Source organism: Manacus candei, unplaced genomic scaffold, assembly GCF_025592945.1.
Source record: "Manacus candei isolate 608988 ecotype Guabito, Panama unplaced genomic scaffold, ASM2559294v1 h1tg000005l, whole genome shotgun sequence".
In the NCBI taxonomy this organism is placed as follows: domain Eukaryota; kingdom Metazoa; phylum Chordata; class Aves; order Passeriformes; family Pipridae; genus Manacus; species Manacus candei.
In genome coordinates this window covers 2,718,029-2,856,293 of record NW_026138053.1, presented here as the reverse complement: position 1 = coordinate 2,856,293, position 138,265 = coordinate 2,718,029, and the positions used below count along the sequence as shown (strand labels likewise).

At 48.2% G+C, this 138,265-nt stretch overlaps 8 protein-coding genes across 12 annotated transcripts in view; 6 read left to right on the top strand and 2 right to left on the bottom strand.

Moving 5' to 3' along the window:
• STIL (STIL centriolar assembly protein) overlaps window positions 1-10,522 on the top strand; it is a 19,982-nt gene extending 9,460 nt beyond the window's left edge. The window contains exons 11-16 of the mRNA XM_051799433.1: window positions 760-1,812; window positions 3,111-3,276; window positions 4,041-4,266; window positions 6,147-6,339; window positions 6,962-7,215; window positions 9,025-10,522. Of these exons, the coding sequence (XP_051655393.1) occupies window positions 760-1,812; window positions 3,111-3,276; window positions 4,041-4,266; window positions 6,147-6,339; window positions 6,962-7,215; window positions 9,025-9,841 (2,709 nt within the window). The 3' untranslated portion in view covers window positions 9,842-10,522. The remainder of the gene's footprint in view (window positions 1-759; window positions 1,813-3,110; window positions 3,277-4,040; window positions 4,267-6,146; window positions 6,340-6,961; window positions 7,216-9,024) is intronic.
• Window positions 10,523-14,302: 3,780 nt separating this feature from the next.
• Window positions 14,303-25,344, top strand: TAL1 (TAL bHLH transcription factor 1, erythroid differentiation factor). 2 transcript variants are annotated; one of them, XM_051800000.1, is made up of 5 exons: window positions 14,313-14,440; window positions 15,791-15,940; window positions 17,114-17,542; window positions 18,289-18,380; window positions 22,761-25,344. In XM_051800000.1, coding segments are annotated over exons 2-5 (942 nt in total). In that variant the 5' UTR covers window positions 14,313-14,440; window positions 15,791-15,938; the 3' UTR covers window positions 23,180-25,344. The 2 variants fall into 2 exon arrangements, with proteins under 2 accessions (XP_051655950.1, XP_051655960.1); XM_051799990.1 differs by lacking the exon at window positions 15,791-15,940 and having other exon boundaries at window positions 14,303-14,440.
• A 14,950-nt stretch (window positions 25,345-40,294) lies between these two features.
• On the top strand, window positions 40,295-47,540 carry PDZK1IP1 (PDZK1 interacting protein 1). The gene is made up of 4 exons (XM_051798924.1): window positions 40,295-40,461; window positions 44,289-44,397; window positions 46,302-46,400; window positions 46,958-47,540. The coding sequence occupies exons 1-4, from the start codon at window positions 40,389-40,391 to the stop codon at window positions 47,028-47,030; spliced, it is 354 nt and encodes a 117-aa protein (XP_051654884.1). The 5' UTR covers window positions 40,295-40,388; the 3' UTR covers window positions 47,031-47,540.
• A 5,901-nt stretch (window positions 47,541-53,441) lies between these two features.
• LOC127474682 (cytochrome P450 4B1-like) lies at window positions 53,442-61,197 on the bottom strand. Its single transcript, XM_051795850.1, has 12 exons — window positions 60,886-61,197; window positions 59,878-60,019; window positions 59,152-59,196; window positions 58,939-59,066; window positions 58,383-58,507; window positions 58,138-58,289; window positions 57,818-57,924; window positions 56,867-57,057; window positions 56,432-56,565; window positions 55,890-55,954; window positions 55,114-55,196; window positions 53,442-54,369 (listed from the first exon to the last, which is right to left on the bottom strand). The coding sequence occupies exons 1-12, from the start codon at window positions 61,069-61,071 to the stop codon at window positions 54,201-54,203; spliced, it is 1,527 nt and encodes a 508-aa protein (XP_051651810.1). The 5' UTR covers window positions 61,072-61,197; the 3' UTR covers window positions 53,442-54,200.
• A 7,484-nt stretch (window positions 61,198-68,681) lies between these two features.
• Window positions 68,682-81,274, bottom strand: LOC127474643 (cytochrome P450 4B1-like). Of its 2 annotated transcripts, XM_051795739.1 has the most exons (12): window positions 80,487-80,715; window positions 76,372-76,516; window positions 75,659-75,703; window positions 75,018-75,145; window positions 73,389-73,513; window positions 73,120-73,271; window positions 72,445-72,551; window positions 71,680-71,870; window positions 71,056-71,189; window positions 70,362-70,426; window positions 70,076-70,158; window positions 68,682-69,431 (listed from the first exon to the last, which is right to left on the bottom strand). In XM_051795739.1, the coding sequence occupies exons 1-12, from the start codon at window positions 80,664-80,666 to the stop codon at window positions 69,263-69,265; spliced, it is 1,524 nt and encodes a 507-aa protein (XP_051651699.1). In that variant the 5' UTR covers window positions 80,667-80,715; the 3' UTR covers window positions 68,682-69,262. The 2 variants fall into 2 exon arrangements, with proteins under 2 accessions (XP_051651699.1, XP_051651709.1); XM_051795749.1 differs by lacking the exon at window positions 68,682-69,431 and having other exon boundaries at window positions 70,072-70,158; window positions 80,487-81,274.
• Window positions 81,275-81,826: 552 nt separating this feature from the next.
• EFCAB14 (EF-hand calcium binding domain 14) lies at window positions 81,827-99,102 on the top strand. Of its 3 annotated transcripts, none has more exons than XM_051795865.1 (11): window positions 81,827-82,098; window positions 82,999-83,147; window positions 86,419-86,564; window positions 88,413-88,511; window positions 90,032-90,142; window positions 90,984-91,061; window positions 91,967-92,158; window positions 92,842-92,922; window positions 93,587-93,698; window positions 94,502-94,633; window positions 95,447-99,102. In XM_051795865.1, the coding sequence occupies exons 1-11, from the start codon at window positions 81,923-81,925 to the stop codon at window positions 95,620-95,622; spliced, it is 1,452 nt and encodes a 483-aa protein (XP_051651825.1). In that variant the 5' UTR covers window positions 81,827-81,922; the 3' UTR covers window positions 95,623-99,102. The 3 variants fall into 3 exon arrangements, with proteins under 3 accessions (XP_051651825.1, XP_051651829.1, XP_051651818.1); XM_051795858.1 differs by having other exon boundaries at window positions 81,830-82,098; window positions 90,981-91,061; XM_051795869.1 differs by lacking the exon at window positions 94,502-94,633 and having other exon boundaries at window positions 81,828-82,098; window positions 90,981-91,061.
• A 74-nt stretch (window positions 99,103-99,176) lies between these two features.
• ATPAF1 (ATP synthase mitochondrial F1 complex assembly factor 1) lies at window positions 99,177-108,682 on the top strand. Its single transcript, XM_051796016.1, has 9 exons — window positions 99,177-99,397; window positions 100,811-100,919; window positions 101,480-101,530; window positions 102,267-102,329; window positions 103,389-103,439; window positions 105,271-105,318; window positions 106,247-106,342; window positions 106,913-107,020; window positions 107,911-108,682. The coding sequence occupies exons 1-9, from the start codon at window positions 99,192-99,194 to the stop codon at window positions 108,103-108,105; spliced, it is 927 nt and encodes a 308-aa protein (XP_051651976.1). The 5' UTR covers window positions 99,177-99,191; the 3' UTR covers window positions 108,106-108,682.
• A 5,408-nt stretch (window positions 108,683-114,090) lies between these two features.
• On the top strand, window positions 114,091-136,790 carry MOB3C (MOB kinase activator 3C). Its single transcript, XM_051796108.1, has 5 exons — window positions 114,091-114,312; window positions 114,786-114,956; window positions 121,278-121,777; window positions 130,883-131,085; window positions 134,161-136,790. The coding sequence occupies exons 3-5, from the start codon at window positions 121,360-121,362 to the stop codon at window positions 134,188-134,190; spliced, it is 651 nt and encodes a 216-aa protein (XP_051652068.1). The 5' UTR covers window positions 114,091-114,312; window positions 114,786-114,956; window positions 121,278-121,359; the 3' UTR covers window positions 134,191-136,790.
• Window positions 136,791-138,265: the final 1,475 nt, after the last annotated feature.

Here is a 138,265-nt window from a genome sequence, read left to right as displayed (position 1 = left end):
CTCAAATGTGACAGTTGGAGCAGCAGAACTCATTGTAAGGGGACCAGAGAGTGTAAAACCTCTGTCTCAAAGTGCTGGAAGGGGAAAACAGAATTGAAGAAATTGAGAGGCCTAACTCCTGCTCTAGTTAACCTGCCTTTTTTCCAGTATTCTAGACACTTTAATTCCTGTATATGCTAGGATTTGGAAACAGAGATAGTAGTTTCTACTTTAGGAATCTTGCTGCTGTTCAGTGGAAGAGCTGTGATGTCGGAAGCAACGACAGAGACAGCAAACTCGTGTGGTTTTGGGTAAATAAGTAAATAAAGATCTCCTGTCCTTTTTTTACTGAAGTGTATACAAATACAATAAATAACAGCCCTTGTACGGTCTACAAGGATGCGACAGTTGTGGATTATTAAAGAAGTTCTGTTGTACCAAGCTCCTGGGTCTAAAAATAGCAAGAGGGGACATGTAGTTCCCTTCTAGAAGGGGAATATGCATACTTTGAAATGACATGGACCATTCATTTGGTACACATATCTGTTATGCTGCATGAAAGCAGTTTTTTTCCCTTAAGAATGACCCTAGAGAGCTTGCTGCTTTTTCTGTATCTGGATTCTCCAGTCTTTTAGGAATGTATTCAATGTGTAATTGATTTCGAGCTGATGATCGTCATACATTGATTTTAAATTAAAACATTTTCTTTGAGGAAATTCTGCATGTAATGATCAGATAATATTTTAAAATTATCTTAAATTTGTGTAATTGTCCTTTCAGGTTACCAGGATTTTTCCTTCAGTGCCAGAACTGTCACTTATTTTGGATGGGAGTTTCATGGAATCAGGACAATTGTCTAAGCCTATGGGGACTTCAAATGCTAAAAGTCTACCCTCAGTGCCAAATCAGCCTATTAAAAAGAAGTCCTGCTTGAGATCTACATGTCACCCCACCCAACACTCTGAAGACAGGCAGAACTTTTCTGCTAATATGGGAGATCCCTCTTTGAGGCAATTACCAAATCCTATAAACCAGAAAATTCCGGCTTCAATGCCTTCCAGAGGAAAGCAAGCTCTAGTACAGCAGCAGATGCACTGTAAGAACACTTGCCCTCAATCAAGAAAAAGTTCAGGGTCGTCTTCTCCTTCAACCCCTTGTAGTGGGCCTTCCCCAGATACATCTGTGCACCACCCCAGAAAGCCATCAGAGAGACTTGTATTAAATCCCGAAAGTGTCGCACAACAGGGAGAGCCTCCGGTTAGGAGAACATCGGTATCCTCTTCCAAGCAGCTTCCTGCTGTTACACAGCCAGTCCTCTACAACTCTGCTTTCTCACCAGAGAGCTGCAGACACCCACCAGACCTGCAGGTGCCAGTTCAAGTACCACCTTGCTGTCCAGGATGCAGCTGTCAGTGTCCTGCTTCCATCCACTATAATCCGGTAAACTCGTGGCAAGGAATTGCTAAAATGAACCCCAAACACGGAGCGGAGATCCAGTTGGAGATGGCTCAACAGAAACCATGTGCAGTGCTCCATCAAAATATCATTTGCCCAAATATTTGCTGCAATCCAGGATATGCCCCAAGCGGCCCTATAAACCCGAGCTGTCATGGGAAAGCAGGGAGCTGTTCTCTGGACAACAGCTTATCACCTGGAACGAGGATGCCGTCAAGTGCGGGCCCCTCGAGTCCGCAGTTCTGTGCAGCCCACTCACCCTGCCTGCACACGCCTGCTTCTAAAGCAGGATCAGATAATGGAATGATGGGATTATCTCCAGATGCATACCGGGTTCTTACAGAGCAAGATAGACAACTCAAATTACTTCAAGCTCAGGTTTGTGGAAATGGCAGCTTTCTCTTCTGGCCTCTTAGTGATTATGATTTGATAGTTCTACTGCCAAAGGAATTAAATTAACTGTTGTCTATCCATGTTGGAGCAAGGGAGGCTGTCATACCAGCTGCAGTCTGGGGATGGACAAGGGTCCTGATGAGCTCTGCTCGTTGGTGTCCCTTAAATGAAAACTGTTTGTCTCACATCTAATTCAGTTTTGTGTTTATTTTATCATATTACCATAACATGAAAGTTTCCCTTTAGCACTCTTTTGCAATGCAAAATATATAAATGCCTTGTCACATATATGTTTGTCCATGTAAAAACAATAACTTACTGCTTAGGCTTTGAAATTATTGTAAGCATACAGATGAAGCATGGAATGTTCTCATCTGTTGCTTTGTCCACCTGCAAGTCTGCACCTCCCTGAGCTTTTGCTTTGAAGATTTCAGTTGTCTGCAGCAGACTGACAGGATTCATTAGATCTTTGTTGCTGTGCTGGAAAAGTGGACTTTGGGAATCTCACTGAGTTCTGTTACCTTACCAGGTTAAGTTTCTTCAAAGTATCAGCCCCTTAATTAAATTGCTGTCTCTGTATTTTGCAGAGTATGATTTGAGGCTGAAGAGCCAGAGTTTAAATTTTGCTGCTGCTGCTGAATGATACAAATCGGAAAGTTGTTTACAGTACTTAAACTAGAAAACTACAGCTGAAATAAGTTTTTGGTATACTTTTCTGTATGTCAAATCAAGCTCTCAAACATGGGTTGTGCATGAGAGACACCTCTCCTTATTGCAGAAATGCAGCCTTTACTGCTATTTTTCCCTGGAGCTGCAAACTAATGGATGGACAGAATGGATGCAAATCCTAGAGTGAAGATTGCCTGGGAAACCTTAATTTTATCATTTAAGTGCTTAGTTTAGTAATTAATACAAAGTTGGTATAGGGACAGTTGGCATATAAATGCTTGGCTGGTAAGTCGATAATAGGCTTTGTGTATGAATGAAAGGGACAAGGAATACTTCCAACAAGTGTGGTGCAAATAGGCTTTACTCAAGCTGTCTTGGTGCTGGCTTTGCCAGTGTGCTTGAACCTCTTCTTTGCTAGCTCTGCCAACATCAAAATTGGTGTTTTGATGAATGCTGTGTGCACTGCTGAGAACTGGAAGGTTATCAGAACTTCTTTGGCAGTGCAGCCTGGACTTGAATCCAGATCTCAGAGGGACCCAATTTAGTAATTCACTTTTGCCTATTGTAGTTTATATGTAATTGTGCAAATCGTAACTTCCCGATAACTGTTACAGATCCAACGCTTACTGGAAGCACAGGCTCGCCAGGCTTGTTCCTCCCAGCCGGCAGCAGCAATCCATGCTCTGCAGCCCGAGAAGCAAAGGGACCTCGTTTCTATGGAAACACAGACCTCACCACGTTCGCACATGAGGAGAAGTGTGAGCGTTGCTGTGAGCACAGGTAACGCTTCATTCTTTTAAAACAGACTGGCACCGCTTTTTCTGGGTGTTTCTGGGATTTATTTGGCCAGGGAGGGAATGTTTTGCAGAACTGCTGAAGCTGTGCAAACGTGCACCTAGATCCACAAGCCAGCTAAGTTCTCTTGGTGTTACTTGCAAGTTTAGGCTGGAGTTACTTTTGTCTTTGGGCTGTAATGGCAGTGACTGCCATCACTGAAAGAATTATTTGTCCAATAGCTTTAGAAAGATCTTGTATTTAAAACTGTGCCTTACTGAAAGAAAAATCCACATCTTTTTTGAATTAATACACTGTTTCGAAAAGTAATAGCTTCTGTGCCATATAGGGTTCTAATAAATATATTATCGATGTTGTTTGTAAATCATGCATGAAGAGGAGACTGTATTTGCTTTAATTTAGGCAAGTTATGCAGCTGTATCTGTAAAGTTACATATTAATGTATTGGTTCCTGTTAAATCCGTGGAATTATTGTGGTTAGTCTGGAGGAAACTTTCAAACAGGCTCAAAGTCAGTGCATTAAAATGATTTAATATGACAATTTCTTTTTGTCAAGTATGCTTTGGAAGAAACTAGGACATGAATGATGTTTTGGCAACTCTTAGCTGATTTAAACCCTAAATCACTTTTTAAATGGCAAAAAGAAACGTGAATTGGAGAAAATTATTCCTTTGGCTTTACAAAGCCAAAGCGTCTCAGAAGAAAGTAGTGACTTTGTTAAATGGGTAAATCTTTAATTTTTGTCCTAGGTGCTAGTTTATTTTGGAATACAGTCTCAGAGAAACAAGACGATTCCATACCCCAGGGGAAAAAAGAGGATGAAGAGACTTCCAAGGAAGACATAAGCATTTCAATTAGTGCTGAACAAGATGCAAGTAATACAAGTATTGCTTCTTCTTTAAGAGTGGTTGACATTCCCAGCTTCGTAGAGAGTACTCATCTTGTGGAAGAAGGAACTAATCAGAGCATTCCCCAGTAAGTAACCAGAAATATCTCGTGTTCACATAATAGGCTGAACTGCCTTTCATAAGTTACTACTTTCATAACATTTTTATCCTCGGAAATTATAAATAGTCACCTGACTTTACATTGTGTTCTTTCCTTCTTTCTTTTTTAATTGTGCATCGAATTGTGCAGCTCACCAAAACACAGTTGCCTTTAGAGTCTGCATTTATCAGTCATGCAGGTTTAGCTTGCCTACCTATCAGCAGGAGCTGATGGTAAAAGCCTTTAACTTGTAAAAGCATGTACAGTGCTGGCAGCATTCCTTTTCTTACCTTAAATCCTGACTGAAAAAGGGGATGCTGCTATAGGCAGTTGTTTTCTTACAGTGGCTTTTCCCTGTCAGCGTTCAGGACTCTTCCAGTTCTGAGGGTCTTGGGATGAAGAGTTTATGATTACGTGACTGTTCCCTGAGTTTTTCTAGATTTTATACCTAATTACTTTGTGTGTAGTGAATGCAGGTACTGACTTCACTGCTGTTAGTTTAATGATTTTTAAACTCAGATTATTTATAGTGCAATGACTAATCCCAAACTGATTTCGGAAGTTATTTTATAACTTTCATTTTCTAAATGGATGCTATTTCTACATATATTCTATAGGGAATAGCTCAGAAATTTAGCACTTTTAGTGATATAATATTCTCTAAGTGTAAAAAACCAAAAGAGGGAGAATACCCTTCCAGTTAAATCAGGTTTGTAAAATAATCATATTGAGAAAGATGTTGGTAATTAAACTATAACTTAGACATTCATAGTCCTTGATTAAAGTACTCTCTGCAAACATATACTGCTACCACAAATACGATGGATTCAAATCAGTCTTCTGAATGTTGTATTTTAGGATGATGCCGTTAAAGGTTCTCTTCAACTTGGATTCATAAACCTGCAAAATAGTATAAGTATCCTAGTAAGAATGTAGAGCATCACCCAGATTTCTTTGAGGAGGAGGGGAACATTTTTTGGAAATGATGAATAATTGCTAGTGTAACAGTAGCTGATAACCTACATTGACTATCTGGTCTATCACGTGGTTTAAATCTTATCTCTTTCAACACAGGCAATTGATCAGTTGAGTTCTGAAATTCCCTTATCTTACACTTGTCTCCTCAGGAGGAACAGGAAGGGGGAGGAGGGTCGCTTAAGGATCTCGTCAGGATGATGGTAGTATTGATATGTCTGGTCTCAAAAGGTTTATGCAGTGCACACACCAGCTGGCTGAGGGGGATGCAGAGCATCATGTTGTAACTTGTTCTAGAGTATTTACCCATTTTACCCTTTATTGCTCCTCTTTCACATCTGATTTTGGGAAATATTTCAACTAGGTGTTTGTTCTCAGTTCGTGATACTGAGTGTGCATGTGTGCACCTGTAACTGTCTGGGGAGTTTTTAAACTACCACAGGATCAGTTACTCACCTTGGTAAAACCAACTTTTTGAATAAATGTTTCAAAGCATATGGAAGATATTTTTTCCTGAAGGCTTTCAAGTGCACATACAAATGCTGAAACATAAGAAGAACTCAAATTGTTAATAACCTTCCTTTCATCTGCCTTAAGGTTGTCATAGAGTGTCATTGAGTTTTGACTAGTCCAGAGAAGCCATTGCCACTTTTAAATCATCTTTTGAAAAACTCTTGTAGTGTTACACTCTTTCCTCAGTCCTCAAATGACTTTTGAAAGAAAGTGACTGCAGAAAGGAGCAAAGCCTCCAAGCAGCAGACAAACCAAAAGGATCTGTTTCCAGTACTGGATTTTAATCCTCCTCTGTTCATGAAATGATAAGGTAGATGCAGTGATAATTATGCTTCTTCTGTTTCAAAGGAGTATCTAGCTCTGTTGGTGTTCTCTTCCAGGAATGGAAACGTCTCTCAAGCACTTGTTCGCCGCTCATCCATGGAAGAAGGTGTCAGCGTGTCTTTACAGAAGGAACCATCAGAGGGAGCCAGCAACCAGGTGGTGGTAACAAGTGAGCAGAACTCGGAGCCACCCGCCTCGCTGCTGCCTCGGCATCCCTCAGGGGATCACAGGCTTTACCAGGACTTACTGGTAATTCATGCACATTTTATATTCTGCACTGAGTGCAACAGTCAAAACAGCCACTGCTGAAGTTATGATGTGGTATTGGCATCAGTGAAAACTGCGTGTGGTTTTCAAGTTCACGTGTTGTGCTCTACTGAAAGTTCCAAGTTGTGGTTCTTCTTTTTTTTCTTTCTAAAGGTTTAAGTGGTTATTTTGTACTTCACTCTTTCATGCATACAAGGAGTACTGTCTACTGTCTAATAAATAGTAATTCCTTACTTCAAAGATATCAGCTGGTAACTTCCCAAATTAGTGGCCTTTAAAATAACAGAGCATTTTACCTTCAAGTCTCTTAAAGGGTAGATACTTTAATCTTGACTAATATCAGTATATGATGTGCTTAAATTCAGAACAGACTCTTACAGAAAACTTGAAATATAAGATGTTCCAGTGTTTGACTACACTGCTCTGAGTTTAGGTGATTGCATCTGAACTGAATCTGAATTTGCCTTCTTTGTCAGAATAAGATATTAACCCATCAAGTTGTATTTGAAATTGCATAAGGATAAACCAGGATTTAGGTTTTTGACAAGTCCTGCATGTCATGTTTTTTGTCATGTGCTCTCTTCCCCGCTCCCTTTTTCTCTAGGGCCAAGTAAACCACCTCTTAAAGTCCTCAGAAGAGCAAGATCATTTGCCTGTAAAATCTGTATTTGTTAATGATGATGGTCCTAAGTATCAGGATATTGATGGTACAACAGAAGTGGCTTCAGAGACTGACACAAGAGTGGTGGATAAAGAGAGTGTCATTAGTGCTACACTCAAACAGCTGAAGAGTCTTGGAGTGACACTGGACTCGCCTGACAATATGAAGAAAAATACACACAAAGTGGAGAGTGCCAGGTAAAATACTGGTGGTTTTTGAATAGTAATTTGTAGATCCAGCTGAAAATGAAGATTGACTCAATGGGTAAAGAGAAGAGACTGTGTTCCTTGCCACTGGGGATTTGGTTGCAACTTGATCTACATTTCCTGCAAAGATGAAACACTGGCTCATGCTATGGGCATTTCAGATAGGTTTAAGAGCTCTGCTAGTAAGTCAGATTATTTAAATATAACACAAGTAGTTCTAGCTGCTAGAGCATCTGGTGATCCTTGAAGTATTGTACATGCAGTAGCATGCAATTTCCTAGAATAATGAGGCTGCTTGAGTAATTTCAATCCTTTGGGCTATGTCAAAGTATTCCAGAGAAACACTGGATTTGGGAGACTGAATGTTAAAGAGCTGTGTATTTTCTCATTGCTTCTTAACCTTTGTCTTGCACTTCACCAGTGTACATGAAATTGTTATCATGGCTTTGGTATCTAATCAAAACTGATTCTGTCCTAATTGCTTGTTACTGTCAGTGCTTTGCCTTGAATGGAGAGACTGCAGAGGCTGGGGAGGGAAACAGCCTTGTTGAAACAGAGGAAGAAACGGAAGTAACTTCTGAAGAAGGGGTTTTAGCACAGGAATTTACTTCTGTAGCTGCTTGGGCATAGGCTGATTGCCTGGTACAGCTTCACTTTCATACTTATTGTCTTCTTGATCCCTGTATGTAGCTGTTATGTAAACAAAAAATCTAGCCACCTCCTAATTAATCATCTCTTCAGCCACATATCAAAAGCTGTATCCAGTCATACAGTTTCTAACTCTTTTCTCTCCTTTTTGTTTGAATTTTATTGGGTGTTTTTCTGGAATTTCTGGGCTACCCTCCCAGCTGGGAGAGTCTGTCAGTGTTCCTTTAATGTGCTAATGAGTGAACCACAGGATAGAACTGGAACTCTTGGGGTTTTTTTCTTCAAACTTGGGGAGTGGGGTGGAGTTCTTCCTTCTGCCACTTTCATGACTGATAAACAATTCCGAGAAAAAGTCTAAACTCAGAAGAGAAAGAAACAACAGTGCAACTCCACAGCATAATGAGTGGTTGTTGTTCTGAACCAGTTTATTCTCCCTAAGCAAACTTCAGAATTGGTGCTCTTAACTATTGACACGAGGGGTTTGGGTTTGAGAACTAGTATATGATGCGTGTACTGAATGCACTGCTTTATAACCACTGCTGGTGTACCAGAGTTTGTCCTTTCAGTCTTTAACACATAATGTATGCAAGAAATTGGTGTACCAAGCAACAGACTGAATGAACATTTCCTTACTGAAGGATGCCTTCAAAAACTAGAACCTTGCAGGCTTCTGGAAAGAGACACTATGTCAGAGTTTCTGTAAAAAATCCTGGAATTGGTACACAATGGGAAAGAGTTGTTCTTGGTCTCTGTCACTGGGCTTGTATCTTCTATCTAGTTATAAAATTTGGGTTGGATGGTAAAATCTAAAGTCTGAGGATCAGAGACATAATGTCACCTCACTGTTGAGGAAAAACCTGCTTTAAAACCAAAACCAGTTCTGAAACCTGCTAGAGGTAAGTTCTTCATATGAGGGCACTTTGTATTGAATCAGCAGTGAATATCATCTGTTCTCTAACAGTGTTTGGATACTGTGGGGTTGAGTAGCTGCTTTTCAGTACACACAGAATGTACAGTCTGGGTGCTGAGCAGCCTGATGGAGCTGTGGTGTTCAGGAGGAAGGACAGATCATTACAGTGAGCAAAATTGTTATATTGTGAACCTCATACTTTCCCTGTAATGCTAAACCAACTTTTTGATGCTTTATTTCAGCATCTTGGCGTGCATAAATCCTGAAGCAGTGGTGCCTGGATTAAATTATATGTCACTTGCCAATGTCAGCATGTGTGGCTTAACTCCTAATGTTGTTGATCTGAGCATGGAAGCAAACGCTATAGCACTCAAGTATCTCAGTGAAAACCAGTTATCTCGACTGTCTCTCAGTCGCTCGGGCCAAAATCCTCCTGCAGATTTCTCTTTCCAAGACATCTTGCATTCGAATGCGGACAAGAGCATGGTAGGTCTTAGCTTAATTTCACCAAACAATATGTCCTTTGCAACCAAGAAGTACATGAAGCGATATGGGCTGATACAGGGCAGTGACAGCAGTGAAGACGAAGAGGAACTGCAGGTTCCAGATGGCAATTCTGGCACTGTCAAAAGAGAAAGCATGCCAGGCAAAAACTGTGCCGCTGTGTTGGACAGCTTCAACCACTGGACTGAATTATCCAAAAGAATTGATGGAAGACTTCCCCTTCACCTAAAAGGTCACAGCAGAGAGTTGACTTCTCCACCAGAATTAAACAACCCTGTATTAAGAAATATTGCAAATGAAATTTTTCCTCCCAGAGCAGATCAAACAGATGAGAACTCAGTTCAGTTCTTAAAGGATTTAAAGTCAAAAACCAAATTGCTACCTGGGAGGATTGAATTCACTGAACAACCTGGTAGGAAAGACGGAGATACTCAGGTGTTCCCTGGAAATCTACGTACTCCAACCCTTGAAACGTTAAACCAGTCAAACAGCATAAATTCTGTTGGCACCATTCTTGATGTGAAACAGCTCAGGCAGTTGCCAAAGTTGTTCTGAACGTCCCCCGAGATGGCTGGCAACCACTGTTACAAATCAGAGGGACCTCTCTGTAAAAGATTATAGGAAACCACGGATTAAGCTGTCTTTGAAGAGGTCCTTCTGCTGCAGCAGTGTAAAACTTTGCAGAGCTGAGTTTTCAGCCCAGGTCAGGGACAGCCACCTCTAAGTGCCTGGCTGAGGCAGTGCAGGTCAGCACTGACACATGTGCACTTTTGTTTACAGTTAGGTGTGATTTTAAAGCATATGAAAGTTGAATCAACCTGAGCCCAAGATATACTCTTAATATAATTTTAACAGTGATTACTTAAATGTTTTTCTGTTGACTTTTTAAAAACACTGATTTTTACATGTTTGTGCCAACTGTGAGCCACTGATACCGTGTATGGCAGAGCAGGGCAGAGCTAAAGCACTAATTTCTAGAAATTTGCTGAAATGGTTGGATTACTGTGTGGGGATTGTGTCGGGGTGGGGGGGAAGTATAACTGTGGCTTTACTTTGCATAAAATTATCTTGAATTTAGTCAAAATGGCACATGTAACTTTCTGTATCATGAAATCTTTGAAGGAAATTGGGGGGAAACTAGCACTTTTTAAAAACCTTTTTTGTGAATTTTTTCTCTCCCCTCCATGTTTTCTATTTATTTAAGATTACATACTCTTATAAATGTCAAAGGTTTCATTAAAAAAAAAATTAGTCTTCAGTTGTCTGATGGTGCCTTTATTTAAGACACATGCAGCTTCCCAGTCACTGTTAGAATGATTAACTGGAAGTTCACTGGTTCACCTGCTCCTGAACTCAAGAATTCTGATACTGGGTGGTGGGGTAAGCAAAAATATTAGATTTACTTTGTTCTGAGTTAATATACAAATGTTCTTTCATCAAGCACTATGGTCTGTCTATTAATGAAACAGCTCTTTTCCATAGCCTTCTGCTGATAATATTCTACAATGTGAAAAAGTTGGTTATTTATTGTTTAACAGATCCATTTCTGTTAAGACTCTGACTCCTGTTCAGTTTTCAGGTGTCTTAGGCCTCTCTGGGGTCAGGATGTGTTGTCCCTGGTGCTGGAGTCCCGCCGGGTGCCCAGTGCTGGCTGTGACAGCTCTGCCCACCTTTGGCCAGTGCCTCTGAGGACGTGGCTTAGGATGCATGGCTGTGGTGTAACACAGCCCTGTGCTGACCTCCTGGTCCTGGGAATGAGACACCGGTGCTGGAAGTGGTGATTCACTCCCATTCCCACCGTTCCTGATGGGAGGGCAGTTCAGGATGGCGGTCGAGCCATGTGTTTTCTCCCTGCCTGTAGCACATCCACGTGCTCTAATGGGCGCTGGAACAAACTTTGTTTTAGTGATGACATTGTCTCAACAGCAGTTCAGGCTGTGGTGCTGACCTTGGCTTTCCTGCTCTGATTGTTAAACTAACGGTTAAAACAACCTCCTATAAAATCCTGGGCCTTTCCCAGTCAAATCTGAAGGACTGCAGTGTGAGTTCATGGTGTGTTTGACTGGGCACTAATTGCTAATTAATTTATTACAGAATTGGGGTGAGATAAGCCATGTGCCATTTCAAAGCCAGTACAGAGAGAGGAAGGCAGCAGCTCCCTTTAAGCCATGTCAGAATTTCTCCTCTCACGCAGCCTCTTCCATCAACAAGAATATTTGCTTCCTTTCAGGAAAGGTGCTACTTTTGCTGTGCTGAAAAATAAAACCTTTCTCAGTCCCTGAATCTTCCCTGGATCAGGCATAAGCTTATTATCTGCCAGCACATTTTCTGCTGAATCAGTCAAAAAATAGTTAATGTTTTTGAACATTCCAGTGAGATGAATGAGGCAATTCATACCTCTGAGCTATTGTTGCAGGGTTTTGTTCTTTGTTTCCTATTGTAAAATGTCTGGAAACACAGGAAGATGACAGCTGTATTGGTTAATATTTTAAAGACTTTCTTCAAATGCTCGAGGGCTAGAAACAATTTGAAAACAAAAGCCAAACTACTTGCACACAGCTCAGGACAAGGGCGTGGTGTTATATTAAGTTACACAAATCATATAATCTTGGACAGCAACCTCTGAGCGAGCGAAACATTAATTTACTTGACCAAAGCAACAAAAAACCACCCTTCCCTAAAGCAGCATTTTCTTTTCATAGTGTGGTGCTGAGTAATTTCAAGATGTCTGAGTGTTTCTTTTTTTTTTTTTTTTTCCTGAAGCATCTACTGCAGTTTGAAGTAAAAAACACATGGAAAGCCAGGTCTGGCTTTGTTAACTGGGCAATGGGGCCCAAATTCAAGCACTGGCTCACAAGGGAATGACATGGGGGTGGGGCAGCACAGTTTAAGATTTTAGTGTTTTGGGTTTGGGGTGTTTTTTTTTATTTTTCTTCTGTGATTTCTAGCTATCTTTAATTATAATAAAAGATCTTTATAGTGCTTGATTAAAAGGTGCTGGTCCTCCTCGGAGCATCACTGACTGCTTTACTCCGTATCTTTTTGGTTCTCCCCACTCTGTTTGCAGGACTTGCTACCTCTTGTCTAGCGAAAGCGTGGTGAGGGGCCGGGAAGCCCACCCGAGGCAGGGCAGGGGCAGGGAAAGGTGCCGCACGTGGGTCCCCTCAGGCTCGGGGTGGGACTGCCGTGCGGGCGGAGGTGGGTCGAGCTCGGCCACGGCTCCCATCGCAGCGGGGACCGGCACGGCTGGGAATGGCCCCGCAGCGGCCCTCGGTGCTCAGAAGATGCTCGGCTTCCTAATCTCCCCCGCCCAGCCCCGGCTGTTCTATCTTTAACGCTTCCTGTTGGTGAGAGGAGCCGGCTTGAAAATGGTCGTGTTTCCTGGCGGGAGGCACGGCGGGCTCTCCGGCGCGTCGTGACCGCCCCTGCCCCGCCGCCCCACTCACGCTGCCGGCATCGTGCGGGCTCCTGCCGGCCGGGACACGGCCCCGGCCCCGGCCGTGCCGCGGGGGGAGCTTGGGGAAACCTCTCCCACGGCCGCGTCCAGAGCGGGAGGCTGAGGGGAAGGAGTGAAAGGAAGAATAACAGCTCCGGCATTTCCCCCCTGCGGGAGGGTGTGCAGGTGGCGGGGAGACAATAGCGAACCCCGCACCCCAGCCCCGCCGCCGCCCCCGCCACGCACGGGCAGGTGCGGCCGGTCCGCGCCGCCGCTTCTCCCCCGAGCCCCGCGCTCCGCTCACGGCCGGGGGCCGCCACCTCGCCCAAACCCCCCAGCAGGGACCGGGGGGCGTTCCGGGAGGCGCTCAGCCCGGGCCCCCTCCTTCCCACCCCGCGCCGGGGGAGATTTCGTTGACTTTTTGTTCCCGCGCAGGCCGATCCCCGAGCTGTCGAAAATCCTCTCCCTTTAGGAGCCTTTAGGACCGCTTTACCCGTGGGCGTCCGGAGGAAGGGGTCTGCGACCCTACAGTGGCCCCCCTCCTCCCCTCTTTCCATGCCGGGAGCCTCTGGCATTTCGGGAAGGGTTTCACTCTTCCCACTGCCTTGCGGCCCCCACGCAGGGCACTGCGATCCCCGCACCGCCCGCCTCCCGTCCCTGGCAGCCGCCCCGGCTGCACGGCGGCTTTGGGAAGGCCCGGGAGTCCTTGTCCACCCGGGCTTGGAGACCCCCGCGGCAGGGCCGAGCCCCTTCCCCGACGGGGCGCGCAGACGGACCCGAGCCCCTCTGGCTGCCCCACATTGCTACAGGGAGACCCAAGGCCCTGTCTCCCCTTCCCCAAATCCCTCTCCTCCAGGCTGCTCCGCTTACATCCCAAATTTCTCGAGGGCGAAAGGTGCCGGCTGGGTACCTGCTCTGCTCCCAGTCCCCAGCATCCCCCAGCCTCGCAAGGATGCTGGGACTCCCCCGGCCCCAGCACTGGAGAGAATACGGGGAGCTCGTCCCAGTTCAGCCCTTTAGCAAAAACACACAGGACGGGGGGAGAAAGGCTGGGGATGGGGACACTTCTCTCCAAAACATCTCCTCTAGATGTGCTTTATTTACCTCCTCTCGTCCCAAAGCAGCACACACCCCTTCCCCCTCTCTCAGCATCTCCAACAATTTATTTTGGCTCATTAAATTTAATTAAGAACGGAGTAGGTGTTCCATATTTAATAATAATAAAAAAAAAAGGGAGGGGGGGAAACAGGGGCATAATAACCTCCAAGAGGACTAAAATAAAGAATCACTATTCAGATGCGGGCAGCCACAGTGCAATTTTTTATTACTTTTTTTTTTTTTTTTTTTTTTGCAGTGTCTTTTTAAGAGCATCTAAGCACACACACATAAAAAGCTAGAAGGCATGCATTCCGGAGTTATTCCTATGCATATCCCTGCAATAATTTTCCGCTTTCCTTCGATAAAATTGCCAAATAATAATGAATCATTTCATAAATAATGGGTTTAGAAGCTTATCAGGGCAGGCGGGCCACTGCTGGGGTTTTATCTCTCTCGGCCACATTGCAGTAGTGTTCCGCTCTCCATACTAAATAGGAAACTGGACGTGATGTGGAATTAGAGCCTACCCAGCTGAAGCCACCCAACACTTACTACAAATATAGCCACGATGCGTAGGCCACAAAATGGCTCCACTCACTTTTCCCAATGAAAAGCAAATGGTGAGTAAAGAGGAATCGGCCCTGCAGCGAGCTGGGCGGTGCGGGCGGCGGAATGGGGTTTTGGGGGGCTCCGGCGGGCAGCGAGGGGGCTTTGGGGGGGGCTTCTACCCCATGTGAGAGGCAGACGAGCAGGGAAAAAAAAACACAAAACCTTTTTCCGCCGCTGGGTTTTAATCTTTTTTTTTTTATTCTTTGATGCGGGATGGGTGAGGAGGAGAACGCGCTTTCCCCTTTGAAATTGTGGGGTGCGATACCCCCACCGCCCCGGGACCCCCGGGGACCGGCCGCGGGTGTGAAGCACCCACTGGGCCCAGGTCCCCCAGCTTCTCCCAAGGGAAAAACACCAGGACACGGCATGGCCGACGGCCAGAGTCTGACCGCTTCTTCCCGGGAGGGGGGTCCCCCCATATCCCGCTCCCTCTCACCCCTTCGTTTTGGGGCGATTTCCCTACAAACGACCGGCGGGAGAGGTGCGCTTTCGGGCTGGAAATTTCCTGCCGATCGGCTGCTGGAAAACAAAAGGATTTTGCGGAGCAGAAACGAGCAGGCGGGGAATTATTACCCCCCCCTCCATTTCTCCAAACGAAACCACTCCAATTTAGGGCAAAATACCGCAGATATCTGTGCGGGTTTATGTATTTCGTTTTTAACGAAAGCGGAGGAAGACACAATCGGGATTGTTTCTTTTTCTTTTTCTTTTTTTTTTTTTTTTTACAAAGAGATAAACCTTATTTTTCGTGATTTCGTTGGCGGGGGGGGGAACCGGCCTCGCCTTCCTGTTGCTCGGCGGCGGGGAGCGGGCTCACCCCGCTGCCGGCCCGGTCCCGGCTGTCGCGGCTCCTCGGCCGGGAGCGCACCTGGTAACCGGCCCTTTGAGGAATTTAATTTGCCCCTTTAGGAATTAAATTTTCCAGCCGGACGCGGGAGAAACGCCGTCACCGCGGCCGCTTCGTGCGAGCCCACTGGGAGAAAAACAACCCCGTGTCCGGGCCCGTCTGGGATTTCCTCCCGGAGAGATCGGGCTTGCAATGTATCCAAAAAAACACCCAATTCGCCCCAAACCTAGGGCCTTTTTTTTTCAGGCTTTTTTTTTTTGTTGTTGTTTATTTTTTTTTCCACGCCAGGCCGTGCCCGTCGCTCGTTGTGGTCCCTTGTGCGAGGCGGCGGCTCCCGGCGGCGGCGGGGGGGGACCCGGGGGTGGCCACTGTCCCCTGTCACAGGGGCCGCCCCGGGGTGCTGTTCCCTCCTTCCCTCTCCCCTGCACCCTTCTCTCTCCACTGATCTTTGGCAATCCGGACCCACGAGATCCACCCTCTCCTCTTTTTCTCCCCCCCCTTCTCTTCCTCCCAGGATTTAGCAGTTTTATCCCGATGCGGGTGTCCTTCCTCTCTGTAAAGTCGTAAGTACCTTGAGGTGGGAGGAGTAAATTCAGCCTGACACTGAGAGCGCTTTTGTTGAAACAGGAGAGACTTGCGGTGTCCCTACTTAAATATGACACATGTGAGTAATCTCTTCCTATACAGTATCGGAATAGGCAATTAGATTTTTCTTTCTAGAGGGTTGGAGGGAAGGCAGGGAGCTTGTGCTTTATGTCGGGTGGCTGGGTTTTTTTTTATTTTTCAGAGAGATGGTGAGATATGGCAAAAAAATGGGATTTCTCTCGCAATTCAGCCCATCAAAAACGGGGAAAAAATTACCCAAGGCAAAGGAGCGAGAAGGATGGGCGGCAGCTCCCTGCTCCGTGAAGCTCCCTATTTATATGGGGAAAAAATAAACCAAACAAACAAACAAACGAACAAAACATCTGAAAGCGAACGAGGGGATATGTGGGAGAAAAAGCATGGCAATAATCTCCATATCGCTGCCTGCCCTCGGCGCGAGGTGCCCTGTCGCGACAGCATTCGTTCTATGCGAGAAAGGGGACAATGCTGTGTGCGTCCGCGGCCGGGCCCCTTCCTCCTTCCTGCTGTAGTGAATGCGCGGGGGATTGGCTCCGTTGGGGGCTGGTTTAACCCCGTCTCCCCCAAAAAGTGGTTTCGGGTATATTTCACTGTTTTACGAATAATAATAATAGTAAAAACTAGATACGGGAGGAAAAGGGGCCACTCTTGAGGCTGAGGCCGCTGCCGGCAGGCCGGGCCGCGGTCGGGCTGACTCCGCAGGTCGGCAAACACCGCCGGGGCCCCCGATGTGGAGAGAAGTACCCCGCAAAAAAGCGGGGGCGCGCGCTGTGCCTCCTCCATCATTTGGCCGCATAATTTAACTCGGTGCGCCGGGCGCTGGCCGAGCCCTTCTCGTTGCACCGGCCGCCCCGACAGTGCCACCGCTCCGCGGGTACCGGGGGATGGGGGGTCGGGTCCGGTGGTGCGTCCTGCGGGACCGGGGCGCTGCGGGACGTCAAAAGTGCCGCACCGCTCCGCCAGGCTCCGTGACGTCACGGCAGGGCCGCTCCGTGACGTCACGGCCCCGCACGGCTCGGGCGGGGTGGACTCGCAGACCCCCCGGTGCCGCCAGCAAACTCTAAATGATTTTAGGGTGATTAGTAACTCCCCCCGTTTCTCACCGGCCAAGTCCGAGCCCCGAAGCGGCCACCCCCGTCGGGGCGGTACCTGCGGAGGGGTAAACCCCCCTCCCCAAAGCGGGACCGCCCCTCACCGCTGCCTCTCTCCGCAGGACGATGGACAGGCCGCCCGCCCCGCCGCCCCCCAGTGACCCCCGCGATGCCCGCCCCCCCCGGCGGCACGACTCGGAAGCGGAGACCACGAGCGAGCCGGAGAGCAGCCGCGGGGGCATGGAGGCGCCGGCGGACCCCCAGCTGCTGCTCAACGGGGCGTCCAAGGAGGCGGGCCGGCCCTCCCCCGGGCCCCCCGCCGCCCCTGTGCCCGTCATCGAGCTGGTGCGCCGGGGGGGCTCCCTGGACATAAAAGGCCGGGAGGCGGCGGGAGAGGCGATGCAGAGAGCGCCGGGTGCCGAGCCGTGCCGCGCCGCCGAGGCCGCCTGCGAGGCCCGCATGGTGCAGCTGAGCCCCCCCGCGCTCCCGCTGCAGCCCCACGGCAGGGCCATGCTCTACAACCTGGGCCAGCCGCTGGCCACCATCAACAGGTCCGTGTCTCCCCGAGGGGTGCCCCGCTCGAATGCGGTGCCGGGGAGGGAGGGAGGGAGGTGCGAGGAAGAGAGGGGAGCTGCAGCATCTCTTCTTCCGAGCGGGGCTCGGGGCTTAGTCATCGCGGGTTTGCATGCAACTTTGCAAAGGAAGAAAGGGAAAAGGGCAGAGAGGGGGGGGGAAAAAAAGAGGAAACGAAAAACTGTCATTCCTAGAAAAAAAAAAACGCAGTAGAAATGTCCCGGGCAGAGCAAGGGAGTCCATCAGTAAACGGGCCAGAGCTGGTTTAGCTCCTCGGACTCTCTGTCCTCCGACGAGTCCCTCAAATAAGCGCAAGGGACAGCAAAGGCTTTGGCAGGAGCTGGGCCAGCCCGGGGGGTGCGGGGACGGACCCGGTGCGGACCCGGCCCGGCTGGACGTTCGCACCCGCCTGCGGGAGGGCACAAAGCCGCGGGGATGCGGGTGGGTTTTGCCTGGAGCCTCCAGCCCGGATATTCCAAGCTGCCCACATCCCCCTGCTCACGGGGGGCTGGCGTCCCTCGCTGCGTGTCCCCAGGCGGCCGCGTGTCGTGTCGCCTCACGACCCAGGGCTCGGCTTCGTGAGCCGTGAGCTCGCTCCGAGGTCACGGAGCAGCTCTGCTTCCCGCCGACCCCGAGCTGCCCCCGGACGCTGCCTCCCCCCACCGGGAGCCGGGGCGGGGGGATGCCGGAGTGTCCTCACGGCCTCTCTGCCTTTCGTTTGCAGCGGGTTTTTCGGCGAACCGGATTCCTTCTCCATGTACGGCAGCAACCGGGTGAAGCGGAGACCGTCTCCGTACGAGATGGAGATCACCGACGGTGAGAGCATTTCGCCCCTGAGCCAGGTCTTTAGGGGGATCCCCTTCTGCTGAGGGGGGCAAGTTGCTGGACGGCGCCATAGTCCGGGATTAAATCCCCGAATAACAAATAACAAAAGGACTAAAGCCCCAAACCGTGAAATGCGAGGGAGTCAGGGTGTCTCTGCCGTAAGGTTCGGGATAGTGGAGCCCACACCCGTCCCCACTAACGCCCAGCAGCGTGCTCGGTGGGTTTGACTTCACCCAGTGAAGCAGTTCAGTGTAATGGCTAATTACACCCCTCAGAGATCAAATCCGAAGGAAGACCCTAAATGTAAGTCTTTGTTGAAGTTCAGATCAGGGCCCCTGCAGTGAGATGCTGTGTCTGTAAACCCTTTCGGCCAGGAGACATTCGCAATGCAGACCACAGCCTTGGGCGGAAAGGACAACCTGCCTTTAAACTGCCTGGAAGCAAAGAGCTAACCCTGTGCTGAGGTCTGCAAGGGCGCAATGGGATTGCCTTTTGCATTTTAATTCAGTGTACATCCACACCTTGCTGCTGTCTGCCGTGGAGAAATATCCCGTGGCAGAGCGCGGGAGCAAATACGGGTGACAGTCTGGTGTCTGAGCAGAGATCCCGGGCATGGGCATTCCTGTCAGAGCCGCGGGATAGTTTCAGAGAATGGAAAGGAGGGAGAAGGCAGTGCAGGATCCATTGCCTGCTCCCCGGCAGCCGGCGTGGGGTGCGGGATGCGGCGTGCAGGTGGCAGCGCTGCCCACGCAAAGGGGTGTTCGCAAGAACAATTTACACGTGGAAGGCCAACCCGTTCATCCGCGGAGTTAACAGCCCGTACACACGAGATCCATTGAAACGTGTTTTCTCTTTAGCAATTGTAAACACTGCCGGACAATTGCCGGACAATTATTTTCCTTCTTTTTAGCTAGCTGTGCCTTCTACTCGGCTAACCTAAGATCAAATCCTAATCCACAGCACTCTAAAACAATACAGCCCGAAATGACGGGCTCAGGGTATTATCTGCATTAATCAGTCTCTTTCTCCCCACTCTGTGCTCTCCTGGTCCTTTCAGACCGGAGTCCCGTGGGACAGGGGGATGTCACAGCCCTGGCACAAGAAGGGCTTTTTGTCTGGCTTTCAGTTCTGGGGCTTAATGGTTACGATGAAAAGTCCATCAAATCACATTGTCCGACTAAAGCTTTTGACTTGCTATTTAATTAGGTGTTAAGAATTACAGACATACTTGGTTGCAGCCAAGTTTTTGGATATGTTCTTTGATTCAGGTGTACGGATTGGGCCCAATCCTGAAAGTTCTGGCTCATGTGAATTTCCAAGACGGGGTTCAAGATTTTTTGGGGGGAGAAAAACATGTGTCAGACAATGCCGTCTAAACAGGAGCAATTTGCAGGAATGTACATCCCATGCTGAAGCGTCTGTGTGGTCTGATGGGCTTTGCTTATTGCTCTGGTGGTCACCTGCCAGGTGACATCTGTGGCACACAGGAGCATCACTCCTCAGAGTCCCCAGCCCTTGGGAGCTGCAGAAGGGCAGAAAAGTCTTGCCGGGCACTTGGTGTTTGGTTTTCCCTGTAAGGAAATGAGTGGAATTCTTTTGCAACTATTCCTTTATCTATTTTGTGGAAAGTTCGTTGCATTTAATATCTTCTTTAAAAATAGCTATAAATGGAGATAAAAACGTGAAAAAGTATCAGTAAAAAAGTATATCCTGGAACTTCGGAAGCTCATCTTTTTATTAGTTTTCCTTAGATCTCTAATTACAATTTTAAAAGCATCAGTCAATCAACTGGAACAAAATCCAGGCAAAAATTCTCATCTGACTGCTTGAATTAATTATGAGGCAAATTTCTTTATAAGAAATAGATCTTCTATTATAACACAGCTATGGGGCATTTTAATTTTCTCCATTGCTTGACATGTTTTGGCCCAAACCTGACCTCTTTGCAAAAGATATTGTTAATTCAGTTCATGCAGGAATCAAGAATATGAGTGGTGTCAGAATTTGTGTTATATACTGGAGCTTGGTTTGGGTACCCCTGGATGAAAATGAACAAGTCTTTTTTTTCTGATTTCTGACCTGTTTATGAATAGATGCCTTTTAGTTGTCAACTTTCAGTGAACACAGATATATGTTTGAAGCCTGTGAAGACTGGAAGTCTCTCGAGGTGGTTTTGGGGTCTTTTTTTGGTTTGGTTTGGTTTTTAATAAACAATATCCAATGTGGTTTTTTTTTCTTATAACCTAATGGGAGTATATGGGTTTTAAGCTGCTTCTTCTTCTGGATTCAAGGCTGGTTTCTTTATCTTTTCTGGAAACAGCATTGAAGTGTTAAAATTGTTGTATTATTGTAGTGGGTTATAGCACATTCTTCAATGCCTTCTTAATAGTGCTGTTGAGGTCCCCTTGGTCCCCACCACAATCCTGTAGCACAGCAGACTGTGCACATCAGGGACAAGAGGCCTTCCCTTTCCATGAGCTCTTGCAAATTAATTCATACAAAGGGCATTATGTGCTGTTTAGGGGTCAATATTACCTTTATTAAAGCATCAGACTGGAATCTTAGAGGTCAGAGAAGATGCGTTTCTCATTTCTATATCCCCCAGCTTATCCCAGGGGCTCTTTGTGATTTTGGAGGCCTCCCTGCTCCTGAGCATGCTGTAAGGAGAAGTGGCTGCTCACACTCTGGAGAAGGTGGCACCTTTAACCTGGCTCTTTGGGAATGTGTCCGCATACAAACCCTGCAGTGCAGGGTGTTCTGTGTGATGTGCTGGACTGAAGGGACTCAGTTTCCCCTGAAAGGAGTGAAGTGTGATGGTGTTTAATCAGCTGGAATGTGGGATTCCTCTTCTTGTGTTGTGGAGGGTGGAATCTGTCGAGGTGCAGCCTAGTAGCATGCTTTCAAAGTCACATTTGTTCAGCTGCTCTGTCACAGTCAAGGCAGCCAAGAGTTTTGCTAGACAAGAATAATGATGTTTAAATGTCCCACAGGGTGCTGGTTTTGCTGGGTGATGGCAGAGCTGTAGCTTAAACTGCTTCCCACAGCCAGGGACTTGCTCCCTCCAGAAGGGAGTAATTAGGCAAGTGTCTCAATGTGGGGAGTACAAGGGAGAGACCGTGGGGATGGGGATTCCACAGTCCTTTGGGGTACAACTCACTGATGTGTTACCTACAAGTCTTTGCTTCACATTCTGTGATGATTTTCATTTTATGTGATGCTTCCCACCCTTTAGGAGTTTCTGCCATGGTCAGTCTCCCAGATTTCCATGAGATTGATGTGACCTTCCACTGTTGATGTCTCCTGGAGATGAGGATGGAAAGGCTGTAGTAATAAAAGCATCTTATGGTGGTGTCCCCTTATGTGAGCAGGTTTCCATGGACCCAAGGACCTGCAATCCTGATTTACAGAATTGTCCTCCTGTAGCACAGTATATTTTGAGTAGATGTACTTTTGGGTCCCTTCTAGCACAGAAGGAATATTTTTCTCAAGGCAAGAGGAGTTACTCTGGTGATCTGAAAGGAGAATTGGTGTGTTCTGTGTGTCCATCCTGTGTAACATGCTCTGTCAGAAATACGGCTGTAAAATGTCAGGGATTTAATTGGAATTCACATGTAACTAAACAATGTTTTCACTTCTCCAGTTAGTGTCAGAGGGAGTTTTTGCCCTGTGGCAGTGATATGTAGAGAGAGCAGGAGGCCCTCGGTTCAGCTGTGAAACTGTTTCATCCTCCTTCATGATCACCCTTCCAGCAAGGACACTGCCTTCACTCTGTGGGTCACATTGCTACCTGTCCTCATTGCTATGGGACAAATTCCACCATCCTGTTTCATACAAAACACCCAGAGGGGCTGGTGGCAATCCTATGGTCTCTCTCAGCACTGGATCCTGCCTGCAGCAGGGAGGGTCTCTGGATCTTAGAGTTGTCAAAGCCTCTGCTCAAGCCAATTTCCTCCTGTCTCCATGGTGTGTCCTTTAGACACTTTTGCAATACAAAATAAAACTATCTAGTGAGATCAGCTTTTAATAGGACCTTTGTTGCTGAGTTACCCTTGTTGATGAGCTGAGATACCCTAAAAGCATAGCAGCCTTCTGCACACGTGTCATGGCTTAAGCCTTCCTCCTTGGAGAGGTAAATTTACGCATCTGAGGAGACACCCAAAAGATGCAATTCCATTTTTCCCTTCCACTGGATTCAGTAGAAGTTATGGATATCTCAACTCATCATCTCAGCTTCCAGTTAGCTGGAAACTCTTGTTTCACCGCCTTGCTGATGTCAGTCACCAGAATAAGTCAGTTAGTCAATTTGGGAAACAGCAAAGTAAACCTGACCTGTTATTCCCTGCTCCTAATTCTATCTGGTTGGAATTCCAGGTCCTCACACGAAGGTGGTTCGCCGCATTTTTACCAACAGCCGGGAGAGGTGGAGGCAGCAGAACGTCAACGGAGCCTTTGCAGAGCTCCGCAAGCTCATCCCCACCCACCCGCCCGACAAAAAACTGAGCAAGAACGAGATCTTGCGCCTGGCTATGAAGTACATCAACTTCCTGGCCAAGCTGCTCAACGACCAGGAGGAAGAAGGAAACCAAAGGGGCAAAGTGAACAAAGACTCTGGGATAGTCCAGGAAGACCTCCTGCAGGACATGTTGTCTCCTAACTCTAGCTGTGGAAGTTCTTTAGACGGAGCGGCGAGCCCGGACAGCTTCACGGAAGAGCACGAAACGCTGGACTCGAAGCACACGCGGAGCCTGCACCACGCCATCCTCCCCGTAGAAGGCAACGCGCAGCGGTGATGACCTTGGCACTGCTCCCCAAGCACCGAGGGGGAGAGGCAAGGCCCGAGCGTGAGGATGCTGGAACTTGTGCTCGCGGGATCTGTGACTCTGCCTTTCCCCGGGAACTCGGGCTCCCCACTCTCCCCAGCCCGGGGCGGAGCGGCCGGAACGTTGGCTGAGGACGAGACCAACCCAGATGGACGTTCAGTATTTAGGTACGTGATCGTACAAAGAAGAAAAGCGTTGAAGTCATCTTCATTGTACATACTGCTCGTGACGTGACCCTGAGGAGGGGGAGGAGACGTGGCCAGCGCCTCTCCAGCATTCAGAGGGCTTTCAGACCGTTTGATGACCATTGCTTTTTAAACAGTCACCTGGTTGAGGCATGAAACTCCTCTTTCACTGCTGGCAGAGGCCACCGATGCTTTCCTGCTCCACGTGGTGCTGGAGACTGCTGCATCATGCCAGTGCAACACTTCTCCAGCCTGTGGCACACACAGCTGGTCTGAACAGGAGCTGGGGCCACGTGTTCCTGTTGTCCGAGAGCTTTTGTCTGTATCTTTTTAAAGAGGTGAAAAAATACCCTCAGCAAAAGAACTATTAAAAGGATTAAGACTATTTCTTTCTCTCTTCTTTTTTTCTTTTTTTTTTTCCTTTTTTTCTTCCCCTTTCCTCCTTTCCCTTCTACCTAACTTTGAATTGTTTGGGGTTGTAGTATTTATGACGTGGGATTACTTCTGTTTAACACTGTCATGCAGTATCCATTGAATGAAAAGGTACATAGGTGTTTTCTGCCACCCTCCCAGTCCCTAATTCTTCTGCTGGTAACACTCAGCAGGTGAGCTCCAAGCCTGTTGTGGTCTACTAGAGCTTTCCCAGTGGTTTCTTAGGGCCAGAATTTCTCTCAAGAAAGATGAATTTCAGAATTGGTAGGGGAAAAAAATACTTGCTAGTGGAGTATCTCCTTGGACTGGAGGATTTTTATGATCAAAAAGCAACAAAAAGGCAAAAGGAGTCAGTGATGTATCAACAGTGTGCGTGTACATAGGAATATAAAAGGGTTTTAATGGTATGCTTTCAAGTTTTTGATTTTATTGTGTGAAAATGGTGGTGGTTCAGCTGTGCCAATGCCCACAGTATGGACCATAGTGCTGGATTTATTCTGGCCTTAGGGAGGTCCTTACTGATGAGATTGGTAGGAGTTCACAGCCTCTCTGAACCTTGCAGGGGAAGCACTAACAACAGTGGTGGGATTAGCCTCCATTCCCAAGTGCTCAGGTTGCTGCAAAGTTGATATTTGTGACTGAGATGGTCCTCTGATCCCTGCTGCCCCCCTGGGAGGGTGTTTGGGAAACAGAAGGACTGAGGACCAGGAGGCTGCTGCTGTGGGGGCTGGGAGCTGAGGACCACACTGTGCTATCACCACATCAATCCCATCATTTCCCACCCACCCACCCACTGCCTGATGGGGCAATTGCCCCAAGTCCATCCTCTCCTTCTGCAGAGAAGGCACAGAAATCTCTACAGTGCTACAGTAAAAAAAAAACCAAAACCAACAAACCACACACAAACATCCTTTGGAAGGGGATAAATCTTTTTAAGTGGGGACACCTTCCACCTCACTTGTTTCTTCCCAAGGATGCTGAGGTACAAAGGAACACAGAGAATTTAAGTGGGTGTCTGCAAGCCCATCCAGGCTTATTTCAGAGCTCTGTCATTTCCATCCCTGCCTGGTTCTGATGCCTCTTTGTAAATAATAGTTAAGAGTCTGGCATGTGGCTTGGCTTATTAGGTGGAATTAGTTGCCTGAGAGGGGATCCTGGCCCATGTAAGGATTTACAAGACCCCAAATCTTGGAACGCGCCAATCTCCCCCATCTTAAATTGGGGAAAAGAAGGAAAACTTCCTGGGTCTGGATTGTCCATGCATGGGGTTTTTTACTAGAAGGGGTTATCTGCAGGGCTGTGCCAGGGAAGAGGTGTTGGCAGGTGACAAAGTGACACTGAGGAAGAGGTTTGGGCTGGTACTGGTGCCAGGGGTAGGAAAGGCAAGCACTGGGGGCTGCCAGGGGACCCTCTGGGGAGAGAGGAGGATGCTGTCACACAGGTAAAGCCATTCTTGGTCTCAGAATAACCCTTTACAACCTTTTTATTAAACTATTGCGAGACAAAAAAAACCCAAAACCAACATCTAGAAATTCCTCATTCCGCACAAATTTATTATTTTTTGTTTAAATCTTTTTTGGTAACTGAATACTTGGGAAAATGGTACAACTTTGGCAGCACCCTCAAACACCCCCACACACACATACACACACGTGCCTGCTCGTAGCCCTTGGCAGAGCACACTGTAAGGTCTCCTGGGGTATGTACAGTTGTACTTAATTGTGATTTGAATGGTACATTTCCTCTGCCCACCTCTCCTCCTCTCTGCTTCGTCTCTCGCTGTGCGGACCATCATCCCCCGTTTCTGTCGGAAGCGGCGCGCTGGGGCAATGTTGTACCGTGTGAGTGAATTCCTGCCTTACGATTTTGGGTTTTTTTTCAGCCCCCTCCCTTTCTCTGCCACGCTCCCTTTGGATTTCTGCATTTTTTCTGCAGAAATGAAGTAACCAGACCTGGTACCCTGAGTCTAAACCCTCTGTGGACGTGCTATTTAGAAAACACATTTGTTGTAATGTGTGTGTATATATAAATATATATATATAATGAATATATCAAGAATATTTCTAAATAAAGTTTTACAAAGCAGCCTCCACTTGCTGTCTGCCTCTGTCCCACCCCATCGCTTGAACCCATCACTGCTTCAGTATTTCATTGCGGGATGAAGATGCCAGAGTGGCCCATTCCCAACCACCAAAAGTCATAATCAGGCAGTAAAAACCTTGCAAAAGGACGTATTATTTTTTTTTTCCTTTGCTTGACTCACACCGTCCAGCCTGGGCTGGGCTTCTTCGGGGAGAGCAGGCGGGAGGAAGAGCGCGCGGGGCCGGCAGGAAGGAAGGCGGGCGATGAAGCAATGCCCCCGCCGCAGGCGAGCGTTACCAGACCCCTTACCCCCAGCACATTATTTGCAGGTCCCCCAAAGGCTCCAGTGGCCTTTTCCCTCCTTTTGGCGAGGGTGAGTGTGCAAGGAAGGGGCTGCTGGGGGGCCGGGCTACTTCCTTTGACAATTCGGCCATGATTTAATAGGCAGTGACTGCAATTCCTCTTTTTTTTTTTTTTTTTAAAGTTATCACAGCCATGTGCACAAATACTTTTTTAAAATTATAGCATTAATTAGGGAGTGTTTACAGGCTAAGTAGTCCATTGAACATGTGTATGTTAATATATATATAATATTATATATATAATATTAATTCATATACATTATATATATTACATATATAATATAATATTTTATATATATTACATATATAATCTAATTATATATATATATATTATATATATATATATATATATACATAAAACGCCATGCTGCTGCTAGTGGTCAACACCATACCAATAGCACAGAGCAGATGACCAGGAATGGTAACTCAAGTATTTTTTTTGTCTTTAATTTCTATGAATTTCAGACTCATTGCTTATTTAAACAGAGCCTTTTAGAGCATCCTCGGCTTTTTTAAAGCATCACCTCCAAAAGTTTAGCTGCTAAAGCCTCCACCACAGCAGATAAGCAGCCAACTCTTGCTTTTAAAGTTTCTGGGTGTCATTTCCCCCTGTGTGAAAGAGGGGACCCCGTTTCAACCTCCAACCAGGGTGTGCAGGGAGCCCTGCCCAGGCACAGTCCCAGACTAGGGACATGGGGTACCCCTTGACAACCAGGCTGAGCAAAGCCCCTGTAGCCAGGACCGGGTTGGTTTTATCCCAGGCACTGGGACCAGGCACGGGGCAAGTGTGGGGCAGTGTGTGGCTGTTGGGTGTTTATCTGGAGCTGGGAGATCAGGGCTGCACAGCTGGTTTAACCCGTCTCGCCCTGCTGCCAGCCCAGCACGAGCTGATAGCTCAGCCACTGGTTATCTCTGCCTCCCACCTCCTGGATCTCTCCCTCCCTCCTTCCATCACCAGGGCAATTCTGCTTCCACCTCCCCCTTCTGCTTTCTTTCTTCCTTCAGTTAAAATGTCCTTCATGGACGCACGGCTTTTGCCACCAGCAAAAGGAAAAACATCCTCCAGGCGAAGGTTTCAAACCACTCTGGGCACATATATAAGCTCTATAACCGATGAAAAGGGATGAGAGTTTGCCAGTGCCACCTGCTCCCTGGTGGGATGGCCAGTGTGCATCACTCCTGATTGACACTGGTGGTGGGGAGACCATGAGTGGTGCTGTGCTGGGACATTCTCCAGGGTTCTGTCCCCATCTGGGTGTCTGGTGGCTTTGTGTTGGCCATGCTGAGAAGAGTATCCTTCTTCCTGTATCTTCTTCCCCAGAGCATCTGGACCTTGCTGCTATTCTGCCACCAAGATGCATATTTCACAGAAGGCAGCAGATATTCACCTGCTTTTGCATTTATTTTTAAAAGTAATTTTCAGAAGCCCTTCTCATTCTCATTTTCTGGTGGAAAATTTAATTCATTTCTCATCAAATGGTAATTTCTTTCACAACCGTGTTGTGTTACAAATGGTGATGTGCGCTGCTCTGTGGATTCAAATACATGGGGGAAAACCCCCAACCTAACCTCTTTTTTTAGCTCTGTTCATGCAAAACAGAAAGGAAAGCTGGGAAAAGCACCTTAGAGCCCTGGTTTCCACGGCACAGAAGGGATCAGCGCAGCAGGAGGGTGTTGTGGGTGGCATTGCCCTTGGCATTGCCACCATTTCTCACTGGTGGCACCACAAGGTGATGGGGGTTCTGGTCTGTAGTGCAGGAAACCTTTTGGCAAACAGTGTTTTCTTTACAAGCTTGAAACAGGTGTGTTTAAGGGTATTTTTTGTTCACCCGTGATTCTAATGTGTCGCAGGAACCTGGTGGCAGGTTCTCAGTGGCAGAAAATTTCCCTTGCCATTGTATGGATGACACCGGGGAATGAGAACAGAGAGGAAGTGGCTTTAGGATAAAATTGAAATAAATAAAAGAGAAGGTGCAAGGGATGTGCAAGAAACAAACAAAGAAACCCCCATAACCAACCAAAATTTGGGTAGATTTTATTTTCAAGCCTCGTTGTCCGGTTTTAATTACAGCCTTTCTGGTAAAGCCATGTTGAGGGCAGCCTGCACTGGCTGCCCTGCCTGGGAACACTGCTGAATCCAGGAGCAAGGACCTGCTTCATTAAGGGCATTCCCACATAATTGAATTAAATATGCTCACAGGAACGACAGGACCCAAACATTCCCACCCTGGCAACCGATGAGAAAGCTTCTCCTCTTCGCTACGACAGGCCAGTGACAACAGGAGGGAGTAATTTATGGCTCTCTGGGACTGCTCGATATGCTCTTCATCCCGGGGCTCATCCCTGACATTCCCACCGCCGCACAAAGGCTGCAGCCGGCCAGTGATGCCCAGGGGACACCACGCTGTCACACACAGCAAGGAGATGAGCAGCAAGCAGGATCCCCTCTCTCCTCCCACCTCTGCTCTTTCTCTCTGGTCCTCCTGCCTCTCCGTTCACCTTTATTCTCACTCTTTTTTTTTTTTTTTTTCAGTTTCCATCCCAAAATTGGTCCCTGGGTGCGGGGAGAGCCCCACAGCTCATCAGGGCTGGGGGTGGGTGGGGAAGGATGAGGATGCCCTGAGGCTGCAGGGGCTCGGGAGGACGGACCTGCACCACTGACAGGGGGTCCAGCAGGCAGCTTCAAACTTGTCCCCCCGGTAGACATTCCTTTTCCCCTGATCTTGAAGCTATTCTCAGCCGCCCCAGTGACCTTTCCGGGGAACAATTTACTATTGTGTTATGGTAAAGCCCAGCCTCTATTTTTGCACTCTGTTTTGCTGATGCGGGCACAGGGAGCGAGACGGGAATCCAGCAGGAAATGGGAGGGAGCGTCTGGATCACAGTTAAGACTGCCCCGGCACTTTGATGTGCCGGGGCCGAGCCCGCCCGGCAGCACGTGGTCGGGCCGGGGTCTTTGCTCCCTGCCCATCTCTCCGGTAAATCCTGGATGGCACCAGCTTAATCTGACCGTGCCAAGGTGGGAATGGGCCCTGCAGCAAAGGGCTTTTGGCAAAGAGGCCGGCAAAGCCGCGGTGGCACCGTGCTCCTCGGTGCACGCACGGTGCGAAATGACAGGCAGGTTTCTGCTGGCATCGTGTTGCTAAAGGAATGCTGGAAACAAGGGGAGGAGGTGATTGGGCTGGAAGAGGTTTGAGGACTTGCCCAAAGGTGTCTGGGAAAGCCATGGCAGAGCATCCTGGATTGCATCATATGAAATGAGCTGGCTGACAGCTGGAGGAGGTGGCAGATGTGAGGTGCCATCAAGCCATTGTCCTTCCTGATGTGGGACCCAGAGCCGGGCTTGGGAGGAGTGAATGGCTCAAAAAATGCCAAGCATCACAGCCTAGAGTGGCCAGAGAAGCATGGCTGCCTGGATGCCCTGTTCACCCTTTGTGGATGGGAACAACCCCAGAGGTGTAGCTGGTGAGATGGCCAAAGCCCAGGGAAGGGAAGGGAGCAGCACCAGCCCTATCCTACAGCTGTCTTGCTTCCACCATCATCACCATCCACATCACAGTCTCCGGGGCAGGAATAGCACTCTGCTGCCCCAGGGCTTGCCCAGAGCCCACAGAAACCAAAGACAGGGCCCTCCTGTATGTCTAAAGGGTCCAGCCATGATCTCATCTGCTGCCCATCCAAGGATCCCTGGGAGGGGATGGGAGCAAGGGAATGCTTTACAGCAGCTGTCACATCTCCAGAGCACTTTGCTTGCTGTGATATATCCCTTCACACACTACTGGAGCTGAAGTAAAACATATCAACACTGTCCCAGTCGTGCATCTTGCAACTATCCAGCATCACAGCATTGCTCCTCTGAGCATCCATTCTGCTCCATACCAAGGAATGGCATTAAAATGGGAGCAGGGGGCTGGTGTGGGTGGCCTGGCAGGTAGATGGAGACTGTTAGCAGTGTGCCATTATGGATGCTGTGTGTGGGAAGCTGCTGCTTGGGGTGGGGAAGGCTCTGTGTTTGTTGGTGAACTGGTGCCCTGTGAATATTGGGCTAGGGGGAAGGTAAGGAACAGGCCTGGATGAGGCTCCAGTGTGGAACATCACTGAGGTGTGTTAGCAGTGACACACCAGTACCTGTATGACAAGGAGTCACAAACACACTCACATTCCACAAACACCTGTGCCTGCACATGACAGGTGAGTGTGCACACTAATTGCTCACAAATGCACGGCCCATGTGCTATTTCAGGTGTGATGGGGCACAAACACACTCACGAATGCACACACTCATTTTTGCAGGTCCCACACCTGTGGCCATGTCCATGGATGCACCAGTCCTAAATACACGTTTGGATGGATGTGGACATGCAGTCCTGCAGGTGTCTTCAAGTCACCCAAGCCCATGACATGCTCACATACATGTCCTCTGTCCCTTGCACACTGCCCTGCTGGTTGTCCCCACCAGACAAAACACCAGGGTGGTTTTGCTTTTGGCTGCATCAGCAGAAATCACTCCCAAGCTGCTCTCTGCCTCATCCAAGCAAACCCTGAGCTGCTTTATCCCTTCTTCTGGGTCAAATAGCACCAAACCATCCACAGCAGGTACCATGGTTTTCCCAGCGTGTTCTTAGGGTTACAGGAAGGCTGAACCGGCCCAGCAGTGGCAGCCGTTGCTCCTATCTCGGCTGTCTGCCCGTTCCTGGGGCCACCCACCCTCCAGCTGGCTCCGTCCTGCTCTGAGCTGCCCCCTCTATCGCTGCGTGCAGGCGCCGGGGACTGGGGATGCGGTCCTACATCCACACCCCGCATCGCGACAGGCAGAGGGGCGGCGTGAGCGGGAGCCTGTCTGTCCCCTCCAGCGGGGACACTGTCCCCACGCCGACAACGCCAACACCACCGCTCTGCCCGCCCGTCCGCCCTGCAGCAGGAGCTCGCACTCGACGCCTCCGCAGTGCCGGGGGTGCCAGAGGGGCTGTCCCAGCGGGGCTGTTCCCGGTGGGGTCCCACCAGAGCCCTTCACCCCGCCCGGGTGGCGCCTTCAGCGAACAGGTCTGGGGGAACCCCCGCTCGCAGACAGACGGCACATCGGACAGACCGCAGCAACTGCGCCTCCCGCCCCGCCGCGGGGCCGACACGGGGCAGGAGCTGCCCCGATCCCGCCGCTCCGCCCGCGGCCGCCAGAGGGAGCGCAGCGCCGGCAGTGGGGGCTTGGGGGATCTTGTCTTCCAAATACAGTGTGTAAAGGCTGTCCTTTCCCCCCTTCCTTTCCCTTTTCCTTTCCCTTTTCCCCTTTTCTTTCTTTTTCTTTTCCTCTTTTCCTCTTTTCCTCTTTTTCTTTTTCTTTTTCTCTTCCTCTCCTCTCCTCTCCTCTCCTCTCCTCTCCTCTCCTCTCCTCTCCTCTCCTCTCCTCTCCTCTCCTCTCCTCTCCTCTCCTCTCCTCTCCTCTCCTCTCCTCTCCTCTCCTCTCCTCTCCTCTCCTCTCCTCCCCTTCCCTCCCCTAGCCTCCCCTCCTTCTCCCCTCCCCTCCTTCTCCCCTCCCCTCCTTCTCCCCTCCCTCTCCCTCTCCCTCTCCCTCTCCCTCTCCCTCTCCCCTCCCTCTCCCCTCCCTCTTCCTCTCCTTCCCTTTCCCCACTCTTCCACCCTCTACAGGTCTTCCTGGAGTTACCACAGACTGACAACCATTATGTTAAACCCACTATATTTGAACACTGTGGTTATTTTCCTGTAGAATTCTGTACTTTGGGGTGGAAAGGTAGAGAGAAAGTTTAGAAGAGCTGGTGTTCCCCACAGCTCAGCTGGGCTCTGGAGGTCTTAGTCCTCTGGTCCCCACTCCCTGGAATGTGGGGGCACTGGGTTCTGTGCCTGTGGTCACTGGTTCCTTGTTGGCTCTGCCAGCAAAGCACAGGCTGCTGAGTCTCCTGGGATTTCAGCAGAGGTGAGGTGACCCTGGGAAGACTCACACTTCCCAGTGGGGGCTCCGGTGGCTGTGCCAATGCCCTGCTATTTATTGAGTTCTAATTAATGTCCCTCCCCGTCCTGGAAACAGCCTCTCCTCCTCAGTCCCAGGCAAAGGCATCTCTCAGGAGTGTTCACCTTTTGTCCTCAAAACCTGTTCAGGGCTGGATCCAAGTGCAGCCTGTTCTCAGCTGCTGCAGCACAACAGCACAGTTTGGCATTGTGCAGCCTTTTCCTATCAATCCCATCCCTCCCACAGGAGCCCTGGATCCCTGCCCCCATCTCATAATACTCAACTTGGTCGCAGTAGCATCCTGGTGGGGCTGGTAGCCTCCGAGGCTTCAGGAACGGGTTAAGGTTCCCGAAAAGCTCTCCTAACTTCAATTTACTCCCAGAAATGCCTCTTTCAGCCCTTGGACTCACATGAAATCCCTCTGGCCTTTCCGTGTCCCTCCCATTCCCTTCCCCAGCAACAGAAGCCGCTGCTCAGAGGAGAAGGTGACGTGACTTTTCCCATCTCCTCCGTTACCTGCATCTGTTTGCTTGGGTAGCAGCCAGAAAAGTGACTTCATGCATTCAATCTTTTCTTCCTGCCCTTTATTTTTCATTTTATTTTTCTACCAGACCAACACTCTCGCCTGTTGCAGAATCGAGGGGGAAGCATCCAGGCCAAAATCGTGCCCCTCTGTTATGGTAATCGCGGCTGCCGCCCGGCAGATGCAGCTCGCTGAAATAATAAGGCTGTTTAACAGGCTCAGAGAAGGAGAGGGGAGCTTTTGTTTGGCACTTGCCGGGGTTGGAGTACACTTGTAAAGCAACAACTGGAGCTTGTTGAAAAGAAGTGGAGGTTATTAGATTCATTTCACTCGCTGCCGATGGCCCTGTTATTTTTTTCCCCCTGCATATTCCAGGCAAAACCTCTGGTGCTGAGAAGGAAGAGGAGAGAGATGACACCTGAAAATGTGCTGCTCTTGCTGATGAGCATGGAAATAGATAGGGCTGGTGCTTGTTGGCGGGGCTCTGTAGTTTGAACCACAGGGTTCAAGGGTGCTGAGGCAGATCTCCTGTATTGGGAATACTCCTCACTCTGCCCAGAGTCCCTCCTCTGCCCCAGTAAGGCTGTGAGGCTGGAGAAGGAAAACGCCTTCCTCAGATGGTGCTGAGCAGGGGTACCCTGTTGAAATCAGGCTCTTATCTACCCATTGGGGGCCTAGATGGCCATGCAGGGCTGTCTTCCTCATGGGACATGGCATTTCCTGATGCTCCTCTACCTTCTAGGAGTCTGAGTGCAGCCTGATGCAAGACAGCAAAGCTAAGAAAACTCAAGGACACATTTAACTGTGCTTGGAGCTATCAAAACACAGAGCTTGTCACCAGCAAAGGTGGTCCAGGATTTGTCAGGGCTTGTACAGCAATGGGTTGCTGATGAGGATGAACAAAAATTCAAGTAAGTTCAGAAACTGGGGTGACACAAAACCTCATCTTTGGGGGTTATAATCTCATTTTGAAGTTTTGTAGTTTTGGGTGGGAGAATAACAGAATTTAGATCTGGGGTTTTTATTTTCCCCCAGGTAAGTGGAGACAAGAAAATGATTAGATGGGTTGCAATTCTGTTTGTGCAACCCTCTACTTACCTATCTACCCCTCCGTCTCAATGCATCTCTCACCAGCCCTATCTTTGCTCTGAAAAACAACAGCAATCCCCTTCAGAAGCCAGGAATAAAATCAATACATTCCCTCTCCAATTCAGGTAGCTGTCCATAAATCTTCCCAGCTTCAGATTGGTCTCCTAGGACTCCCAGCTCAGTTGGGAACCTATTTAATCAGCTGAGATGATCAGCGTTGTTTGTTGCCGAAGGGCCCTTTGAACTCTTTGTCTCCTCGTTGAATGATGCTCTCATCCCCTGAGGATTTAACCAGACTGGCCCACTCTGTGTGACAAGTCTCAGGTTAATAATGCCAGGCACTGGCAGTGCCCACAGAAGCCTGACTTCAAGCCCAGGCTGCTGGGAAGAGTCACAGCCCCTCTGCCAAGCCCTTATCGCCCCATCTTCCTGTGGCCCCTCACTTGGCTCGCTGCAAAGCTCCATAAACACACACTGGCATGAAGAGCATCCAGCCTGGTGCCAGGGGAAGAGAATTATAGCTCCTTTTGGGGAGGCTTGGCAAGGGCTGGAGATGGTATGTGAAATCACAGCCCCCCTATCCTGGGGCTGCTGACTTGGTTTGTAGTATATTTTAGTTCATTTCATGTTTTAGCTGGTTGGGAATCAGTCCCATGCAGTACCTTTCCTGAGGGACTTCTGGAAGAGGTTTTCCAAACTGGTCCGGCCCTTGGGAAAACGGAACTCAGCATCACTCAGGGTCTGGGCTTCGGGAAACAAATCCAGAGCTGCTCCAAAGCAGCAGGAGTCTTGGATCAGTTTTCAACCAGGGAAATACTGAAGTGTCACCTTCATTAGCCGGGATTCTCTTCTAGGCTGTGTTGAAGTTGTGCTGGAGGTGGCTGCCACCCCAACAACCTCCAAGCAACCCAGCCTGGTGAGATCCAGCCAGGTCCTCACCTCGTCTCCATCCAGCTCTGGCCCAAGGGGTCAGTGTTTCTTCTTCCGAAGGCTTCTGCACTCCATAAATCACAATTTAGCATGGACCACCATCAAGACAGGCAAAGTAACCTAATCTGTCAGCACATTAGGGTGTTGGAAAACAGTAATCCAAGAAGGAAACACATTATCTGGCCTTGTTACTTTACAAAGTAATTTAAATTAATTTTTCCCTAGAGTGGTTAGGGAGCACTGCAACTTGCCCTTGTCTATTCTCTCCGGCTAATGAAGCTTTACCAGCAACTGCTCGTGAATTCCTATTAAGACCTCATCTTAGAGGTTACAGGGCAAAGCAATTTCTGCTCCTGGGAAAAATGCCTATGAATTTGTAATTGTTAAGTCCATGTTTGATAGGGATTAGCATCTGAAAGGGGTAGAGTGGTGGGTAGCAGAGAAAACATTATTTCAATTAGCAGAAGAAAAGCAACTTAACATCTGATTATAGTTTAAACTTTTAATTTTCTCCTATTCTGGCATCTGAGGTAATTATTTCCTGAAACTATCTGCCCCCACTAAGCCAGCCACCTCTTTCTTCTCCTCCTCTTGGCCATCTTGGTTGAGATCCACATGGAAATGGTTGATGAGTTGGGTTTTTTCCTTTTGCTTCTTCTCTCCCAATTCACTGAATTTGGGAACAGTGACAAGGATGATGTATCAAACCACACTGAAATGGGACATGATATTTCTCTTCATGCCAAGGAGGTGAAAGATGAGGAGGATGAGGCTTTACTCCACAGCCAGGCTCATGGCCAGCAGCTTGACATGGTGCTGGTGCCTGACTCGCCCAGGCAGAGCCCCAATGCCTAAAGATTCTCTCTGTGTTCAAAAATTACTTCCAATTCCCTGTTTTCCTCCCACCCCTTGGCCTTGCTCTAAGCTGTGCTCCATCTATGTTTTTCTTGCTTCTTGGCTTCCTGTTTCCTAGTGACAATGCAATCAGTTTTTGGATGGGAGATTCCTCGTGAGAAGGCTTGTTGTTATTTAAGGAAGATCATGAAATCCATCCTTAATGAAAGGACAGGAGAAAACCCTTCCACCAAGTTACACTGAAGCCTGAGATTATCATTTTTATGGGCTTCCCATCTTTCCTGCCTCATGTCTTATCAGCGAATGCAGCTGGAGGCTTCAAAAACCCTCCCAGCTTGCTGCTGATTTTATGGGATGAAGATTAGAGATGATCGGATAGCAAATTATTCATTCCATTCGGTATCTCTGGGCAGGAGGGAATATCCAGAGCGAAGTCAGCTCCGTTTTCCCTTTCTGAGCATCACATTAGGATCCTGCCTATCTGCAGTGGTACTTTCCCCCACACTCAGAGATGATTAGGGGTGCAATATGCCCTCTGGACAGACGGGAAAGCCGAGGGGGAATCACGGATGCAGGCTCACCCCCCGACAATAAGGCACAGCAGAGGCAGGAGGATTTTCTTCTCATTTCCGTGATTTTTAGTTTGAGTCCTCCCAGCCCAGGGCAAGGTGGAACAGATCAGGGAGGTGTTTTCTCAGCCTAATTTTCCAGGGTCCTGAAGCTGATGTGAATGTGCTGTCAGAGCTCCTGTCAGGGACAGAGGAGTAGGGATCTCAGAGAGGACAAGGGACAGAGGAGAGAGGCCATTGCTGCCCTTGGAAGTATGGAGCTGCAGCATCAGGCACAGACGGTGTAGGGTGTGAGTGTTGCCCAGAGATCCATGCCAAAATCAACTGATGTAAAAAATATCATCCAGAGGGTCCCATGAAATACTCATGGGCCACAGTGAAGCTACTGAGCAGATCTTTAGGGAAAAAGAAGGGCACACCTGGAGCCCAATTCTGGTGCCACGTCTGTGTCCCATCACACACAGGTTCTGGGTACCAGCTCCCTGAGAGTGCCCTGACAGGTGAGGTCCTGGCTGACCCCACTGGAGCATCCAGGCTGCCTGGGAGGAGAAGGGGAAAATACACATTCTCCTGAAAGGAGAGACCAAGAGGGATCATGGCCACCACCGCGTCTCCCTGCTGTTTATTCAAGGCTTGTGATCAGCATCAGCCCTCGGGGACACACAGATGGAGTAACAAAATGTCTAATAAAATGCCAAGAGGTGTTTTTTTCTTGGCCCTGTGCCTGTGTTCAGAAGAGGAGCAAACGGTCCAGCTGAACCCTGTGTAGTGTGGGGAGGATGAGGCTGGCATGGGGTGATTCCCTTTTGCCCTATCATTGAAACCTGGAGTTTTCAACAGCACATAAATAAGAAAATATGTCGCAGCTTAAAGGCATTTTTAAAGACAAGTTGGGTACAGAGCTGTGATGGAAGAAGACAAGCTGAGCAGGATCTGCCTTTTTCTGCTGCCTTTTATCCACACTGGCACACCAGGCCAAGAAAATGCCCTTTTCACAGTGGTTGTAGCTCCTAGTTCTCTCCTGGCAGCATCCATACTGGGCAGGATTTGAAAGACAAGTGTCAACGGGAAATGAGAGAATTCTGGCACGAGCAAGGAATGTTTGTTTTTGATGGCAAATGTCAAAAGAAACAAGTAATTAAAAATTGGGTCTGTGGGGTTTTTTTATTTGCTTGTGTCGAGGGTTTTTTGTTCGGGTTTTTTTGATGTTTTTTAGCAGCTATTGAAATGTAACAAATTTATAATTACTCTTTTTTTCCTAGGAAAAATACAATCTCTTCTTTAGGGGATGTTCAGAGTTGCTCTCATAGATTTTTTTTTATTATTTTTGTGGCTCTGTCTGAGAGAGGGGGAGGAAATGGAGAAGATGAAGGAGGGAAGGAAGGAGGGAGGAAGGAAGGAAGTGAAGGAGAAAGACAAACAACTTCCATTAAAACACAGTCTCACAACATTTTTCAAAGAGGAACTGGCATCTGTGCTTTGAAATGTATCACCCAGGAATATTGCTCTGATCAAATGTTAATTTCTCCTAAAAATTACATATCTTTTAGAGGAAATAACCCCCGATATTTGGAGGATATCCTGAAATTCCAATCCCTGCTTTTAGCAAGATCTGTTGTACAGGCAACTGCTCATATGGATCCCCGAGAGAGAACTGTTCTGGCTCTGGCTCTGGCTCCACTCGGGTTTGACTGAATGCTGCCAAGGTGATTTGCCCTCCGTGCTTCATTTTCCCTCACCTGTAAAATGGACCTGCAGGGTTTTGACTCACCATGGCTGGGTGATGCTGAAGGCTTAAATGAGAGACACAGCAAGATTTCCAGCATGCTGCTGCAGAAACACAGAGCTACTTGCCACTGCAGGTCCCAGGCCAGGGCCAGAATGACAAAAGAAGGAGCTGGTTGGCAAATTATTTGTCGAAATTTCAGACTTTGCCCTTGCAACAAGGCTGCTGCTGTTACAGTGACTTGCTTCTTCTCATTCCCCCAGGCCAGACCCAGGGATATGCAACCAAGCAGGTGGCCTGGGAGCTTTCTCCACAAAGGCACATACCTTCCTAATAGCTGCCCTGAGCTAAACATGCATTGGAGCACAGAGGGGCTTTGAGATAAGCACAGGAGCGATTCCCTGGCCTCATCAGCAAGCCCCAAACGATTAAATAATTGAATTTTCTTGAATTTCATATAAATGTGGGAATGTGCAATTGGTAATGTGTTGCTTGCTCCTCAGGAAGGAGCTGAGAGCAAGATCCCCACCTGGAAGGCACAGCAGCCCTGCCTTCAGCTCAGGGTCTGGTCTGTCACGTCCTGTCACCCCAACACACTGTAGCATACAGGCAGGTCCTTGAGGCATCCTTGTCTTTGAAATGTCCGCCCAGGGTCCCTGGAGCTAAACTGGGCAGAGCCCTGGTGTGATAAGACTGGAGCACACACGGAGGAGAAGGAACCTCATGAGCCACCTGCCGCAGCTCCAGGTGTGACTGAGGGGGGGATGGCAACAGCAGAATGTCTCAGACCTTGAATTTCCCAAGGGCAGCAGCAGGACTGGCTTCTCTAGGACTTCTGATCTGCTGATAAAGCCTTCTGCTCTGAACAGCTCGGGTGGTTTTGCTGGGAGTTTGCTGAGAGACAAGCAACAGGCAGGCAGCAAAGATGGCAAACTCTGCATGCTTTCCCAGATAATGTGGAAGCAAGTAATGGGGAACCCAAAGTTCACTCTCACTTTTACTTCTTCAGAAGACGTTCCTTTTCCTCTGTAACATGATTAGTTTGCTTCTACCGGGCCTTATTATGGGCCAGCCCCTGTTGTGACACTTCCTTGCCCAGTGTAGCAGGAAAGTCCCTGATCCACAGGGTTCACAAGCAAGAATTAGTGGGGTGGGAATGGGATTATCCAGCATTGCAGGTGGGCACCTATCTGGTCATGGAAAGGAATTTGAGAAAGAATTGGGAACTGTCCTTCAATCTTGCACAGCTCTAGTCAGCTCTGGTTTGTTTTCAGGATAAATGACATTATTCTAAATACAGGGGAAAGAGGAGGGGTGAAGGAGGGCAGTCCTGCACTGGTATTGTATTCCTCAGGTATGTATTCCTGAGAATGCTGCACATTCCTGAGCATGGATCCCATGTGGGCTCCCATGGCAGGATCCAGCACCCAGGCAGGGTCCCTGGAGGGGAGATCACCAGACTCAGAGGCCAGGAGTTCATATGCTGCGAGGGGGATGCTCAGTCTGGGCTTGCAGAGATGCTCTGACACACCACAAGAAGAACAACGACTAAACCCCCGGCTCACAGTTTTATAATTTCCTTCAGGAGTCAGTGAAGTTTCTCAGCTCTGAATCCAAATAGCTTTTATTCTTCCATGGGCTGGGTTTGCCAGCCATCCAAACCTGGCATGGGCTGGGAAACTGCTTAACTCAGGACCTGCAATGTTCCCCATCCTGTAGCATCTGCACAGCTGATGTGAAGGGTGAGCCTTGCTGTCTGCTGCAGGTCTTTGGGTGTTTCTGCCTCTTCTGGTGTCAAGAAATTTTGGAGACACCCCTGAAGACTCAATAAAGTGAAGGCTGTGTTTGTTCCTTTCAATAGTCTCACAATTAAACAAGATGTAAGAAGTGGGAGGCAGTAGCAGGCGCTGAGTCTGGTTTATTAAGTTGATGTTTTAAAGTCACAAATATGTTTTGCCGGGTTGTTAGTGACACTTGCTGAAAAGAAAAGAGCAAGGAAATGAGTGGAAGTCCCACAGGATGGGAAGGGTTGTCAAAGCTGGGGCATCACTGGACTTCCCCCTACTCTCCACCTGTGGGGACGGGGACCTCGGGGACACCACGCTCCCCAAGCACTGCAGCTTCACTGGGGAAGAATTTTACCCACCTGGATGTCGCTTTTTGCTCCTGGGCTGATGCAAACATTTTGTGCCTGAGTTCCTTTCCACGCCCTGCCTAAGGGGACTATCAGGTTCAAGTCACCGTGCCCCAAATTCCCCGCCAGCTTCCGCGGGAGAAAGCAAGAGGCACCTCCTTCCGCCCCTTCCCGCAGCAGGATTTGAATAAGCAGGTGAGAGCATCGGCCTCCCTCGTTAATGCGTTTGATAATTGACCTAGCGCTCATTCCTGTGGGAGGGCGGCGTGTCCAAGTGCAGCGCCCGGCTGCTCCTCCGCACCCCGGGAGCCCCCGGCCCTGCCTGCCACCATGCCTGCCCGCTGCCTCCTCCTCCTCCTCCTGGGACTGCTCCTGGAGCTGGAGCCTGCCTTCTGCCAGGAAGGTAAGTGCAGGCAGCTGCCTGATATCCCGGGGAAACTGAGGCAGGGGAAAGGCAGGAGGGTGCACCGAGCCCCAGGCAAGTGGGAACTGCTTGGTGGGGGACAAGGGACAACTGTGAAAGAGCCTCTTGGGAACAGAAAATACATCCCAGCTCCTGCCTAAACTTTAGCTCTGGCTGCACATCGGGATGGGTGGGTGTCCCGGGGGTTGGAAGGTCTTACCGGTGCTGGAGCATGGAAACTTTCTACCTGTTTTGCCGAAGGCTGAAACTGCCACCTGAGGCTTATCTTACCTGCTTATGCGGAGATAAAGCAGCTCTGATTTACCTCTCCCAGGACTGTGCACCAAGATGAGTAATCTGTTTTCTTACAGGCTTTTTTTTTCTTCTCTCTCACTCTCGTCCTTGGGCAAGTGCTGTGCTGGGTCGCTCCCTGAGCTCGCAGATTCTCCTGTTAATCTGTAATTTTGATCATTGCTGAGGAGAGAGAGCAAATATTTTCCTCTGCAAGTTGCCCTCCTGTTCTCTTCCAAAAAACTTCATAGAGAAACTTACTATGGTGAGGGCATTATTTTTAGGAAATTTGTTGAAGGGCTTGTCTAATCCTAGAAATAATGAGGAGTAATTAAAACTCATCTGGTGTTGGCAAAGTCCTGGAAAATTCCCTCCTCCCTTCTCCTTCTGAAGCCCCAGCCCTGACCACTCTTCCTGTGCTTGTTTACCAACTTGCTGAGGATTTAACAGCCTGGGGTCTCCGCTGTCAGCAGGATTGAAAGTTTTGCTGTTGCTTGGAAGGAGTGCAGAAAAAGAAACCCTTTAATGAGGATTCAGAGCCTGGCACAGCTTCCTCAGAGGGTGGAAAAGATAGGGGCCAGCCGATGTTTTCCAAGCACTCAGGAAAGATGTATCAAAAATCTTTTTCAATTTTGCTGTTGAGCAAGGAAATGAACTTACAAAAAGTGTACAGGCTTATTTTAGCATTGGCACTTCCCTTGGTCTGGTTTGTAGCTGCAGATGTGCGGACACACATCTGCCAGGGCTGCAGATTCCACATTGCTTAGTTTGGCTTACGGGATCTTGTTGGTGAGGGAAAACCCCATCATCAACGTGGGGTGAAACCGAGAGGAGGTGGCAGAGCCTGAGGGACAGGCTGTCCCAGGAGGGGCATCCCTCATAAAGCATTTTTCCAGGAACACAATTCTGTTTCCATAGGTGACACTCATCCCTTCAGCCATCCCTCCTGGTGTGCTTGATGGGGCTCCAGCCAGGCAGTGCCCCCCCAGGGCTGGGATGCCCATAGTCACACCTGGAGTAGATCCTATCAAGCTCTTGCCTCTACCTGGTTCCCATTCCTCCTTTCTTATGCACATGTAAGTTCCCCATGTGGGATTTCAGCCCAACGTGGAGGCATTTGCCATTCCCCTACCACCCTCCTCTCCCCTTGCAGCCAGGACCTACATGGTCTCTCAAAGCCAGAACGCCTTGATTTTGGTTTGGTGTTTTTCCTTTTGGCTTTGGATGCTCTGAAATCTGCTGGAAACAGCTGTCTGAGCGAGGTTTCGCCTGCAAAACATCCAGTACCTCCTGAGCACAGTCGCTCCAAGGAAATTTCCTACCACTTATCTTCTCCCCCCCCTTTGCTGGAAGATCACGAGATCCAAATTTGGCACTTTCAGTCACCACTGACTTCATTCCCCGGTTGACCTTGAACTCCCTTAGCCCCAGTAGAAACATCACGGAGGGCTGGACGTGACCACCCCCTCCTAGGCTTAGGCTGGAAACCCTGACTCCGACAGGAAAAATAAACTACAACTAATAAATAAATGTGGCCAACAGCCAAGGGCAGAGCGAGGGAGGACACAGAGTGAGACAAAGCTCAGGCGGGAGGCAATAGGTGTGTTCGGGGCTGCACTCCCAGGGCTGGTGGGCAGCAGGGGCAGGAGCATCCTTGCCCACCAGGCAGGGCAGGAGGGGACCAAACCCTGTTCTTCCCAACACCACCACCCCCTGGTGCCATCCCCCCCTCCCCAGTTAGCACCACCAGCAGCTGCTGATACAAACACGCTGATACAAGAGGGAATTTCCGTCTGAATTCCTCCTGCTTCAGTTTTGGCCCTGGGACCTTGCAGTAAACATGGCAAGTGTCTCTGCAGGGAGAGGGGGCTGAGAGATGCTGTTTGGGGCTGCTTTCACAGCCCCTTGCCCAGAAGTGCCAGTGCTTTCCAGTCTGGCACTGCTGGCGAGTCAAGCGGCCAGGCTGATTTCACTTCCAAGAGGAAAAAAGAACCTTGTTTTGTGTTGTTGGTTTGGTGTTTCTGGTTTGGTGGCGGGTTTTTTTTATTAAAAGTCTCTTGCAGTAAACACTGGAGGCCTTACCAAAGGACAGCCCTCTTCCCGAAAATCAGAGGAAGGAGAGGAGAGCTGTTAGCAGCAGAGCCAGTGTGAAGCTGGTTACAGATGAGGAGTTTGCACGTGTGGAGCACACAGCCCACTTTTATTGCTGCTAGTAAAGATCATTTTTCTGTTTCTAGCAGAGATTTGTCTCCTGTGAGGCAGATGAAGTGTTCAGCTAGTGTAAAGTTCCTGAGTGAGACTGAAGAACCAGTTGCTTGTCCGGGGGCAGCTCAGCCTTGCAGGTGTCAGTGGCCAGGTCTGGGTCTGACTGTCCTGGGGCTGATGCCGGAGCTGGTAGGTGTAGCATCCTCCACCTACCCCATGTGCCCATGCAGAGAGACCTCTCTAATGTGCAAGGGTTGGCATTTTGATCAGCAGATGAGGAGAAGCTGTGCCTGAATAAATAGTAATTAAATCCCAAAGGGATGTGTCTGCATGGACAAGGTGTTATTTGGTGCTGACATGACAGTGCTTAAGGATGGGTTTGGCTACAGGATGGATTTGACTAAAGGATGGGTTTGACTACACCTGAATGCTCCAAAAGCCAGTGGGAGGCAAGGAGCAGCCATCCCAGCAAGGACTGGGAAAAGGTTTCCTCTTCTCACTACCCTGCCCTCGCATTCTTCCCACATCCAGGAATGCATATCACAGCCTTCTCGCTCATGGCTGGATCCCTGTATAGGTCTGGATAGAGGAAAACAAACCTGTGAGTCCACCCCATCTGTGGGGGGAGAGGGGACATCCTGGTCAGCTCCCAGCTCCCCCCCCCAAGCCCCCATGCTGCTTGGCCCCCACCTGGGGGGCCCTGCCTGGCCTCTGCACTGAGGTTGTTGCTCTGAATGCATAAGCCTTCAATTTCCTGTCATAAATCAGTTTGCTACTCTGGAAACTTTTGGATGGTGCATTTTACTGAAATCCACAGTGACAACTGTTTGCTGTGAGAGTGGTAACCAAATTTTACCTTGTCCCTGGTACAGGGTCCTTATTTTACCAGTCAGTATTTGGAAAATATCCTGGGAATTATGTCTGTGGTATCTAGGGATGGAAAACAAATAGTTTGCTGAAAGTCCTCTGCCTTCTTCCCCTTGGCAAACATTCTCCTTCCCTCCCTTCTGCCATGTCCCCTGGCCCTTTTTTCCCCCATCACAGAGTCACCAGCACCCCACAGCACGTGTATATGTGTATGTATTTGTATATGGGGCCCCAAAGCTGCAAGGCACCACACTCCACATGCAAAAGCCAGTGAAACCACTGTTATTTGTGCTTTATTTTATCGCTATCACCCAGGTAAGCTTGCCTGAATTGACAGCAACATGTTCTGCTTGGCTCTGTAGGACCAAGCTCTTGCCTGGATGCTGCTGAAGCTGAATGGGAGAAACTCAGCAGATAAATTCTGAGGATGACTTTCTAACTTGTGTCCTCTTCTTTTCCTGTAGCCAGGGGCAGCCTCCAGCCGTGGTCACAGGGTGTCATCGCAGTGGTCGTGTTTCTAGTGCTGGTGGCCATCGCTTTCGTGGTCAACAGGTTCTGGTGTAAGAAGAAAGCGTAAGTGTGGGAGGTTGCCAGAGCTGGGCTTAGCTGCCTGGGCACGTGTCACTTCCAGCAGCCTCCATCCTTGTGCCAGGGCTGGGAACACTGTGATCGCTGCGCTGGGAGCTGGGCAGGGAGAGCAAAGACTCCCTGTCCTCATCTCTCCGTCCTCTTCTCCCTGTCCTGGTCTCTGCTCCCTGTTACTTATTGCCAGGTGTGAGCTTGCACTGTACAAATGCTGCCATGAGAAAGTGCTGTGCTGGGAATGAGAAGGCAGCAGCATTGTGGCTGGTTTACAGAGGCACATGTTCAGGGAACTGGCCTGAGCCTGGTTTTCTATGGGTTTGCGGGTGCAGTTCCCATGTGCCTTATATCTGTGGGATAATTAGCTCAAAGCAGCTTTGTTTGCAAAGCAGACAGATACAAGTTGTCAGAACGCACTGAGAGGAGCTGGGAGAAGGGAGAGGTATCCAAGCCATGGCAGAGCTCTCAACCTGGAGCCCATGGCACAGACAAATGAGGTGACCTTACTCATCAGAAGGCGGCTCTGTGGGACAGGTTACCTCTTGTCCACTGCTGACCAAGCAAAGCCACAGGCTGCTGCTCCTGCTCAGCCAAGCAAGGCCAACTGGCAAAGTTGCAGTAACCTGATCTTGAATCTGAGCCCAAAGTCGACAGGGAATGAAGCCTGTTTCCCAGTTCCTCTGCACTGGCACTGTCTCTTTGGGCTTTGCACCCGATGGTGCTGGAGTCTTCTTGTACTTGTGCATTCCTGAAGCCTCTCCAGGCTGAGGAGGGGGAGAGCTGGGGTGTATTCTGATGCACAGCAGGTCGGCTTCATCCCCAGATGTATTTAAGGGGGATCCCTTTAGGATGCATTCAGGGCCAATGCATAATGCAATGAGTGTATATGTAAATGGTCTGATTTGCCAGAATTACAGGTCTTTGTTTCCCAAAGAGGAACCTTTGTCCGCAAACTGAAGGAACTCCCAGCTCATAGAGCGGGAGGCAGGGATGGTGTTTCCCACCGCTGCCCGTGCCTGGCTGCCTCTTCCCAGCCCACAGGCAGAGGATGCTGTGAAGGGCTTGAGGGGGGATGGCACCCTGATTTAATTAATCTGGCCTCTCTTCAGCAGAGCGGGCAGCGAGGCTCGGCTGCCTGGCGCCCTGCCAGCTCTGCGCTGTCACTGTGACAGCAGCTATCAGCTCAAGCTGCTGCTTGTTTATGCCAGTCTGTTCCTTGGAGAAGCCTCTGAAATTGCCCTGGAGGAGTCAGGGATGTGCTTGCAGGGCAGACCTGCACCCACCCTCCGCAGATAACCCCCCTGGCACCATCTGGGCTACGGGCTTGCTCCAGAGCTGAGCTTCTAGATTCTGGCCGAGGTCAAATGCCCCATCCCTGCCCAATGGTTCGTTCTGCAAGCGATCCAGACTCACACCTGAGAGAAAGCAGCTCTGCTTTGCTCACACAGATGTGCACACCTACAGCCCAGCCAGGGCTGCAGCACCAGCAGGGCCTTGACTGTTCCATCTGTGTCAGTTGGGATCTGTAGGGGACTATTTTGCAACAGATTACATAGAAGTAGACTGGAAAAACCAGTTAGTGGGAGAAAACAATCCCACGTATTGACAATGAGTCTTGCTGAGTGCCAGCCCGGTGCTGGGAGTCCCAGCTCCAGAGGCAGGGGCTGGTGCTTGGCGTCTGGGCACAGCCTCTGCAAACCAGCAGTGAAGGTGTTTGTCCTCACCCTTGTCCTGCTGGGATAGGGGCTGAGTTGTGTGTCCAAGGCCAGGATCACATCCTTATTGTCTCTGTAGTGTCAGATCAGTCCCTTCCTCTTGCCATCACCACTGGGAGGCTGCTCCCCATCACGGCTCCTTCATTGTCCTATCTCAGATTCTCCCTTCTCTCCCTCCAGGGAAAATGCCGAGACCGTGGTGACTGTAGAGGACAAGCAGGATCCTGTCGTGTCCAATGGCCACGAAGGGAGATACATATCAGCTGCAGCTGACTTCAGGTGAAGGACTTTCTCAGACCTCCTCCCCATGGCTCCTAGCTCTGTTCTGTCCTGTCCCCCTGGGGCCAGCTCAGACGTGCAGAGCCACAGTCTCTCCCACTCAGGGCCTTACATGTCCCATACACCTGGGTCTGAGGACTTTTATCATCCAGAGGTTAAGCAGAAGGCAGGGAAAGGGAGTATCCCAGTATCCCCTCCTCCCTCGTCTCTCCCTGTCCCTGCAGTTGAGCCCCATGATCCATCCACCACCTTGCAACCTGCTACACCACATTTTTCTTATGCTACATCACACCTTTCCTACAGAGGAAGCCACCAAAAGTGGCCACAAGTCACCACGTAGATGTTGACTGTCAAAACAGACCTCGCCAAAAATTAGAGGGATTCCCACCCTGCTCTTGGCTTCCTTCCTGGCGGGGTGACCCCTGCTGTCCTCCCCACCTCCCCCATCAATCAGTGCACAGCTGGCCCCAGCGAGGTCAGGATTCCCAGGGATGGCTTTGGGGAGGCCGGTCTTACTGGGGGTGAGCTCAGCATTGTGCTTCTCCCTCCCTGTGCAGGTGCAAAGAGAACCAGCACGCCTACGAGAACACGGTGGAGCCCGAGGAGAAGGTGATCACCACTGCCATGTAGCAGGCACCCAACCAGCCACCCTCCTTCCTCCTCTCAATTGGCTTCACACGATCGCGATGGGCGTTTTCACAGAGACCCTCTGTGTTGGCACCCCCTGTGTGTGATGGGTCCCTGACCTCCCCATGGCACCACCATCTCCTGATCTTTCCACACCTGTGGGACGTGCTCTTCTGCCTCGGGGACTGGTGTCCACGTGGGCATTGGTCCCCAGGAGAGGTCTGGAGGTGTCAGCTCTCCTGCCTGGTGGTCACCCCACCTCCTTGGCAAGGTTGATGTCCCAAGTCCTAGGAGGGTGTTGACCTGCTTATTACACAGAGGGGCTCCTACTGGGTGCCTGGGACCTCCCTGCACCCCCAGCTGCCTTACGGGGAGTTGCTGATGGAAAACCTGCTATTTTCTCCCCAGTTCACCCTCCTTTTTACAACCTGCATGAAACATTTTAATGTCAGAACAAACCTTCTCCCCTGTACATATCTCCCCTGTAAGCAATAAAGAGAATTGTTGCCCCTATGACAGCAGAGAGGGTCGTTTTGCTAATCAGCCAAAGGACTTTCTGGCATCTCACAGCTCTCCCAGCCTTCAGGCAGTTGGGAAAATGAAGGACGTCAGGGAATGCTCAGCATTTGGACCACGCCAAGACTGTAAAGGGTGGCTGAGCATCATTCACCATTTGCTGGGTGGGGAAATTGAGGCACAGCACCAATCCAGCACTTCCCAGTGCTGCTTAATGGGCGAAAGGCAGCACTCCCTGAATCCCACTGACCACAACATACAGACCTACAGCCAGCTGGGGGCCATTCCCAGGGCTGGAGGTTGTGAATGTCAATCACTTATCCTTGCTGCCAGGAAGTGGCTGGAGGCTGCTCCGGGCAGTGCTGGCTATCCCAGAGCAACTGGCCATGGTGCAACCTGCTCCTGCCAGGCTGTTCATTAACCAGGGTCCATCTTCTGCTGTGGTGGGAGCAGTGCCAGGGCCACCATGGGAGCAACAAGCGCTTCTAAGCCGTGGCATTTGAAGCTTGAAAAGAGCTCTGATGCCTTGGCCATGCCTGGAACATGAGTTACTCAAGTGGCATTCAGAGTCCTCTTCTTGACAATTTATGAAAGGGCGAAGGGACTCTGAAACCAAGGGCAGCCCAGCTGAACCAGGACTGGGAGGGATGGGGTGGGAGGTTTATAAGAGGGGCGCTTTTGGCAGCCCCCAGTTTTGAGGGGAGCAGGGGGGTTTTAGGACCCTGCTGTGCACTTCCTGCAGGGGAAGCTGCCAATGTCCGACCAGGTGGTGACACAAAAATTCAGGCAGGAGCCTTCCAGTAACAGACCCACCTTGAAAGGCCTTTCCCCTAGAGACTCAGGTAGGTGAGTGTTTTGAAAATGCCCTCAAAGACTTGGAGTTGAGAAATCACAGCTCCAGTTGAGAAATTGCATGGGAGTAGAAGAAAACAGGCAGAAGGGTTAGAGGGGTCAGGCCCTCAGATTTGGAGGCACGATGGCTGCACCCCCAGCATCATGTCAGAACTGTTCCCTTCTACCACCTTCCCTTAGACGACTGGAGTCTGAGCCAGCCCCAGGTTGGGTCTTGCACCTCCCCACTCATGCCCCTGTGGATGCTGCTCCCCCGACTTTTCTCTTGTAGGTGCCAAGTGTCATGTGGTTTTGGAAAAAACAAGCTTCCCAGAGTTCAGGGGTAGTGCTGTGCTCAGCAGGGTTTAAGGATTAGCCAGTACATGTTCCTGTGGCATCAGCACTTGGGCTGGGGGTGTGGTGAGAGGAGGGGAACCCATTAATTTTTTACCTCTCAGTTGCAAAAGGAGTTAGCAATGATATCCTTATAATGAGTAACAGCAGGAGCTTTTTCCATGCCCTGTGCACACCTTCAATATGTGATGGATGCTTGAGCTGCTCACCCTGCAGTGCCTGGATGCGGATTTGGAGTGGAGGTGTGCTCAGGACTCAGCTGGTCTCAGTGTCCCTTTCCCCATGGATCCCTACCATGGCTGTAGGTCCAAGCAAGGAGAAGGGTGGGGCTTTACTGCTGGACGTTTTGGGCTAGTCCAGGAGTCTCAGTGCTTGGTCTTATCACAGCCAGTACCCATTCAGAGTTCACTTCCCAGGGGAAAACATCTCAAGCAAGAGCCAGGGATGCCTCCTCAGTGGTATACCTCACCTCTGTACTGTCCGTGGTGCTGTCCTGCCTCAGTTTCTCTTGTCCATGAAGCACAAGCCGAGGCTGACTGAGTGAAGCTGCCTTCCCTTGAGCTGTGCAGCCGCCTCGCAGATGCTTCTCGGTGTGATCCTAAAAAGAACAAAAGGGAGCGAGCATAAATGAAATTTATTGTTGGAAAATCTTAATTAGATTTTAAACCCCAAAGGGAGAAAAGTGAGGTATTATCTGACACAGCTAATGAGTGTTAAGGGTCCATTGTTATATTTCTTGTTTACCTTTCTGTACTGGCTGATACAGCCCGGATCCTCGCCTGTACTGCCGTAATTAGGATATCTCATCTCTTGCTGATAGGGTCGGGATGCTCTTTAAAGCACAATGCTGTCTCATCCCTCCCTGGAAGGATGAGCGTGATTGGGATGACAACTTCTGGCATGCCAGTGCTCGTGCCTTCCATGCCAACCCTGGGAGCTCGGGAATGTCCTCCAGAGTTGGGGCTGTACCTGACAGTCCCCAGGTGATGGGCACCTCCCCCAGCCTCTGTGACCTCTCTGAGGGGGCCTGAGACAGCTTGCCTGGGGCCAAATCCTCCCCAACACCTCTCTCCATGCAGCATGGGGGAGTGACCATGTCCTTCACAGTGACATCATGGGTGCTCCATCCTGCCCCTCACTCCATAATGCCATTATCTCTGAAGCTTGGGCTTCAGGAAAACATCCAGGTTTGGGTTCTGCTGCAGACAGGACCATCTCCTTTTGGGCAGAAGACATTCAGGGTGGGTTTTTTGCATTACCACCTTGTTACAAGATGTATCACAGCTTTTCTTTGACACCTAGGAGGATGCAGCTCATCTCTTGGACACGCAAATAATGGGGCATCTTGTTGAAATCCACCTTTGGCTCTGATGCTTTCCTGATCTCTCCTGAGTCCCTTTAGCTGTGAGGGTTTAAGATTCTGTTTCTGTTCCAGCTGTAACCACAACCCCGGAGCACTTTGGGCAGGTGGACAACTGCCGTGTAAATTATTGAAAGGTAGTTTAATTAAAGGCTTGTCGTATTCAGATAAACTGCTGCTGGAAGAGCCACCAGCTCCTGCCCTGGACCCAAACAGTGTAGCCTGGGGTTTATGTCCTGGCAGTGGGCACCTTGGCACCCAAGAGATGTGATTTGGACCTCCAGAAACAAAAAGGGAGCCCGTCCCACCATCGCTGTCCTTCGGGTGGGGAAGAAGCTCAGCCACCCAGGTGGGAGCTGGGAGCACAGCAGGGAGGGGTGGCTGTGTGTGGGCAAGGGGGCTGCAAAATTTTTGGTCTCGATTCAAGCCACTGAAAGCCAGAAGTAAAATACCATCCATTGTTGGTTTGTACACCCGTAGTAGCCAAACAAACATCCCCGGAGCCTCTCCTTATCACTTTATTACACCTGCTAGAGTGAATAGATTAAAGAGGATGGGGGAGGGGGGAGAAAGCTGAAGAATCCAGCAGAAAAACTGGGTTTTGGGATTGTTAATTATTCTCTGGGGTCTCTAATCTTTAACTGGCAAACAGCATCACTAACTGTCTTAAAGCCCCTCCTGGAACATCGTGATAATAAGCCATCTGCATGAAGGCACCCCGTTATCTGCCCTCCTCCAGCCGCCTGTGACATGGCTGGAGTGGGAGATAATGAATGTGTGGTGTGTAATAATGACACGTCATTCATGATTATCGGCCTGATACCCAACCTTTTAGCTCCATTGTTTGTGTTTAAAAAAAAAAAAAAAAAAGAAGGAAAAAAAGAAGAGAAAATAAAAAGGAGAAGGGAAATAAGAAAAGGGGGAAATTTTGGTGCTATGGGCTATCCTGGGGTCCCCGAAGTGTCTCCCTGCCAAAGAGGTTGGCTCTCGTAGCATCTCCCAGAGGGTTTGTTGGTACCCTGGAAGGACTCGCCCGTGGATTGGCGGCTGCTGTAGCCATGGTGACGGAGGAGAGAGCTGAGACAGCGCAGAAATGTCACTGCCTGGCAGGGAGACATTTGGGGCAAATGTGCAGGCGATTACATCTGTGTCAGTGGCTGCTGCCCGGCTCCTTGCACAACTCCTTTGCTGCTCTCAAAACAGTTTGGCGGTGGCTTGGCAGAGGAGGTTATCTTGTACACGCTGCTGTCCAGAAACTGCCAGCATCTGAAGGTGGAGGGATGTTTGTGTTGCTCAGTTTGACCCAGCCAAGCTGAAAAGTGAAAGAATTTTCTCCTGGTTGCTCCTGTATTAGGGCTCCTTGATGCATCAGTGCTGTGAGACCTTCCCCCAAAAGCTTTGGTTCTTCAAACTGCAAACCTGGGTTAAGCACAGTTCTTAGTGGTAAGGGATTTTGAAGTGTTTGGCTCAGGTTACCTCAATTATTGTCATAACTGCCTGGAACAACAATCCATTATTTGCATCAAAAATGTCGGCAGTTTCTCGTCTCTTTCCCAAGCAAATTTGCAAGAGCAATTTCCTTGGAGAAGGTCTCCACTTGCAGTGACTGTGGTTAAGTCATTTATAACAATCAGGAGGACTCTTGGAAATCAAATGAACAGCCTTGGTCAAGGCTGGTCACAGGGTGATGGCCTCAAAACACAGGCCCCCTGTACAGACCCAGGGGTGGGCAGCAGCTGGGAGTCCTCTTCAGACCTAATTTGCCCTGCTCTGGTCTTATCCCCCCCATATCCAGACCAGAAGATGCTGTAGTGACATCTTCAAATGTCACCCAGTTTCCTTTGCAAATCACCACCAAGGAGACTGGGATGGGTCTTTGTGGCCAAGTGCTCCAAAAGCTCATTTCTTGGACCACCTGCTGGAGAGTAGATGAGCAGAGCTATGAGGTGGCTTGCCTGTTCCCAGGTGGGTGGCTGAAATGCCTGACAAACAGGACTTTTCGGTAATGAAAAGGTGTATCAAACTGCTGCCCTCCAAAGGCCTTGCTGTGCTGGAACAGGAGAGGAAGATATCTGGAGTCTGACCTGTTAGACCAGCCTGAGTCCACCAGAGGTGCAAGTGTGGTGGCACCAGCACCTACACAACCTGCATCCAGTCTCTTCCTGGGAGTAAGGTAAGAAGGAGTGGGCTAGGAGAAGAGGAACTTGGTCTCCAGATGCCTTGCAAAATAAATGCAAGCTGCAGCTTGCTGGTTAATCCCAGCATCCCTGTACCAGACAGCCAGAAAAAAGGTCTGAGGAGAGCTTTGTTTCCCAAACTGAGGATTGAGCAGGCAGCAGAGATGGGGAGCAGGGATGCTGCAGGAGCTTAGTCAGATGGGCAGATGCTCAGATTTGGCTGTCCTGAGCTGCTCAGAGAGACAGAGAGATGGACAGACGTGCTTTGGATACATTAGTGCCTGCAGGGATTTGGTGATGTCACTGCTGTGGGTGAAAGCTGAACAGCCTTGTCTGTCCCTGTAGCGTGGCTGTCTGTCACTCTGAGCCTCAGTTTCCCCTGACGACCTCTGGGTTCTGAGGCACTCTCAGTGACAAACGTTCCCTGAGCTGTGTGTGGGTGACACCATCACTCCGGGACTGTGCCGGAGCAGTGCCTGCCCCGCTGCCCTGCACGGCTGAGGGTGGGGATGGGGACGGGGGTATCCCCAGGGATAGTGCACATCAGCTGCCTTGCTGGGCCTGGCCATGCTCCCTGCCCAGCCCAGGGGGGTTTTTCCAGGGACCAGGGAGGACTTTTTCCGGGTCTCCCACTGCCACCTAGTGATCCATTTCACACCCTGGGCCCGCAGCTCATCCAGATGGTCCACCTGGGCTAGTGCTTGGGGAAAGGCTCCCCGTGCCCTGAAAACATGCCTAATCCCAGGGGCAGTGTTCATCTTCATCCCTTGGACAGGTCACTCATGTACTGAGCGGTCAGCTCTCAGCCTCTGCAGAAAAGGTTTTGAGGCAGACTCATGTTTCATCTCGGGACTTGTTTTGTTTTGCAAGCTGATTTTGTTCTTACCACCAGCATTTCTCTGTGTGTGGTGTGTATTTGTGTTTTGCTTTGTCTGACCACAGATTCATTTCAGTTGTTTCCTTACCATGGAAACTCCTAGAGTCAAAGGTGAGGGCTTGTTGATGTACGTTGCAGGAGGTGTGGAAACAGGCTCCTCAGGCTCACTAGGGGGAAAACAGTGCTTGTGGCTTGAAACACTCACAGGGCTGCACCCTTGGGCACAGCCTTGCCTCTGGCCTGCTGGGGCTCCCCCTGTACCCCGTAACCCCCAAATGCAAAGGAAGCCAAAGTCATGCTTGGAGAGCATCCTCACAAAGCTTTATTCTTGTTTCGGAGACGAGACCAAGGCTGATCACACATTGTTTTCAGTGGGGTGAGTGCTTTCTCCAGGTTAGCTGGTGTCATGTCTCTGGGCTGGCTTCCTGAGCACCCTCAACTTGAGAAAGTTCAGTGCTGGGGCAGAAAGAAACCACGGGCCTTCATCTCCATAATGGTGGGCACAGAGCCAGTCACAGAATGGGAATAATTTGGAGGGCGGTGCATAGGGATGCAGCGAGGCTGCCAGGAGGAGCCCTCCTGCCCTGGCACACCCAGGCTGGAGGCAGGGGAAGGACTCTGTGCTGGGGCAGCGCCCAGGCTTTAAACATCCATGCAAGCCATGCCAGCATTGTTCACTGCCAAGCCCATCCTGGAGACTGACAATGGAACAAATCCACAAATGAGTGACAGAAGTCCCGCCAGGCAGCGTGTGAGGGCAGGTTGGAGGTCAGGAGATGATCAGGACATGGAGGATGCCCACGGAGATGAAGGCTGAGCCACAGCCACTCTGTGGAACCCCTTTAGCAGTGCTGCTCCCCCTGCAAGGAGGGGACTTGGATCTGCTGGTTTTGGTGTTTGTTTGAGGGGGCTCGGTGTGCCCCCCTGGACAGCAACAGTGGGGGGTTAATGTGGGAGAGATCCAATGTGGCCAGCGTGGATCTCCTTCCCCACTTAAGCCTCTGGGTGGAGTGACATTTGGGAGAGCTCTTGCCCACCTGCCGTGGTACCCCGTGGGATCAGGGAATCTTCTTCAAATGCAGGTGTATCCCATTGCTGGACCTGAGGACGATCTGTGGTATCATAATGGGAAGCTTGGATGGGTCTGGGCAGAGCTCGAAGCGGAGCAGGGTCAAGGCCAGCGCCACCTTCATCTCGTTCATGGCGAACTGCTGCCCGATGCAGTTCCTGGGGAGAGGATGACAAATGCTCTGACTGCTGCCTTTGGCCCTGACTGCCCCCAAACTGGGCTCAGCCCATGTGTGAGCTGGGGCACATCCAGCTGCCGTAAGAATGACACCACAGCTCATCTAGGGGTCCCTTGATGCCACACCAAAATGTACCCAGCTCTGTGGTGGGGTATTCCTAATTTTTTATCAATAAGCATTGAAAAAAGATATGAGATTGGGAGAACATGGGCTTATTTCACTAGAAAGTGCAGCCTAGATCCAGGTAAAAGTCCAGACGCCTCAGAAAAGTTATTTTTGGCTCGATGTGGTGATCCTCTTGCGAGTTACTGATACCTCAGTATCCTGCATCTGCCTACTGATACAGCATGGGAACCACAGAGACTTGGACCCAGCTTCATTTTGAGGTGCACTGGGATTCACCTCTAAATAAGGGAGCCTGTGTTCCCAATGCAGGCAGCAGAAAATGTAAACATGTCCACAAAGCCACAAGAAAAGTGTGTGAAAGCCTACAGTGACAACAGAGCTTAGGGTGTTGGAAATGCTCTGGAGCTGATGGAGCATGGAAATCCTCTTACAGGAGATTCTGTAATGGGAGATCCTGTTATGGAAAACCTGTTTGAGTTGGCCAAGCCAACTTGGCTCATGGAGGCTGAGGGAAGACTAGCTTCAGGAGCTTGGCTCTGAGCTAGGTCTCCCATGCAAGGCAGCCTAATGGGAAGGAGAGGGATGGAGGATCTCCCACCTGGGTCCAGCAGAGAAAGGCAGGAAAGCATGGGAGTGCCTCTGTACTGAGTTCTCTGGAGAAAACCTCAGGGGATCGTAGATCTGTGGGAGCAACAAAGACCACTTGGTTAGTGTTTGGTCTGATATGAGCAGCACCAGGTTCTTCCCTGGCCCCCAGGTTAGGGCTGGATGTTGTCCCTGCCCTTCCTGGGGGAACTGTAGTTAACAGACATCTCTCTACAAAGCCACTGAGTGGATCTCCCCCTTGGAGATATCCATGTTACCCACTACAGTGCCCAAGATGCCTGCAGGTGTTTTCCCATCCGGGGCAGCAATGATAAAGTAAGACTCCCTTTGTTCCAGAGATGCCTGATCCTTGCTTTCCAGACAGCCACTGGAGGGAGGCAGCTGCACACCCTCCTTCAAGTTTTCCAGTTATTTCTTGAAGCCTCAAAAATATCAGCTTCAAATCACACACTGCCTGGAGAGTTTGACGCTTCTCATACCACTCTGAGATCTAAGACTATCCAGGGTAGCTGAAAGCAGTCTGAGTGTCTCTATGTCTCCATGCATGCAGGGAGACTATTCAACACCTTTCTCCAGCACTTTGTCACGTTTAAAGCCTTTGTAGGGTTTGGTAACTTGACTGAACTTTACAGTTGGACATGGACTCTTGGAATGAGAAGGGAAAAAAAACCCCACATATCAGGGAGGCATAGGCTGAACAAGGCACAAGTGGAATGGATATCTGGGCTCAGACATCATCTTCTCTTTCTTGTTACAAAGGTGAAATACCTCAGGGTTCTCCCAGACATCCCGGTTCCTGTGAATAGCAAATATGTTCAGTCCAACCTGGCAGCCTGTGAAAGAAAAATGAGAAAAAGCTCGTGACACCTCAAGGTGAAGATGCAGGAAAGGTGGTTTTGGGATGGTCTCTCTCCCTGGGCTCTGCAGGGTCTATTGCAGGAGATCTGGCAGTGATAATGCCCAGCCTGTCCAGGCAGGTCACCTGCTGAAATCCTCACATGGACAAAACAGTGACCTCAGAGCTGGGCTCCATTTTTTGTATCAGTGTATCACTTTTACTTCACCAGCAACAACACTCTACAAGACCCCTGTGAGCTCTGAGAACACCCCAGTGCCCTGGAGCATGTCCTTGGACTCTCTCTGGTCATCCTTTCCAGGCTCATGTGGTGGCAAGCTGTGGTAGCCCCACACAGCCCTTTGGAGAGAGAAGAGAGGTTGGAAGACCCACCATCCCCTCCACACAGCAGCATGAACAAGGAAGCCTCACTTGGCATAGGCAGGAGCATGAAGGATGAACAAACTCAACAGACCTGCTGGCAGGCTGCGTCCATCAGAAAATGTGATGGGTTTAGAGAGCTGTCGGGACACAGAAGGAACCGGTGGGAACAGGCGCAAGCTCTCTTTGATGCACATCGTGGTGTAGGTCATCTTCCCCAGGTCCTCCCTGAAAGCAAACTTGCTGAGGGTGAACTAGATCCCTTTGTCTACATCACTGATGAAGATATTAAACAGTACTGCCCCAGTATGGACCCCTAAGGATATCACTTGTCACTGATCTACATCTGGACATTGAACTGCTGACCACCATCCTCTGGATGTCACCTTCCAACCAATTCCTAAACTACTGAACAGTCCACCTACCAAATCCATCTCTCTCCAATTTAGAGAGAAGGATGTTGTAGGGGACCGTGTCAAAGCGTAAGAGAAAAGAGCTCAAGGTAAATGAATAAGATGTCCTAGCTCACCACTCAACGGTGTCTCGGTCTCCCAGGATCCCCTGGATCTCCTCCCTGCAACGTTGCTGGTACTCTGGATGTAATGACATGCAGTAGAAGAGCCAGGAGATCCCGCTGGCTGTGGTATCATGACCCTCAAACATGAACGTGTCGACCTCGGCACGCAGGTCCTCATCGGACAGTCCAACTCCATTTGCATCCTAATAAAGAGGAGAGCGTATCATTCCTAAGCACACAGGCCTTTTATTTTCATACCCAAAGGATTTGCATGGTTTGATGTCACTTATGTTTCCCTGTACATCAGGAAGTCATCAGAAAATTTATCCAGTATATGTGAGATTGCCAACTCTGTAGTTGACAGGGCGGCAGAGTTGGGCTATGGTGGGAGACAAGTTCCCAGCCCATCAGAAAGACACCCTTTTTGATCCCCTACCAATGGTCCCAGTTACATTTTTCAGTAGTTTGGTTTGGTTGACTTTTTTTCAGACTGAGACATGAAAGAAAGCAGCAGCTCCAGAAAGACAGAGTGAGCAGAGTGTATCTCCCTCCTGAACAACAAATGGCAGCTTCTCTCCAGAGTATCTGAAGACATCTGTGAAAGTAAAACTACCAAAGGTAATAAAGAAAATATCTTGATAGGACTACAGACAAGATGCTCTCCTTGTAACCTTTCCAAAGACCTCATTCCTCTCTGGTTTCTGAGAGGTCTCTTCTTTTAAACAATTAGTGTGCTCAATGGAAATTACCAAGGAAGAGGAAAGTCTGCCCAAGGTATATATGCTCGCTCACTGCATTTCACACATTTATGTTTCCTTCCCTTTCCATCCACATTTCCCTGAGCTAGGAAAGCTGGATTAGGAAAGCTGTTGCCAGGAATCTCAGCCAGGGCCTGGATGCTTCCCTGCTGATGGATCCTCAGTGTGTTCTTTATCATTCAATGTGATCATTTCAAACATTCACCTTGCTACAAAGAAGAATGTCCAGAAAATCCAGGCGCTTCTTCTTCAGGATCTTGTCAAGGTCCTCCTCACTGGAGAGCAACATCTTTCTTTCTTTTATTACCTTATCTGCAGAGAAGAGTGCCTCACTTAGTTGCCACTCCAGAGACCTCATGTACCTGACCCCTTGGTCAGCAACTTGTACTCTGTTTAATGTGTAGTCCTCTGGCCAGTGCCTGTTGCAACCCCCCTCTGAGCCACTCCAGGCACAAGTGGAGGAGAGGTTCAGCTGGGAAGAAAGGGAGAGAAACAGAGAGACTGGGGAGAAAGGGGGAGAAATACCTGTGTGGGTATGGGCCAGCTTGCAGGCGTCCTGAAACTCACGGCCTTTGCGAGTCAAGTTGTAGAAGACATCCTTGAAGGAAAAAGTCAGGATTCTTTGGCTCACGAGATAGCTCAGGTCAAAAACAGCTTTAATGTAATAGTGTGAGTTGCTGCAATGAGGCCAAGGTTAAAGCTGGTGTTAGCAATGTGAGGGGGAAACAGGAGCACTTGCTTTCCCAGGATTTGAAAGTTCAGGCACTGACCTCTGAGTCTGACAGTCAGAATTAAAGCTGAAGGCACATTTCATGATGCTGTCTAGTGTCATCAAACTGACGTCTTGAAAGAGCTCCACTGACTTCCTCTCCGTGCTCTTCTTCTCCCATTTATCCTAGAGGTGGAGGCAGGGGTAAGGAGGGATAGGATACCATCTATAATCAGGTCATATATTCCTGTCCCTCTTCCCAGATGCACACTGCTAATCACTTTCTTTTCTGCAAGCAGAGGCACTCATTCACTATGTATTCTGTGAATCCAATCGGACTCCTCCATACGTTTCTTTTTCTAGGTTTACCTCTACTGGGCTAGGAAAGGATATTCTAGCTGTGGTTGGTTTCATTGGGGAAAAAAAAAAAAAGAAACAATAAGTGCAATGTCCAAAGGAAGGTAAGAGGAACAATTTCAGAACTTTATAACTACCCCAAAAGTTCAATGAAACTCTAGGCACTGAGTGCAGTCTCTTTCCCTCACTCATTCCCAGATCTGATTATTTGCACCATTGCACAGCTGAAAGGTAAAAGTAGCAGGAGTGGGAATTCTTACCAGCATCACTTTGACCGAGTCTGACATCAGGGTCACGTAAGATTTCAGCACATCGTAATGAAAGGCTGGGGTGAGCATCTTCCGGTGCTGGAACCATTTGGATCCATCCAAGATCAACAGCCCCTCCCCTGAAGGCACAAACAGAGAAGGTTCAGTCAGCTCCTCCAGGCTCTGGTCATGGTTCTGGCAGCCTTACTACTGCTTTTGACTTACCAATCCAGGGAAGCAGGAATTTGTAGGGTACACTGGCCTTGGGATCTGTAAAACAAAGCAGATACCAGAAATGTATGAATGACTAATGAATTCAAAAAAGAAAATTCAGGATAAATTGACATTAGATTTTGCTCGCTAAATCACAAGATAGAATTAATCTCATTTCAATATGTAAAATACCCTACCACTAGAGGTAGAGTTTAAAAGTGGTCATCTACAAATATGACCTCAGTGGACTTGAAAAAATAGAGAAAGGAAGAACAATAAATGTGTGTGGAAAGGAACTGACCATGGCAAATCCTGAAGTTCAGAACAATGGATGGGAGTTACTGGAGATGCCCATGTGTGTACCTCTCACAGGAATCATGCTCCACAGAAGGGAGCAGAGGAGAAGACTTGAGGTGTTTTCTCAGATCCATTGCCATGCCAGCTCACCCATATTACTGGGTTTACTGGGAAGCACAAGCATAGTGGTGGCAGATTCCATAGAAGGCAGTAAGACCAATGACAATGGAGATAAGGTATGGAAGGAACAGGCACCTGGTCACTGTTCTGCACAAGAATACAAATTGCTCCATGAAACCTGGGTCAGGCTGAGAGTTTGTGAAGAGGAGCTAAAGAGGAATTGCAATAGCTGTGAAGGAAGCCAGCAGAGGGGATGACTCCAGGCAAGTTTCCCATGATTTTTTTTGGTAGGACTTCTCAAAAACAGATGTAGAGACTTACCTGTTCGGCCAAGTATGCTTTTGGCATATTCAGGATGGTGGACAATTAGAGCAGGCAGGACTGATCCAAACCATCTGGGAAAGGCATAGGGGTATTCTTCTCCCCACGACACTAGTTGATGTAATATTTTTTCAGGATATATCTACAATGAATGAAAATTAAGCAGGGACTGAATAAAGGCAGAAAAAGAGCATGCCAGGGAGAGTAGAGCTTGAATTTGCCCTGTCATGGAAAGCACAGGCAAGACATCCTCTCTTGGGAAATGAAGCAAGAGTGGGCGGACTTGCCACACAGGGGCTTTTACACTGCAGGTGAAGGAGAGGATGGGCATTGCAAAGGGACTGCGCACATGTGGCAAAGCTGCTTGAGCCACCACTTCCCTGCAGCACAAGACAACTCCATGGAGAGTTCCTAGCTGGGGCCAGCTGCAGCTGAGCCACCTTAGGACAGCCTGGGCTCGGAGCAGCTTGATGTTGCTGGGAGCTGCAGCTGGCATGGGTAATACCAAGATGCCTGGTGGACAGGTCAGGAGGACCAAGGGTGTTACACCCCTGTTCTCTGATTTCAGCAGTGCAAGGTGGGCATGCAGTGTGGAAGCAAAATATCTTCACTATAGAGCAATGAAAATGGCTGCATTAAAATGCCCTGCTTTTGTGGCCATGTCTTCTTCAGTGGCTGCAGGGGGAGACACTCTTATTGCTAGAAGGTTTAATGTAGAAGAGAGACATTCAGTGGTTGCTCATATTTATGTAACTTCATGAAAATCCAAGAAATTGCCTAACTCTATGTTTAAGCACATGATCAAATACAGCATGGCTCTGTTTTTTCCCAAATGATGCACATCTCATATCCAGGTAACCTTTCTTCCTGCCCTGCAGAAGTCTTGGTACTCCCTGTGCAGAGGGAGTAGGGGACACACACACCCCATCCAGTGCTTCTTATCCTGACTGAGATCTTGCACAGTCTTTGGGACAAACCCACCCTGACCAAGCCCATCTCACTCCTTACCAGGTGATTGTGGCCATAGAGCCAGTGTTTCGGGGGGCCAGGAAATGCCTCCAGAGCTTTGACGAGTTTCTTCCTCTCCTGGTAGAACTGGACCACCTTCAGCAGCACAAAGATTACCCCAAGCACCACAGACAGCTGCAGGACGACAGCAGAAGGTCTGGCTACGTTGTCTAACAGAGACACCATGCTGGTCTGAGGTGGCTGACACTGCCTTCTCCTGCCTCTTTTCTTCTGCTTCTCTCACGCCTTCACCTGACAGGGAGCTCAGTGCAGGTAAAAACCCTCTCCCTCCTCCTCTGCTGGAGCTGAGCCTGGTGAAGGGAAGCTGACAGCAATTTATAGCAGCAGAAACATCATGGTAAACAATGAGTCAGCTCGGCCAGCAGCCCGATTGCTGCTGCTCCCACTCACCCTTTGACCTGCTTCCTGCAACCTATCCCTGCAACCTGTGGATAACAATCTGTGCACATTCCCTACTTTCTTTTAAGTCCCATACACCCCAGCAGCACTGTCACACACTCAGTCCTCCATGCCCAGGTGGATGAAGGCAGAGGAGGGAGGAGGTGAGAGGCAGCCAGGCTGGGGCTCTAGCTGAGCTCCGTGCTCTCCGCAGGCAGTTCAGGCATGGAAGCCATTCATCCACCCATGTGAAGTGAGGAACACACAGGCCACCTCTTCCCAAAGAGTGGAGTGGGTGGATTCATCCACCTTCACCTGTAACAGCAGTGCTCTGAGTGACTGCAGCATCACCCAGCTCTGCCAGGCTGTAATCAAGACAACAGATATAACCCCAACAGCACACAAGGGACCTGGCCCTGTTCCCCAAGAGCTCCTACCATAGACAAGCCAGGAGATAAAACTGATGTCCAGAAGAATTACCATGGTCAGTAGATGAGACAAGGAGAGGAAGAGCTGCAGAGCAGTAAAATGATAGAAACTAGCTTGAGAGCACATCTAACCTGATGGGGAGGTGTGATGGTAAGAACATGTTTTCTCTACAGTCCTGGTGATTCCTCATTCCTCTGTCCACATGGCATGTCACCATCCTCCAAAGAAGGCTCTGCATCACCACATTTACCTCTCCAATGCAGCGCTTTTTTGGGTCCAGGTAGGACCCTTCTAGCAACTCCTGAGCAGATCCTGCTGGTTACCTGAGCTCACATTCCATAAGCACAGAAGCCTGGAATGGCAATGCAGAGTTCGTGGAGGACTTGGGCTGGAAGCCTGCTATGTGAGGGTGACTTCCAGGCATATTGCACTTTTATGTTGGGATATTGCAAGGATCAAGTGAGTTAGTTGCTGAGACTGATAATCTGATAGGCTACTACATAGGGGCTGCTGAATTTTGTGAGTGGTTCTCTTCAATGCAACACATCTCTGGGACAAAGGACTTCTAGTGTTTGGGTACTTTCCTTTAGTTTTTAATCTAAAATATACCATGTTCAACTGAAACCAATGTTTTCCTCTTGGAGAGTAGTTTTATTGAAAAAGCTACAGTTTTTCTCATGTTAATTGTTCAGATATATCATTTTTACAGTGGCAGAGACATGGAGATCATTGTCTGAAGCAAACCTGCACGGCCCCACTGAAAATATATAATCCTGTTAGACAGAAGGAATATATGAACAAATGTTGCAAGACCCACTGTCTGGGAATTGCCTGACTCCACAAAAGTGTGTCATAGTGGAGTGACTTTTACCTCAGCTGGCTCATGGCCTATTCATGAATTAATGATTGCAAAGACAAAGCTGTAGTTGTAGGCAGTACCATTCATACTTTGGCCTTGGGGAGATTTAAAGTGTCTGATTGCTGTGAACTCATGTGACCGGTTGTTGTCCACTCCTTCTGCATGCTGGTAGTAGAAGACTGCTCTAGAAAGATACTTTTCTCTTGAAAGACATCAACTGTAAGATCTACACTCAGTCTATTCCTGGGCTGCAAATAACCTTTTGTTAGTCTGTCAGTGTTGTCTGCCCAGTAAGATTTTTTGGCACCTTTCTAGAAACAGTAGTTGTGTAAGTTCCTCAGCTGGGGTAAGGTGACCCACTCAACACCACAGCTGTCCACATGGCGTGGGGCTTTTGCTAACATGGCAGGAGTGTGCATTGAAAAGAGTATTACAGCAGCTGAAGACCTCTTGGTTGCTTTGGTTGCTTGAGCCCTGTTCTAACACTGTTCTTCAGCTCCACAATGCGACTTTCCCCTGGACTGGACTCATGTAACATATATTAAGATGGTGTCTCTGGTTCTTCAGACTGGGAAAAGAGGAAAGGGAATATATTCTCTGTCTACCATTAGTCATCCTGCTTTCTCCCCATCACTCACTGACACACTCCTTTTATTGCCTTGGAGAAGGTCTCTGGCAGCATTAGCTTTTCACACACTTGGCCATCTTCATGAAAGTTGGTGTATCTCGTTATGCTGAGCCAGCTGGATCTGTGCAAAAGTTCAGAGGAGAGTTAAAGGTTGATCTTTAGGAGGCAGAAGGCTGCAGTCTTCCAGGTTAGTCATTTCTTAGGGAAGGCTTTGGCTGTAGCCAGAGCGTGAGGGGCCCAGTTTGCCATTTACGACTTTACACTTCTGAGCAGGAGCATCCAACTCCAGGGACCTCATGGCCATGGAAGGTGCAGCAGATACATTTAGGACACATCTAGTACTTCTAGCTCTTCCTTTTATCCTTCACCTGTCCAGCAGCACAGTGATTAGGGGGTTTCCACCAGAAGGGGAGGCACCACAGGCTCGTTGGCCAGCTGGCTGCAAAGTGAGTGGGTTGCAGCCCATTGGGAGGCTCCTGCTGATGCTTCTTTCCTACCTGAGGAGAAGGATGAACATGCAGCAAAAGGAGCCACTCATGGGCTGTCTGAATCAGATCCATGGCTCTGCAAGCTGCCTTCAAAATGTGGGGCTGACCTAAATAAGCTGAGCAAGGGAAGGGTGTGAGGAGAACAATGTTACTGAGAGTTTGGAAAAGTCTGATGTGCTCTTGGGGTTAACTCTGAAGTCAGGTTGAAGGGGCATGTGCTGAGACAGCTCATTCCCCATCTCCAGTGCATCATGGACTCTGACCTGAAGGTGTCCCCCCTCCAAGCTGTTTTTCCTCTCAACCATTTCTAAAATGGCCTAAAACAGCCATCCTCTTGTCTGGCCTTGCCTGGGTCTACGGAAGGGAGGGAGGAGACGGAGAGCTCCGTGGGGCTGAGACCACTGGGAGGTGGGACTGCTGCTGTGGGTCTCTCATGTGAAGACCTGCAGTATACTCATAAATCCAATTATATAGTTGGGTGCCTTACAAGGTCTACATAAGGAAAACAGGAAGGTCTGAGGATTGAGCCTTTGGTTAGTGTCAGTGAAGCATGACCTGTGACACTTATTCAATTACCAGAGTGACTGATCTGAGTCTGGCTGGCACCTTCCAGCAATCAGTTACAAAATAATCCATAAATACCCCAAAACCCACAGGTGGAGGGGCCAGGCCAGTGAATGGATTTGCTGGAGCAGGCACATATTCAAACTTTTATAGCAACACATAAATTCTCAGTGGTGACAAAGTCCCTGTACAGTGGGTTTGACCGTGGACTACTGAGCAGGGTCAATTTTTACTGAACTGGCTCCCTCATAGTTATAAAATAACCAGAAACAACTGTTGAGTGTGGAGCCAAGTTATATGGGTTGTCTTGAAGGTCAAGTGAGATGTCAAGCACTGAGATGATATGGAGGGAACACGGAACAGAGTGGCTGAACCCACATTTATGGGAATTTGGAGCAAGAATCTGTGCTTGGGTGAAAGTAAAACTGAGCGCTTAATCCAGCCTCCAGCCTCTGCATTCTATGTTTCACTGGTGGAGGGGATAGAAAAGCCTTTCTCATGTATTTCAGAGGTCTCACAGCAAGAGGGGCTGTGAACACTCTTTAGCACAGCCTGGGGGAGATAACTCAGAAGTTTTTGCAGAAGAAGAAACCTCCACAAGAAGTTCAAATGGGAAAGTGAAGTGACTGCAGAGCTGCAAGTGGAGAAAAGCGAAAGGGGACAGCATTGGTTTGGTCATGGTAAGGGCTTGGGACAAGGCCAGAACAATCTGTTAGCACCAGGAGAATCTAGAGCCCTGTTGCTTCCCAGAGTCCAGAAAGTAGAGGACTCCAAAAGAAGATCTCAGCATGAAAAAGCAGGTGCAAGGGTCTTCTAATAGCCAGAGGAGTCTGGGGATGCTGGCAGGGTGAACAGAGGTGTGGCTTGACCTTCTGGACATTTTAGGCTGGTGAAACTGCTGTTGGGTGTTAAAGGACACTTGGAATGTTGTCAAACATTTGCAAAGAGCCTCTGAGGGGGATGGCTCGATCATGTGGGTGTCCATGTGATGGCAGTGGGGCCATGAGAGGCCAGGCCACCAACATAAAAAAAAACCCTCATTACACTGTAGAATTTCTATCCCATATCTCAACCATGGACACAGCAGGCTGTGGAAGTTGCTTTCTGAGTCTTGGGAATTTCTCCACCTACTTTAGACACTGAAAGAGAAGAAGGAGAAGATCTTCCTCACAGTTTTAACTCATACTGTTGATATCCATTGCAGAAGACCTGATTTATTGAGAAGGTGAAATTCAGGTGGCAAATGGGTACTGTGTCCCAGAGCATGACCTTCAGCAGCTGCTTTCCCTGTTTGTGCCTGTGTTTATTCAGATAGGAAGAAGAGTTCAGGCCCATCTGTCCCTGTGTGTTCCTGCAGCACTTAGTGTTGACAGATGAAATGTAGCTGTAATGCCAAAAAAAAAAAAAAAATTCAAGCTTCCAAACACATGATAGATGAGAAAATCATGGCAAGAGCCCAGCAAGTGTTGCAGGGTAATGCAAGCTGCCTGGATCCCATCTGACCACATATGTCTTGAGGATGAATGTATATCTGGAAGCATTTAATACAGCTGTCTAAAAATATGTTGTAATACTTATTTAATTTACAGGCTGCTTCCAGCGTAAAATCCTAGTGGGGTTTAGATGGAAATTGCTGGTACCATCTGATAACAAACTTGCCTGGAGAGTGGCATGCATCCTGTGCAGGGACTGTATTCCTGGTGGTGTGAGCCAATTGCTCTCCCTGATGGCTTTGCTGCTTCCATCATGCCCAGCAGCATCCGGGAAGTGCCACCAGCAGACTGTGATGGACAGGCACCTTCACGTGACCGGGATGTGGCTGCACAGTGATGATGGCAGTCTGCAGGGGAAAGGAATAACTGCGGGAGTAGGTGGCATCTTTGCTCTGCCACTGTTGAAAGACCAAGCTGCTGCAATGAGAAAAATCCAAGATGTTTTGCACCCCATACAGCCCCTGACATGAGTTCTCCTTAAATTAGTTATCTGAAGGTCTGAATCAGGCAGTCCAAGATCAGCCATCGTCTCTGCAGGAAGTAGGGAAGGATTAAAGAATGAGGCAACCTCTCTGCAGCTAGTCCTTGACTGTCTCTATTGCTCTGAGCGATACATCCCACGTGACCAGGTCTTTTTATTTCTACCATGTCTCTAATATCTAGGATGGAAAGGGTAGTTTGTGGGAAGCGCTCTCAGGAATCACATTCTGGGAAGATCTGGCTTGCTCTGGCACTGGGACACAGTAGCTCCAGAATCCCTGTTGCAGTCTCAGCCCAGCTCTCCAGCTCAGAAGCAGAGCAGCCATGGCAGATGTGTGAAGCAGGATGTGAGATGACACAGGATGCAGAATGCAGGATGCAGGATACGAGATATGGGGTGTGGGATGCAGAGATGTGGGATGATGCAGTATGCAGGATGTGGGATGTGGGATGCAGGATGCAGGGTGTGGGATGCAGGCTGGCTGGCCTGCCATGCAGAGCTGGCCTGGCATGCAGTGCTGACCCACGTGGCTTGGGAAAATTGGGAGCTGGACTGCCATGTGTGTTGTTATTTAGAAGAGTGTGCCTTAGGGGGTGTTAGCACCAAAGAGAGCTCTGTGAGCAGATTTTATGTCGGGTTTGGGTATGTGGTTGCAGAGGGAACCAGGCTCTGCTCCCTTCTCCTGAGAAGAAGCCACAAGCACAACACAGAGAGAGCGATGAGAATGCTGCAGAGCACCTTTGCTTTTCCTCTTCAGATATGAAGAGGCAGATTTTTAGTGAATCCTAAAAGTCACAAGGGGGACAATGACTGAACAGGGTGAAGATGGGAGAAGTCAGGCTTTTCCATCCCACAGCCAGAAACATTCACATGTTGAATGATCCAGCTGGGAAAGCAGCAGTGCAGCTTTTCCTGTATCCCCGATTCAGTCCACTCCCAAAAACCAGACCAGAGGTACCCTGCCACAGCTCTGCACCTGACCAATTGCCTTCTTTGGGCATTTGGATTATGCAATAAAAACAGTGACCAGCTCTTAAAACCTCTGAAAATGCAAATTCCCCAGGTAACCAATGTCAGGACTTAAGAAGCCTTAGTGCTCTATGCTATGTAATCTGTATCTACCTAAATTCAATTTAGCAGCTGCCATTTATCTACATGTGGACTGTTATGCCAACTTCCCCTAGTCTGACCCCCTTTAACCTACACCATTTCAGTGGGTATACCATGATTTCAGCCTTTGCTCTTGCTTATTGAATGCTCTTGCTTTAATGTTTCACATTTGAATGCCAAGGTCCACTTCTCTTTAGATGGTATTTTTTTCAAATCTTACCTTTAAAATAAAATTACATACAATACAGAGATTTATATAATTTGCTTCCAGGGACTTCAGTTATTTTGATTAAAATTTTTCTCATTTTGCACTTTAGATTATGTAATCTTGAAGTAAATGCTGTTGCCTTTCTACTTAAATCTCTAAACATGGTTGAAGGACACTGTCTCATTTCATCTAGTGAAAGAGAAGCAAGTGAAAAATTTTTGAGAAATATTTGTGTTTATGTATCCAAGTACGATGTTTGCTTTGATTGCAACAGTAGGATATTATTGATTCATATTACCTTTTCAGTTTCTATACCTACAGAATACCCTTTGGAGAGATTGCTGTCTTTCAGTCATTTCCTCTCTTGGTTTTGTGCAATGCCTGTGCCTGCTCTTGTGCTTATGGACTCACATCCCATTTACTGCAGCAGTTTTTCAATTTATCAAGATAATTTCGTATCCTGATATGGCCCTCCAAAGAGCTTGTAGTGTCTCCCAGTTTTATAACATTTCACGTTTTAATAAGCATATTCTATCTTTCTCCATTGCAAGGATAATTCTGATTTCAACTCAAGAGCTGCACCTTGTGTCTGAAGAGGGAACAGGCAGCTGGAGCACACAGGTGTTTTCCTGAGCTGCCCCAGCAGCACATCCCTGCAAATCCAGCATCTGCAGATGAGGGCTGTGTGAACTCAGCTGGGATGATAACTGCAACAGCAGCATTTGGGATTTCACAGTTTTTTGTGTGATATTCTACCCCTATCTACAGTAGTGATTCCTGCAGAGGCAGAAGGCTCTCTGGTGTCCTCCAGTCTACCTCAAGCATGCAACTCTCCTAAATTTATTAGCTTAAAAAAATAAAAAATTACTAAAAAAAGGGGAGGGGGAACCCTTTCTAACTATCTGAACTTTAACTGAAGATTTCTTATTGGACTCCTGTTAAGGAATTGCCCATGGAAGGAGATGCTGTGTTGGCTGTGACCAGAGACCCACGGGCAGTTGACTGGCCTGGTTGGACACCTCCAGGGTGATCTCTTGCTAGTCATGAGCTTTCTCCCTATCTCCCATTTCTAAAGGCATTTTACATTCCATTTGTGATGAAGCAGGCAAGCATCAGCGATATAAACAACACAGCTGCTGTTGCAGGAAAAATTATTGGTTTATTAAGACAAAAACTACAGAATATTTTGCAGTTTGGGCAGAATTTCAGAGCCCAAACTGGAATCAGTGCTTTCAGTAAAATAGAGACACACTGAGTGTGAGAAGTGAAACAGAGGTCTGCCACGGGCTGTCCCTGCTGCAGGAGAGGAGGGCTGACCTCTAGGCACTGAGGAAGGTGCTGACAACGGAACAGGGCTGGAAATGGTCACGGATTTGGACAGGACATGAGTGTGAAGGCAGGATTTGTTAAGAAGGAAGCTGGTGGGACCTGCAGATGTTCCCAGGCCAGGTCAGCCCTTATGGTAGGGCAAGGGGACAGACAGCATGGCCATGCCTGGCTGCTCTGAGATCAGTGCTCTGGAGCAGATGGCAGTGGGTCTGTGCAGTGTCATCCCAGCTACCTTAACCCAGCCTGGAAAGGGCTTTCAGCTGGTGGAAGAAGCCCAGAAATCAAGAACCCTCATCTCCAAATCCTGCCCTGCACTTTTGCCCCAGAGAAACCTTGTCCCGCCATCTGCTTGGTCCCTCCCTCTGGTGAAGGCAGGATGTTTTCCAGCATCAGTGGATTTTCTTTAGATACAGGTGAATCCCATTCTTGGAGCGAAGAGTGATCCGAGTTATTTTGACGGGAAGATTGGCAGGGTCAGGCAAGAGCTCGAAGCGGAGCAGGGTCAGAGCCAGTGCCACCTTCATCTCGTTCATGGCAAACTGCTGCCCGATGCAGTTCCTGTGGTAGAACAGCAGCTCAGCCAACTCCACCTCAGTGCTGGGCACACCAAACCCCTGGGGCCAATCCCAGACCCCTCACACAACCTTCTTCCCCTCTGCAGCTCGGGGAGAGCCTAGGCAGTGTTTTGGGTAGCAAAAGCAGGGGTATGGGGTGAGCAGGAGGAATCTAGGGAAGCAATGGGAGCTCAGGAATATGTGTTCAATGAGCATGGAGCGGGAGGGAGATGGGGAAGCCAAACAAGAGGCCAGCAGGGATGAGGTGGTGGGTCTCCAAGCAGGAAGGGTCAGCAATGTGTTTGTCTTGGCAGGCTGAGCACAGGGCAAAGGGAAGGACTGGGAGAAGGGGGAATCAAAGTGTGGGAGAGTGGGATGGGGCCTCTGCATCAAGAAGGAGAGCAGATGAGCTCAGAAAGCTGCAAGCTCCCCCCATGATACCACCAGGATGCTCCACAGCTTTGGGATGCAATTCTCTGTCCCCAAAAGGGACATGGCAGTGTTGCCTTCCCATTTTGCCTGCTGGTATCAGAACCCTTCTGCAGCACAAATGTTTGTTGTCTGCTCGTGAACTGTTTAACGCTGCAGGGCCAGGACTTCAGGTGGTGGTCTCTGCCCTCTACTCCTTCAGTGCTCAATTCACTTTACCTCATTCCAGCAGAAAAAGGCAGAAAGGCGTGGGAATGCCTGCCAGAGACATTCTCTGGGGAAAACCGGGAAGGGTCAAACACCTGAAAATGAAGAATATGCAGCAAGAAAAAGCGATTATTTAAGGAACACAGTACTGACTGGTATCTTCAGAAACGTGACACTCCTTAGTTTCTGAAGAACCCCTTGGAAAGAAAATTCTGCTCTCCTGCTTACAGGTGAAGGGACATGGGAAGACGTACGGCACAAAGGGGAAAAACTATGAGAAGGGCAAAAAAAGGCTCACCAAAGGATCTTTCCATATTGCAGGGTTCCTGTGAATGAGGTAAATGCTTATTGCAGCAACGGTGCCTGTAAAGCAATCAAGGAGGAGAAAAGGGCTCACTGACAAAGAAACTAAAGGGAAGGTTGCAGCATGCTCACCCAAAGGTCTGTCTAAATCATTGCGGTCTTATCTGTCAACTGGAAACCTATTTTGTCATTGTATCAGAGAAAACTAAACATTGTACAGAGAAAACTAAACATTGTATCAGAGAAAACAAAGCAGCCAACCAGTAGAAATGAGGAAGGCACCAGCAGCACAGGCACATTGTTCCCCTAGTTGTGCCAAATCAGAGAAACAAAACAGCAGCACAGGACAATTCCTGCATGCAACTTGGCATGGGACCAGTCCCTCTCCCCCTGCACCATTTGTCAAGAGGTAAACCATGAACTTGTGCTTGGCCAGAAAGAGAAGGGGCTTGGCACAGACACGGCTGCCCTACAGTGATGGTGGCAGGAAGGACATCACGGGGATGCTGCTGCACAGCCCAGACCTCAGTCTAACAACAGGATGCCAACATCTGCATGGCCCTGTCTGAACATCTGTGCCTGCAAGGCCCACAGAGGCAGGACTGTCACCTTTGCTCTGCCACAGGAAGCGAGGATGCAGCTGATGTCTGAGAATGCAATTTTGTGAAGCGGGAATGGGATTTACGGACCTTCTGGCAAGGTGTTTCCATCAGGGAAGGTGATGGGTTTGCTGAGCTGCCGGGCCACACCAGGCACTGGGGGGTAAATGCGAAGGCTCTCCTTGATGCACATGGTGCTGTAAGTCATCTTGTTCAGGTCCTCCCTGTTGGGGCAGAGGCAGGCTGAGCCCCACACTCCCCCCGCTGCCCCGCCCTGGGAGGCCCCTTGTCCCAACCCTCTGAGCAGATCCCCTGGCAACAGACAGGGTGTACAGGGGGACCCACAACGTCCAACCAGAGGCTGCTGCAAGCTGGGGATGCCAGGACACCTCTGAACAACCTTAACAACCTCTGAACAAACTCAAGTGCAAAGTGACAGTGAAAGGTGAAAAGCCATGACTATGATGCTCTGTGGCGAGAAAACAGGAGAGAGCAAAGAGCAGTGCTGGTTGCCCAGGACTTGGTATGGCATCCAGAATGCCCCTCCTAGTGTGGCAGATTTAGCTGAAAGATGCACTATCTGCTGCATCCTCTGGAGCCCCTGTGCATGCAGCAACCTTTAGCACCCCAGCTTCTGAGCTTTGAAGATATTGCTCGCTTAGAAATGGCAGCGATAGGAAAAAAGTTACCAGCTGAGGAAATGTGCAACTTTACCACTGAATTGTCTGCCGGTCCCCCAGGATGCCCTGGATCTCCTCCCGGCACCGTGCCTGGTGCTCAGGGTGTAATGCCAGGCAGTAGAAGAGCCAGGAGATCCCACTGGCTGTGGTATCATGGCCCTCAAACATGAATGTGTCCACCTCGGCACGCAGGTCCTCGTTGGACAGTCCAGCTCCATTCTCATCCTAACAGAGCAGAGACACTCTCAGTGTCCCATATATATAAAATTTATATATATTACATATAATATATAATACTTAGATTATATATATTATAGTGACACACACACACGTATTTTATATATATATATATATATATATATATATATATGTAATACATAAATATATAAACATATATATGTATATATAAAAAAAAATGTCCCAGAGGGACTATTATATTCTTTCAGCTGTTGCAAAGGGGTATCATGATGCCCATGGGAAACATATAAATGAAACCAGTGTCTGTTTGCACTGAGTTCAGGGCCCCTTTCCCTTCGCTTATAAATGTCTTTATCCTCCCACATTAAACTACCAGGACTACAAAATCTCTCTGCATGTTGTACTCCAAAAAAGACACTACCAACATTTCAGTGATGGAAAATTGGATCACCTTGGCCCCTCCTCAACTGGGCAGGACTGGATTAATTTTTTTAATAGCTTGTGCCATCCTGAGGGTCTCTGGTGGTTTGTGGCACTCCTGTAAAGACTGACTGGCTTTTGCACCCTGTACCATGCCACACACACTCTCCTCATCACTCACTTTGGCACACAGTAGAATGTCCAGGAAGTCCAAATGTCTCTTCTTCTGGATCTTTTCAAATTCCCGTTCATCTTTTAGGGATTCCTTTCTCTCGCGGATCACCTTGTCTGGAGGAGAAAGAGTTAAAGGTTCAGCAGAGAAGGAGATGCCAAGCTGCAAAATCATCCTTCAAATGCAAAGCTCACCCAAGGGGGTGACCACTGCTCAGTTCATGATGCATTTAACATGTGCTTCTGCATCCCAGGCAGTTCGGTATTTTCAGCAGCATGGTAACAAATGCCATGCACATGGCCATCCTTTCCTGCAAACTTCTTTGCCCACCACAGCCTATTTTACACACCCTTCACGCACTAAAGCCACACCTGGCTTGGGAAAGAAAATCATTCCTTGTGTCGGTGTTGCCTGCAGTGCCCATCCCTTGTCTTACCAATCTCTGCTCATTTAGCAGGAGCGTTCCCAGAGGGGAATTCCTCTGTTACTCCAGTTTAATAACCCAGGAGCTGTGAGACCTCCTTGCTTCATGCCTAGATCAGACCACTGCTCCAAGCTGATAGATCCCAGACCTGAACCTCTGGGCAGGATCACTGCATGGGCAAGGAGGTAACTTATTTGCCTCTGGTCAGCCATCACTTACCCAACTTGAAAGCTTTGGGAGAGGATGAAGGCAGGGAGTACCTGTGTGGTCATGAGCGATCCGGCAGGCCTTCCTGAACCGAAATCCCTGGGGGCTGAGCCAGTAAATGATGTCGTTGTGGTAGGGGAAGATGCGGAGGCGTTGATCCACCATGTAGCAGAGGTCGTAAACAGCCTGGATGTAGGTGTTTTCCCTGGGGAGAGGGGAATGGTGGGTGCTTGTAAATTTGAAAGCACTGTGACAAGGAGTTTGCCCATTTCCCTTCCGAGCTGCAAACTTCCTGCCAGGGTTTGGGGCAGCCAGCACTGACCTGTTGGTCTGGCAGTCGCTGTGACAACTGAAGGCACATTTCATGATGCTATCGAGAGTCATCAAGCTGACATGCTCAAAGAGCTCCACTGATTTTCCATCTGTGATCAGCTTTTCCCACTTATCCTAAGGCACAAAGGAGACAGAAATGAGAAGGCAAGGGTCAGTTCTGCATGATCTGCAGTCATACTCTAGTTAAATGAGTGCTCAGATAGGGATACATCTCGGAAAAATGGGGGAAAAAAAAGAAGCGGATCTCTTAGCTGCCATCAAAATCCTGGAGAAGAGAAGCCAAGAGTGGGATGGTTAATACAAGATGTGCCTCAGGCAACTGCTATTGTTGGATCAGAGGAGTGGTGAGTGCTGGTACACCCTACCCTGGGGCAAGGGTACCCTGGAGAAGCCCAGGCCAGATGCATTTCTGGGTGATGGGGTGTGCTACCAAAGTCTTTCTTAGGATGCAGTGTGCTTTCTGCACAAGAGCAGCATATGTTGGCACTGGGCTTCACTGGGCCTGTTCTCAAGCACACGAGTTTGGTGCTCAAGATGCAAACTTTGGACCAAGGTTTTTTCTCTATCATACAATCTCTCTGCCACTGTGTTTTTCCAGCATAAAACATGGGAGTTCTTGCTCAACTCTTTCCATAGGGGATCCCTAGGGAAACTATAAATAGTGTCTCTCTTGCCCGGTGGACATGAGGTGATGTTGAATCCTCTGTCCTTTCCTGGCTGTAAGGAACCAGTGAACTCAAAAGCTGAGAAAGGGAGGAGAGGGAGGAGCACAGTCAGATCTGAGCCCCCACAGCATGAAACCAGGCTTATACGGACAGATGCATGTCCGAAGCACATACAGCGATTGCCACCTGGTGGCACAGGCTCCCACAACAGGCACTTCCACACTGCAAGGAATTCTGAACTCTCAGGCACTTGTGTGCATTGTGAAAGATCTCCTGGCTCCTGGCTGCTCACTGGGCCAGTGGAAGGGATCCTTTTGATGCTGGGGAGGCTGCAGTGAGGGAGGCAAAAAAGAAGGAATAGATCCAGCACCCAGACTCCTGTTAGCTCACATGTACAAAGACTGGTGCCCTTTGCCTGTAATTCCTACTGGTTTCCACTGTGTCCAGCACCACTGGATGGAAGAACAGTGCAGTTTCACTGTGTATGAGGCAATGCAGGGATTGCAATCCAGTCATGGTTACATTGACAAGAAATAATACCCTTTAATTTTGGTGACAGCATACCTCTGCTCCAACTTTCATATTTTCAGGATTTATTATGAACATTTATTTACTTCAATTCCTCATTTACAAAAAACACCTTAAAAAAAGTTGCAGTTGGGACTGAGACCATGCACAGTTTGAGGATGGCAGTAACGTTAATCCTCAAATCTCAGCCACAGATCCCAAGGCAGTACCAGAGACATTGCCACTGTAGGGAGGCTCAACCTGCCCATTCCTTCCAACTCATGGGCAGGGATTTCTGGCAACTCAGAAAGACTGACAGTCAGGGCACAGTGTGTCCTTAGAAATACCAGGTAAAGAAAACCCTGCTCCAGCATTTACCTGCTAACCAGTCATGATCAGGGAAAAGAAAACAGGGCAGAGAGAGGAGCATCAGACGTGAGTCCTACCAGCATCACGTTAGTAGACTCTGCCATCAGGGCCACGTACGGTTTCAAGACGTCGTAATGAAACCCTGGAGTCAGGAGTTTTCGATGTTGGTGCCATTTTGGCCCATGTAAGACCAGCAACCCGTTCCCTGGGGAAACACAGGCAAGGCATGTTTTGCTGGGCACAAGCAGGCTGCTTTCACCTGCCTGCAGACACAGCCCTGGCCTGCAAAGAGCATGATTAAATTTGCTGTCTGAGCTGTTGCCATCAGCTCCAGGGTTGCCAGAGCTGAGCAAAGCCCTGCTCACCAAAATTATACAGTGCTGCCTCTGAAAAGAAACACCAACACTGCTGGAGCAGAGAAGTTCAGAACAGAAGATGTGTTTTTGATCAGTCCTCTACTGAATCTAAGCTTCTCCCATCACCACCCTTTGCTGTTTATGGACATGTTCTCATTTGTACATATTGGCTATGCCTGAACTTTCCTTCCCTGAAAATAAAGAAATAGCACTATTTAGCACCTTTTCCAATAAATGTAATAATTTCAGGGAGCTTTTGGCTATAACTCCATCGAGGAACAAGCACAGTGCTGTTTATTTATAACATATTTCTGACTAACTTCAGAATCATTCCTGGTAGGCAAAGCCCTGGGAATACATACCAATCCATGGGATAAGGTGTTTATAGCTGATGTTATCCTTGGGATCTGTGAAAAAAAAACCATAAAGAGAAAATGGTAAACATTTCAGTAGCATCAACCCACAGATTTCCACCTGAAAGCTCCCTCTGGGCTCTCACTTTTGCTTGGGTATGAAGCAAAATTGGTGGCATCCCTGCAGAACTCATCAGTATTTCACCACAAAACAAGTCTGTCTATGCCAGCTGCAATAAACATGCAAAAAAGCAGATGCCCACACCAGAAAAAACCAAGAATATTGGTAGTCCAAAGTCTGTGCAGTGTGATAAATGATTAACCCTCCCGGATAGCACTGTTGTGACGTGCACTATTGAGACATGTTGTCTCAATGCACTAAAGATACTTCCCTGCAGTAGGAACCAGGACTCTGAGGTGAGAAAAAAGCTCCAGGTGTCTTCTTCTTGCTGGGGTCAGGTACCAAATGGATAACTTTTCAAAGAGCACTTGAGGAAGTGTGATTTCCCAGCAATGGATTTGGAGGGTCCATGATCAGCCCTGCAGCCCTGTGCTGAAGCACCCAGGGCAAGGCATGAAGGAGGAGTCTCTCTCCATGCCTTTAGATGATTTCTGCAAGAAAACCTCTCTGTGAAACCCTGCCTTGCTGTGAATTTTGGGGCTGGCATGGGAAATATGCAGGCTGTGGTTGCTGCTCCACAGCTGAATGCATCATCACTCACCTCCTCTGCCCAGTAGAACCTTGGCATAGTCGGGATTGCTGACAACCAGGAATGCCGAGAAGCTCCCGAACCACACAGGGTGAGCAGGTTGGTACTTCCATGCCCAGATCTCTGCCTTTTCCAGCACCTCTTCCTCCTTGAGAAACTAATTGTGGAGAAGTAAAACCAGAAAGAATACATAGATTTGGAAGAAAAAAAAAAAACAATCTCCCAATACACTGTCTTAAAAGTTCAAGGTCTTTCTGATCCCAAAACCAGATAAAGGGGAACAAGGTGTTGTTCCTCTGAGTTTGCAGAACATGAGAAGTAGAGATGCTTGTTACTTTTAAAGCTCATATAAAATAATTCTTCCTTATCACTTAACCCTAACACAGAGAACATCCTTAGGCACAGTGATGGTGCCTATCAGCCCACATATATTATCTGCTCTTTTTCCATGGCCACCCCAAAGAAGACTCAGATTTGCCCCAGACAGCATCTGCATTTTGTGGTGTGCAAATACATTCTCACTTGCACATGGCTGAGCAATTAGCACCCTGCAGTTGTGATAAAATACAGCAGCACTTCTAAAGCAGCAAACAGCATCACTGCTGTGTCTGCCCAGTGCAGCAATGCCTCCTGACTGGGAAACCCAGGCCACAGCTTCCTCCAGCCATTTAGGTGGAGAAGAAGGCCAATGTCCAAGCAAAATCCAACAGAATGAGTCCAAAGTCACCGATAGAGTATACAGACAAGGGAACGCTGGTTAATAACTTTAGATTAAGCATTATTGATTTCCAGGAGCTGAATTTATAGGTGATGAAGAGCCAGTGCTCCCAGAAAGATTTATCTCGTCTTGGAAGCTGCAATCTGAGGAGTAACATGAGCACCAGTATTCATATCAGCAGCACTGGAAAGTTCACTCAAAAGTGATCACCACTTTATTGCTTTTACAGCCTGTGTTGTTGTATATTAAATGAGTGATAGACAAAGAACAAGGGGAAAGATCAGTGGAAAGATCCACAGTCACAGGCAGATTAAAAAAATCACAGAGACAAAGCCATGTAAGAATTCTTTTTGCATTGAGCAGAAACTACTCTGGGCCAATATGCAGGGGGAAGGATTTTGGGAAGCTGACAAAGCTGCTCCTGCTTTGACTTGAAGCCTAAAGATTAATTAAATAAGCGTACTCGTGCAGAAATCAGCCTCAAAGTCACCCTATTGACTGAATCAAGTGAATATTTGCTCAGTCGCTTTGGTGCTGAGTTAGCTCAGCTCAGCTTTTAATCTGGCTGGTGTTTCTCAACCCGGGACATGGACTACACTCCAGTGATCACCCACATCAAATAATCAGCTACGTGTGGCTTGTCTTGGAGAGCATGCTCAGGAGTGCCGGGGTCTCTGCCAGGGCACTGCACAGGCTGTGTGGGGGCACATCCACGTTCATGCTCTAAGGTGAAGCTTCCTCATGAGCTGGGGGGGTCCCTGCAGTACATCCTGTGTGTGTCTCCCACGTTCAGCAGAATGATGAACCACATCCAGTTATCATTTATGACACGAGGCTCACCTTCAGTTTCTTTAGCTCAAGTTCAAGATTTTGAACTTAATAAAGAGAACCATCAATTTCCCCGGTTGTGGGGATCAAGTCTGGGATAAAAGAAGGCAGCCCTGCCCAGCACCCACCCCTTCAGTAATGCCAGCAGAAGCAAGGCTTGGCAAGGTGCCTTTAGGTGAGCGATGCTTAAACATGTAAAAGTCCCTTTGACAGGGCTGCTTGTGTTTCCTCCCATCATGAATCACAGAAAGCATAAATGGAAGTGACTTGGGAGATGCTGAGCAAGTCTTGCTGGTAGAAGTCCTAGTGCTAGAAGTCTTTCCATCCAACCTTGTGTTTGGAGCAGTGGCCTCAGTGTGCGCTGTAAAGAACAATCCCTGTGCTGGCAGAGAGTGGAGTGGGTTTATCTGAGAGGAGAGGTTACCTCCAAGGTGAGTAACCTGCTGCACTAAGCACTCCTGGAGCAGAGGGTGTAAAGTCCTGGAAGCTGCAGAGGAACAGGAATGGAAAGCTCCTGCTTCCTAATCAGGGCTTCAGATATCAGGCTCTGCATGAAAGACCATCACTTCTTCTTCTTCCTCCCTTGTAAACTTGAAAAGAAAAGTGTAGCCTCCACTTGTGTCCAAGGAAGAAAGATAATTGCCTGATCTCATGCTGAAATGCAAGTTTTGAAATGGATCCAACAATAAAAGCATCTGGGAAGAGGTTTAAAAGCACTTTTAATGGCTATGCACTGATAGCAAGTGAAAGAGAAAACACAGGAGCTGAAATCTGAGCACAAAGCTGCACTGTGCACAGCCAGAACCGGGCTGGCATCTCCCCACAGGGCACAAGTGGGCTGCCAAGGGACTGACAACCCCCTGCTCTCCTCTAACTTCCCACTAACCCTGACCAGGGGAAGTCAGTTTGTCCAGCTCACAGCCGGCACTCTGGGTTTTAGTTAAGTTGTGCTTCTGCAGTGAGACTGAACAGGTCTACACAACCTCTCCTGATACTTTAATGTCATTTTGTGATGGTTTCACTCTATTGTGTGGTTTGGATAAGCAAAGACTAATACTGTTTCAAAGCATAAAAAACTTTAAAACAAAGTCATGCAATCCCAGGAGATCCACCCAATCCATGACTAACATATTTGAGATTCTGAACTGACTTGAATCAAAACTGTCAAATAACTGCTTAAATCAACAGAACAGGAAATGTCAGTGCTCTCCCTGAGTACAGCTCACAGGTCCTCCTCCGAGGTGCAGGCAAACTTTGTATTCAGCATATGCCAGTTTCCTTCCTGGCTCAATGAACTGTTGGACTCTGGGGAATTCAGCAGCATTTAATCAACAAATTACTAAATTCACAAAAGAGAAATTCTTCAAAAAATACTGAGGAAAAGGTTGAGCCATGAACAACCTGGCCATGATGGGAGCAAGCAGGCAGCACAAATGGTTATATCCACTTCTAGGATAAATAGTCACAACTAACAAACATTATTTAATTGCAGTTTTAAAGTCTAACTGGCAGTGTAACAAAGCCCTGAACTGGCCCATCTTCATGCTTACATTGCCAAAAGACTGACTGTTCCGTCCAGCATGGTAAAACTGGGGCTGCCATGGCGTGGGGACAAGCACCAGGAGGTCCCCTCCTGATTTCCCAGATACTTTTCAGTATCTGGGAGTGAGTCACTCACTCAGTTATTTAATGAGCCACAGATCTGGCCAGAGCAGGACATCAGCAGAGTCCAGCAGAAGTCAGGCTGATTTTAAGCAGCCTTTAGCATGTATGGAAAAGCCTTTTGCATCAAGCAAGTTCAGCTACTCCTCATGAAGCTGCCAATGAGTTTTGGCAATCTGTTTGTCAAGGCAGACAGGTGATCTATGTTAGCAAGTCATCCATGCCACCAGTACCCAGAACAAGGCTCGCCAATGTATGTGGGTTTAATTAGTAATGACTTAAATGCAACCTTAACAGGATCGATGGCCCCTCTGCTGGATGCAATACCCAGGATGTGTTTTGGGGCTTAAACGTGACTCGCAGCGGTCAATGGCCTGTCTAGCTCACCTGGCTGTGAGGCCGATGGAAGCTGGCAAGGGACAGAAGGTGCCTCTGGATGCCGGGAGCAGCGTGCATCTGCTCAGCATCGCAGCAGCTCGGCGCCGCAGGGACAGCTGCAGCGGCCCTGCCCTGGCTTTCAGAGAAGCAGAGAGGTGACAGTGCAGTCCCCTGACCCGGGACAGAGCGATGCAGCTCTGCTGCCTCCAGCACCAACGCCAGGTCACACCCCGGGATGAACTTGCCCTTGCCACACTGTATTACCGCTTTCTTTGCCTGCGAGCCAGCCACCACCCCTTTCCACCGTGCAACCTGCAGCAGCCTGTGTGAGCCGCGCTCTCTGAGCATCGCAGGCGGAGAAAGCAGTTTGAATGGCTGATAAAAGGGATGCCCATCTCCCACTCACATCCGGACTGGGAGAAGCAATTCTCCCAGACCGCAGGGACAAGTCCCACCAGCATCCCCCCCCACCTAACCCTCGAGGAGACTGCTCCCCGCACTCCTCCTTCCCGCCGGCAGCGCAGCCCCGGCTCTGCCCCACCTCGTGGACGTGGCCGAAGAGCCAGTGTGTCGGGTGCCCGGGGAAAGGGGCCAGCGCCCGGAGCAGCTCCCGCCGCCGGTGGTACAGCTGGATGGCCTTCAGCAGCACGCAGGTCAGGCAGAACACCGCGGCCAGGTGCAGCACCCTGGAGACATCCACGCCCAGCCACAGGAGCTTCATCGCCGCTCTGAGAGCCGCCGCCGCCGCCGCCTCCCGTATCCCCACGGCCCCGGCGGCGCCAGCCAATGCGGGGCGGAGAGGCAGGACCAGAGTCCGAGCGGCTGCCAAATCACGGCGGCGCTTGTTGGGAGGGGAGGCAAGGCAAAGCAAAGGGAGCATCCCGCGGGAACGCCGCCACACCGGCTGGGAAGGGCTGCCCTCCCTGATGCCTCGCCACTGGCACCGGCTCGCTCCTGGCTGGGAATGCGGGCTGAGGAGAGAGGAAAAGACCATACCCTGGGATTTTCCCCCCCGAGGTCTTCATCACATCTTCCTGTCTCAGAAGGTTTCACCTTTACCGCCATCCATTCCCATCCCTCCCTCACTCCCCCTCTCTCTCCCCGCCGCCGGCGCTGTGGAGCCGCATCCCAGAGCCGAACGGGACAGCATCTGCCCCGCAGGGAAAGCAGTGAATCGGCCACCGGGCCGGTCTGGCGATGCCTTGTGTAAGCCGAGGCACCGTGGCAGCTTTGGCACGGCTTTGGCACGGCTTTGGCACGGCTTTGGCACGGCTCTGTGGCAGGCGGAGGGCAGGCAGCTGCCGGGCAACGCCGCTTCCCTGCCACCGCTAACTCCGGCAGCGACGGCCCCGCCGAGCCTGGGGAGGCGAGGGGACGGACCGGAACCGCTGCGGGAGGCACCTGCCGGGTGTCCGTCCCCAGCCGGGTGTCCGTCCCCAGCCGGGTGTCCGTCCCCAGCCCGGTGTCCGTCCCCAGCCGGGTGTCCGTCCCCAGCCCGGTGTCCGTCCCCAGCCGGGTGTCCGTCCCCAGCCCGGTGTCCGTCCCCAGCCCGGTGTCGGTCCCCAGCCCGGTGTCCGTCCCCAGCCCGGTGTCGGTCCCCGCCACTCCTCGCCGCCCCTTCACCGCTCGTCCCACCCGCCGGGGGCGGTACTCGAACCCGTGGCCCTGCGTGCTCCGCGGCGCCGAGCGGGGCGGTCCCGCAGCGGCCAGTGGGAGCGCGCCTTGCTGGCAGGCGGCGGCGGCGGCGGCGGGGCCGGAGCGGCCATGGCGCGGGCGGGGCGGGCGGCGGCCGCGGGGCCGGGCGAGCCGCCGCGGGGCCGGCGGGGGAGCAACAGCCGCGGCCCCGCGGAGCGCCTGTAGCCGCCGCCGGGCCGCAGGCTGGCGAGCCGGGGCGCGCTGGCGGCGGCGGCGGCGGAGGGGGAGAAGGAGGAGGGAGGCGGGAGCCAGCCGCCGGCCGCGCCGCCGCCCCACAAGAGGATGAAGAAGCGGAAGGAGCTGAACGCCCTCATCGGCCTGGCCGCCGACGGCCGCAGGAAGAAGCCCGCCAAGAAGGGCTCGGGACACCGGCTGCTGCGCACCGAGCCGCCCGCCTCCGACTCCGAGTCCAGCTCCGAGGAGGACGAGTTCGCGGGGGCGCGGGGCCGCTGCGGAAAGTGAGTCCCGGGGGGGGCGCGGGGTCCCCGGCCCGGCCCGGCCCTGCTCCGGGCGGAGCTGGAGCAGCTGCGGTGCCCTCAGCGGGTCGAGTTCGCAGCTGGGGGCAAAGGGGGTGGGTGAGAGGCTGCCGGGGAACACCCGGAGCTGCATTGAGTGTGTCCGGCCCGACAGGTCGCCTGGCTGGGGGATAGAAGTGTCATCGAATCACAGAATGCCCTGGGTTGGAAGGGAACTTAAAGATCATCCGGTTCCAGCCTCCTGCCATGGGCAGGGACACCTTCCACTAAACCATCTTCTGGCTGTTTTCCTCTTTTCTATCGAGTCCTTAGAGCAGCTCGGTATCAGGCGCTGATGTTGTTGAGCGCAGTTCCCCGTGTGTGTTCGGCACGTGTGGCACAGTCCTGCGAGCTGGCGCAGTGCTGCTTTTCTCAATTTTTGCCAATAAATAAGCTTCTCGGTTAAGTGACAGCATTAATAATGGGCCCCTAAGAACACCTGAAAGTAGGCATATCACAGAGCAACTTGGGCTTTCGCAATTTGGAACGCTCTAGAAGATATTACTTGTCGTAACGTTATGGTAATACCCTGTCTTGCAGCGTGTTTTCCAAGCTGTCAAGCAGATGTGCCTAGCATAAGTTTATGTGAGCAGAGCAGGAAATTTAAAAGCAGCTGCTTTTAAATATGCTAGATGTGCCTCCTGAGGATAAACTGAACAGAGAGTAGCCACCCTGACCTCACTTTATAGCCTTATTTATTCCTGGAAATGCTCTTTTTTAGCTCTTGTCAGCCCCAATGTGTGCTGTTACAACTCTGTCCCTCACTTTGCTAGAACAGCATTTAAAATAAAACTTCTCTAGGTACTGTTGTGTATTCCCAGCCTGTTACTTTGTTTCGTGCAGGGGAGATTACCTACGATGCTGCAAGTTCTGTTACCCATTATGTGCGTTCGTCATTCTTGCCGCTTGTGTGGTAGCGTGTGTTGGCTTAGTCTGGATGCAGGTGGCTCTCAAGGAGGATCTGGATGCAATAAAGGAGAAGTTTCGAACTAGTAAGTATAAATGTAACCACTCTTTCACGTTTTCTTTGGGCAGTATGAAGAGCTTTAATTGCTCGGTCAAAGTCTGAAAGTACTGAGTAGATAAACTGCCTCTGAACTTGAGTCCTCTGAGCCGAGAACACTTGGAGGTTTGGCAAATCTGAGGTGAATGTTATAAATTCTTGCCTGCTCTATATCTTCTGAGGAACAGGGACCCTGGACTAGGTGGGCCTGTAGTTGCTTGTACATACATTTCTAAAATTCCTGACTTCAGTCTTAGGAGTGCTCTCTGCCAAAGAAAGACCCTATTAAAAAAGTTCTGAGCAATCCTGACAAAGCAATCTAGGGAATTATGAAAAAAAAAAAGATTAAAAAAAAATTAAGTCCGGAACGTTTCTAAAATCCTCTGATGCTTGCTATGGTGTTACTGCAGTTTGAATGTTGCTTTGATACTATGTTTTCTCTCTGTATCCTCTGAATGTTTTTCTTGCTTGCATTGACCTGTCCTTGTACAACTTTTACATCAGGTTGCATTTGCTCTGGAGTTACATCATGTTTAGTACTTTGAAGTATGGAGTTAATGTGAGGTGTTTTTTCTCTTAGGTCTCAATTTATCCCTGTCCATGTAAGATTTCAATAGAATAACTTCTGTAGTGCTGAGGTGTAAGAAATGGTGAGATTAGCACCTAAAGTGTGCTCTTGGTTCTCTGTACCTCACCTCTGGGCATAAGATATGTTTTGGTGCCTCATTTTAGTGGTGTTTAAAATCCTATATATATCAAAAAACGCAAGGATAAGCTAAGGAGCTGTAAGAATGGAGCAGAAGAGAGTGAAGCTTTAAGCATTCAGATAGTCTCTGGCTGCTTCAGGAAAGCCAGATAGCTGTGTTTTACCTGAGAAGCACCACTGTTGCTGTGAGTTTTGTGCCATAGCTTTGGTCTTCATCTCAGACTTTAAGTGCCCAGGACACGAGAATGATCTTATAAGGCTGGTGAAATCAGTTCCAAAATTTGGAGGCTACTCGGGCTGGAGGTAAGCAAAGGGCTTGTTTTGCTTGTGGTAAAAGAGATGTTGAGGTGTGTGCAGAAATTTTTTGCTGTTGGTATTTAGGTCTTCCTGTTCAGGTGTGTAACTGCTGTGAGGTGGGGAGTTGTCTGCCAAGGTGGAACAGGCTGGCTGGGTGTGAGAGAAAGAACTGATGATAGATATGCTTTTATGTTAACTGATACTGAACTCTGAAAGTTATCTGTAATTCCTGTCCACCAGTTATGGAGGATACCTTCAGCTCCAGGTGCTGCCTTGTGGCTGTGAGTGTACCCACAGCTCTACAGTAGCTGTTTTGTGTTCTGGGTCAGCCAGCTTTTCGTGGGCTGCTCTGCTTTGAGGGTGTGCTGGCAGTAAAAGTTTTTCTTGAGGACAACGTTTGTTGGCTTTGGTGTAGCTGAGTTTCATCATTCCTGTTTTACACAGACCCCTTTGTTAAAGCAGCTGTTCTCTCTGAGCAGATTGTCTGGCAGTTACAGATGGGCTTGTTTTCTTCTTAATAGCTCTGACAGAAAAGCTGTATATTTAATACTATGTCTGGTGATGAACATGTCAGATTTCCTTGCCACTGTAATAGCATGCCTAGAAGTTGGATGGGAGCCTCATAATGAGGCACAGCATTTAAAAACAACAACAAAAAACCAGACAGTAAGAACAACCTGGTTCCAAAAGGCAACACTGTGCATTGGTAAGATGTGTGGGTGAACAGAAACAAAGGCATGTGATCCATGTGTCCTACAGCAAGTTTGGAAAAGGAACGTTCCTCCTCTGAATCTTCATCCAGGTTTTTTTTCTCCTCATAAGAGTGGATTCCTGTGGTGATATTTGTTATGTTCTGCCATCTTTTGCACAAACTGAGTGCAGTATGAGTGCTTTTTAAAAACGAGACATCTTTGCATCCGGTGTGTTTGGAATAGGAGGAAGTCATGTGGTGTTTCCCTTTGCTTGTTAGTAATGATGCTGAGAACGTGTGGTACTTCCTAGCACTGCAAAAAACTGTGGAGTCTGACTGTACACAGTGAGAGTGGCAAAACAGAAAATAATTTGTCTACAAGAGCCTCTGAAATATCAAGTTCAGTGTGAACTGCTTGTGTCAAGTGCACAATTAGCTCTCAGTCTGTTTTGGCTAAAATACACTTTTCAAGGTCTTATTTAACTGGAAGTGTTATTTGGATCTTTGGTGATCTGATTCCTCTGAACTTAGAAAGTACTTTTAGAACTTGCTTCAAGAGGAGTGAAGTCGTTTTTTGAAGGTGCACAGCTTTCCAGTTGTGTGTGTTTGGGCATGCACTCCACAGGCTTCCCCTTTTGACTGGATGGGTCACCCATGGAAATTCGTTCTGGGAGCTGCCAGCCACATACCACATAGGTCCCACTGCTCCTGGCAGGCTGTTCTGAATGGTGGCAGTTTGCTGTGGAGCCTTCCAGTGCTGCCTTACAGGGTGGAGGTGTGGATTTTGGGGAACTCTCATCTCCTCCTCAAAACCTTTGCTTATTTGTTTCTCGGATGGGGGGATTTAGGGTTGCCTAATAGAGCTTACAGCTAAACAGCTTAGTCACTGCAGATCTGGAAGGGCTGCATTTCTGAGGCTCCTTTGAACTGCTCTGAGCTGCACTGAGTTTCCCCCTTCCTGTGGTATTAACTGCAGTAATAACTGACTTTATTTCCCAGGACCTTGTTTACTGATTTGTTTACCAACAGGCATTAGTGTATAAGATTATACCTTATTTTTTCAGTTGTCTCTCTGTCAGACAGAGCAACTGTAATCACGTTAATCTCTTTGGAATTTACTTCATCGTCAGCAGCCCCTTTGCAGGCTTGGAAAGGGCACTGAGGTTCATTTCACCTGCCTCCTTTGCTCTGGGACTGGGGGCAGTTCTTATTTGCAGGCCCATTACTATTTCGTGCTCCCCTGTGAAGGTAATGCAAAATAACTGCACTAAATAAAGACCTGCTGAGGGCTGCCAAAATGACAGTACTGTGCAAAGTGTTAAATTTAGTACAGTCTCTCTGGGTTCTCTCTGCAGATATTGGTACTCTTAAAACAAAAAAGAGCTGTCACTCTGAATGTCACTGAATCCTGAATTGGCAATAAACCCATATATAGACTCTTTTATTACCTTCTTTCACTGCTGTAGATGTTCCTGTTTGTAATTTGTTTTCTGCCTTTCAACACTGTTTACCCAGACATCTTGTTTTGTTTTTTAAACATATTTAATTATTTTTTCATTCTTCTAGTGGAATCTAATCAAAAGACATCATTCCAAGAAATTCCTAAACTGAACGAAGATCTGGTGCAGAACCAAAAGCAGCTAGAACAAATTGAGACTGGAGAACTGGGGCTGAATAAAATTTGGATAAATATCACAGAGATCAGTAAACAGGTGAGAGGGATCAGTACTTGCTTGTAGAAAATAATAAAATATTCCTTTCAATTTTTTTTTCCAGAAATTAATTTTAAGTGCAGTGCTGAGGTTTTATCTACAGTCTACTGTGACCTTATGCTAAATTTCTGCTTTTAAAGTTAAAATAGAGTGTAAATCTCATTATTAAACAAGCAGAAAACAACCTGAGCATCCAGCTGGGCTGGAGACTGATCACAAGGAGGAGAAATTGCGTAACTGGTGCAAAAACTTGAGGCAGAATTTAAACCTCAGAACTGTGCAGTTCTTAATTTTCCTGCCAAATAGTTGTGATGTTTACGATGAGAGATTTGACATTTCCAATTTCTGAGAGTGTTTTGTTAGAGTTACCTGGCTCAGTGCAAGCTCCTGTTGCTACAAGTGAAGAAGTGGTGAATATAAAATCTGCTGACACACACTGAGACTCTGAGCTGGTGCAAATCTTGGCACTGTTGACACTGCTAGAACTAAGCTACTTACCAGAGACTATTTCCTTAATAGAGCTGCTCTATTAACTCACCTTTCAAATGAAGCATCCAGCAAGGCTCTTCCTGAAATTTTTGCCCCAGAGGGTAAAAGTTGAGAGCTGCTCACAGTGAATGGTGTCAGGAGGTGTGTGTGGGGAACCCTCCTTGACACGGGTGCTCTGGGTTTAATTTTTAGGAGTCCTGAGGTGCCTGCTCAGATTGGTTTTTCTTCAGTCCTGTGTGGTGGTGAAGTGCTTAATAAATGTATCTGAAAACTTGATTTGCTTTCTTTGGCATCTGATAGTCTGCTTTATCCTTCATGGGACTTTTGAAATGCTCTTATCTGCACCTGGATGTTAAAGATACTTGCACATGGTTCTTGCAGGCCCTCAAGTTACTTCAGGGTCTGGTTCAGTCTGAGCCAGATCTTTTGGGGTTCAGAATTTAGTTGCTGGGTTGTTTTCCATGAATTGTTGGGATGTGCTGCTGGGAATAATCTCAGCCAATATTTACAGCTGTGGAACTAGAGTCTGCATGCCAGCTGATCTACATTGACCTAATGCAAAATTAAAATCTTTCTCATTTCCTCAGCTTGCGAAACAACTTTTTTTTTAACCAGAAGAAAGTGGATTTTATCCACTCCACCTTTGTGTTGTCAAGCGTGAGAAGAAATTATTTCTCTTCATTTTGACTGCTGATTGCTACAAATTGATCTTGAAGTGAGAGCATTAGTGATGAATGACTAGCATGCGCTTTTTAATTTATTTGACAACCTCCAGATTGGAATGAATAAGTAATCATGAAGATGCATTGAATAACTTGCTGTCAGGGACAATCAGGTGACAGAAACTGAGCTAACTTGCTGTGCAAAGGTTGTCACTGTTCCCCTTCTGCAGCAGAAGGTTTGGGTGATCTGTGCAACTTCTTTGCCCGTCACTCGACTAGAGAAGTTGTGTGTCTTCGCTGGGTTTTGCCGGGCAGGTTTGGTTGCTAAATACAAAAGTGGATGACTGTTTCCTCCATGTAAGGATTTCTTGCACAATCTTTAAGTCTTTCTTGGGCAACAGCCTCTCTCTAAGAGGACAAATGTAAAATTGGCAGAGGGTACCTTATTGAAAAGAAGGGGCTTCTATGGCTTTCATTCAGCTTAAAAAAAATTAAATAAAAACTTGCTCCTTTGCGAGAAGCAGAATATTTTAGTGTAGCCTAGGCAGGATCTCTAGAGAGAGAGGTGTTTCGTGTGTGTGCATATATATTTTTGTATTACTTTGTGTTTTAATGTTACACATTAGGTCACTAGTATTGGGGAAGGTCAGAATCAGGATTATGTTGCCTAACTCTAAGTATTCCCTTTTGGTTTTAGGTATCACTATTGACCTCAACAGTAAATCATCTCAAAAACAACATAAAGTCTGCTGCTGATCTGATTTCTCTTCCTCTCACAGTAGAGAAACTTCAGAAGGTAAGCACTGTAAATGTAGCTATCACTAAATGCATTCTGTTTTGCTGATCTGCAGCTGGGCTCCTGGGGACAGCAGGAGCTACCTGATTTGCATGCAAGGAATATTTGCTTCCCTTGTCCTTAAAATCTGACTTTATATACTTGATATTGTATGGTCCTGTGATAATATATGGCAGGTAAAAAATTCGAAGGCCTTATTTATCCCCTTTGGAGATGCATTTGTTTGTATTATGTTGTCACATCTTTACCTTGGAGCTGATCTTTCTGTTTACTTCAAGTTGCTAATCTTAATATCGTTTAAGGCACATGGAAGTGTCTGTCTGCAGTTTTATAACTCTGTTTACAAATAGGTTGTTTGTTTAGCTTTTTTAATTGGAAAATAAAATGGATTGCTCTCTGTTAATGCAATGTCTTACCATGTGCCTTAGCTGAGCATTCTTTACCAAGAACTGTCCCGTTTATTTTGGTATAAAGAATGGCTTGTTGATACTTGCCAGCTCTTCCATGGCAGTTCTATTTATTTAGCAATGAACATTTATATTTGGCTAAGGCTTAATGTGAGCTTTGTGGCATTGTGGGTTTCCATGTCTCGTTTCCTATCCCTACAAAATTAATGTGTAATCAACAAGCTAGTGATATGCAAAGCAATTAAGTGTGGTTTGGCTGATTGGGCTGCCAGGATTTCTTTTTTTCTGGGAGGAGTACAAAGCTATTTCTTAAGCTTCTTACTTGCTGCTACAGGCATGCTGGGTGTTCATTGTGTCCTAACAGAAGTAAGTCTTAAGACTTGTTGTATCAGCAATAGTGTGGCCAGCAGGACCAGGGCAGAGATTGTCCCCCTGTACTCAGCATTGGTGAGGCCAAATCTCAAATCCTTTGTCCAGTTCTGGGCCTCTCATTACCAAGAAAGACATTGAGGTGCTGGAGTGTGTCCTGAGAAGGGCAACAGAGCTGGTGAAGGGTCTGGAGCACAAGTCTGGCGAGGAGCAGCTGAGGGAGCTGGGGGGGCTCAACCTGGAGAAAAGAAGGCTCAGGGGGGAGTTTTCTGCTCTCTACAATTACCTGAAAGGAGGTTGCAACAAGGTGGTGGTGGAGGGGTCTCTTCCCCCAAGGAACAAGTGATAGGACAAGAGGAAATGGCCTCAAGCTGTGTCAGGGGAGATTTAAATTGGATAATGGGAAAAATTTTTCACCAAAAGAGTTGTCAAACATTGAAACATTGCATTGAGTCACCACCCCTGGAGGTATTTAGAGTGCATGGGTAGGAACTCTGAGACGCGGTTTAGTGGTGGACTTGGCAGCGCTGGTTTAGTGGTTGGACTCAGTCTTAAGAGGTCGTTTCCAACCTAAATGATTTGCAGTTTTGAGTGCAAAGAAAGTTCTTAATTCTTCAGGCTCACGTGCATATTTTTGTGGCAGTCTGCCTGTGGTTTCACTAACAAAACATTGTGTTTAGCAGATTGGAATTTTGGGACAGTGCAGTTTGAGGAAGGCTGAGATTTCTGTCATCTTTATTGCAGACTGTAGCGACCATAGGTAGCACTCTTACCAGTGTGGCTCACGATGTTGAAAATATACAGACAGCTATTGAAGAATACAAGAAATCCATAGAAATACTCCAGAATGATGTGGTAAGAAAAATGTACTGATTTAACACTGTTTTAATGGTTACCTGACTAATACGAAGAAAGCTAAAGAACTGTGTGGAGTTCTCCTTAAGCCTTCAAAATACTTTTGAGGTTTCAGTAGGTTGGCCCATTAATTAGCTAATCTTCTAATCCCTGTGTGTCATCTATTATATGGTACCAAGGATGTTATTTCTCTGTAGCCAGAATTTTTGTTCCCTACTGCACTTCTTATCCTGCATATTTTTGCTTCCTACTCCTCGGACGTGGAGCCTTGGAAACTTTGCAGAGTACTGCTTATGATAACTGCACTGTTATAGGCTTGAGGATGGTCAGAAAATTGAAATAGAGTTTTTTGGTTGAATTAAGGATGCATATACAGCTGAAATTACTGACTGTCCTTACCGAAAACCACTTGCTGTATTTATACTGACCTCTCACCGGGGGTTAACAAACTGAGCCAATAATTACAGATTTTCAGCTAAACTGCAATACAGCCTTACTTTAATTCTTCCAGACAAAATCTAAATTAGACACATAATAAAGCTTGATTCAGTCACTGGGTTCTACAAAAACATTGCAGATATGGCAGCATGTATGGCAGAAAATGTGCATCATAATACTTCATTAAATGGAGAAGAGCTAATTAGGAGTGTTTAATAAAAATAAATTTGGACCTTATGTGTTTGAAAGAGAAAACTCTTATTAGCCTAGTTAAAATACTGCATGCACAACAGACATGAATGACTGTAATTGTAGCAAAACATCCTTAGCAACAGTCTGCCAGTTATTAAAAGCTTATTTATAGGCATTTGGTAACGTAATTTTCTGCTTCTTTCCTTAGAAGGAATTAAAACAGATGCCTTCACTTCCCTCCACTGTTGTGCCAAGGACTGAGAGAAACCAGACAGAAGATTGCAAAAAGGTATTTTTTTCCCTCGCATAAGGAATTTTGATACAAGTGTCATGGATATGTCACTTACCTGTGTGTTTCACAGTGCTGTAATCTGCAAAATGTATGGTTTTTATCAAGCAATACAAATAGCATTCTTCAAAACAAAGCATAAGATCGTTTTCCTGTAGTTTGTTCCTGTGTATGTGCAAACAGGAAAGTGCCCTGGTCTAAGAGTATTTTTTCTTTTTTTTTTTTGTGTTCTGACTGGGTGAAGAGTAAAAAGACTGAAACTGATATCTGACAAAATGTAGGTGTACTTTGCTAATGTAAATGGAAATGAGTTAAAGGCTCTTGGAGTGGGTTTTATGGCAGGTACTTGCTAATCTGAGCAAATTTGGGAGTGGCATGTATTGAGTCACCCTCAATGTAATGAGGTGTGGAAAGTAGTAATTCATCAACAAAAAGAAAGTTTAATGTGTGGGCGTTTAGCTGAATGGGTTGGAAGGGAATAACTGCACTTGCTTACATTTAACACAGTCAATATCTTCCTCAAAAATGAATCTTGTGTATAAATATGCCCAGTACATGTTTTCTGGGGAAAGACAGTTGGTGTGCTTACAAAGCTTGACCTGGAAAATGAGATGAATAGGCTTTCTGTGTCCACTGGCACAGCTGAAGTGATTTCATTAGCAACAAAGAGGTTGCTAGGGAAGAAGGTTGCAACCCCGGGGAAGGTTGCAACCTGAGGAGGAATCTCGGTTTCAAGCTTTGCAAGTCGGAGTAACTTTCTGGAAACTTCCAGCTGGATGTTTTCATCGGTGTGGGTGCAGAGCCAGCCCTGCAGTCTGCATGGCTAAACTGGGTCAGTCGTGTTGGTAACAGCAGGAGTGCTGCCGAGGCTGAGTAAACTGACACGTGCTGGGTTTATATTTCAGGAGAGCCAGGCACTGCATGCAGCTCTGGAAGAGCTAAATAACACCGTGGTGGTGTACCAAAAGTTGAATGACATCAGGCTTCTAAATGTGGATTCAGCCATTGGCAACCTCAGCCGGAAGGTTACGCTGTTGGAAAACTCTCCCCTTGTTGGGAATAATCTGGACAAAAGAGAGAACTTGTCTACCAGCGTGGTAAGTATTTGATGGCTGAGGTAGTTTTTTAATACCTTCCTTACACTACAGACACGGCTTTTCAGACCTAACTAAAGAAAATGTCAGAATGAGACCTGAGATACTGAGGATTTCGTTAGGAAAGGCTGGGATTCGTTCTGTGTTTCTGAACAGATAACCAACATTAAGAGTATCTCTGAAGCAGTATCTCGTTTCTTCCCTGCAGATTCTACAGAAAAATGTCCCAAACACTGTGACATTTAAGACTTGGGTGATTGCTTTATGGAGCAGGAATCACAAACTGAACTATGTTTTAGCAATCACTTTGGCACAGGTCTGCTAAGACCACTGAGGAGCTAGGTGGGAATCTGCATTGTTCAACACTACTTAAATTCTAAAAACAAACAAACAAACAAAACAACAACAACAAAAACACCTAGATATGTTCATAAATTCTTCCACTGCCTTCTGTATGCTTTATTGGGGCCAGTCAGTGAGAATATGTTCTATATATTTAGCAATAAAGGAAGGTGCTGATGTTGCTGTGGTAAATTACATAACCCATTTTTATAACTTCATGTTTATTCTAGCAGGTATCTGCCCTGGTTTTTTCCTGCTTCGTGCCTGCCAAATTTGAAGGAAATAAACTCTGTGTAGAAAATAAGAAGCACATGAATAAACTCTGCTCTGTTCTTTTTCTGCAGGGGAATGATGCAACTACCTCTCTAAAAGTGGAAAATGAAGATCAACTAGATAGTGAAACTCAGTCAAATACAGAACTGAAGGTAAAGTAAGCAAATACAAATTACACTGGATTAGTAGAGCATGTAATTGTCTTTCTAATCATGTTTGAAATGAACCTTAATTGAGCAAAGGTCTGGAAACAGTCTGCTCTGATCAAGCTTTTTAAAAGTCCAGACTAGGAGAGCTTACCCAGCCCCTTTTGGGGACAGGAAACCAACTGAAGAAAAGCTGTAATAGTTTAAAGTCTTGCCATTCTGACTACATGTGGGACAGCACAGCAGAACTGCTGTAATGTCCTTCCATGCAGCTGAAAGAATTTTGAGACATTCAATTCATGTAGAAATGTTCACTCCAAGTATGTTTGACTGTTTCATATTGTGGTTTTCAGTGTCTTGTCCATTTCTATAGGGAATATAGGAACTAAATGTCAGATTCTTTTGAAATTGGTGTCTGCAAAATAGTTGTCTGGTTTTCAGGTTGAGGTACTGATTCTGTTGTATGTGAATTTATTCCTATCATATTTCCATTGATTTTTGTTTGTTTCTTTGTTTTTGTTTTAAAATCTTGTTTATTATTTTAAACTTGATCAGCCTGGATCAGTCACTCAAAATTGCTTACATATTTTAAATTACTACCTTTCCTGATCATCTGCCTCTATTGAAGGGGTATTTTTTTAAGATTTTTTTTTTTTCTCAACATATGTAGGAAGCAGGAACTAGAGATTCTCAGGTATCAAAACTAAGAGAGAAGCTTCAGCTGATCAGTGCTCTCACAGGCAAGCCAGAAAATGACAGACCCATTGAGACAACAAAGAATGGTAAGCATGTCTTGTAGTTGTACTTCCCTGTGTAACTCAAAGGATAACTAATGAAGGTGGATAATTTAGACCATTCCTTAAGATTTTGATGAAGGTTATTTTAGTTAAAGTGGTACAGAAAATTGTACATGACTCCAGAAGCTTGAAGGTGATTTTCCACATGTATGGCAGGACTCACATCAGTAGCTTGTGTTCGAAGGCATGCAGCGATTAACTTGGTGAACTTTGTACCCAGTAACACTTGGTTTTGCTTTTTGAAAATCTAAGTGTAACATAGAGGAAAGGTCTGTGTCTCTGCTGACTTCAGTTCTGCATTTCTGCTGTATACATCCAGGTAGTGCTGAACATCAGATTTTAAATACTCCATTACAATAGAACTGTGCTGCTTGTTCATTCCAGGCAGGAGCCTGAAAGTTTAGACCTGCTATTGGGGAATATTTATATTGATAAGATGAAAACAACCCAGGGGAGCAGTTGTAATTTGCTTAATAAAGCTTCCTCAGCACCCTCAGAGTGGGAAGCAGAAAACACTTCCAAGTCATTCTTTGTATGGGAGTTTACAAATACACATCTCCTAGTACAGAATGAAAGATTAAGGCTGTGTCCTAAAATTCTTCTTTCAGTTATTGCTAAAAGAGGACAACACTTCTGTATTCTGAAATAATTTTGCAGCATTCCTATCCCGTACAGCATCTGTGATGCAAAAAAAAATATATAAATTCAGTTTTATTGGGTTTTTGTTTGGTTTTGCTAACTGTAATTCTGTGGAATTAGTAAGACTAATAGAAATTGTTTTGTAACAGTTGAAAGTAGTCCAAGTACTACAGCAAAGCCCACAGACCTTTCAAGGCTGACTTCAAGGTCAGCTGATGACAACACAGAGAGTAATGGGCAGCTGAGCCATCTGTCCTTACCAGGAATTTCCAGCATCGAAGGTATGTCCTTTCTAGGCCGACCTTTTTTTCTGAGTATTTCATATAAATGTTTAGGAGGTGATAAGTATAAGCGCTCTGGGAAAAGTGAGGTCAATTTTTAAAGCTTGAGAACTATGGGTTTTAATAAAAAAGTAATTAAGAAAACCCCAACAAAATAACTGAAAGGAAAGAGTAGCATGTAAAAGGGAAGAAGCTGAGATTTAAGCAGGAGTGTGCATTATAAGTGAATTATAATTGTTTTGAGTAGGATGGGGAGAGAAGTCAAGGGCAGAGTTGGTGTGCTTGAAGGAAAAAGAAGTAGATGTGAATGTGTGTGTTCTGGGTCTTTTTTTCTTTTCTCTGTTTATTTTTTTAAGAGAACACTGCCTGATCAGATGAATGGTTTCTGGATCTTGCTGTTCAGTCTCTTCAGCTACTGAAAGGGCAACTCTTTGCATCACGAAGTGAATAGACACTTTTCCCTTTATATCATCTGCACTGTTGGTATAGCAACAGTCATTCAGAGCTTGCTTTTGAGGAGGATAACTGCATCTGTATGCACTTAGTGGTTGTAAAATGGGCTGCTAGCTGTTGCCAGAAATAGGGATTACTTTTTTTCAGATTTAGTGTAATTTAATCCAGAAATGTTCATGCTTTTTTCTCCTAAACTGTTACCAACAGCTTGTGACAACAGAGGAGGCAAACTCCACACTCAGGGATGCTGTACTTAATTACTGGGTAGTGAGACAGAGTGCTGTAAAACTGGGAAAGCAGCTTAAAGGATATTCCTGTGTACTTAAAGGAGCTACTTCTCAATCCTTGTTCTCTTTGCAGATCTTCAGAATTTGTTTGAAAAAGCACCTGAAGATGCTGATGGGAAACTCTCATACGAAGATCTTCAAAAGTTGCTTGGCTCCACAGCCCAAGAGTCACAGAGCTTTAAGAAATTTGACACAGATGGAGATGAGAAATACACACTAAAAGAACTGAGATCAGCATTAGGTGTATAGGATCTATATTTAGAAATTTGATATTGGTGGATGTTACTGTAGCTAAAGGAAGCTACAGGACATGAAAAACTATGTCTGCACTTTCCCAGTGTTTTACTGATCTTTGGAGCTAAATTACTGTACACATTGCCACCTCTTTTTTTCCACTTGCATTTATTGAAAAGAAATTTACAAGTTTATATGTCTATAGGACATAATATTGGGACTGTGTTAAAATCCACAAAATTCCCAAACTTGGAAACATTTTCCTCTCATTCTTTCCTTTCCAAAGGAGTTCTTGGTTTTAATTTAAAATGTGTACATACTAAAATAAAACTATGGTTTTATATTTCACTGAAATTTGCCTTAAATTAGAGAGCTGCACTTTATGTAGAGCAGAAGAAAATCTGTCTTGTAAAGATGGGCTGCTTCTGCTTGTAAATATTTGAGATAGAGTAAATTATGCATATTTAAGGGGAAGTTTGTGTCAGGGGCTGTGTTGGTAGTAAGTGGTTTATAATGAGAGACTGAGCCTGAAATGGGTAGTTAAGAGCTTCAGCTGAGTTTCTGGTTTTGACTAAGTAAATTGATGAATGAGTTTGGCCTCAGTCAGAGGAAAGCAGGGAGGGGTAAGTCATGCCCATCGATAGCAGGATGTATTTTTAAAGGGAAGAGCTGAAAAGTGTTTTTATATCATAAGCCTACAGGAGCAATTAACTTGCCAAGTGCTTGGGTTTTCACTTCAGCATTCTTTAAGCTTTGCTGTGCTGCATCCAGATTATATTTTGTGAGATGAGCCTGCCTATTTATTTTTTTTAATGAACATATTGAATAGCTTTATCAGATGCTTAAGAGGTAAAAGCCTACAGTGCAGCCTGCTTAGTAGCTCCTGAAGAATTCGTGCTTCGGCAGTGCACTGCTACACTCCAGGGTGTGGAGCAGGTGGGAAGGCCCAGAGTAGATTTGTGAGCTGTTTCCTGACTATTGGGACCGTGGTCACTTCTTGGTACCTTTATTTTTTGTGTCCTTGCCAACAGAAGGATGTAAAAAGCAGGGTAGGCACGTGCAATGGCATCGTCATTCTGTACTGAGACCTGGTTTGTAAGTGAGAATTCCTTACTGTAGAGGAACTTAAAGATCTGTTTGTAGTAGTGGATCTAAACACAGAGTATATTTGTCACCTTCTGGAACATAGAAAAATGACTTTTGAAGAGGGGATTCTCACTTGCCGGCTGTATCAGAGCCAAATTGGGTGATTTTGCTCACAAATATCACTGATCTTGTTTTTTGCATGATTAGTGAAGCTGCCCACCTTGCTGAAACATCGGTTTATGTGGAAGTTGGTTTGCAATTGTTGACTTTTATATAACTTTAGACTGGATGTTTTATCAATAATTGTATTCTGGAAGTATGAATCAGCAAAGGAATGTACAAAATGGAACCCTGTTATCCATTTCCTCGGCTTCTTTCACTGTTGCTCTTCTATCCTGTTTGGGTAATGCTGATGTCACCCAATACCAAAATGCTTTTGATGTGACGTTTGAAAATGCAGTATTTAAAAGCAAAACAAAACCAACCAACCTTGGCTATAGAGAGGGCAAGAAGCAAACACTCACTTCTTACTGCTTCCCATGCCCTTTTATACACTACTGTGTAATTCCTTAACCAAATAATAATAAAAAAAAAAAAGCAATAAAATTTAACCATTCTGATATTTTATTTGTACATACTGTATCATAGCCATATGCCAGAGTTTGCAAAATATTTTTGGAAGTTTCATTTGTATGAAATTTAACTTACCTTAAAATTTAAGGGATTACGCTACTGCCACGTGACTCTACTAGTGTTTTGTTTTGTTGCGGTCTGCTTTACTTTCAGAAGGCTCTTCAGCAGCAGTGATGAGACCTGTCAGCTAGACATGATGTGTGCTTTTCCACTGCCTGTGCCCAGGGAGCCGAGCTGGGCAGCGATCGGCGCTGGCACACACCGCCCGGGGGTGCTCCTTAACTTGCATGGCGAGAACATACTCGATTGCTACTTGCTGTAGAGTGGACTTGTGCTATCAATTAGACAAAATCTGATCATCCCCGAGTACCGTGATCGCTTTCGTGCTGCCAGCCGGGAGCACCGGTCCCATCCCTGCGAGGTTTCAGCTATGCCACCACTCTCCATCCCGCGTGCTTCTCAAAGCCCTGATGCCAGGTGCTGGCAGGGGTTCCTCTCTCGTGTTGGTTCATGCTGCACATGGTAGAGGGCACAAAAGCCAGGAGTGTAGTCAATACGCTTGTCCGGATCAGCTCCCTGCTGTAACTCGTGCCTGCTGCTGTACCCCTCTGCTGCTGTACCCCTCTGCTGCTGTACCCCTCTGCTGCTGTACCCCTCTGCTGCTGTACCCCTCTGCTGCTGTACCCCTCTGCTGCTGTTACTCTCTGCTGCTGTACCCCTCTGCAGTACCAGAGGGGTGGCCGAAAGCTCTGGGGCAGCACGTCCTAGAGAAAACAGCGATGTCTGAAATCGAAAGAAGTGAAGCGGTGAGAGCGAGAACAGCGCGATGCACTGCTGAGACTCGCTGTCGCGCTCCGCTTCCCGGGTTCATTTTCGGGCTGTGTTTGTGGTTTTGGGTGACCCCCCATACCCTCCCCTGTGCTTACCCACCCCGCGGAGCTCAGGCTCCGCTTTGCCATGTTTTCATGGCTGGGCTTCGCGAACGAAGATTTGGGAAGGGCTCTACCCACGTTTGTTGCAAGCGCGTTGGTGGCTGAAAAGGCCAATACGAGACAGGCACGTCCTGTTGGAAAAGGCACAGCAGAAAGACTCCTTAGGTGGTATATTCTGCAAGGCACGATTCTTTCTGCGTTGCCTTTTCTCCTCAAGGGTGATCGTGCATGCTTTCTCAAAAGCAGCAGCAGCATTATAGATGGTGTGTCTCCAGGCATCCCGATTGGAGGCCAGAGTAGACCAGTTATGATGATCAATATGGCCAAGGCTGAGATGTTGTTTCAGAGAGTCCTTGTATCTTCTCTTCGGGGCTCCTCTCATGCGGCAGCCAGTGGCAAGTTCACCATAAAGCAAGATCTTAGGGAGGCGGTGGTCCTTCATCCTGGAGACGTGCCCTGCCCAACACAGCTGTGTTCTCAGCAACATGGCCTCAATGCTTGTGACTGCTGCTTGCTCTAGAACAGATGTATTGGTCACAAAATCTGACCAGTGGATGTTTAGGATTGAACGGAGGCAGCGTTGATGGAAGCGTTCTAGGAGACGCAGGTGGTGGCAGCAGATGACCCATGATTTGGATCCGTATAAGAGAGTAGACAGCACTATGGCTTTGTAAACACTGATCTTTGTACTTTTCTTCAGGTGTTTATTTCGCCAAACTCTTTTATGAAGCTTTCCGAAAGCGCTGTATGCCTTTGCTAACCTGTTGTCTATCTCGCCGTCAATCTCACCATCCGAGGAGATGTACCGGGACTTTTAATCGACGCCAATAAAAGCTCACTCCCAGCCTGCGGCTGCGGCCTGTTCCCGGCGGGGCGGGGCGGGGCGGGCTGTGGGCGGCCGGCGGGGCGGGGGCGGCGCGGGGCGGGGCGGCCATGGCGGCCATGGCGGGGCCGCTGGCCCAGGGCTGGGGGCTCGGGGCGGCCCTGAGGAGCCGCGCCGCGCTCCGGCCGCTCGGGCTGCTGGCACCGCCGGCTCGGGGGGTGCTGGGGCCGGGAGCGGGATCGGGATCGGGAGAGGCGGGGCTGGAGGAGAACCCCTTCTACGGGAAGTACCGCCACAAGATCCAGGAGCTGCGGAGGTGCGGGGGGGGGGGAGGCGGCGCTGAGGGAGGGAGGGAAGGGGGCAGCGGGAAGGTGGGTGGGGGAGCTGCTCTGTGGGCGAAGGGGGTGCTGAGGGAGCTGGTTTTTTAAAAGAGGGAGGTCCTTATATTTTAGAGCTGCGCCCTCATGCGGAAATTGGTTAGTGTAGGCCTATGGCTGCCTCGAAGTTCACGTGTGGTTGGCACCGAGTCAGCGAGTGTCATTTTGGGGGAGGAGGAAAAGGGAGGTCAGCGGTGGGGTTGTCCCGGTGTCATGAGTGTCCGACGGTGGGACATTAAAATCTGGGGGCGGGGCTCCAACATCCTGGAGGTCCCCCCCAAATTCGGAGGTCTTCCCTAAGGGTGGGGGAACCCCAAAATTTGGGGGAGGAAAAGGGAGATTAACAGTGAGCTTGTCTCACTGTCCTGAATATCCCATGGTGGGGCATTAAAAACTGGGGAGGGTCTGACATCCGAGGGGCTCCTCCCAAAGTCTGTGGAGTCTCCTCAATATCCTGGGTATCTCCTAAGTGTAAGGGAACCCCAAATATTGGGCGGGGCACCCCAAAATGAGGGGGAGATAGAGGGGAATTGCCAGTGTTAGGGATGTAGTCCATACCCAGGTGGTCTGCTGATGTGCTCAGCTTGGTAATAGGTAGTTTTGCTAAGAAAAAAAAAAATCAGAATTTTAAGTAAAGAACATGAATCAAATACCACAGTAAGCATTTTAAAAGGCTAAATGATGTTCATCACCCAGCACTGCTTTCCACCTTTGGGAACCATTGGAGCAGGCAAAGAGTATTCCAGTTTCTAGTCTTCTGTCATACTGTAAAGGAAGATTTGAACAGAAAATTAGTAGGTAGAAGCTGGTCTTATTTTGGGTGCAAGTCCATCTGTTGGAAGGGCCCCATTTGGAACAGCCTCTGGAAGAATCATGGTTTTGAATTATCCTGATAAAGGTGGGTTGCCTTACTTAGCAACAGAAATAAAGGAAGCAAAAGACTTCATAGACTCAATCGTAGAGCTGTGGAATGGTTTAGGTTGGAAGGGACCTTAGAGATCACCCAGTTCCAACTCCCCTGCCATGGGCAGGGACACCTCCCACCGGACCAGGTTGCTCAGAGCCCCATCCAACGTGGCCTTGTTGGAATCCAGTGCCAAAAACTGAAATCCAAAGCCTTGGGTTGCAGGAGATTCAGCAGATACACTGTGCAACAGCTTAGACAGTTTCTTAACACTGCAGTGATTGTCCCTGTTTATTGTCATAATTGAAAACTGAAATGTTTTAGTCATATGAATTTTTGTCCAGTTAATGCTCCAAGGGGTTGGACTTGGATGACCCTTATGGGTCCATTCCATCTCAAGATGTTCTGTGGTTCCATTGTACTGTTAATTGTCCCTTTTCCAATTCAGATCCAGTCCAGATGTGTTTGAATCCCGTATGGAAAAAAGAAGTGAAGTGAAAAAGCAGCCTGTGGGATATTCCAAACAAGGAGAATTTATCAGATGCATGGAAGAAAAGGCAAGGCCAATTTTCTTTGTAAATCACGTACATTAAAGCTATAAAGTTATTTATATGGGCTCAGCATAATGTTACAAACTTGCAGTGCTCCAGTTCGTAGGAGCCCTGGAATTTCACTGTGTGGTGGCTAAAAGTATTGTTCTGTATTCCAGTGTATTATTTTGCTATATTTTAGACTGTAAATTCCCTGCTGATGTCTTGATTAAGTGTTTAATTAGTTCCAGATCAGTTTGACCAGATGGATTGACACAATCTTGCATTTATCATTTTTTAGTGAATGCAAAAAAACTGTGAAATAATATTGGATCCAAAAATGCCTAATAGTTTGCTTTTAACTGATCCTTTCTGGCCTTGGCATTCATAATTAACATTAAGTTATTTATTTCACTTAATCAGTCATTTATTTTATTAAAAATACACCGCAGCAATCTTCAAATATCTTAAACTTGAGCTCCCACTCAGGAGATTTTTGTCAGCAGCCATGTTATGATTGGCAGGGAAGGCAAATAAATTATATTAAGGCATTAGCTATAAAACTAAAGAAGAATGTTTTCTTGTAGGCAGAAGGCTTGGGCGCTAAGACGTCAAAGGGAGGATTCACAAAGGATAAGGTAAGAGAAACAAACCTAAGTGTTAGGAGGGGACATTGTGGCAAATCAAGGATGTAGATTAACTTGTATTGCCACAATCAGATCTTCAGCCAAGAGCTCTTTGACATAAATCTTGTGTTCCTTATGCTCCATTTGAGTGTAAGATTTCAATTTATTATTGGGATCGTGTTCAGTCTTAAAACTCCTGGCACTCTGGGTTTTTATTAACCTGTTTTTTATTAACCTGTCCTTTCTCTGGGACACCCTGGAAGTTCCTGCCAATTGGGAGACCTGTTCTGAACAGCAAATGGAAAGGGTTAAGCTGCTTTTACATCATGGAAATACATTTCCTGTGATCAGCCAGCCCAGGGACAAGAGAATGGTTTTATTCTCTTTCACACTCTTGTGAAACGCACCTTCTGTGTAAATCTGCCAAAAAGCATCTGTTTGAGATGGCTGAAGGTAAAAGGATGCAGCTCCTCTTGCAGCCTCAGTAGAGCCCTGCACAACTGCAGCAAAGCTTGTGCTGTGTCCTGAAAAAATCTCTCCTGCCTCAATGTGTGAATCCACTTCATGGTGTGTTGCTGCTGATGTTTTACTAGTTTATTTGGCAATTAAGAGGACTAAGTCACACTGGAAGTTGAATTAAGTTCCTCTAGTTTGATTTTGTTCACTGTAGATGCATCCATTAATTCTGCATTCTTACATGATTCAGAGAACTGGCATCATGGCAAATTCTTTATGCTTTCTCTTGCAGACACTTGACTCAATTCTTAATGTTGAGATGGTGAAAGAAAAATCAGCAGAGGAGATAAAACAGGTGATGGATTTAAATGGAATAAGGTTTGCTTCACATCTGTGCTTACATGTAATCTACATGTAAGGATGGAAATTTTTACTTAGACTGAAAAATAAAACACAGCTGTGGATGTATGCTTATAAAAAGCATATTCACATGCATATCAATAGAAGAAGATAAAGTTTTATCCATCTAGCTAAATTATCCTAGGGTGTACTTACCTGATAAATAATACATCTATAATATATCTGGACTTGAGTCAAAAAAATCTGTCACTTGGGAGCCTGTGTACTCAAACTAGAGTTGGTTAGGGTAAGGAGGAGCAGGGTGGATCTATTTGTTTGAAGAGCAGTGTAAATGAAATTATCCTCCCTAATACCTACTTGGCTTTGTAGTGTATTCCATTTTATCTAGTTAAAAGCCACGTCTGTTGCATGTTTCTGATATGGCTTGGGTTAGAGCTCATATTTTCTTTCCCCTGTTTCTGTTTCACTGACTAAAAATTTTGCTGACAATTCTCATGAGTTGTGTAGGACTGGGGAAGAGCAACTGAAAAAGTCCTGAACTCTGGATTTTTACCTGTGCTTGTTTGTTTATTAGGAACTATGAGTTTCTGTATAGGTATTGCCATCCTGCTGTGGTGGAGAGAAAAGATTGTCAACGCAGAAGAGCATTATGCAAAGACTTGTCTTCTGTTGAAAATGTTTTCTATGTTCTTTATTAAAAAAAAAAAAACAAAACAAAACCACCAGCACCAAAAAAAACCCCACCTCTCAAACCCTCTGGAAATCATTTGTGTGATATTTGAGAATAATGTAAGAAGCACTTCTGAAGGCTAATACATCTTGAGCCACCTCTGAGCCCACTGATGATTTCTGTTACCTGGTTGAAATTTGTCATTTGGTACAAGTACTCTGCAACCTTTGGAGGACTGTGTTGCCTTAGCCAGAAAGTCAGTCAGGCTTGATTGAAAAATGACTTCTCAAAGTGCTTACAAAGGTTAGTTGACATTCTAAAGCATTTAATATTACTTTTAGATTCTGCATTTTAACTGTATCTCATCATCTTGGTTTCCTACAGATTTGGAATCAGTATTTTTCTGCAAAAGATACAGTTTATGCTGTTATTCCCGTAAGTAGTTCCCCTGTAGTTTTGCATTTGAAAAGCCAGCATGCAAAGCTCTCCTTTCCAACTGTGGTTCTGTTGCTTTTAAAAGCAGTCATTGAAGGAAAATGAGGTTTCAAGAACAAACTTTCTTTCTGAGCTGAGTAATCTTACCGCCCCAAACAAAGTCTTTTGTTTCCAAAAATGCATATCCCTTTTTTTTTGTCATTTGGAGGAGTCTCAATAAATCAAGTACTTTTTTCTGCATACCTGGCTTGAATTTCCAGGCATTATTTTATTATGAGCATCCAGTACTCTTCACAGGGCCCTCGTGTCTATGTAGGTAGCATTTGTATTTTTAGAGTTACTTAATTTTTTCTCAGAGTTGCTTGTTCCTTTCCCCTCTTCCCTGCAGCACAAACAGCTGACTCAAGGTTAATATGGCAGTTCTAGAGCCCTTGGCTGGTAACTTGCACGTGGATAATCACGTGTGGCTTTCTTTCATACATTCACAATTATTGGCAGCACTGTCTTTCGTTGAGATTGCATGGTGTTTCCTGTGATAAGATCATATTTCTTATTCTTGATAACTTTACCAGATGTTAATTGGTCTTAGCCTGTGTTAGGCTGAAGGAGGGTTTTTTTTTTTCCGCTTTTGGGATTTCTTTTTATTCTTTTCTTCAGAGTCATTCTGTGATCGCCATCTCTTAAATCTGCCTTTTCACAGCTGTGCACAAACTGTGTGTTCCCTGAGTTCTTGAAACCTCATTTAGATCTGGGCTCTGATTTGCAATTGTATTTGGCCCTTTGAGCTGCAACTGCGGTCAGTGGGAGGCTGTATCCTAAATGTATGATGTGCTGTATGCTCTGAAAATGGCAGTGTGGGATTTGAAGACAAGCAGCTCTGGGTTTCAGTTTTCCCAACGTGTGGATGTTGTGAAAATAGTTTGACTTGCCCATTTACTGTAGCAGAGGGCCAAAGCCAGGGATTCCAGTTAAGATGATGTAGGTCTTTCATTAGTGGGGGTGGGGCTGGCACTGTTCTTTGGTGCACTGTTTTAAGAGAAGCTTGCAAACTTTTTAAGGCTTCAATGCAAACCAGATCCCAGACACATTAGGAAGCAGTTCATGGTGTCATGGGGAAAAAAAAAAACCCTTTGTTTTTTGCCAGAAACTTTTTGTTGGCTGGAAGAAAGGCCTTTCATAATTTCTCCAGTGCTTCGAAGTACACACAGAGGAATTGCTTGTTGATGAATGGCATATGTTTTCTTTCCTGAGCACCTTAGAGCAGGTATTAATATATGGTGCTGGGAAGCAAAAGATTTGGGGGAACACAGAGAACACATGAATGAGACTGCCAGGTTTCATCAGGGCTGACCAAACATGCTTGTGGTTTTAATATAAGAAAGAACTAAGTATATTATTTGAGTGAATATCTTGGCTGCATTTTCATACTGAAGAACAGATGACTGTGATGTAAAATCCACAACTCGGATGTGCTGGGATATGTTGTCTTGCTCAGCTGTTGACACTATGTGATGCAGTGGAGCAATTACTGGGAGAGGATGTAATGTAAGCCTGAGGCATGGGGCCCCTACCTCCAAGGAATAAAGCCTTGGATCCAAGGAGTTTGCTGCTGCATCTTAGGGACAGCATTGTGAAAATGGGATGCCAATGACATTTAGGTAACTAAGAACCAAATACAGTTTTCCGTGCGCTCATCGTTAGCTGTTCCCACAGTGTGGGACCTCCTCCAGATGGAAGTTGTACCCTGCAGAGGTTTAATAGGTGATTTTGAACAACTCTGCATCCACGTTTGTGTTGTGAAAATTGAATTTCTCTTTCTCCTTCCCCAAAGGCAGAGAAGTTTGATTTAATGTGGAAGAGAGCCCAGAAATGTCCATCGGTACGTATGGCAGCGACTCGCAGTGCGTGGTTGTGTAGCTGCAATGTGGTGCTTCTCCTCTCCAAAGCCATAAACTTTTGACCCTCACGTATTCTGATACTTATTGTATCAGTGCAATTAGTAAAACCCAGGTGTCCAAATACTTGTCTTAGTGTTCAGATAAAGCAATGGCCATTCATATGTATTAAACAGTTTGATCTAGATAGAAGACATGTAGGGTTGAGGAAATGGGAGCACAGAATCTCCCAGGGAATGGAGACTTTACTGGGTTGATGGATTAGCCCCATATATTTCACTTGCCAAGAGCAAGATCAAATATATCTGGCTTCCCGAGCTACTTGGAGATTGGAAAGTTATTTATAGCCTTAAGTGCATTTCTGTACAGTGCACTGGCATTTAGTCAGGTAACCTGCATGTTTTTCTGCTCCCATGTTGTCCTTTCCCTTGGTGTGGGAAAATGAGCAAGTCTGTAGCCTATGGAGCCCAACAGGCTGTGAATCTCCAGAGGGAACATGCTTGCTGCCTGTTCTGGAACAGCTGGTGAAATTACAGGGTTAAATACTCTGAATGTTCGTTACCTTCCGTTTGACCATTTCTGGTGTTAATTTTCTAGGCAGGAACAAAAAGGTCAGAGTTTGAATGTTCTCCACTGTCCTTTCCTTTCCTTTGTGTGTCTCGTAAAATACTGTTAAAAATATGTGCCAACATCTTTGCTAATGAAATAACACCAATAAGGTAATTATGGTTAATTGTCTGCTTTGAAGTTTGGTTCTTGTTGTCCCCCCTCCTGGTGGGGCAAAGAAACCCTTTTTTCTGTTGTGGTTCTCTCCCTAAAACATTAATGCTGGAGGCCAGTGTGACACAGGCATCATTTTGTTCTATGACAGGGAAAATTGGTTTGGTTTTTTATTTTATCATTTCTTTGCAGTTTCTCTATGCTTTGCCAAGAAAAGAAGGTTATGAGTTCTTTGTGGGGCAATGGTCAGGAACAGAATTACATTTTACTTCCCTGATAAACGTTCAGGTGAGTGTTTGAAATAAAAAGTCCAGAATTGGCTTAAGATCCAGAAATATACAATATCAACATATTGCAATACATGGTGTTTGCTAAATAGTTTAACCAACAGGTTATCTAGCTTAACTGGAAAAGAATTATCATGAAAAAAAATACCATTAGTTATGAGTTAATGAGTAAATTAATCAGAGGTAAATTAATGAAGTTATGAGTATTAAGAATGAGGCAGAAGTTCAGTAGTCTCAAAACAGAAGCAAGAGCCAAACTTTTTAGAACTGTTTGTACAAGCTGCTTAAAATAGCAGTAGATGCTGTAAGATGAAATATCTTTCTCAAAGTTGTGGGTTCTTTTAAATGCAAAATGGTCTTTAGTCAAGAAAAAACCCCCCGATCTAATTCTGCAAATCCCTTGTTTTCTGTAAATACCAGGAATAATGAACTTTTAATTTGAACTGACCCTTAAGCCCTGAAAACTGCCTCTGTGGCAGTTAATGCTCAAAGGTTTGTAATCAAGCACCCAAATCTGCAGTAGAGCTGAAGTTCTTTGTGGGATACTGACAGGTTTCTTTCTCTCCTTCAGACCCAAGGTGAAACAGCTCCAAGCCAGTTGGTCTTGTATCACTATCCCGAGCTGCAGAAGGAAAAAGGGATAGTACTAATGACAGCAGAAATGGACTCCAAGTTCTTGGTAAGAGAAGTCTGTTCATTGCCTGCCTTCATTTTATGCTGCAACTCCTCCTACAGTTTTGAACTAAAACCAAATTATAGTGAAGTCTTTGAAAGACCCTTTGCCAAAGAATGGTCTTGCTAAACTTTTTTAACCTAATCTGCTTAATGTTAGGGAAAGCTAGAAGGGAATCATCAGTCTTTGGTGATTTTAGCTCATGCATTCCTTTTTTTTTAATTTGGGTATTATAGTTTATTGTTGTAAAAAAGGAAAAAAAGCTTCTGTTTTTCACCTGTCAGCAAATTAAAACAGTGTTTTGAAGGTTAATACTATATTTGTCAAAGCAGGAGACCTCCAGAGCTGTGTGTTTGGTTTCTATGTGCCTGTGTTCTCTGTGTGGGTGCACAGTTAATTGCATATCTGTGCTAGCACAGGGCCTGGACTGATGACACGGGGGACTGTAGTGGTGGAACAAGATAACTAAAATATCCCACCTCTAACTGACCTACTTACACCTGTTCGGAAACGGTGAGCAGAGTCGTTGGTAATGCTTTTGCCCTGTTGTATCTCAGAGTAAACAATCAATCTTTGCAAGTAGGTCAGCTGTAAGAGGGGAAAGATGAAGACTTGGTGCATCTCCAGTGCCTTAGAGTGGGCAGGGATGAGAAAAGACATATTTGACCTCTGAGGCACACACACAGCAGGGGAGCGGTTAAAACACACAGTGCTAAAGTGTGTAAGTAGGGCAGGAACAAGAGGGAGGTGGTTTGCTGAGATTTGCTGAAGAAAGGTGGCTGGGAATTGAGCCATCTGATGTGTAGGACTGTGGCTTTTCCACTGCTGAAGTGTTTTTCAACGGGACACTTAAATCCCACCATGGATGGTAACGGGTCCTTTGTTTTCACTCACAGGTGGTGCACCAAGCCCAGTGCTTGGCCAACCAGGCACAGCTCTTCTATGCCACCGATCGTTCCGAGACCTACGAATTAGTGGAGACCTTCAACCACAGATCTAGTGAATTTAAATACATGTCAGTTATAGCAGAGCTTGAGCAAAGTGGACTTGGAAGGGAACTGAGACCTGGTCAGGTTTCTGACAAGTCGTAGAGCCTGAGCTGCGGGTGAAGTGAGCCAGCAGCAGGCAGGAGGGGGTCCTGCATGGGGTGCTCCTGTCTTTGTTTTGCAAATTGGATTTGGCTACAGAAGGGATCTGGAGACATCCTGGGAATGTGACAGTCAAGCCTGTCTGGCACTGATGCAAGATGAGGACTTGGGCCACTTGAATGACAGTAACTAACTGCCAGAATGGAGCCCTGTACTTCTGTGTAGCTTTATCAGAAAGAGCCATTTTCCCCATCCTGTAACTTCTGCTACCTGCTGGATTTTTGAAATCTGAAATAAAGTGACAGAAAGGGAACTATGTAACGGGCTGTACTGACATCAGGAAAGAGATGACAACCAGTGTTTCTTCTCAGTAAATGCATTTTAAATGCCCTCCACCATTATAATTGCATGGTCCAGTGCTTTTTAATCTGTGTGGAATTTATACAAGCTTGTCCATCAAGAAGAAAGAATAGGAGCAATGGTGTAAAACAGATACCTCTTTGTTTCTTTGTGAGGTTTCTTACACAGATGTATACTGTGGTCTGAGTTTTTCTCAGGATTAAAAAACAGAGTGACTATATTTGTTCTGGGAATTTTGTGCTTCTTAATCGATACATTAATTGGATCCTGTTCCTATGTTTCTGTCTTTGAGCTGCTACTCCTGGGCAGTATGATGATAGGAACATGGGTTTATTTTTTTGTATATTTTTAATAGGGTAGAGGAATTATGGCCTGTTTTACAGAGTTAACTTTTCCAAAACTGGCATCTAGTCAGCCAGCTCCACAAATGGTATTTGAAGGGGCAGAAAATAGCTCTTGTTCCCATTTCAGGAAAGGCACTCTCTGTAATAAAAGCAAGATGGACTGGAATAGTGACAGAGAGCCACCAACCATGAGCGACAGCTCATGAAAAAAATGTGTTAGCATGAATGTGTGGAGCTGCTTTAACACAGCAGTGTTGGTAAGAGCTTGGCTTTACAGACTGTAGCAGGTTTGGGGTTTTAAACCTGCCTTCAACAAAAGAATCCCAAACCATTCGTGCTTTGAGCTTTTCTTGTTTTCATTCCCATCAGAGGCAATCAGCACATCTGTGGACAAAGACATAGTGCAGCAGTGGGACATGCAGCCTGTGTGTGGGTTACCAGCACTGCACAGGGAGAGGAGTAAACACAGAACAACCAGGAGCTTCCCAGGAGCAATGCTGAAATACTTCCCATGTCTGCATCAAATCCTGGCATTAGCTGGCCCGTAGTACTAATTATTATGTCCAGGCCACACTGCATCCTGTCAACCTGCTGGGGCTGGCAAGCATTCCCTTCTTTGCCAAAGAAAAGGAGGCAAGAAAGGCATGCAGCTTGTCTCTCTGGTTTTTGGGCAGGGCTTGTGTCAGAATTTCTGTGTTACCCTTAGCCACGACCTGATAGGGAGGTGTATTAGTTACAAAGGTTTCCTACACCGTTTGCTAGTGTAGTTGTAGGATCCAGTTGCTGTAATATTCGTCGTCATTCTATCCTTTCTCAGCCCATTCTTTGGACTACGTGACCTTTAAAAGGTCCCTTCCAACCCAAACCATCCTCTAATTCTCTGATGTGAACACTTCAGTTAAGCACTAAATGTAGACAGTGTGTTTTATTGTTGGGAGTTTATTTTAGCAATGACTTGTATACGTTGGGTGTGAACGCCTGTGTCCATCCAGGGAATTATCGGATGTTTTTAGAAGAGGCATTGCAAGCTGCAGAGTGGACACAGACCCCCGGGGCTGGCTGTGGCTTTGTGCAAACCAGCAGCTGTGCCAGATTTAAGCCACTAAAAACTCACACAGAATTTGTAAGATTTGATGCACTTAGGATCTGTGTTGAGCCTAAGGGCTGGTGAAAAAATAACACTCTCCGGTAGAGAAGGTAACTGTGGGAATCATGTGCCATACAGCCACTAGAGGGAAGGTTTGTCTCCTTATTCTAAGCTCTGGGCACACACACAGAGCTTGCCTGAGCCTGCTGCTCAGCTTTGTGAACTCTGAGTGAGTTTTGTGCTGAAAACCATGTGGATGGCCAGGCTGCTCCTGTATGGTCAATAACATGATGGGCTGCACTGAGTTAGGCCAGTGGTTCTGCTAGTCCAGTGTCCTCAATCCTACCTGAGCTGCCCTGGGGAGAGCAAACATCCTGCAATAATTTTCCAGGTTGCTTTACTGATTTCCAGTCATTCGTGGGCCAGGGTCTTCCGAAGCTGGATGCATCTTGTTTTTAGTAGCCCTCAAGTGGACATGTTCATGGAGGAGAAGCCCAACCCTCCTGGTGGCCCTGTGTAAAGTTCAGCCCCTCCATCATCTTGCAACAAGGACTCCATGGCTGAACCAGGTGCTGTAGGAGCCACCTCAGTGCTGGCTGTGGTCTGCCTCCAGCTGGAGGAGAGCCCAGGGCTAGGATGTGGCAGGAATTCCTGCTAGAAGTAGTGGAGCAAGTTTTGCAGCCAGAGGCTCTTTGTTGTCAGCGTCTCAAGCCCCCTGGCTTGCCCACCCACCCCTGTCACCCTGGGGAGATGTACCCCCTTGTCAGCAGGGAACCCAGAGCCTGTCCTGCTCTCCAGGGAGACACCCTGGCTTGGGGAAGGCAACAGTCACAGCAGTCAAGGAAGTGCAGATTGAAGGATGATATTCTTACCCTCACTTAAAACGCTGACTCCAGTGCTTTTCATCTGTGCCTGGCTTTTTTCCCTGTGCCTTAGAAAACGGCAGGACTCCAGTGCCCTCTGATCTGCAGCTGAACAAGTTCTCACTCTCTATCTCTGAGTTTGTGCAGGACATGGTGGAGCGGGGACGGGAACTGACTGTTCCCGACGCTGTGTAGCTGAGTTGAACTTTTCTGGGCACGTCTTTTGCCTCTCTGGGAATAACCAGAGCAAACCCCCCCGCTCCCTTTGCTTTGTCTTGTGGTCTGCACAGGCATGCAGTGTCTTCAAACCCTGCCTGGGAACAGGCACCTCCCTGGCTGCTGATGGGGCGCTGTGCTGGTGGGGTGTGTGCCGTGCTGGGCATAATGTGGCCAGGAAGATCCCAGCCCAGTGCCACGGCTGGTGGGGGGCTGGCAGGGGGCTCACTGTGCCCACCCTCTCCCCCCAGCACTGCCATGTCCCACCATGTGAAGCTGCATTGCTAACTTGGGCCTCTTCCTGTGACCCTCCGTGAGGTCCGATGGAGCCGCCCAGCGCTCCGGGCTTGCTTCCATCCCTGCTTCCTTCCCCCTGATAAATTCAGCCATGCACCTGCCTTCAGGAGTGGGACCAACTTCCCCCTCTTCCTTCCTCCAGGACAATCAAATGCCCTCTTCACAATAACACATCCCTCCTGCCCCAAACCTGCCCCTCGGACCTTTTCCTTTCTCCCAAGTGACTCCGGCCTCCCTCCCCACAGCTGGGCCCCCGGGTGGCTCTGGGACCGTGGGCTCTCTGCTCTGTGAGGTTTCCAAAACCTCAGGCGAGGGGGTCACTCCCTGAGCAGGATATGCTGCTCACCCCCATGGACTTGTGAGGCTGCAGCTGACGTAACTCCAGCCCTCCTGCTGTTCTCCTGGCCCCTCTCCTTTGGCTCCAGACCACTGAGGGTGGGAGGACCCCATCTTGCCTCTAAGTATTTTGGCTCCATCTCGCCTGGATGCAAATCCTGGCCATGAGCTGCCTTCGGGATATTTGTTATTTGGCCAAGCCCCCTCACTTTTGGCTTTCTGCCCATTTTTTGCTGGGATTTCAGTTGAAAGTTTCCTCCTGGCTTGGCATTGGCTGTTGGGAGTTACATCTGCTCAGCAGACCTCTGCCTCCTGCTCACAAGGTCTGAGGGTATTTTGTGGTCTCCTGCATCCCTTGGGGAGGGGTGCAGACACTGGTGACTGCCAGCTCCCCGTGATGGAGGGCAGCAACATTGCCCAGCCCTTGCTGGGACTTGGGGTGGCTGTGATGTGCAAGCAGGGAGTATCCAGCATCGGGGATGAAAAAGGGTTTCCCTGAACCTACTGGAGGCAGGAACGGGGCTGGTTTGACAATGGCCAGGAAGAGTCTGTTGGGCTACTTGCGCCAGACCCTGATTTTAGGGGTGTTATTTCGACCTGAGACTATCTGCAATGATTGTGAGAGATTCACTCGTGAGCAGGGCAAGGCTGAAGTGGAAAATGCTCAGCCCACAGGTCCTGGGGTAGATGTACATAAAGAGCTGAGCTTTGGGGTTATGGTTGCTGTACTGAATTAGCTGCTGATGGTGGTGGTCGAAGCAGCCCAACAGATGAATTTGACAGCTCGTGCTTCCCTCCTGCCCCAGGAGCTGAGCGAGCAGGGCACTTCGCCTCAAGGTTTTACCTTTTCTGCAGAAACGTGCTGGCATGTGTGAGAAGCCTCAGCCATCTCAGATTGTAGTGGATGTCAAGCACAGGTGAATCCTCTATGTCCTTGGTGTGCCTTTCTGCCGTCACCTGGTTCAGGACCTGCCCTTCAGCCACGTCCCAAATGAGTACAGGCAGGAAAGCAAGGGGCTTATGGGGAGTGCAAGCTCCAATTCCCTCTGGCTTCAGCTGAAAGTGATCCGCTGGTGGCTGCTGCCCGATGACATAGCCCTTACAATGTCTTATTTACTTCTAATAAGATGCTGCTGCAGGTGCCAAAGAGTTTCTATTGCACCTGCACCAAACCACCTGCACAGAGAGAGGGAGGAAAGGCGACCAGCTGCCTTGCAGGGCCTGGGCTGAGCCAAGTTCCCTCGTGGCTGTCTGGTCTGGGAGACTGCTGTGTAATTTCATTTTTAAAGACTGCCTCTGAACATTGTGCCTTAAGTGCAAACCCTGGTATCGCCTGCAGCTGAGAAGCCCTGTTATGGGGAAAGGAGTCTGGATCCTGCAGAGATGCACCCCACAGGCCGCATGGGGTCAGGAGGTAAATCCACAGCCAAAGCACTACAGGATGCCAGGCAGGGTTCAGGGAGTCAAACGCTCATCCTAAACCCTCCTGCTTCATACAAACGTGCCCAGCAGCCAGATCCTCCCACCATCTCAGGCTGCTGGGCTTGTGGTTTCCTTTCTCACACTCCTGCTCCTGACTCCACCTTGCCCTGCACCCCACTCCCCAGCCCACCTCATCGCCTGCAAAAGCTTGGCTGAACCTGAGTTTTACACACATTTAAGCAAAACCTAGAAACATTTCCCTCACTAGAACTGTCTCGGTGCCAAACAATTTGCGGACGTTCCAGCAAGGCCAGCATCTCATCTCACCGCGGCTGAGCCCGGCTCATCCCCTGGGAAGGACACATCACCATGCCAGGAAGGGGGCCGTGAATGTCCAGGGCTGTGTTCTGCCTCCCACCCCGCAGCAACACCCATAAGTGTTGCACCCCCACCCAAAGCAGATCCCGGCCCTTGCCGGGCTCATCCCACGCTGGCTGGCCGCTCCTCTCGGCGCCGAGCGTGCTGGCGCAGGCTTGCCTTTGCTGAGCAGGATTTAAATACCGCGACGCGCTTTAGAGCTCACCCCACCTCCGAGAGAGAGACAGAAAGTAAGTGCTGTGTGTGGAGAAAGTTTTTCTGGTTTTTTTTTTTTTTTTTTTTCCCCCTATCTCCGGCTTTTCTATTTTGGATGGTGTCCAGATTGACCTGGCCTGGAAACCTCTGGCTGGTTTTTGTGTGTGTGCAGATGAGGAAGGATGAAGGTAGAGGGATTGGAAAGATTGGGGCGGGGGGGGGACGACACAACAGGATTTTATCTCCTTTCCCCCAGCACACTGCTCTCCCGTGAAAACTGGGAGCCAGCCAGCGGCATGGGACCGCACGCCAAACAGGATCTCAGCATCCAGGAATGGTGCGGGGGTGTGGGTGTGGGTCTGAGTGCCCACCCACGCTCGGTGAGCGTGCGAGCCCACCGCGGCGGCTGGGGGGGCCTTCCAAGCGGGTTATCCAGAGACAGCTGGAGCTGCCGGCAGGGTCAGGATGTGACATCACTGACCGGAGAAAAACCCTCGGTCCCCGCGTTTCTCTAACGAAACCCCAGCGAGCGCCGGAGCGCGGCGGCTCTCCCTGCTGCGGCGATCCCCGAACCGCCGGCAGTCCCCAAAGTAGAGCCTGGCTTGGAGTTTTGTCTTTTTAATTTTTTTTAATTTTTTTTTTTTTTCCCCGAGTATGAGCAGAAAGTGCAGCGCAGGGATTTGAGACTGGAAACAGGAGTGCCGGCGATGAGGTGAGTCCTGGGGCTGGAAAAAGACAGCACCGCACCCCCGAGGATGCTCCTGAGGTGCTTTTAAGCGCGGGTTGGGCAAGACCTGGGTTGGCGTTAGCCGGGGAAGGAGCGATCCTTCTACCAGCTAGAGCATAGACGCCTGCAGGAAGGAGTCTTTTCCCCTTCCTCTGTTGTGTCCCAGCTCAGCAGCGAGTAAATACAAGGCAGCCTGTTTCGGGGATGCCGGGCAGGGATTCGTGCCAATGGCTGGCGGTGTGCAGGGAAAGGTGGTCCCGCAGGGGAAGGGGGACGGACAAGAGAAAGCGACACACGGTGTGGGCAGACACCCAATTCCCGAGTGGGACAGTCCCGGCAGGGACTTTGCCGGTGGCGGAGGGAAGGCGGAAAGTTGTGGGCGGGGGAACTGGCGGAGAGCAAGCAGTGGAGATGGGTTTTCAGCAGCTCGATTATCTCTTTTCGTCTTCTTCCCTGAGCTCGAAGGCCCGGAACTCCCAGTGTTTGGAATTACGACTCTGACAACGGAGTAATCACCCCTGGGACTGAACCAGAGCTGTCGGACACCGCTGAAGTCATCGGACACCTCTTTACAGGGCTCCCAGCAAACCACCGGTAGCAGCAGCAAGATCTCAGCCCCCAGGAATGAGGTACCCCCAAAAAACCCCCAGCCCCACTGGGTATCATGCCTGAAATGAACTGGACATGCTGCCTCTAACCTGGAGAGATGGTGCTTTGCTTTTCTGCTCGGAGGTGTCTTGTGTGACTCAGGAAAAACTTTTTGGTGCCTTTGGGCTGTGGTCCTCGGGGAGCTGCTGCTTTGCTGGTGGTGTGGCAGGGAGGCAGGGCAAGGGGGCAGAGCAGGGGGACAGCAGGGAGAGCTGGGGGGCAAGCCAGGGGGCGTGCAGTCCCATTCCTGGAAGCCATCTGGGTCTGTTTTGCACTGAGCTGGGGATTTCCGAGCACCATGTGATTCGGGGGAAGCACCAGCACGGCTTCCTGCTGACAGCTGCCCCCAGGGGGTGCTCTGGGGGTGGGTGCTCGAGGATGCTCTCATGGGTCTCGGCAGCTCCAGGAGAGTTTGCAAAAAAAGGGTTTGGCAGCAGGGAGATGCTGCTGAGAGCCCAAGGCTCCTCTGAAGTTCCCCCAGCCTGCGTGCTAGGCCTTAATCCCCATCCCGGCATCTTGTCTTGGCTCGTTTCCTGGAATTTTCCATCGTTTGGGTTATATTTGGGATCGGCAGCCAATAACCCCATTTCTCATGGACAGCCCAGCTGGGGCTTGGCTCCAGCAGGAAGCATAGAGGGAACAGGGCCAGCACCCCAGGACTGTGCTCCCCAGCATCTACTTCTGCAGCCCACCTTCCTTAGATGATTAAAAGGCTGGAAAGGCTGGAAAAGAGGGGATACACTCCCTTTCCTGGAAGAACCATGCACCCACAGCCCCTGCCTGGGTGGCTGCAGTTCCAGGGTTGCTCAGGGAAAGCAGCCTTGGTCTTTGGGGCATGAATCCACCAAGAAGCAGCCCTGGTTGCAAAGATGCTCTAGGATAGGCTGAAGACCAAACTGTATCTGGACTTCTCTGGGGCTTGAGGGAAAGCCTGGAGACAGGGTTGGAAGGGAAGCCTGGAGACAGGGCTGCTGAGTCCGCAGCCAGGCATTGATGCTTCCCAGAGCAGTGAAAAGCTGATGTGTCCCGGGACCAGCTAGTTTCTGGGCAGACTGTCCATCTGGAGGCTGGCTGGCTCTGGACTCTGGCACATGATGGCTGAGCTGATGCTGTCCTGTTCCTCCCCCTAGGATGGGGCTGGATGGGACTTTTATGCTGCTGTGGTGGGGAGAAGGGAATCCCCTAAAGCAGAGAAGCAGCAGACATCTGGGAGCCCCAAACACAAGATCCTCCCAGGGAAGCCCAAGGGGGACGTGCAGAGCTGGTGGTGTTTAACCTACACTTTGCTCTAGGGTGCCTGGAGCTGGATGGATCTGCGCTCTCCCTGTTCGGCCTCTTCCCAAGGCAGTGGGAGCTGGAGTCTCCCTGTGATTGCCTGTGGTGCTGGACCCTTTGCTGTGCTCCCCAGCTGTCACACGAGGGTTGGAATGTGCTGCTGACACTGCCGCCTGTGGCTTCCAGGCAGATGCTTGTGCAAGTGTGTAACTGTCTCGGGATGGATCCAGGGAGGATGCGCTGGGCACCGGAGCCCTGGGAGGTGCTGGTGTGGAGCTTCCCTCTCTCCTTATCCTTCATGATCATCAGTTCTGTTCAGAGGCGCTTGCAAAGCGCTTTTTTCCCCCCTGAAGCCTTTGTTTTGGCAGCCCTTTGTATAAAGGGAGCCTGGGGAGGGAGATCAGTTTTAAAATTGGGGAAACAGAGGCAGGGAGCGTGGGACCGTCGCCGTGGCCACCATCCTGGAGTCTGGCAGTGTGTCTGACTGATCCTTCCTGCTGGGTTTCTGACTAAAGCTTATTTGGGGTCAAAAGCAGAGGTTTTCTTTGGTGACCTTGCCTCGTGCCCTCAGGACTGTGGGGAGGAAGCTCCCCTCCTGCTGCTCTGCCTGCTCTCCCCTTTTGTTTTGCCAGTTTCTAAACAGACCTTTCAGAGTTGTTTTTAATTTACAACAAAGCCTTTGCCTTGCCATGTTCCTCTTTGGTTTTCAAATGAGAAGGGAAAGAGGGAGAGAAAGAAAGAAGAAAAGAAAGAAAGAAAGAGCTTAAATAAAAAAAACGAAAACAACCATCAAATCTGAAATTAGCAGCTTAGTCTGACCCTGAACTTACATCGCTTCCATCCAGTTCATTTCCTTTCATCTCTAGACTTGCCAGCAGTCTAGGAAATCAGTTTTTCACGTGTCTCTGCCTGCTACCTCCCCAGCAGCAGCTCTGCCGTGTCCTTGCAGAGCTTCATCCTGTGCTCATTTGGTTCTTGCTAAACCCGGCTAAGTTTTGCTTCTGCTGCTGGTGGTGAAACCAGGGGCAGGACTGAAGCCAGCAGCTTTCATGGCTAGGGGTGGGATGGATTTTGTGGCCACTCAGCCGGGTTTGTAGCCAGTCCTCTGCAAAGCCAAGGCTATTTTGGGAGCACAGGGGTGAGCACCACATACTCTGTGGTGTGGATGTCCTGTGGGAACTGTCTGTCTCTTTCTACCCAGTAGCTTCTCTCATCCTCTTCCAACTGTCCTTTGTGGGGACACAGGGTGATGGCAGGGAAGTCTCCAGCTCCAGAGCCACCTGCTTTGCTCCTTGTCTGCTCCCAGGATTGGGATGAAATTTGATTTGGGGGTCTGTAGGTTCTTCAGAAAGGGATGTGTGAGCCCCTGGGGTGCCAGTACCACCTCATGATGGGAACTGCATCGTGGGGAAGGGGGGGTTGCAGCCTTTGCCAAGGCTCCTCTAGGAAAAGCTCTGATTTTGCATGTGGGAACTGAAGGCAGAGACCTGCAGGCTGCTGCTCTGGCACTGTCCCAGGCCCTGCCAGGGCTGGCGGCAGGATCTGTACGGTCATGTCGTAGGAAGCTGCTGTCTGAGCTTGTTGAATGGCAGCTCGTCCTTCAGAATTCCCAAATTAGGCAGTGCAAGCAGCAATTTGGACTTGGATGGGTCTTCTGTCCCACCCCAAGCCCCAGTGGATGACAGCCTGATTTCCAGGAACACGACAGCTCTGAACATCAGGCTCAGCTGAACTCCGCACACAGCTAAACCTTGGAAGATCTCCCACTTTCCATCTCTTTAAATGGATCTGCCCCAACTACTTGGGGGGTGATGGAAGATGGAAGAGCACCAGCCAGGTCAGATGCATAAAGGTGGACACTGGGAAAATCTGGTCTTGCATTCACTGCTGAGGCCCTTTTCCCATAGCTGGGATTTCATGCCCTGGTCGTGTCCACTGTTGCTCCGATCTTTCCCTGCACATCGATCTCTCTAAGCAGTGAACAAATCTGTCCTTTGGCTCAGTGCCTCTCTCTGCTTCTTCGGGTCATAAATCCCAGGATGTATTTTTGGCTTTGTGTTAAATATAATTTCTGGGGAACATTTTTCTCCATCGAAGACTGACAAGGTCTTTTCATGACTTGGTAATTTGGTGGTGGTGCTAACAAGGATCCTGAAAGCAAAACTGCTGCCTGTAGAGCAGAGAGGCTGTAGTGCTGTGCTGGCATCCCACCGGCTCAGGGACAGGTCTCTGAGTACTTGGGAGCAACAGGTTTTGCTTTTCCATTCCCAGGAATCTCCAACAGATGCATGGTAGGAAAACAGCTGGCAGATATTTGGCAGGTTTGTCGTTCTCTTTTTTTTAGCTGGTGTTTTATTCACATGGTGCCGAATCACGAAGCACATTCCTGCCTGTCTGATGAATGAGAGCAGCATGCAGGATAACACAGAGATCCAGCTGTGGATGATGCAGGAATGCAGTTGTGGATGAGTTACAGGTCTGCCTTCAGGAGATGAGGTGTTTATTTCCCAGTTAGTGGCTCAATATTTGAAGAGGTCTGGCAGTGTGAGATGCTAAAGGAAAACTGATTTCACTGCTGTTGGCCCCTGGGAGTGACACATTTAATGGGATGTCATCTGCCGGGGTGGCTGCTCACCACCCTGGAACAGCCCAATCTCTGCAGGGAAGAGCCTGCAAACAGCAATAGCTTCTGGAGCAGAGCAAATGGAGCTGAGGCCAGCAGAAATGGTGACATGGAGAAATGTCTTTTGGCACTCCGTGCCTTGCTGAAATTCCAGGGGAACCTGACTGCAGGGCCAGGCACTGCTCAGCCTCATCATGCCTACTTCCATATGGAGCCTGCTGGGTGCCTCATCCCAAGGGTATCCTGGCACTTCCTGCGTTACTGGATTAGGATCCCCACTGCAGTAGTTATATATAAATATATATGTATGTATGTATACATGCATATTTTAGACACTGTTATGCATTAGCAAACTCCCCAGAGGGCTTTTTTTAGAGGTGTTATCAACAGGATGTGCCTTGAATATGTGGAATCCAGGAAGCCCTGGAGAAGGGCTTTTCTTTACAGTCTCACTGTGCCCAGAGTCCCCTGGCCTCCACTGGGATCCATCAGGGCTGCAGTACCACAGACCCCTTCCCTTGGGACAGGGAGGAGCCATGACGGGATGCCAGCTCCCTCCATCACTTGGCATTTTGGAGAGATCATGCTTTTTTTTTGAAGTGGGGAACAAGCTCTTTGACATGGTTGGAGCCAGTTGCTTGGAGCAAGGGAAGCAAAAGCATCCAAGAAACATCCCCCAGTCATTGCCCTTGGGCAACAAATGAGGACAACAGGGATGGAGCTAAAAAAATCCCACCCAGCCACATGAGATAGGGAAGGTCTGCAGATACCCTGGTATTAAAGTCATACTGTATAACATTGTGTGATGGCTGTGACCCCCTCTGTGGGGCAGAAAGCACCTAAAACTTACATTTTCAGGTCTGGTACCTGGGTACAGCATAGGGTTTGATGGTGGGGTTGGATGCCACTGTGCTGTGAGCTACGCAACAGTGGCAAAGCTCCAGCTCCAGTGTGTGGGAAAGGCCGTGGTTAGTGTTAGTTAGAATGGCACTTGTGCTGGGGTTCCCACCCACACCAGGGCTTGCACCCAGCCAGGGGTTTCCCCTTGCTGCCACATGCTGGCTACGGTGCAGAAATCTCTGCCAGACAGATCCTGCTGACATTTGGGATGATCACTAGGTCCTGCTGGCTCTGAGCGATGACCCCAGGGGTGAGCGGTAGGGGGAGCAGAGGGTTTCACTTGCCAGATGTTTAACTGCTCTCTGCTGGGCAAAATAGGATCTCCCTGGGGCTCAGGACTGAGTTTAGGAAACAAAGTTTATATAGCAAGTTTTTGGCTAAAGTTGTCGTTTTAAAGATGAATGTGTATCCAAGGTTTGCACCATTCCCTCCTGCTTGTGACTTTGGGTCAATCACTTCCCTTTTCCGTGAACCTTTTCCTTCCTTTTTCTTAACTGCTTCTCCATCTCCTCCCATCAGGGGGAGGCTGTTGGAGGACTTTCTCTTCCCTAAGCCTCAGCAAAGCATTTAGCACGGGGGACCTTGTTCTCACATTACCACCGCTGGCGATGAGCGCAGGTAATGAAATGCACGGGATTTCCACTGGAGCTTCAGGGAGGAAAAGGAAAATACCACAGCCCTCGTCTGTGCTGCTAATCTCGGGCAGGAAGGGGTGAGCTCAGCACTCTGCCGAGCCCTGACTTCCAGATCGAGTCACCCGGAGCATCAGCTCCGGCACTCCGAGGGCTGGCTCTGTGCATTGTGTGCGCGCCTGGAGGGGCGGCCGCATCCTGGCACGTTGTTCTGCTGCGCCGGGCTGCGCTTCCCTTCTTCGGATGTGGGTTTTGTTCTTTAGGACAAACACACGGGGCAGAACAACAAAAGTAATCCCCCCCTTTTCCCATTCATCTCGGCACTGGGGCTGTGTGAACCAGCAGACAGCTGCGGTCGCAGCGCGGTCCCCAGGGCCTCACTCACCAGCCGCTGCGGCAGGGTCAGGGGTGAGCACTGAGAAATCCCTGGGAAAGAGATGCTCCCCCTTTGCCAGAAAGAGGAAAGGGCCACCAGGTTGGAACAACCTGAGCTGGTGAACTCTGCTGATGTCGTGGCTCTTGCTTTGTTGCAGCAGGTATTGGTGAAAGCCAGGAGGTGAGGGGCTGGCTGAAGCCTGGTGAGCTCCTGGGGTGCTCAGGAGGGAGGAAGGGCTCTGTCTGCCACCACTCCTTGCACGGGGCACATGTGGCAGTGCTCACACTTTCCAGTACCGGGAGCTGCTCTGTGAGGTGACAGCAGCTATTCCAGATCACCCTACTGGGTGTGGAGGGGCCAGAAGCTCACCTCAAATCTCTGTTCCCATGTGCTGCCGGAGCAGCAAGGCTAGGTGGTGTGAACTCAACCCTGTGAGTGTGCCCACACATGCTGCTGGCTTCATATGTGACCCAAATGTGCCTCTTTCTCCTTCCAGAAACCTCCAGCTGTGAAGACCCCAGCCTTGGGCTTCATGTTGCACTGAGCCTCTGCCCTCGCCCTGGCAGGCCCTGCCCACCATGGCTTTGTGTCTCAAGCAAGTCTTCAACAAAGACAAAACGTTTCGTCCCCGAAAAAAGTTCGAGCCTGGCACCCAACGCTTTGAGCTGTACAAGAAAGCCCAGGCCTCCCTCAAGTCCGGGCTGGACCTGAAAGCAGTGGTGCAGCTGCCTCCTGGCGAGAGCATCAATGACTGGATCGCTGTGCACGTGGTGGACTTCTTCAACCGCATCAACCTCATCTACGGCACCATGTCGGAGTACTGCACGGAGAGGAGCTGCCCCATCATGTCTGGGGGGCTCAAGTACGAGTACAGGTGGCAGGACGATAGCAAATACAAGAAGCCGACCAAGCTGTCGGCTCCGCAGTACATGTGTATGCTGATGGACTGGATCGAGATGCTCATCAACAACGAGGACATCTTCCCCACCAGGATAGGTGAGTGTGCTCTGGTTCTTTGCAGGAAGGTGGGGGTTTTAACTGGTGTGGGTTCCCAAGCCGCTGGTGTACCTCAGGGCTGATCTTGCTGGACTTTGTGATCCCAAGTATTGTGGCCTTTCCTGTTCCAGGTGTTACTCAGTGTCTGTCCCACACCATTTTGCCGCAAACTGAGCTTGAGGTTTCTCTTCCTGATGCTAGGGGATGTGGAAAACAATGTCCTCCTTTTCTGTGCTTGAACTTTTCCAACTATTCTGTACTTGTGAGAAATGAAGGCTGGTAGGTCGTCAGCTTCCTTACCTGTCCTCCAGGAGCTGAGCTGCAGGGCTGGGTAGAGGTGGTCATCACGTCCCTGCTCTTCTCTCAACTAACCAAATCAATTTCTTTCTTGTTTCCCACGTGGGTTCATGGTCCCAGGGTCTCGCCTTTGTCTGACCTTGCTGCTTCACTCCTCAGCCCTTTCCATCTCAGCCCTGATTATACCTCACATCTTGCTGTGTAGCTGAGGCATCACTTGAGCAGAGATATGCCTGTCCCCAGGACGATCCGGCCTTTCCACTGCCAAGGCCCAGGGTGTACAATATACCCCTTTGAAAAGTTTGGCCTTGGGAGCTTGCAGCAGCTGCCAAAGGCAACACAGCTTACAAACTAACCCCCCTGCTGCTGATCTGCAATGCTCAGCACCTGCCAAGGCCAATATTAACTGCTACCTAACTGCTTTTTTGTCATTTGGGGAGATGAGTTCGAGGGTTGGAGATGATGCCTTGGCTGGTGGGGCTTCCAGAGCCTCAGGTCATGCCTTGGAGTGGTTGTTTTACAGGTGGAACATGAAGCTACTTCAATGTAAAGAAGTATTTAAGGTGCTCGGGGGGGAGAGGCAAGGCTTTGCAAGTCTGCTTGACCTTTTTTGGTTTGCCAAGCAGCACAGCTGACAGAGCTGTGTGAAATCAGTGCAGTTTAGGACCAGGATTTTCATTAACATGCTGGGAAACATTGAAGAAAATGGTCCGTGTGGGATTACTGGCATTACTCACTGTTGTAGCCCCATTTGGCTGTGCTGTACATATAATTGTGTGCCTTTTTCGGGGAAGTCTCTGGCCCTTGGGGGCTAAGAGGGGTTGTGGGCCTCTGCAAGGAAGAGGGGAGGCAGTGCCTGCAGCCTGGTTGTGCCAAACTATTTTGGCCCTGCGATGGGATCACCCCCCAGGCCCCTGATCTGACCTGGCTGCTCTGGCTTTGCCAGAGGGGTTAGGGTGGGACAACTCTCCTCCTGGGGGTTTCCTTCTCTTTCCTTGAAGCCAAAACCTGCAGGCACTCGCTGCCTTCTTCCCCTTGCTGGTAGTCTGGTGCTGTCAGGGTAGCGCAGTGCTGGATCCTTGTGCCAGAGGACAGGCAGATAGGATGACTTTGGGGTGCCTGGGGGAATCAGCCCGTGGCATTCACCAGGGACATTCACTGTGCCATGGAGGCATCTCTCCCTCGCGGGCTCCGTGGTGCCCACACATTCCAGAGGAGGCTGGAAGTGTGGCTGGCTGACAGTGTCAGTGCAGGATGCTCCGAGCCAGCAGCCCCAGCTCTGATGGGGGCAACGAAAGTCCCCTTTAATTCTGGCTTGCTGCTGCCAAGGGGTGAGACAGCAGCCACAGGGAGCAGGCAAGGTCTTCCCCTTCCCAGTTAGTCCCCGAGGAAAAGATCTGCACACCATTAAAAGCAGAGGCACAGATATGGATTTACTCTGTTTTCCCTTCAGCCAGAAAGGAGAGTGACCCGGTCCAGTTTCATGCCTTTCTGGTGGGATTTGGGATGGGATGCTGTTTGAAAGCTGCTCTGGGGAATGAGGGTTTACATGGAGTCTTAACACTGCAGAAAGCAGGCAGCCATAGGAGGGACATTGCAGCACCTTTTGCTCTCCCATGTCTCCCTCTGAGGCTCAAAACCCCAATGCAGTCATGGCCCTGCTGGTTTGCACCCCATTTCTGGCACTTCTCCCTCCAAGGTGTAACACATCCTAGTGTGGGGTGGGATGGCTGGTGCCTCTGGTTTCCACTTCTTTTTTCATTTCAGTGTGGAGACAGTTCTGGATCAGATCCAGGCTAGCTGCAGGTGATCATGGGGCAAATCCATTTTTTTCTCTTCTACCGTTGTTCCTGGGGTCCCTCTTCCAAGCCCCTTAGTTGTGGGGACCCTTGTGTCCCCTGAGTGACTTCAGTCCTCTTGCTGGCACGTCCTTGTGGTTCTGGCCTCACACATGCAAGAGAGAACTCAGGCTGAGGTTGCACTCTAAAGCACTGTTTGGGGGGCAGGGGGAGGAGGGAGCCGGTGGTACTTTGTCATCAGTGTGTCCCCAATTAACTGCCTTTCACTGGCCTGCCTTGTGTGCTGGGTAATTGCTTGGCAGCTCTGGCATTTCAGAAGATGGAGGAGCATCTGCCTGCTCCTGAGGGGCTGCTCCTCATTGTCACTCGGGATGATGGAGGAGGCTGGGCAGGGTGTGGGACTCAGGGACAGCGGCCAGAGTGACCAAATGTTGATGCTCAGCCTCTCTCCCAAAGAGCCAGAAACGAGGGAAAAGATCCAGGACAAGGGAAGGCGAAAAGATCCAGGACAAGGGAAGGCAGAGGGAGGACACAGAGGAGGTGTGAGCTGTTTTAAGGAGGCGAATGGAGTTTGATGTGGAGAAATTATAAATGTCATGCTTTGGAGTTATGGTGAGAAATTAGCAGGAGAGATGGGATTTAGCATGAAGATTTGTTTCAGTCCTGCTTGTGCTGGAGAGGTCCATGGGCACAGCTGACCACCATCTGAGCAGGTGTTTCCTGAGCTGAGAAAGCATCTCAGCTTTCCCTCCTGGCCCCTCTTTGCCATGTGCAATAAAGCTGTCCCAGCACAAAGATTTCCCTGGCTAGGGCCACCTGACCGCCGACAAAACAGACTTTTCTTTTTACTAAGTTTGTTTATTTTAGAAACAAAAGTGTTCCCCAAACTTGCTAATGTTGCCTGAGGCTAACCTCAGCATCCTTTGTAGCATCCAAGAGCTACAAAGCCGGAAGCAGCACATGATTCAGCAGGGCCTGCTCACAGCTGTCCTGACAGCTACAGTATTTCATGGGTCAGAGGGGGGAAATCCTTCACCCCAGGGTAAGAGGCTCAGCTGGAAAGGAGCAAAGATGGTTCACTGGCTTGTGGGCTCACAGGGTCCTCTGGCATCACAGCAGAGACCTTGGCTGGGGTAAATGGTCACAGCTCCAGTGACCAGAGAGAGCTGGGCACCACTAAAGCATCTGCTCCTTCAGCAGGGTCAGAGACGTGAGGGGAGCAGAGTGACCCAAGTGAAGAACACCTTTGGTTTAGCCAAGCTGTGTGACTCAGAGCTTGTGCCAGCTCTGCAGTGAGGCCAGAGGGACAGATGACATCCTAAAAGGCAGGAAGGGAGCCCAACACCAGCAGACAGCTTGTGACCTGGCAGACTTAACCAGCAGGACTGCAGCCCTCGGATGGCATCAGTAGAAAATCCCTATGGTGGGGATTATTAATGGATCTGGGGGTGCTGTCAAGCCCCCTGCATACCACAGCAAGAGTTGGGGAGATACTGTGCCTTCCCCATCCCCAAGGAAATCCACCTGCAGGGCTCCATCCCACTCTGTAATCCTTTCTCTGGAGTGGAAATCTCTTTGTCAGACAGTTAAGATGAGACAAATCCCTGTATGGGGTGAGCTATGCCAACCTGATGGCTATAAATCTACAGCAGCAGCTTTTCCAGATGATCTGCATCAGTTTGTGTGTGCTAGTGGTTTGTTTCCACTCTTCCAACCAATGTGGCTGTCCTGAAAAATACATCTAAATGGAGAATAAGCATTGTTACCATTCAGGGAGAAGAATAAATGATTCTACAGGTGTACTTTTACCAGCTGGTAAAACTATATCAGCAGATTTATTCAGTGAGTGGCCACATGAACAAATTACCACCTGGAAAATATCATCTCCTCCCTGTAATCATTCTGCCCTGTGGTGCCAGGTTTTAGGGAGCTGCTGCTGGGCAGCAGCATGCTGGGGAGGAGGGTTGGCTGGATGGGGTTTCCAGGGCCCGTGGCAGCTGGCTGTGTCTGCACCAGTCAGCCCAGCATGAGGCTGCTGGTTGCACAAGGCCAGGTGTCCTACATCAGCACCGTCGTGGCTGCTGAAACCCCTCTGTTCCTAAATGAGTGCAGACGCAGGGTTTGGACCAGATCCAGTGCCGGAAACACCCCGTGATCTCTGCCAGATTTGCCTGCAGCTCTACAGAGCATCAGTCACAGGAGATTTTGGAACAGTTCTTGGAAAGCTTTTCAGAACTCAAGCTCTGCCATTCAAGCATGGTCCCAAAACAATTATAAAAAAACAGAGAAAACTTGGTGCGAAATTATCTGATACTTTCTCGCCATAACAACAGGAGAAAAATGTTCAGAACTCAGCTAATTATTTGTGTTATCTCTGCTGGCTATTTTTTACGCAATTTGTCTTTTTTTTTTGGTGCTATTTTCTTCCAAAATTAACACCACAGCAGCTTGCAGCTGCCATCATGACATTAGTTTTAAATGGGGTTTTAAAGACTTATTTTTAGGAAAAATGAATCACCAAACACCACGGTGGCCAAAATGAAATTGAGAAATAACAACAATTCATCACGAAGTTCACTGAATTACTGCATTTGCAGAGGAAAAAAAATAAAATTGCCAAGAAGCAAAATAGCTTCCCAGTACTGATTCATCATGAAAAAATTAAATTGGCGCAAGTGTTAGGGATGGGAGATGGCAGGAAAGATCCAAGAGCCATTGGCAGTCCCTTACCATAAGCACAGGCAACTTGTTACCTCTCATTTCATTTCCTTTTACACATGGTCCCACATGGTTTCCTTATGTTTTGAAGCAATCAGCACAGAGTGGGAAAAACAGATTTCTTAGAGCTTTAAATCATATCTTGGGATTTTCAAGCAAAACATCCAAGAAAAACTGAAGGTGCTAATTCATTTCAGGGCTGTGAGTCACACTGCATGGAGTGAAATTGTACCTGCTGTACTTACAGCTTTTGCCCTGGCTTAGAGCAGGGGTAAAGTTCTCCTTTTTCCTCTGCTGTGGATGGCTGCTTTGCTCCACTCCTCCTGGGATTGGGCTGTTTCTGCCCTGGGACAGGAGTTGCTCCCAGCTGTCTGGTCTGTGTGCAGTGTCAGGGTAGCACATGCCTGGTGGAAGGGAAGAGCTGACCTTGTCTATAAATCTTTTTCCTGACATTTGAGCAAGTTCACGTTGCATCCTGTGGTCCCCTCCTCATCACTCATAGAACCACAGAATCATTAAGGTTGGAAAAGACCTCTAGGATCATTGAGTCCAGCTGTTAACCCGGCACTGTGATCGCCACTAAACCATATCCCATATCCACATGCCTTCTGAACACTTCCAGAGGTGGTGATTCCACCACTTCCCTGGGCAGTCTATTCCAATGCCTGACAACCCTTTCAGTGAAGAAATTTTTCCTAATATCTAAACTAAACATCGTACAAGAGGAGTCAGAGGGTGGCCACCGCCTGCCAGACTGGGAGGTTGCTGCTGCTTTCTCCAAGGCTGCTGGATGGTGAGCAGCAGTGAATTAAATGTAAAGGTAGCTTTAATGCTTTTAAATCAGCACTGGTGGGTTTTGTGGTGTTCTGCTATCCCCCTGGGGCAGCTGAGACCAGCATAAATTGGATGAACTGGGATGGTGCTGCTGGGTCCCCAAAGGTGTGTAGGACTAGGGAGGATGAAGCCAAGCTAAGCAGCATCACCTTGTCGGAGTGGTTTGTCAAAACTTTGGGTTCCATCCTGGCTTTGCCCTGGCCTACCATACGTCTGCTGACAGGACCTCTCAGCCACGCAGAGTCAGTCCCACCAGCCTCATCCCTCTGTCTCACCAATCTACTGCTCCCGCTCTGTGCTGTGATGGTGTCGTGATGTGAATGACAATGAGCTGCTCATTTTGGAGTGAAACATCTACAAGGGCAGGATAGGTGCGTGGCCAGTGCTGAGATCCCTGTCCCAGGCCTTTCCTCTTGCTGGGCTGTGCTGGCTGCAGTGCATGCCTGGCTGCAGGGAGGAGGCACAGCCTGCCCTTGCTGTGTCCTGGAGGTTGTGCCTCCATCCAGGAGAGGATGTCACATGCGTTGTCTGCTGGACATCCGCTGTGCCAGCAGCTGTGACCCCGAGCGAGCCCTGTGTATGCTGGATCTTTCTGCTGCTCTCCCCGAATTGTTCACATGCAGCCTTTACTGGAGAGCCCTTTTCTTTCAGCTCTGGGCAAGGGGATGGGGAATTTCTCCAGCTCGTTGCCAGCATGGCCAGTGCCTGCTGGGGCTGCAGTGGGTTGCTTTCCAAGTCACTGGAAACCAGCAGTGAGGCACGGCTGCTGCTGGCAGAGGCAACTTGCTTATCAGATATCCGCCCTGCTTCCTTCCCATAGGGAAGGGCTTTGATCAGCTGGCACAGAGCCCCATGCCAGATGCAGGGTCCAGTCAAGCATCCATAGCCTGTATTGAGGGTCCTGGCACAGGAGACATAGAGGTGGCTGCAGCACGGGGAGAGGAAGTGGGACCCGATGGCCCAGGGCTGTGCCTCCCTAGGCAGATGTGTGAGTGAGAGGGTTGTTGCAGGGAGAAAGAGTCAGAGCCAGACCTGAGTGACCCCTGGTCCCAAAGGACTGTAGTTGGCGGTGTCATGACATGGTAGGGTGAGGGGTGACCTGCAGAAGTCCATTAGTAACAGGCAGCCACCACTGCAGCCTGGCCATGTCTGGAGGGGATGGCCACACACTGACACCTGGTGATGGACACAAAGAAGGGCAGCCCAGCTTCACCTCCTGGGAGCTTCTGATGCTGCTGGTTCATGTGAATCACAGTGGGGGGGTAGCCCATAAATGTCCTTGGAGGTCCTGGCAGCTTGAGGGTATCTTTCCACGCATCATTAGGTATAGGAGCTCAGCAGCTCCCATAGTTGCTCACAGCCATGAGATTTGAATTAGATGACCTTTAAAGATCCCTTCCAACCCAAACTATGCTTTGATTCTATGATTTACGCTAAATCTCAGTTCCCTGATGGAAAAGCTGCTTTTGGAAAACCTGGAATATAGCTGGAGGTGTCTTGCTGGTGACTGGTGTATAGGACAAGATGGTTCCTGGCTAACCTCAGGACCAAAACCATGAAAAGCTACGTCACCATCTGCCAGCTCTGGAGGTGGCTCATATGACAGCAGTGTCTGAACCATGGCCCTATCAGCTCTGGCAGCCTGAGATCCTTTGACCTACTGTCCACTCTCCAATCTTATTTCCTTCTCAGCTCAGGACTGGGTTGTTCAGAACAGTGTGTATTCCCCAGCCAGGGCCCAGCAATGTGTGTCCATCAGAAATTATTTGCCGTAACAAACTTTTCTTTATTAAAAAAAAAAAATGTTTCTTGACCAGTTCTTCAAAGCTGGTCTGCAGGGGCCACCCTAATGGCATATCTGAGTCTCCAGCTGGGTGATTACAGCTTTTATTTGCTCAGCAAATTCTCACTCAGTGCAAAAAGCTCAAATGAAGCCATTGATAAAGCACCATGTCTGTCCTGGCTGCAGGGGAACCAGGAGATCCCTCTCTGATCCCTGCCTGTATCAGTCTGGCAGGAAAGGAGAGCTCTGCAGCCAAGGGTGCAGGGCAGAAGCAAGTCTCCAGTACCGTCTCTAAGGTGTTGGCGTGGGCACAGCCTGGTTGTGCTTTGCCAGCTGTGAACACCTTTCCCAGAAAGTCCTAATGGGATCTGTTAGAGCTGTGTTTGCCACCTACGGAGGAGAAGGGCACAGCGCTGCTGCTGGGAAACAAAACTGCCAGGAGCCTTTGGGAAAAAGTGTTTTAATTGCCTTGCAAGGCTGATGAGAAAGATTCAAAGATAAAATTACCCTTTTTAATTTTTTAGCTGGGAGATTTGCTGATGCGTCTCCCGGCACAAAATTTGTGAGCTGGCCATGGTTGAGCAGAGTTTGTTTGAAAAGATTTTTCAGAGGTTATGTGCTGCATTAATGAGAAGCTATGGGAGGAGGCTGGTACAACCGTGGGAAGGAGGTTTTTATTTTGTTCTTTGCATATTTGCATTGAATTGCTCTGGGGGGAGGAAGAAGCTTTAGGAAAACAAATTCCAGTTGTTTCATTTTCGTCCTCACGAAAAAAAAGAGAATGTTTAGGGTTTCAAAGCCACGTATCCTTTAGAGATTTATCACACAGTTACTGGCACTGATGGTATCACAGCCCTGAGATTTTCACTGTGGTAGCAGTGCGTTTTGACAGGGATGTAAATGTCCCACAGTGTGTCTCTGTCTGGAACAAAGCTAAAAGTATAGAGCAATGCATGGTGGGTCCCATTCTTGACCATCCTGGGAGGTCATCTCAGGAGGGAGCATCATACAGGTGCAGTGAAATCACAACCCAAACATCATTAAGATGGGTGGTTTTCTTCCTGATTTAATGAGACATTTTATTGAAACAAGGATCAGGAAAAAAGCTAGAAACCCCACCCATTTCTGTTGATGCATCAGAAGTGAAGTTTGAGGGTGTGGGGAGGAAGAAAAAGAGTGTGAAACGTGCTTTTGGTTCATAGGAACAGGGCAGGTATCTTTTCTTCTGGAAGGTGGTTTGGCTTTGTTTGTGGACAAAGTAGAGACCGACGACAGCCCTTCCCTCCAGGAAAGAAACCCCAACTTATCCTGTACCTGCACAGGCTTGTAGGGGAAAGGCAGGGAGAGAGGGCAGGATCTTCTGCCAGGTTGCTCTGGGTTGAGCCAGATGTGAAAATCTGTGGCCTCTTCCGATGGGTAATAAAACTTTCTCTCCTAGGGCAGCTCCCCAAATCCTCAGCCCATGCCTGTGTGAAATTGCTTGTTGGGCAATGAGGGAATATGTGGGAAGAGTTAGATGGAACATTGCCCCAGTGTAGCTGTCACTCTTGACATTAGCCAAGGGAGTCCTTCCTTGTCATCCATGACTGCCTGTCAAATGTGACAGTAACATTTAAATGCTAACTGTTTTTTTGGAAATTGTCAAATGGCTTCCAATTTGCTTCTGCTTTTCAGGTGTTCCCTTCCCCAAGCAATTCCAGCAAGTTTGCACCAAGATCCTCACCCGCCTCTTCCGTGTCTTTGTCCATGTCTATATCCACCACTTTGACAGCATCATCAGCATGGGTGCTGAGGCTCATGTCAACACCTGCTACAAGCACTTTTACTACTTCATCAGGGAGTTCAGCCTCATTGACCACCGGGAGCTGGAGCCTTTGGTAAGGATGCCCCAGGGATGGGGAGTTGGAGGGTGAGTGGCATGGGCTGAACACAGCACTGGTAGGTTCAGGTGGGGGCAGGACTCTGAGCATGCAGTCACCCTCTCCGGACTCTTTCAGCCACCCTACCTCAGAAACATAGTCATGTTTTCTGTCCTGTAACCATCAGCCTTAGCACTCTAAGAGAGAACTTCTCAGCAACACCAAGGAAAACCTTTGCCCTTAGAAAACCCTCCTTAAACTTTGCTTCTGCCAGTGATGTCTATGAATGGCTCTTCAGTACCCTCAGGGCCACCCCAGTGTAGTGTCCCTCCATACTGAATTGGCAGCTCTGATGCAATTTGCACATCAAAGTATTTCCAGCCAGTTGTGTCCACATGGCTTTCAGGGGTCAGGTTTGAGCCAAACCCTCCTTCCCACAGTCTTGAGTTTTCCTTTTAGAAACCCAAGGTCCCTGCCTGAGATATCAGCGTGAATTACAATGAGGCTGCAGGGAAGGCAAGCCCCAGTAGGACAGGCAGCTTCAGACAACAGCTATCAGAGGCCTCACTGAAGCTGCCAGTTTCCCTGCAGCTCCCCTTGGGAAGCAATTAGCCAGGCAGAGTGACAGTCCTTGAAAACAGCGGGACTGGTGGGAAGCAGAGACCAGACAGCCTGGGCACATAAACTAGAAAAACACATAGTTTTGTAAGACATGCAAGTGTGTCACAGGCAAGGTTGAGTACAGTGTGACCTAGAGAGGACGTGTTGCAGTGGGGACAAGAATTATTAGGAAACTCTGTAGTTATCATGGTGTGATAAGGGCTGGGTTGCAGTAAAGGCTGTATCCAGTAGCAGACAGTCAGGGAAGACCAAGAGGGTCTAATCCCAGAAAGAGCTAAGAAACATCGCAGGATGAGCTGCCTGTTTAGGATCTGGATGTGGGGGAGAGGCCCCTGCCCCTAAATGCCAAGCACTTTACTCCTCTGCATTCAATTGTCCCAGTCAATTGGCTGCCTGTCTGCTCTGATCATGATTTCAGGGGATGGAGACATTATGATCTAATCAGGGGAGATTTGAATGACAACAGTATCTGCTTTAATTATTTTGTAGAATTTGATTGTGACATTTATTACACAATGGCCCTCAGCTCCAGAAAATGGCAGCTCAGCATCAGTCTGTCCTCTGTTCCTCACCAGTGCTCCTCATGACAAAGTTCTTCAGCATTGATAAACATCCCATAATTGTGTCATCCCCTTAGACTGATGCTTGCTAATGTAAATAATTAGCACCTAATAGCCAAAGCAGAGGCTGACATTGCTAAATAGGCTTTCAATGCCAGTGACTCACACCCAGCATGAGATGACTGATGGGTCTGGATGAATCTAAGATGAACAGATTTTTTTCCCCCCCGTGATGCAACTAGGGTTAAACTACAAGGAAATGAGACACATTTGCCTCTGGTCTATCTTTGTCTCACTGCCTGGCATACAAGCCTCAAGCAGACCCAACCACAGGATTGGGAGGAAGGACCAGGGGGGAGGAAGGACCTCCTTCCCTTAGGCATTGAGTTGCTGTAGGTGTGTATGAGAGTGTCCTGCAACCAGACTGCCTCATGAGTCCAGACAACTGTCCTAACCTTGCATTTGCATGGCTGGAGTTAGTCCCCATGAAACCATGACAGAGGAGACTCCTGCCTGCAGAGGTGCCTGTTCCCTGCATGTGATTATGGAAGGCCTCCAGGCATGTGGGGAGAGCACATCTGGAGCATGACAGCAGGTCTGAGTCCTGTGTTATGGTTGGAGCATCGCTGACGTGGAATGCTACTGAGGAAATCTGCTGACATGGAAATCTACAGTCTGCAGATTTAGGAGAAAGAAAAAAAAAAACAAAGCAGCACGTCCTTAGCCAGAAGATTCACTGTTAGGCCAAAATAGCTTGGAAAAATTACAGAGGTGAAGGAGTTCTCGGTTTCTAAGCCTTCCTCTGGCTGAATCTCCCTTTGCTGCTTCAATTTCCCTTTTATCAAGCTTCTTTGGGATGTGATTTCTTAGCAAATCTTGGGAACTGAGAAGGAGATCTTTTTTACAGTCAGAACTAGCGAAAGGCAGTGATTCACTCTCTTTAACAAATCAGTAGACATGGGGGCAGACAGAAGCTGTGCACTTGCCTCCCTGACAAGGGCAGGATGGTGCTGGGCTGCAGCACTGGCAGGGTCCAGCTGGTTACACACTAAGGCAGAGCTGTGGGGCCATCCCACTTTCCTTGTTCTTCTTTTTTCAGAGTTGCATTCTTCCTTCTCCACAGACCAGTCCTACTTCAGATCTATTTTGGGAGTACATTTTCGTGTGAAAACCTTCCTCTGGGGTGCACAAGGGGATCTGTGTGCACATGCAAATTCACAAACCATGAATCTGATGAGCCAGAATCACACTCTCCTTGCTGCTGCAGTGTATGTGATTTAGAAACTATTAGTTGAGCTCCTTAAGGCAAGGACAAATACCATCTTCCACCACCTTCCTAATGCAGCTGGCATGATGCCATTCTGGATGAAGAAAACAGTCTCAGCCTAAACAGAGCTTGGTCTGACTGGAGGTTTCCTGTGGCCTCTGTTATTAGCACTCATTTGCATTGCAGTGTGACTGTGGGATCCCTTGCCAAAACCACAGGTCCTCTGGGTGAGTTGTGGTCAGCTCCCAGAGCAAGAACTGGGAGCAGCTCCTGTCCTGCCTCCCTAGGCAGCTGCAAAGAGAGGCTCTGAGAGGCATCACCTTGTCTGGCTGCTCCACGGCTGAGCAGGGCCTGCACCTTTCACTGTCTCAGCCAAAGCTCTTTCCTTGGACTGCTCTCAAAACTAGAGCACAGCCAAAACAACCTTGTGGCACAGAGACCAAGGAGGATGCCAGGATGGAGCTGCTGAGGCAGAGCAGTTCCTAGGAGGGCTGGCATGGGAAAGAGAGAAACGCTTCCTGAGACTCCCACAGTTGCTTCCTTGGGTTGGTTTTGGACACCTACCAAACTGCCTGACGCGTCACGCTGCTCAAACCTGTCTTTTGCACTTACTGTTTCTTTTCTTTCTCTCCCCCTTCAACGCAGAAAGAAATGACAGAACGAATTTGCCACTGAAGTATCCTGGCAGGTGAACTCGGCTGGCTCATTCTGAGTCCAACGGGACAGGACACCCTGTGGTGGGAGACCCACTCCCAAGGACTTGCTCTGGGCATTCCAAATCAATGAACTATGAACACTGCAGAAGAGCCTCTTCAGGCCGGGGCCAAATCCTAAGTTTTCCAAGAACCTCTGGACAGGCTTTTCCTTTAATAGATCCCAGTCTCTGTTGCATGGTTCCTGGTTCAGAAAGCCACTGACTTCCTGGAGAAGGAGGCACGTTTGGTTCACTTTTGCACACTCTGGTTTCTAAGACTCAATCCCATGTCCAATATCAAACTTTCAGCCATGTTTCCTCTTGTTTTGCCCTCAGCTACATTGATCACCAAATATTAAAGTAGCATCTCCTGCCCTGTGAGCAGGTGTAACCTTGGCTACCACGTAATGCCTTGTTACCTTTCCCACATGCAGTGGGTTTGTGATGACACCTGAGATCAGCCCTGCAGAGCTGGTGACATTTCATCCCAGCTGCCTTCACGTGGTTAGTTATCGATGTACTGTTTTTAACCATGAGCTGTGAATGTCTCTCCTTCTGCCCTAATTCATGCTTTACCATTTTTCCTTTCAAGGGATTTTTCATATTTGGAAGAGGGGACTTCATGATGTTCTAGGATGCATCCAACATTGCTTGGACTAATGGCTGGGTAGCCTCATGACCGAGTAGGTGAACTAGGTCACTTTTCAGTGTGATCAGCACAGTTTACATGAGAAAGTCTCAGAAAATGGTGGAAATAAACTGTTGCCAGAAAACAACATTTTCAACACATCAGCATTTCCTGATATGTTGTCTTGGCTCAAGGTCAGCAGATGCTGGCTGTTGAAATTGTTGCTTTTCCATTATCCAACCTTACAGCAGGTGGAGAAGGATTTTAAGAGACATCTCATCTACTCTGTTCTTGAGGCCCCCTTCCAAACCAATATTATCCTGTGATTCTTAAACCTCTTTGACCTTCTGAAAGCATACCATTGCTACCTAGTCTGTGCCATTACTCTCCTGAAAAGTATGTGTCAAAATTTCTTCCCCTTCTGCTTGCAGTGCCTGATAACTAATGTTGTGTTCCCTGTGCCATTTCTCTTTTGACAAAAGTAGTTTTATTTTTCTTTTTTTACTGTTTTGGGGGAGTTAAAATCAATTTGTCTGAGCCACAGAATTGTTACATTTGTGTTTCCTGCTCTTTTTTTGGGAAAGTTTTGTATCCAAAATACACAGATGATATTTATAACCTGGGGTTTGCCCATTTTTGGGGTCGGGAGGGGACATGCCTAGAAAATGTAAATATTTAGACCAACATTACAGTGCACAAGTGAATTTTTAGTGCTCAAAGCACTTACTTTTTTGTGAAAATCTATTTTTTTTAAATCTTGTGTACCAGAGGTATATTTTTACATAGAAATAAAACAGATCAAAATGGACATGAAACCATCTGATACACCATTCCAATATTTTCTGTGTAAAATAATCAAAGTCCAAACATATTTGTTCTGTTACTAATTAAAGAAACATTAATAAGCCTGGCATATTTCATATTTCTTCTCTGATTCATCTGTAGTAAGACAGGCATCATGAAAAAGCACCCAGGATAACCTGAAGAGTAGTTTTCCCCTGAGAATTGCAGCACTGATGGATCTCAATGCCGTGCTGAGACCTCAGTTTACAACTCAGGAAGCAGCTTGGCAGAGGCCAGTGTTGCTGGTCAGCATCCTCCCCTTGCAGACTTTTCACCAGAATCCCACCTGAAGGTATTTTTCCAGGGATACTTGGTGGTGAGTTTTACTCACTACTTTTGGCAAAGGTGTGTGGGTCCTGGGATCCGTGTTCCTGCCTCTTCATATAAATCAGAACCATGGGCACAAATTGCTCGTGGAGCAGAGGCAAGAGACAACAACAGCTCTGTCGGGAAGTTCTGCCTTCCTGAGGAGGGAGGCCTGGCTGTTCTCAAAGCACAGCACCCTCTGGGAGCTGATAAGGTTGGGAATTATGGAGAAGCTGCCTCAGCAGTGGGGTCTGAGGGATGAACTGATAGCAGCCTACAACTACTTCAAGGTGAGGTACAAAGATGACAAAGTCAATCTCTTCTCAGCAGTGGAAGATGGTGAGACAGTGAGCAACAGCCACAGTTTGTAGCTTGGGAGATTCAAATTGGACAGTGGAAAACAAAATCCACCGGAATAGTGCTGTCAGTGAACAGATACCCAGAGAGAAAGCATTAACCTTCCTTGGTTAAAGAAGACTTGGTGTAAATAATTTCCATAAATAAATAAAGCACAGAAGCCTGCTTTGATTTTTGTCCTCCACTTCTCCTGCAGCAATGAATTCCACCAGGTAATTATGCACTATGCCTTATGAAAGGGGGGTGTACTTTTAACCTATGCCTGAGGATTTCAGCCCTGCTGCTTTGTGAGTGTTTCCTGTTTACCTCCTCCACACCATGGAGCTCCCATAGATTCCTCGTGGAAGAGAAAACACTATTTTTGAAAGATCACCTCACAGGCTCATCTCAAGTACCAATTTAAAAAGAATTTCAAAGGTCTTTTTTTGTTGTTGTTTTCTTTTTCATTCCTCCCCCATTTTCTTTTTAACCTGATTTACCCAAGGAAATAAAGCTCATGATTGTGCTGTGACAACTGTATCTTTAGTATTTCTGGAAGCAGTTTAGAAAGGGGAGACAGGGAGAACATTCACTGCCAGAGAGGTCTTTCTGTCTCTCTCCAAGACACTGAGCTATTCCCCAGGTCCTCATCCATCTGAGTGGCTCCCAGCCTGGAGAGTTTAATGCTTGAGCACAGCAGAGATGTTTATGAAGCAGAAAGCGCTGACAGAAGTATCTGAGTCAAACTTCTTTTAGGAGTCTGAAGTGTGCCTGTGAGGCTCCAACATCCCCAGAGCTTCAACAAACATCCCTGAGCAATTTGAAAGCAGGCAGGAACACTGAGATGCACTAAATATGCACATATCACTTGTTAGCCCCAGCTTCTCAAATGATTCATCTGTTCAGCTGGCTGCCAGGTGCCTGGGACTCATCTGTCTCTATGCAAAATTCCTTGGCTCTTCTGATGAAAGGGAAATGATGTGCTACTGCCAGGATTTTGTTTTTCTTCTCTGCAGCCACCCATTTCCTTTGGGACTGAACAAAAGGCTGTGGCGCTGGTCCCCGGGTCAGATAGAGGCTGGCATGGGACAGACACCGTGCTATGCAATATCTGCAGACGTTGGGAGAATTTAGGAATAGCTTTGGATGGGAGAAAAAGGGCTTTGTGGAACAAAGGGCCACAGTGAAGGAAAAGTGAGAGGAGTTGGGCTCACCCAGTAAGCACATTGCCTTTGGCCAGGCACAGGCAGGGCTCAGGGCTGACCTACCCTGGCAGGAGACCCACTGGCAGCCCAGTGGGGTTGGGCCATGGGGTGGTGATGGGGGTTTGCTGGTCTGAGTGGTGGCTCCTGGGTTTAAACTTGTCCATGTTAAGGCTGGATAGTCCTGGGTGAATGCTCACAGTAACCATGACATGATCTGGTCTGAGATATTCCTCCTCTCTTGGTAAAAATTTGTAAAATGTAAGAGAAGACTTCAGAAAAGAGAAAAAGGAGACAATTAGAAGCTGTTGTTTCCAAGGGACCAAAATCTGTACGTGCTGGAAGATGACCATGAATCCACTCAGGATCAGAAAGGAATGAGATGAGTTAATAACACTAGGTTAGGTTAATAACACTAATAACACTACAACATTCCTTGATTTTTTTTTTTTGGAGGTGGGCTAATATTTAAAAGACTTTTTTGACTAGAGGCAAGAGTGTTTCTCTTGAATGTATACAGCTTTTACTTTCTGGGGGCTGATGGCTGTGCTAACGCAGCCTGGTCAGCCAGATTCCCTCATGCAGGTCAGGGAAGGATAAATGACTCATAAATGTCAAGAAAACCTCCAAGCGAGAGTGTGGCATTCAGGTCCCTGTTGAAAAGAGACCCTGAGTCAGAGCTGAAATGCCAGCGGTGTGTGTGGGACTACTGCGTGTGTGCATGAAGGAAAAACAGAGCAC

Bases quoted from the DNA above. Each gene is read 5' to 3' on its own strand.
- TAL1 (XM_051799990.1), top strand. The intron at 17,543-18,288 runs GTCCGTGTCTCC...TTTCGTTTGCAG, and splicing joins CCGCTGGCCACCATCAACAG to CGGGTTTTTCGGCGAACCGG. The intron at 18,381-22,760 runs GTGAGAGCATTT...TTGGAATTCCAG, and splicing joins CGAGATGGAGATCACCGACG to GTCCTCACACGAAGGTGGTT.
- PDZK1IP1 (XM_051798924.1), top strand. From the start codon at position 40,389: ATGCCTGCCCGCTGCCTCCTCCTCCTCCTCCTGGGACTGCTCCTGGAG. The intron at 40,462-44,288 runs GTAAGTGCAGGC...CTTTTCCTGTAG, and splicing joins GCCTGCCTTCTGCCAGGAAG to CCAGGGGCAGCCTCCAGCCG. The intron at 46,401-46,957 runs GTGAAGGACTTT...CTCCCTGTGCAG, and splicing joins TCAGCTGCAGCTGACTTCAG to GTGCAAAGAGAACCAGCACG.
- LOC127474682 (XM_051795850.1), bottom strand. From the start codon at position 61,071: ATGGTGTCTCTGTTAGACAACGTAGCCAGACCTTCTGCTGTCGTCCTG. The intron at 58,508-58,938 runs GTAAGAATTCCC...CTCCACCTCTAG, and splicing joins ACTCGGTCAAAGTGATGCTG to GATAAATGGGAGAAGAAGAG. The intron at 57,925-58,137 runs GTATTTCTCCCC...TCTTCTCTGCAG, and splicing joins GCTGGCCCATACCCACACAG to ATAAGGTAATAAAAGAAAGA.
- LOC127474643 (XM_051795749.1), bottom strand. From the start codon at position 80,939: ATGGTCTTTTCCTCTCTCCTCAGCCCGCATTCCCAGCCAGGAGCGAGC. The intron at 75,704-76,371 runs GTGAGTGATGAT...TTTTTTTCACAG, and splicing joins GGTTCTACTGGGCAGAGGAG to ATCCCAAGGATAACATCAGC. The intron at 70,159-70,361 runs GTGAGCCTTTTT...CTTCATTTTCAG, and splicing joins CAATATGGAAAGATCCTTTG to GTGTTTGACCCTTCCCGGTT.
- EFCAB14 (XM_051795858.1), top strand. From the start codon at position 81,923: ATGAAGAAGCGGAAGGAGCTGAACGCCCTCATCGGCCTGGCCGCCGAC. The intron at 86,565-88,412 runs GTGAGAGGGATC...TTTTGGTTTTAG, and splicing joins TCACAGAGATCAGTAAACAG to GTATCACTATTGACCTCAAC. The intron at 92,923-93,586 runs GTAAAGTAAGCA...CAACATATGTAG, and splicing joins AGTCAAATACAGAACTGAAG to GAAGCAGGAACTAGAGATTC.
- ATPAF1 (XM_051796016.1), top strand. From the start codon at position 99,192: ATGGCGGCCATGGCGGGGCCGCTGGCCCAGGGCTGGGGGCTCGGGGCG. The intron at 99,398-100,810 runs GTGCGGGGGGGG...TTTCCAATTCAG, and splicing joins AAGATCCAGGAGCTGCGGAG to ATCCAGTCCAGATGTGTTTG. The intron at 102,330-103,388 runs GTGATGGATTTA...GGTTTCCTACAG, and splicing joins CAGCAGAGGAGATAAAACAG to ATTTGGAATCAGTATTTTTC.
- MOB3C (XM_051796108.1), top strand. From the start codon at position 121,360: ATGGCTTTGTGTCTCAAGCAAGTCTTCAACAAAGACAAAACGTTTCGT. The intron at 121,778-130,882 runs GTGAGTGTGCTC...TCTGCTTTTCAG, and splicing joins CATCTTCCCCACCAGGATAG to GTGTTCCCTTCCCCAAGCAA. The intron at 131,086-134,160 runs GTAAGGATGCCC...CCTTCAACGCAG, and splicing joins ACCGGGAGCTGGAGCCTTTG to AAAGAAATGACAGAACGAAT.